At 37.6% G+C, this 144,179-nt stretch overlaps 1 long non-coding RNA gene across 4 annotated transcripts; it reads right to left on the minus strand.

The window, feature by feature from the left end:
* Nucleotides 1-18,057: 18,057 nt before the first annotated feature.
* LOC114667577 (uncharacterized) lies at nt 18,058-81,839 on the minus strand. Of its 4 annotated transcripts, none has more exons than XR_007933752.1 (7): nt 81,631-81,839; nt 79,364-79,663; nt 70,210-70,347; nt 38,671-38,756; nt 28,692-28,743; nt 19,532-21,015; nt 18,058-18,862 (listed from the first exon to the last, which is right to left on the minus strand). It is a non-coding gene; the product is annotated as an uncharacterized LOC114667577 (long non-coding RNA). The 4 variants fall into 4 exon arrangements; XR_007933753.1 differs by lacking the exon at nt 81,631-81,839 and adding an exon at nt 79,878-80,026; XR_003718754.2 differs by lacking the exons at nt 79,364-79,663; nt 81,631-81,839 and adding an exon at nt 70,618-71,075 and having other exon boundaries at nt 70,210-70,581.
* Between the last annotated feature and the right edge of the window lie 62,340 nt (nt 81,840-144,179).

Here is a 144,179-nt window from a genome sequence, read left to right on the forward strand (position 1 = left end):
TATGAAAGGCAGTATATAACAGATAGATAGATAGATAGATAGATAGATAGATAGATAGATAGATAGATAGATAGATAGATAGATAGATAGATAGATAGATATGAAAGGTACTATATAACAGATAGATAGATAGATAGATAGATAGATAGATAGATAGATAGATAGATAGATAGATAGATAGATAGATAGATAGATAGATATGAAAGGTACTATAGATAGATAGATAGATAGATAGATAGATAGATAGATAGATAGATAGATAGATATGAAAGGTACTATAGATAGATAGATAGATAGATAGATAGATAGATAGATAGATAGATAGATAGATAGATAGATAGATATGAAAGGTACTATATAACAGATAGATAGATAGATAGATAGATAGATAGATAGATAGATAGATAGATAGATAGATAGATAGATAGATAGATAGATATGAAAGGCACTATATAACAGATAGATAGATAGATAGATAGATAGATAGATAGATAGATAGATAGATAGATAGATAGATAGATAGATAGATAGATAGATATGAAAGGTACTATATAACAGATAGATAGATAGATAGATAGATAGATAGATAGATAGATAGATAGATAGATAGATAGATAGATATGAAAGGCACTATATAACAGATAGATAGATAGATAGATAGATAGATAGATAGATAGATAGATAGATAGATAGATAGATAGATAGATATGAAAGGCACTATATAACAGATAGATAGATAGATAGATAGATAGATAGATAGATAGATAGATAGATAGATAGATAGATAGATAGATAGATAGATATGAAAGGCACTATATAACAGATAGATAGATAGATAGATAGATAGATAGATAGATAGATAGATAGATAGATAGATAGATAGATAGATAGATAGACAGATATGAAAGGCACTATATAACAGATAGATAGATAGATAGATAGATAGATAGATAGATAGATAGATAGATAGATAGATAGATATGAAAGGCACTATATAACAGATAGATAGATAGATAGATAGATAGATAGATAGATAGATAGATAGATAGATAGATAGATAGATAGATAGATAGATAGATAGATATGAAAGGCACTATATAACAGATAGATAGATAGATAGATAGATAGATAGATAGATAGATAGATAGATAGATAGATAGATAGATAGATAGATAGATATGAAAGGTACTATATAACAGATAGATAGATAGATAGATAGATAGATAGATAGATAGATAGATATGAAAGGCACTATATAACAGATAGATAGATAGATAGATAGATAGATAGATAGATAGATAGATAGATAGATAGATAGATAGATATGAAAGGCACTATATAACAGATAGATAGATAGATAGATAGATAGATAGATAGATAGATAGATAGATAGATAGATAGATATGAAAGGCACTATATAACAGATAGATAGATAGATAGATAGATAGATAGATAGATAGATAGATAGATAGATAGATAGATAGATATGAAAGGCACTATATAACAGATAGATAGATAGATAGATATGAAAGGTACTATATAACAGATAGATAGATAGATAGATAGATAGATAGATAGATAGATAGATAGATAGATAGATAGATAGATAGATATGAAAGGCACTATATAACAGATAGATAGATAGATAGATAGATAGATAGATAGATAGATAGATAGATAGATAGATAGATAGATATGAAAGGCACTATATAACAGATAGATAGATAGATAGATAGATAGATAGATAGATAGATAGATAGATAGATAGATAGATAGATAGATAGATATGAAAGGCACTATATAACAGATAGATAGATAGATAGATAGATAGATAGATAGATAGATAGATAGATAGATAGATAGATAGATAGATAGATAGATATGAAAGGTACTATATAACAGATAGATAGATAGATAGATAGATAGATAGATAGATAGATAGATAGATAGATAGATAGATAGATAGATAGATATGAAAGGCACTATATAACAGATAGATAGATAGATAGATAGATAGATAGATAGATAGATAGATAGATAGATAGATAGATAGATATGAAAGGTACTATATAACAGATAGATAGATAGATAGATAGATAGATAGATAGATAGATAGATAGATAGATAGATAGATAGATAGATAGATAGATAGATATGAAAGGCACTATATAACAGATAGATAGATAGATAGATAGATAGATAGATAGATAGATAGATAGATAGATAGATAGATAGATAGATAGATAGATAGATAGATAGATATGAAAGGCACTATATAACAGATAGATAGATAGATAGATAGATAGATAGATAGATAGATAGATAGATAGATAGATAGATAGATAGATATGAAAGGTACTATATAACAGATAGATAGATAGATAGATAGATAGATAGATAGATAGATAGATAGATAGATAGATAGATAGATAGATAGATAGATATGAAAGGCACTATATAACAGATAGATAGATAGATAGATAGATAGATAGATAGATAGATAGATAGATAGATAGATAGATAGATATGAAAGGCACTATATAACAGATAGATAGATAGATAGATAGATAGATAGATAGATAGATAGATAGATAGACAGATATGAAAGGCAGTATATAACAGATAGATAGATAGATAGATAGATAGATAGATAGATAGATAGATAGATAGATAGATAGATAGATAGATAGATAGATAGATATGAAAGGCACTATATAACAGATAGATAGATAGATAGATAGATAGATAGATAGATAGATAGATAGATAGATAGATAGATAGATAGATAGATAGATAGATAGATATGAAAGGTACTATAGATAGATAGATAGATAGATAGATAGATAGATAGATAGATAGATAGATATGAAAGGTACTATAGATAGATAGATAGATAGATAGATAGATAGATAGATAGATAGATAGATAGATAGATATGAAAGGTACTATATAACAGATAGATAGATAGATAGATAGATAGATAGATAGATAGATAGATAGATAGATAGATAGATAGATAGATATGAAAGGCACTATATAACAGATAGATAGATAGATAGATAGATAGATAGATAGATAGATAGATAGATAGATAGATAGATATGAAAGGTACTATATAACAGATAGATAGATAGATAGATAGATAGATAGATAGATAGATAGATAGATAGATAGATAGATAGATAGATAGATAGATATGAAAGGCACTATATAACAGATAGATAGATAGATAGATAGATAGATAGATAGATAGATAGATAGATAGATAGATAGATAGATAGATAGATAGATATGAAAGGCACTATATAACAGATAGATAGATAGATAGATAGATAGATAGATAGATAGATAGATAGATAGATAGATAGATAGATAGATAGATAGATATGAAAGGCACTATATAACAGATAGATAGATAGATAGATAGATAGATAGATAGATAGATAGATAGATAGATAGATAGATAGACAGATATGAAAGGCACTATATAACAGATAGATAGATAGATAGATAGATAGATAGATAGATAGATAGATAGATAGATAGATAGATAGATAGATAGATATGAAAGGCACTATATAACAGATAGATAGATAGATAGATAGATAGATAGATAGATAGATAGATAGATAGATAGATAGATATGAAAGGCACTATATAACAGATAGATAGATAGATAGATAGATAGATAGATAGATAGATAGATAGATAGATAGATAGATAGATATGAAAGGCACTATATAACAGATAGATAGATAGATAGATAGATAGATAGATAGATAGATAGATAGATAGATAGATAGATAGATAGATATATGAAAGGTACTATATAACAGATAGATAGATAGATAGATAGATAGATAGATAGATAGATAGATAGATAGATAGATAGATAGATAGATAGATAGATAGATAGATAGATATGAAAGGCACTATATAACAGATAGATAGATAGATAGATAGATAGATAGATAGATAGATAGATAGATAGATAGATAGATAGATAGATATGAAAGGCACTATATAACAGATAGATAGATAGATAGATAGATAGATAGATAGATAGATAGATAGATAGATATGAAAGGTACTATATAACAGATAGATAGATAGATAGATAGATAGATAGATAGATAGATAGATAGATAGATAGATAGATAGATAGATATGAAAGGCACTATATAACAGATAGATAGATAGATAGATAGATAGATAGATAGATAGATAGATAGATAGATAGATAGATAGATAGATAGATAGATAGATAGATATGAAAGGTACTATAGATAGATAGATAGATAGATAGATAGATAGATAGATAGATAGATAGATAGATATGAAAGGTACTATAGATAGATAGATAGATAGATAGATAGATAGATAGATAGATAGATAGATAGATAGATAGATAGATAGATAGATAGATAGATGAAAGGTACTATATAACAGATAGATAGATAGATAGATAGATAGATAGATAGATAGATAGATAGATAGATAGATAGATAGATAGATAGATAGATAGATAGATAGATAGATAGATAAACACTTAAAATGAAGTGTTACTTAGGTCCTGATGAGTTTGAGTCCGGATATTCTCTTAAGTGTATGCCACATTGAAAAGATAGATTACAAATCAGATTGTGGGTCGTGATGTGATTTTTTGGAAAGATCGCTCACACCTAATTTGACTAATCAAGTTTTCAAATTTATGTAGGATTCATTAACCCTTTGGCGAGTTACTTGGAATGGGGTTGCGAGCTACCGGTAGTTTGCGAGCGACATGTTGGAGATCCCTGCTGTAGGTATTTAAAACCATTGACTCTTTCCCCAGCCTCACCTCCCATTGTAAATGAGAGTGTGATTTACCTGAAAGGTGATCATTTTGTCCACCTACATTGTGACAGGTGACATCTTTTCGCTTTATGAATGTACTTTAGTCAGCACAGGGCTGTATAGTGCTGGAGTTGGAGAATGAAATGGCTCTTTGTTAAGCAGTGGATCTATGAGAAACCACACAACTCAGTAAAGTGCCATTACAGAACTGTTATTTTTAAGAGGCTTTGTTGTATATAGTGCCTTTCATCATAAACCACATCAATCGCTTCTCTGTTTCTATAGTCGGTGGGCTTTTAGATGAAATGACTGGTTTGGAGCACACAAGGTGAGTTCAGGGCACCCTATTATGTGTGTATGCATGAATACAATTCATTAAAAATATGTGATCAACATACACTTTGGCAGTCAAAATATACATATTATTTGAAAGGAAAAACAAATTTTCGAGGTTATGTAGAAGATGAAAGGGCATCAACACATCGAGTCATTAAAATATTAGCCTAATTTATGCAAAATATAAGGCTTATTTGCCAGAATCACAGCAGATTTTTCTATAGCTGACTTCTTTATTAAATCCTCCAATCCATCCAGTCTCTCTCTCTCGAGACATACACAGTATATCTCTTTTTAAATCAGCACAGAAGTCCTCTTTTATTGAACACTCATGAAAATAAAAGCGGCCAAACGTGATTTAATCACTTAGGGCGCCCATAACACGTCGTGGTTCGTCTTGTCCATTGTAATAGACATCAGGTTTTCCAATGAACTCCTGCATTTGGCTGAGCATAAGTCAATTAAAATATGAGTTATTGATCAGGTTGGGCAGCATGGTGCCGCAGTGGTATCACTGCTGCCTCACAGTTAGGAGACCCGGGTTCACTTCCCGGGTCCTCCCTGCGTGGAGTTTGCATGTTCTCCCCGTGTCTGCGTGGGTTTCCTCCCACAGTCCAAAGACATGCAGGTTAGGTGCATTGGCGATCCTAAATTGTCCCTAGTGTGTGCTGGGTGTGTGTGCCCTGCGGTGGGCTGGTGCCCTGCCCAGGATTGGTTCCTGCCTTGCGCCCTGTGCTGGCTGGGATTGGCTCCAGCTGACCGCCGTGACCCTGTGTTAGGATATAGTGGGCTGGATAATGGATGGATGATCAGGTTTAATGACTTATATCAGAGTATACCTTTTAAAATATTACCAATTTGGGTTTCCATAAAACTCTACGGCTAACCTCGTGAGGAGTCAAGCTAACAATACATAAGAAGGAGACAACAGCAAAAACACAAGTTGACCACATCCTTTCCGTAAAACCTGAATTTGGATTTCTAGCAGACCACTTCATCCACATGCTGCTTGATCGCACGCTACTGGTCCCTGTGGCCTGAGACACCATACTGGCATGCCCCTGTTAAATGAATTCAGCTCATCCAGAGACAGAAATATCCTAAAGCTCCAGGTCCAGATGACATTTCTCCCTTCACATGAAGACATTTTGCTGTGCCTACCTGTTTCAAAGAATCCACAATCATTGCTGTGTCCAAGAGGCAAAATATTTCCAGTCTAAAAAAATTACAGACCAGTGGCACTGAGCTCTGCAATAATGAAGACATTTGAATGTCTGATTCTTCAGCATCTTAAGCCTTAGAGAGATTCTCTGCTTAAGCCCACTCCAGTTTGCCCGCTGTGCCAACAGGTGAGTAGATGATGCAGTAAACATGGCTCTCCACTACATCTTGCAGCATTTAGACATTTTATCTACCTATGCCAAGATGTTATTTGTGTATTTCAGCTCTGTGTTTAACACAATCATACCAGAGCTTCTCCTCAGCAAACTTCTCAGTATGAATCTGGACTGTACCTCATGTCTCTGGCTCTCCGGCTTTCTAAGAAGCAGACATCAGACTGTGAAGGTGGGTGAATAGCCGTCAAGGCTGCTGACCCTGAGCACAGCGCCCCCTCTGGTGGCGTTATGTCTCCTTTAGTTTTCTCTCTACACCAATGACTGCACCTCCAGAGATGAACCTATTAAATAGCTTCCCTGATAGTCTTGGTGAAGAAAAGCTGAATCAGGCCAAGTGGAATCCATCGATGCTGACCACCTATTGTTGGATACTGCAATGTGAGGCACCAGATGCAGAGTACAAAACAAAAATCAGCGGCCAAACTTTCTTAGCTCTGTTGAATTAACACAATGTGTCAGCATCATTATGTGATTAAACATGCTAATCCAATAAAAAGTAACTTTATGTTTCCCCGAATTCCAGCATGATACAGTCAATTTGAATATTTGTGTTCATCTTAATCACCAATATTTTTTCAGGAAGCAAAACTTTTGGTTATCAACTGTAATTAAATGTGTTGCAAAATATATTTTTGTTGCCTATTTCTCTGATTATTTCTTCATTTATTTATTTCAGTGACATCACACGCAACATGAAATAAACCCTGTCACATTTTATCTCCTCAAAGTTGAGAGGGCGGGCTCTAGCGAATACTGTGCTCTGATTGGTGATTCGTCAGTAGCGTGGATATAAACCTTCGGCCATCAAAGGCCACGTTCACAGCAGACACTTCAGATGCAAACTTCTAACGATTAACTCGGAGTTTCCTGAAATAAACTCGCCGCCCAACAATTTACACTCCGCTCCGACGCACACCGTCACAACTTTGAGCATGCGCAAGATTCACCACTCAAGCAACGCTCATACGTCCAATCTACCGACAGTTCACCAATCAGGAAACAGTACTCGCCAGAACCCTCCCTGTCAACTTTGACGAGTGGAAAGTGACAGTTTTCATTGCATTTCAGGGTTTATTTCATTCTGCACAATAAAAAAATAAAGAAATGATCTTCATAAAAAAATCACAATCGACATATTTCATGACACATTTAATTATTTATACTCGCATTTCATGTAACATTTGACGGTACTTTTATTTATTTCCTTAGTTTTTTATTTAATTTTGTCCGACATATTCCTCCAAATTCAGGGTCTCCTTAGCATATTTAGTGATTTAAAATTGTTTAATCAAATTGCAATCCATTTGAAAATGACATACATTCTGAATTGCTTTTACCTTGTGCCACGTAATGTTATATGTTGTATTTCATGCTGTACTAAATATTCTAACGATTAATTTACTACTTGAAAGTAAAGAGAGAGTTTGTACAATAACGGTTATTCCTTTATGTTTCACCATCAAAGCGCATTCAGATCTTCCAGTGAAATGCTGAATCCTAATCTTCAAGTGATATAAGTGGATTAATGGAACAGTATCTTTCACACCCAGCCGCTGTTCCGGAATTCTCTAAACAGCCTGCAAAATAATCTGCTTTGTCAAGTGAAAGTCCAGACGTGGACTGACAAGAAGGCAGCCTTTAGTGATCTGAGGGAACACCTCCTGAAGACTTACCAGGGTATTGTAATCCTGTAGGGCCCCTCGAGACAAGTCACGGAATTAATTTATTTTGTGTGAAGTGAAGTCTTGTCAGTAAAGACTCGGTTTATGTAGCGCCTTGTACGCCTACTACATTGAATTACATAAAGATCCGTGTTCATGACGTGAGCCCTGCAGTGCTTGAGAGTGCATGCGACCAAAGGGCATCGCAATGGCTTCCAGTCTGATGGCTTCGCTACGGGCCACCACGACCTGACGGGTGAAATATGATAGACTAGAGAGTGTCGTGCTCCAGAACGGATAAAGGATGGCGTCAGTGACAAGATGTCATATTTCAGAGCACGTATCACACTGCTAGTGAACACTTAACTCACTTGGAAACTTGTCGCTCCATCGGGTTGGCAGTTTTAGAGGACGACTGTTCTGATTTTCTTTGGCAAACAAAATCAAACGTAATTATTCTAAAAGTAGCGGGTTCGAAAGTTAACATAATCAAATTCTAGATATAGTTTGACTCGAGAACGGTTTCTTTCTTTAAAGAACCATCCTACACAATGGACATTGTGGTCCATCAGGGAATGATCCCCGAGTGGCACCTAAAAGAGCCGATTGACTGCCATTACACGTCGCGCCGCTCCCGCGATCACATTCTCGTCAAGTCTCCGGGGCCGACTGAAATTAAGAGCTGTGCTTACAGGTTTAAGTGATTTAATTTAGTCTCCACTTAGCCGTTTTCTTTTAAGGTCTTGTGGATTGAACTCCTTCACGCAAGCAATGGTTTACAGTTGACACCAGCAAAGCTGTTAAATGCAATGCAATGCAGTTTACAGCGAGCCGATTCGCTGTGCCGGCCATCACTGCCTGTCCACTCGTACTCAGCGGTGACTGCACACCGACCAGACGGAAAAAATCGACCTGGTGATCGGGCAGTCTACTGCGAACAGCAGAAAGAAAAACTAGGATGCAATCAAGAGGTAAATGAAAGGAGAGCCAAAATCAAACGAGAATACAAATGGCCGCATCTTTTCAGGTCACACCTTCCGCATAGTGGGCTGTAAACGAGCCCCCGCCTCGAAGAGTTCGGTTAACGTGGAGCCCTGCGTGGCTCACTGACTCGGCAGTCCTACGGTGAGATGGGGAGGGTCCGGTCAAAATCTCAGTAGAGCAGGGGGTCTGTTAGTGGACGTCCCCAACACATATGAACGACATTTGTCACAAGAATTCTATTTTGCCCAATATTCAACTGTATTAATTGTCCCAACTACGTTTCTTGTAACTTATTTTTTATTACACGTCATCACACGGTCGCAGCATAACACATCTTCCTGTCTCATACCTGACCGACATTAACACCTGATCTCATCACTACTGCACCACTTTAACACATTTTCTGTATACATCAATTATTTATTTTTCATTGTTTTATTAGACCTAACGTCAAAGGGGATGAAGGCAAATAAAACTCCGATTTACGCAATGTGTCGTTCTGGCACATGAAGTCTGAAAACTGGCTGGATTCTAAAACACAAAGGCCACGCAAAGGGATACAGCAGAGACAGAGAATGCGTTTGACTATTGTAGTGAAAGCCTGTTTAATTATTCTTCTGTTTACCTAGTACTGTATATAGCGCCTTTAATATCTAACTATCGGAAAATGTTTGAAAGACACATACAGAAGCATCTTCACCAGCCATGTGTAAAGCCCGATAGCCACAGCTACATATAAAACAATCTTTCTTATACTTATTAGATACTGACATAAACTTTATTCATTTATTAATGATCTTTTTCATATGTCAACTATATGTAACTAAAGACTGTTAGACACATGCATATATATTATGAAAATTTGCCTATCTATTGTTTGTAAAGTGAGAGCCAAATAATAACATCTGTATATCTATATAACATCTCTAAAACCCTACCCATTATTACCGCCCATACATTTTATATAGTGCCTTTCATATACTTCAATCTTTCTATATATCTGTCTGTTATATAGTGCCTTACAAATCTATCTATCTATCTATCTATCTATCTATCTATCTATCTATCTATCTATCTATCTATCTATCTATCTATCTATCTATCTATCTATCTACTGTTATATCTTACTTATAAACATAAATGACATCTTTCCCAATACTTCTCAATTGTTTCTTATTAAAGAAAACTAAAATATAAAATGTTTCACTTAATTCAAATAAAGAAACACAATCTCATTTTCCTTTAAATGAAAAAGTTGAGATTCTTTCCCCTGGCGACCGAGTTTCTCGCTGTCCTCATTGCGGTACTTTCACTGCAGAGTGCGCACGAGCGAGAAAGAGAGACAAAAGAAGAGGAGGATAGAGAAAAGAGAGCGAGACAAAGGAAGAGGAGAGGAGTAGGTGAGCAGACAAAAAATAAAAAAGGAACAGCGGAGGGAGAGAAAGTAAAAAAAAGCACGACAGTATTCACAATATAAAGATGGAGAGACAACCAAATTCAAGAGAGAAAAAGGTTTTAAAAATTAATCTCGTGCACAACGAAGTCAAAGTAATATTGGTAATGATTGGAAAAGAATGTAAAGGTGATGTATGAGAAGAAAGAAATAAAGAGAAAGAAAGAAAGAAAGATGTACACAAATGCATTTTTGTAGAAAACTGGTTTGAAAATAAAAAAGACAAGTTATAGAAATGAAAAAATGAAAATTAAAAGGAAAATAAAGACTAAAACGAAGAATCAGAAATAGTGTAGAAATACTGTTTAAGTTTAAAAGTTAAAAAGAAAAGATTATTAAAATGTACAACTGGAAAATTGGATAAGAAACAAAGAAAGAAAGAAAGCTTAACCATGTCCGACCAAACGGAATAAAAATATGCGCGCGAACAAAGCCTGAGTAACACTTAAAATAAGGGATACAAAATTAAAAACTGAAAGCAATGCGCAATGCAAAAAGTAGGCAAAAAAAAAAACGATGCAGCTCAAAATATATGACTGACATAAACAGGGATATATGAAATAATTAAACGAGAACAACGAAAATACATTGAACACGTGAGTGGAGGCTTCAAAGCGTCTAGTGGTGGACGCAAAGGGTTAAAGAAATATGACAGACAAAAAAGGGACAGCGACAGACAGAAAAAGGCAAAAAAAATCAAAAAATCAAAAAGAGAAAAAATGCGAAAACGGAAAGAATCGGGAAAGGGACGGAGAGAACGATGCAGCGGGGAAAAGAGATGGTGGAGGGGGAGGGAGAGAGAGGGAGAGGGAGAGAGACCGAGAGAGAGAGAGAGAGAGAGAGAGAGAGAGAGAGAGAGAGCGCTAATCACCCCCTCCCTCTTTCCCTCCCCCGCGCCTTTCTTGCTGTTGTCATGGAAACCAGACGGGTCGGCTGATGCAGTGAATTAATATATTTTTAGCGGTGGAGAATAGAGGGGTGTTAATGCATTAATCTGTCTACGAACAGACAGCTGAATCAATAATGCGCAAAAGACTGCTTCTGTCTGCAGGCAAGAGACCCGCTGAAGCTTTTAACCACATCGCTGCTGCCGAACACACTGCCTGCTCCTTTTAATTTAGTCGGTGACCTCTGGGGCATTCCAGCCAGACAGGGTCATGAACTGAAGAGCGGCTGGAGAGCAACGCCAAGGCTGCGCTAGGGACCTCCCAGCTGACTGCCGGTGTCTTGGCGACGATGCAGCGCTGCTGTCGGTGCTCAGGCGGGCTGCTCGTTGGCACGTTCTCCATTCGCTTCATTCCAAGTCGTCTTGTCTTTTGGGGGGCGGTGGTGGGGGGTTGCGTTTAAGGGGACATGACTTGTCTAACAGTGTCACAAGTGTCTTTCCTCAGTTCGCTAATCTATTGTTGAATACCCGATCGCGCGTTGTTTCTTTTCTTCTTCTTGAATATCGGCAAAGGTATAAAACGCCAGAGAACGAACGCATCAGCCGTATCGACTGTCTCCCGCAGCCGGAGCTCCTTGTCTTGCTAGAAACCTCCCAAGTTGCCTTTTTTTTCGTCATCAGCGCCACACTCGCTTGAGATCCGCACACGGCGAACAGGCAGGGCTGCCGGCGATGCTTCGTAGTCCATTTCTCACATTTTCCCGTCAATCTTTATTTTCCCAGGCCTGACGTTTTCTCGGGGATAGACGTGGGGCTTCACAGAAGTTACGGTATTGTGTTCACTTAGTATCCTTAAATGACCTCTTTGTTTCAACACATTTTGATAAAATAATCGGATTCTTTGTGACAGAAAAACGTTTAAGACTTCTTTTAATTATACTCTTACCGTTGCGCAGTTAATTCGACTCAAATGTTTTTTTAATATCCATGCATTTACTGATCCCACCCATCCACCCACGTATCTATGTAGTTTTTAGCCTGCTTGTCCATTTCAGGGTCTTGGGGAGCCTGTGCCCATCTTGGCAGTACTGGGTGGAGGGTTTACCCACCATGACTAGGGGTGCCTTTCTCTCACAGGGCAGTGGCAGACACACACCCATCCACATTTAGTCATCCCGAGTCATGATGATGTATGCACTTCTGTATACTCGGGAGACTCCACACTAAGTCCTCCAGGGCTTTGAAACTGTGAGGCAGCACCACACTAATCACTGCGCCACTGGGCTTCCATTCACAGACCCTGCTTAATTCAATTTCAGGGCCATGGGAAATATTAAAGGAGTAGTATTTGGAAATTAAAGGGAAGTGCATTTGAGAATGATGCCAGGAAGCACTTCTTTATACAGAGCTGTGGGAATCTGAAACAAGCCAGTGAGCCTTGTAGTGGAAGCAGAAACCTTTATCAAGTGTCAGGATGAGATAGCGGGACAGTTTAGCTATTAGCTGAACAAACGAGCCTGGTGGACTGAATGGTCTCCTCTCGTTTGTCATATTTCTTAGTTCTTGCGCATAATTTAGACCTTTAATAATTTGTTTAGTAGTTTGTGTGTTCTCCCCGTGTGCTGGTTTCTTCCCACAATCCAAAGACATGCTGGTTGGGCGCACTGGTGATGCTGCACTTGGCACTGTGTGTGTGTGCCTCTTGTGGTAGACTGGCACCCTGTTCAGAGGTTTTTTCCTACCTTGTGCCCACTGCTTGCTGGCATAGGCTCCAGCCGCCTGTAACCCTGTGGGTTTGACGATGGATGGATGGATAATTTGATTAACAGAACTATGGACAAGACAACTGTCTAACGCGGCCTCACACACTTGCCTACATTCACTCTTCCAGGGGCTAATTATTGTCAGCTCCTGTCACATTTGCATGGTTTCCACTGGTCAATGACTTACCTTGGAAGGTGCTGTCTGGAGAACGACTGTCAAGTTACTGTCTGCCATCCTGGGACAAATGACCTCCATTGTCACGTGGAGGCATAGGCCCACAGTATACCTCCAAACATCAGAAGCCAAATTGAAATAAGGTTGTTTCCTCGTGATTAGATGTTTTTAACCAATTTGAATCCCATTTTGCTTTGCAAGGGTTGTGTAAAGGCAGCACCAGCATCCAACATGGGATAGGAGACGCTGTTGGAGACCACCAATAATGAGTCACCATTGTGCACCTAATGTGCACAGGGAAAACATGCAAAGTACACATTGACATTGATCCTTGAACCCATGCAATACCACCATATCACCCATAAAGAAAAAAAAATAACACGTCTTAAAGAGAATGAGTGTGTTTTAATCAGCTCTCATACAATTCAGACACTGCGGGAACAAGCAGACTGCATAACGGAACTGATAACATTTGGAAATATGAAACTGTGCTGGAAATTTGTTATGAAGTCGTGTAATATGACATCTACAAAATCAGCAACTGCAGTTGTTAGGTTTGACATTCCCCTTTTACTGTTTTTTAAGTGGCACCCTAAAGTCGATGTCACCTTACAGGACTTTTAGTCAGAGAGGATGTCAAGCTCGACGACTGAAGTCATGTCACCTTACAGGACTTTTCCTCCATTGCATAGTCATTTGTCACCCGCTCAAAGCACTTTACATAGGCGGTAAGGGAGCCACTTCAACTACCAGCCAATGTGCAGCATCCATCCGGATGAGGCCATTTGTACAGACGCTGGTGCATTCACCGAACATTAGCTATTAGGGGTGGGAGAGGAGGTACGCCAGTACGGGTCATAATGGATGTGGCTGTGCATGGACAGTTTAGACAGAACATCTGGGTACAGGCAGGGTGGTGTGGTGGTTAAGGCTTCGGACATCAACTGCTGAGGTTGTGGGTTCAAGTCCTGCTATTTACACTGTGTGAGTTTAAGCAAGAAAAAAAATAAAAGAACCGTATCTCTCAAGTTTTGGATAAAGGCTTCAGCCAAATAATAAGCAATACACCCTGCTCAATTAATACGTTGGCAAAAATGCCCAGGGGTCATTAATGAGCACAGAGAGTCAGGACCTCGGTTTTATGTCTCATCAGAAGGACAACAGCACTGTGACCCCTTCGCTGCACTGGGCCATTGGGATGCTGACACACAGCACAGGGTAAGCGCCCCCTGCTGGCCTCACCAACATCTCTTAGGCGTAGGATGGCGTGTTGCTGAACAAATGCTTTCCATTCGCAGCCCGCTGGTGTTGGCGACCTGACCCGATATTTTGGGTGCCGCCAGTGTCTTTTAGGACATTCAAGTCTGACCATTGGCAAACTGGACAAACTGTTTAATATCCAGGAGTTTATCATGAGATTATTTCAGGACAGTACTGAGTAATTCTTACCTGATAGTAGTAAAGCGGAGAAGGTGAGATGGACAGAGCGGGGAGGTGCAAATGAGTACCGCAGCAAAAATCCAGTAAAAGCATAGACTGATGCCACTGGAGGATCGAGCCATTAAAAAGGTGTGAGGTATTATAAGATGTGCATGAAGCTAATTACCAGAATTCAGAGGTTCCAAAATGTAACCAAATACATATCACCATGGGTATTACAGGTGTGATCACCTCGGCGCTGCAAGCCCGGCTGGTATGAACATCAGATCATTTCTCCAACTGAAGCACTCCAGAAGCAACCCAAGCTTTTCCAAGATGCTCTCCCATCCAAGTACTTCCAGGCCAAAAAAAACATATTCCTGTCCTGAAGTGCAGGTGGAAAGGCTGTTGGACCTGTGAGGCAGCAACTGAACCACGCTGGTGATATTTTTAAAATCAAACTGGTCAAGTCTTCTAAGTGATTTGTCACATTTTGAGACATCTCACTGTCTATGCAACACTGTATAATTTGTGAAGGCTTAATCTCTTATGGTTCCAGAATTGCTACTGCTGAGTAAAGTTTAACATAAATTAACGCTTTGCAGCAAATAAAGGAAATTCCCAGCCACATCTGTTCCAACAACAGGCCCACCCAGCACAGCTCTTATACTAAACTCTAACGTTATATAAAGTTACTGTCTGTTATACCTGCATTGTTATCACTCTTTAATTTAATATTGTTTTTTATCAGTATGCTGCTGCTGGAGTATGTGAATGTCCCCTTGGGTTTAATAAAGTATCTATCTATCTATCTATCTATCTATCTATCTATCTATCTATCTATCTATCTATCTATCTATCTATCTATCTATCTATCTATCTATCTATCTATCTCTTATGAAAACAATTCAACGTATTAATTCAGTGGCAGTGACTTCCTCTGGGCTGATTTGGGGTAACACATTTGATTCTTGTGAATCTGCTGCCTAATTGGAAATATTACACATTATTAGTTTGATTGCTTGCTTTCACATGAGAGGACAGATTTGTGACTAATAACTTTTTTGAATTCTGGCCGAGTGCTAGCTGCACTTTAAGAGCTCCCAGGAGATTCAGAACCTTGTAGGGGAAGAAATTAAATAAATGATTTTTAGCACTTTGGCTATTAATAGAATCGGACACAATTTAGCTATGATCACCACCATTGCTCAGACTAAATGTGAACTCAAATATATCTTAATAAATACACAGTGAATTGGACTAAAGGCATTTACAGGAAAATAAATGTCTTAATATTTCCCATTGTAATGTAATCATTTGGTAATACTGCTCACTATAAAATAAGAGACGACTCAGATTGATGTATCACTGGACTTTCATTCAGACCCTGGATGTAAAGACACGATGAGACCTTCTACAAAGTGTGGTTAGAATCCACATACTAACATTTCAGTAATCCTTTTTGGTTTCTTTTTGTACAACACTCATCCACAGCCTGGGGATGAGATCTTTAAAGCACTAGTTTTACAACCTCGGCTCCTCAGGTGATGTTCACAACTGGCAGGTCTCAAACCTTTTTTTTTGCTGTCGTGTTACTCTTAATATGGGACACCCTTTGCATTCTGTGCCCCTCACTTACTTAACGTATGTCCAGTCAGTATCTCCTGCAAACCAAACATGGCCAGCACGCTGTGTATTAGTTCCTTGGTGTTTCCTGTAAAGACGGTTTCCTTCAAGATGAAAACTTAGTGGGGTCATGACCTTTGGAGTCTTCCAGATTTAACAAAGCACAAAGACAACCAATCCAGCCTGCCCCCAGATGTAGCACGGTGGACTTCTGAAAGCCTGGACACCGCATGCAGCTTGTTTCTTCTCATCAGTTTCTTCTCATTCAGATATCCCCAAGTACTGGTTATGAAAAGCCTAATCATGACACCGCCTGGTTCTGAATTTGAAAGAGAGCAGTGAAGAGTCTCATAAAGTAGTTCTAAGACAACAAAATGTTCTACTTGCATGATGGGTCAAGTCACAGTCACGCTAACGACATATTTTCCCTCGGAGGTCAACACATTGGAGAAGTACGTTTAATCTGTCAGTGTCTAGGGTTTGCAAGGGTAGGTGATCAAGGTAATCAGGTCAGCATGGGGTAAAAGTAAATGTGGTTATGAGGCCACTTCTTCCTAATTATGAAATTTAAGAAAAATCACTTCAAAAATAAAACAGAAGGAGTTCTTCTTAGCCACATGGCTGTTTCTGGATCTGCCTTTCCATTGTATAACCCTGCCACAGCCTGTACAAAGTCATCTGGCTAGAGTCCATGGAATATTTCTTCTTGCCGGTACCAATTCACATATTTCCAGAAGCTAACTTTGAAGAGCCCAGGAGACCACTGGAGTTTGCCACAGTTGGTGAGGATGTGAAGCGTGTCACCCAGTTCCCGAGGACCTCACCCATGACCGACAGTAATCTCACAGGTTAAGGGTCTCAGGGACAGGGAGGCATGCTGAGATAAGCAAGGTAACATCTCTTGTCACAAGTTGGGGAAAACACACAACAAAAAAAAAACCAGGAGGGCTCAGTCCATGCAGTGTGATCAAGCGGCTGAGGGCACGGGTTTAGTCCACAGCTCAGTATGAGATCTCAAAGCCATCTGTCCTAATAAATGGAGACAGTTATACTGTGCAGGGCACTCTGCATGGATTTACTGTAGAATAGTGACATATGCAATAAAGCTTGTTTAATTGATCTAATGGTGTGGAATTAAAAGAGAATAAATAACTCTATTAAAATTGTAGGATTTACAACAAAATTAACACAAAAATGTCACGCAGCAACATACTGGTTAGCATTACTGCATAACAAATCTCGACTCACTCACTAATGTTTACATGAACTTTGCATCTCCTCTCTACGGCTGCCTCAGCTTTTTGCTGGCTTCTCCTTCTCGCCCAATTCACAGGTGCAGGTTGCTTTTTCTGGTGAGTTTAATTCGGCTCATTGTGAATGAAGCCTTGTCAGTGCTTTAGCATGCCCTGTAATGGACCAGCGTCACATCCGAGGCTGGTTATGTTGCTGCCTTACATCTGACGTTTCCAGGAGAAGCACTAGCTTATCACCACTCTGTAATGGCATATGTAGGCTTAAGCCATAGATTTGTAGGCGTTTAGATTGATTACTCTCATGAGAGTATCTAATGTGAAATCATAAGTCAGCGTCACATTACACAACTTCTAGCCGGAGCAGGGGAATGTCAAACTTGACGACTGCCTTTGCTGGTCTTGTTGCCCGAGTATGTCAATTTTCACGACTAGAAATTGTAGGAGATGACTCTGTGACAACTTTCCAGCACAGTTTCACATTTCCAAAGTATCATAAGCTCACCGTTTTTTCTAATAGCCAATGACATGTTGCCTGACAGAGCTGGTGTTGTATGAATGATTTCCAGGTATGACAAATTTTAGTGAAATGTTTGTCCTTTATTCTTTTTTCCATTCTGTTGTGGTATGTAAAACATAAAACATCAGATAGACAAGCTTCTCTTCTATATGTCCAAAATACCCACGTTCCTTATTCCACGTTGGTGCATACACACAAGCTCATTCCTATGATTTAAGACAAAATCACTTTTGTCAGGAAAACTCACAGAGTCTCTGGGCATATCAGACTATATGACTGGTGGTCACGGGAAGAGCCTCAGACTTGCTAAGACAAAGTAATGGATGTTTGTGACTGAAAATCACTGGAAAACTCATGTAATGTGACATGACTGCTGTCATCAAGCTTGACATCCTCTTTGACTAAAAGTCATGTAATGTGACATGACTCCTGCCTTCAAGGTTGACATCCTTCCTGACTAAAAATCATGAAATATGACATCGGCTGTAGGGTGTCACTTACAAAAACAGTTGCTGATTTTGTAGATGTCATATTATACAACTTCATAATGCACTTCCTAAGTATCATGAGCGCGTCCCTTTTTCTGAGAGCCAATACCGTGCTGTCTCACTGAGCTAATGATTGCGCAAATGCTTTACAGGTACAGCAAATTCAGCTGCAAACTCTGCCCTTGTTTTTTTTCCTTTTTTCCATTCTGTTATGGTGGGTCTCCCTTCTGTATATCAGGTCAAAAAAAACAAAACAAAAAAACCTGTGTTCCTTATTTCTTGTGGCTGCATTATATGCTCTGCACTTCCAGGTGGGTGCTCATTGGTTGTCGTCTATCAGTAAAAATTGCTGGAAAATTCGTGTAATGTGAGAAGGCCTTAACCCTCCCTAGCCTAAACAGCCACACTTCTGTTGCTTCTCCCAAGCCGTCTCTGTTTTTTTCCGCCTTCCTTTCTACCTCTGCTCTTTTTTTGAGACTGACCAATTAGTGCCACATCTCGCCCTAAACTAATTTAGATTAGTAATAAACCACAGCATTAATCTGCCAATTCATCTCTGAATGTGCTTATTGCAGTTTGTGCAGAAATAGAATGAGTCTGACACAAGTGGCGTAGTGTAGTGGCCAGGACACTAGAATTTAAACCAAAATGTTTTAGTTCAGCTCCCTCACTGTGTGACCCAATGTATTTCATGCAAGGAAAAAAAAAAACAAAACACAAAAACTGTAAACCATTACAATGTAGCCCAGTCTTATAAGAATAATGGCACCAGTGAAATAAATTATAATAAAGCTAAGAACAAAGAGAAGAGAAAACGCAGAGGACATTAAATCTAAAAAGGGAGGCTAATTTGTTGAAAATATGCTAAAATATACACAAAACCAAATACAGCACAATTCACCAGACCAATAAATGGGAGCATGTAATTTATTAAGATAAAATTATCATCAGCTAAAAGTAAATATGCAATACAAAAACCAAGTGAAAAAATCTTTCCAGACTGTAAGACCAATTTGAAAGAAAGTTTCTGAGTTGGTGTTTCTTGCACAATTAAATGGTGAAACCACCATTCAGGGTTATTAAGTTATGTATAGTGACATTCTTTGGATTCAAATCAGACACATTCTTAGTGATTGTTCATTACTTTATCTTCTCAAAAGCCTGAACAGCTACCAAGGATAGAATGCACTACATATACAATAAAAAAATGGATTGAGACGCAATATTTTTGTCTGTATAACATTAATAAGGTGATCAATGTGAAGGCTATACAGACAAAACTGAGTGCCACTGACTTTTTATTTTTTCAGTGTGAAAATAATCCATATTCATTTTTATCTTGCGCAAATATATGCTTGCACAGCACTTCCCTGACTACATAAAATAGTACATTAAGTCATATTGAATTATCTGAAGTGATTGATTTTTTTATATTAAGCATCCAATTACAAAAAAATATTTTGAAAAAGTACTAAAATGAAATAAACAACAACAGGTGGACAGAACAGTGAAGATACGGTAAAGGTGGGGTATGTCGCCTTTATGTAATGAATGAAGGGGCTCTGAAAATAATAATAATAGTAAAAATAATAATAAATCTAAAGCAAAAGATTCATAATCAACCTTAAAAGTGTAAGTAAGGGACTGGACTGCCATAATTCCTGATCTGAAACAATACCACCCTAATCACAGGCTGGAAGTAAAATGAGCAGTACTGAGCATAACTGGAATATTACAAGTTAGAAGTTCAGGGTTATAATATTGAGCTCGGACATTGAGTTAATGCCTTACTCTGAGAAACATCAGCAAATTGTGTCCTTCAACTTCTGTTGTCTAACAGAATGTTCATTTTTGAAAGAGTGAGAACAGACTGTTGTGTATGTGAAATTTCAGCACTACGGACAATGGCCACAAGCAGCCCCGAACACAAACTTTTTTTGTTTGCCTTTTACTTCTGACTACAGCAAGGAAAACTAAATCAAATTGTTTTATAAAAAGTAGTTACAAACATTTTCTCTTGAGATGTAAGCACTTACCAGTTATATTTGTTTAACATATTACTTACAGGAATTACGAAATGGCGACAATAGGATGAAACTTACTGATTAAGCCTTTACTTGAAAAGAATGATCGGAACCTGGAAACAGTGGCAGGTGGACCAGTAAGTGAAGATACTGTAAAGATGGGGTATGTCGATCTTTATGTGATGAATTAAGGTGCCCTGAAAACAACAGTAAAAAAGAAACAATCTAAAGGAGAAGATTCTTAATTATACCTTTAAAATGTTGGTATGATATTCAGAGAAAAAAATAAACAAATATATTTCATACTTCTCAGAAAAATGATATCTGGAAATTCTTCCATCACCCATTACTGGGCAAATTTGACACTTGTATAACCACACTTACCATTCAAACAGTAAAACACTAGCAATGTTAAGCACATAAAAAAAGTCTTCTAGGTCTAATTAAAACAGTTAATGCAAAAATATATACATTATAATCCAAGTAAACCTTGCATTAATTAAACATTAAATTAAATATTTACAAGGCAGTTTGGTATTGCGGCAGCCTTACAGTTTCAAGGACCTGAACTTGACCAGGTAACATTTTGTCCAGATGCCAGCATGGGTTTTCCCTAGTACTCTGATTCCTCCCTCTTTAACATAACTGAAGACCCCAGATTAGTCTGGAATGAATAATTGTGACTGTGTCCTTCAGTAAACTGTAGCTCCTTCAATAATGGTTCCCACCTTGCACCTAGTGTTTGTTTGATAGGCCCCTTGTGACCCTGCAGGTTCAGTAAATGCGCATTCCAGCATTCCAGGAAAAAAAAACCACACACACACACAATGGTGGCAATGTGGTTAGTTATGCTCCTTCACAGCTGAAGATTTCAACCCCAGCTTAGTCACTGTCACTAAGGGGTCTGCGTGTTCTCCCTGTGCACACGTGGCCTCTCTCCACATAACATGTCTGTTATGTTGATTGGCAACTCTAAATTGGTGCTGTATGCACAACTGTGTCTTGTGATAGAGTAGCACCATGTACAGGGTCGGCTCCTGCCCAGCATGCAATGCTGTCAAGATAGGCTTTGCTCCCAGTGTACATACAATAAGCAGGTCCAGAAACTAAATGATTAGATAAAAAAAAAGAAAAAAGTGCATTTGATCTTTTCACTGTTTTCAAGACATTTTGCTTTAAATTTAGCTCTGCAGAAATTCCTTTTATAGGTTTCTGACCTTTTGAACTGAAAAAATGAACAAAACACATGCCTAATTTGTGTGATTGCTCATATTGATTGCCAGTATCTTACTTAAAAAAAGAAGTTAAGCCCCTCCTTCCCATTTTCATAACCTCATCTTTTAAGGTCGCAGGTGTTATTAATACACAAAACACCAAGGCTGATGCTTTAAACCCTAGCACTTGGGAATAGGCACCAGTCGGATATGAACTAGTTTACTCCTAATCCGTAATTAATTAGCACACTGCCTCCACTGAATGGAGGATGGGAGACTCATAAAGTCGTCAAGTTTCACTTTCTTACGTGTACAAACTGAACAGCATGTCTGATTTTTGATTTTGTGCCAGGAATCATGTTGGATTGCAATAAAGCTGTGGAAATTTTATTAACCCCAAACAAAATCCAATTATTTATTTACTAGACTTGTTTTTGTTTTGTTTTTTTGTCTGGCCATGGACTTGTACAAGCACAATCTGTCCTAGGAGTAATACGAATAAAGCAGGATCCAGCCCAGGGTGAGAAGTTTCATGTTCTGCGGAGTACCTAAACTCATTACGGTAAAGAGACACTTCTCAAATTACACTGCTAACAAATTCAAATTTTTTGTCTCCCTTCAAATAAATGTTGGACCATTAAGAACTGTATGGAGTTGGTCATTTAAATACTACAATAATGTCATAAACACAAAACTGATTTGGGGGGAATGTCTAGTACCAAAGTCTTTACTGCCGCACTATGTTCCTTGGTCACGTAGTATATAATTGAATATAGTATACAGGGTTGAATCAGCCCTCCATTACTAAACAAGGGCAAATTTAAAAGTAATCAGAATTGAATTGAAGGCAAACACAGTAATGCTTTACTTTAGCAGTTAATGTGCTACACTTGTTGATTACCTTATAATTTTGAAATATACTTAAAGTGTATGTCAAAACTCATGCAACATCGTGCACATTTGTGCTGTATCTCGATGTGTTTCAAATAAATCATGCTGGAAACTTCCAGTTGCCACCGATATTTGAAGAGCATACTAATACTACTGTAACATACTTATAATACTCAGTAACTGAGGTGTGCTTACAAGAACACATTTTAGAATTCTCTAATTTTAGAGTATTGGATAAAAAATGCATAAGCCACAGGTCCTCAGAGCATTGTAGAATTATGTAATAGTTAAGAAACCGCTCATCAAATGTGCCAAGCAATGGTGGTAGGGCGTTTTCATACTGAGGCATAAATAGATTTGAAATAAACCCTCTCAATGGCAATACAACAACTTGGCATTGTATAAAATGGGTGAACATGTTCTGTACTGGCTAATAATAAGGGCTTCTACTTTTGAATTCAGACCTTTGCTACGGTACACAAAAGTAGGCCAAAAGAAGAGAGTCACCTATTTTGAGTCCTTTAAAGATGATCCATCAAATACTGAGATCTCTGAGGAGCTCTCACATGTAAAAGCTACGCCATATGAGACCTTTTTATTTTCCATGGCCCTTTCAGTTGTCCCTCTTTTCTTGTCTCTTTTCTGTAGGCCTGTCTACTCATAACCCACAGATGACAATGTGATTGAGCAGAACTGAGTGGCACCCTGATCTGACTGTCCAGCAAAGCTTGGACAGTTTCTGTGACATGAATACAACTGACTGATCACCAAGGAGTCTCGGTGGAGATGGTGTGTAATGGGCTGAATTTATGTGACACACTGTCTTTGCCATGGGTTACAAGATGTTTGCGTAAGGATCAAATAGGGTCACTTTAACTTCTAGCCAAGGAAAAAAATCATTAAAAGGGATAAAAAAAGATACAGCTGCCATGGAGTAAGACAAAAATAGGAGAGTCACAATATAAATATTTGCTGACAAACTAACAAGTAATTTGGTAAAGCATTTGCTTATTTCAAATTCATGGTTGCTGGAGGCACAACCTATCCAATGTTAAAAACTGTACCAACCTTCAATAAGCAAAACTCTTACTAAAGAAATAATCATTTCATGAAATGAAAACGCCCATCCCCGAATGGTGACTTAAGGAAGAAAATTGACGTGTTAAAAATGGCAGTACTGTAAGAAAGACACTACTTAATAAGTACAGCAGTTATCTAAAAACATTTATTGTCTGTGGGCCTGAATACTGGTTGAACCCTGATAACATGTAAGACAGGGAGCCCTCTGTGGCACATACATACACAGATATGCACAATTATGTGTGGGATGGTAGCACTGCTGCCTCACAGTATGGAGACCAGGGCTCACATCTTGGGTCCTCTCTGAGTTTGTATGTTCTCCCCATGTCTACGTGGGTTTCCTCTCACAGTCTAAGGACATGCAGGTTAGGTGGATTGCTGATGCTAAATCAACCCTAGTGTCTTTGTTGTGTGTTCGTCCTGTGATGATCTGGCGCCCTGACCATGGCACCTTGCACTGTATACTTGTTGAGGCAGACTCTAGTCCCCAGCGATTAAATGGGCTTAGGAAATGGTATAGAGTGGTATACACACATGCACACACACACACGTGAAACAAATGGTTCAAGAGACAAATTTTAAGTGCTGAAGACTAAAATATACATGTACAGTATATAAATATCCATTCATTTCCTAATCCACTTATTTCAAGACAAATCCTTTCCTGGCAGCACATGATGCACAGTAGAACTACTTACACCCAGTATTTATATATATATATATATATATAAATACTGGGTGTAATTATGCATGTAAGTACACACACACACACACACTCATTGGCCACTTTATTAGGTACACCTGTTCAACTGCTTGTTAACAAAAATATAATCAGCCAATTACATGGTGGCAACTCAATACATTTAGGCATGTAGACATTGTCAGGACAACTTACTGAGGTTTAAACTGAGCATCAGAACAGAGAAAAAAGGTGATTTAAGTGACTTTGAATGTGGCATGGTTGTTGGTGCCAGATGGGCTGGTCTGAGTGTTTCAGAAACTGCTGATCTACTGGGATTTTCATGCACAACCATCTCCAGGGTTTACTGAGAATGGTCCAAAAAAGAGAAAATATCAATAAACGGCAGTTCTTTGGGCGAAAATGCCTTGTTGATGCCAGATGTCAGAGAATGGCTAGACTAGTTTGACCTGAAAAAAAGGCAACAGTATCTCAAATAACCACTCTTTACAAGCAAGATAAGCAGAAGAGCATCTCTGAACACACAACATGTCAAACCTTGAAGCAGATGGGCTACAGTAGCAGGTGACCACACTGGGTGCCACTCCTGTCAGCTAAGAACAGGCAGCTGAGGCTACTATTTGCACTTGCTCACCAAAATTGGACAACAGAAGACTGAAAAAATGTTGACTGGTTTCGTGAGTCTTGATTTCTGCTGTAACGTTCAGATGATGGGGTTAGAATTTGGCAGCAAAAACATGAAAGCATCCTGCCTTGTATCAATGGTTTAGGCTGGTGGTGGTTTCGTGATGGTGTGGGGGGTATTTTCTTGGCATACTTCAGGCCCCTTACTACCAATTGAGCATTGTTTAAATGCCACAGCCTACCTGACTATTGTTGCTGACCATGTACATCCCTTTAAGACCACAGTGCACCCTTCTTCTGATGACTACCTCCAGCAGGATAACGCGCCATGCCACAAAGCCCAAATAATCTCATACTGGTCTCTTGAACATGACAATGAGTTCAATGTACTCAAATGCCACAGTCACCACATCTTAATCCAACACAGCACCTTGTGCAGCTGACAAATGTGCAGCAACTGCATGATGTTATCATATCCATATGGATCAAAATCCCCAAGGAATGCTTCCAGCACCTTGTTGATTCTATGTCATGAAGAATTAAGGTGTACCTAATAAAGTGGCCGTATATATGAAGGGGTGAAAAAAAAAATCAGCTTTTTTTTCAGATGTCAAATGTATGAATTTTTAGATCACACATTCTTTCCGGCAACACCCATATACACAGAAAACAGAAAACAAACCCTTTATCAAATAAGACCACCTCAAATAAGACCACCTATTAAAAATGCCAGAGATTCCCAATTGTCTGTATCTGTTATTTCAAAAAATGTTAACATTTCATATTAGGATTTTGATTTTTTTTCATAAATCACTATCAACTGAGCACATTTGAACTACTCTTTTACTTTTTTATACCTTTGATTTGCACGTATGTGATTTATTTATCATTTTGTAACCCCAGAAACAAATACATATGCATTCCATGAATTGTGCGGTATTATATCGATTTGTCTTGAACCCGTTAATGCTTTTTTAGTAAACCAATTCATTCATCCATTTTTTTAATCATTTCTTCCCTATTAGAAGGGTCACAGGGTCAGTAAAGCGATGATTTCAAATTTATTTTAATTAAAGGCTAACTTCTTAGCTAAACTGATTATTAACTTTGCTTGCTTTGATGTAAAAATGCAGAGGATTACTTCTAGGTAACTAGTTAATCAATGATGGCTTCTCCTCATATTGAACATTCATCTAACACTGGATTACATGTCATATTATTGTAGTACTTTGGACAAATGGGGAGGGCTAGTGTCACACTGACAGCTACAGAGTGTTCATTATAATGCTATTAAATAACAAAAATTAATGGATTTTTTCTTAAAACTACTTCACGGCCTCAATGCGTAAAATTAGCATAGGGCACTGAGAGGTGAAAAGTGACAGGAGATGAAAAAGAGAAAAAGAAAAACGAGAGATCTGACTGCTTGAGAACCACAGCCTCTGCACAGGAGCTCCAACACCTTAGAATATATGTGGCTATCCCCTGTAACACCCCCCAGTCCTCTTTTTTTAATGTTATAACAGAAAGCATGAGAGGGAAAGTAGTACAGTGCGTTAAGAAATCACTTCTTTGTGGAACAACTTGATTTTCCATTTAAGTCAGAGCTAAACATAACACAAAGATGGACACCTCTTTGATCAGCCTGACTCTTTTCTGAGATGATGTGTGATACGGAAAACCAAATGCAAAAAGGTCTCCAGATCTGGAAGGATATTATGAGGTCTTGCTTGCCCTCCTTTGGAGAGCCACTGCTACAGAAACACAATGGGAACGGGCTGAAAAGATGGGCTTCTCATTGAGCAGCCTGTCGCTGTGAACAGATACTTGACACAGGAGAATGCAGTCGCACAAATGCAGGTGTTTTTCTGATCTGAATGGAATTCCTGCAGTCCTTACCTCACTTTTTATTTTGCTCATTGTAAGTACTGCACCCCCTCCCACTAAAATCCCTAATTCCTTTATTTAAATAAAATAGATGTTGTGATTCATGCTATTTTAACTGTAAGCTTATTTTCATATCCTTTGTTGCTGCTTTACAAATTAACTTTTGCACAATGCTAGTGGATGCGTAAAATAAAAATGTCGTAAGAAATAAATGTGCAGATGAAAAATAAAGCAACCAGTTAAATTAAAAGCCAAAAGAAAAAAAACCCCACAAATGGTGCCCTCTCTGGCTGGGGTATAAAAAGGTAATTGAAAAATCTGCCTTGGTTAGAAATTATCATTCTACTTTCAGCAATCGTTATTAACTGCTCTTAAAGAGGAGGATGCATCCCCACTGGAAAATGCTGAGGGATGAAGAAGTTCACCAATTCACGGTTAAAGACAGAAAGGAGGAGGGATCAGCTGTCAAATGGCTTTCCTGAAGGGCTGCTGACTGCGCAGCTTCAAAGTTGACAGCTAACACTAGACCAAAGTGCCTTGCAGGTTGCATTTGGTTGCCTATGATCCCTCCTGTCCCACATCTTCATGAGATACGATTGTTAGTCCCCCCAACACAAAAGAGTCCATCTTTCACTGCAGGTTGAAGCCCGGCAGCTCAGAATCTGCGCTGTGGCCAGGTCAATATGTTTGCCTGGTCCCCTGATTAATGAGCCCTGTCACCATATTCTCACTCGGAAATCTCAGGTGGCCGAATCGGCAAAGCGAATTGGGCGTCGACACTTTGTACAACTTGGTCAGGGCACATAAAATGCTTGAAAATATTAGTCGGTCAACCCATGGGGAGTTTTTCATTTGCAATAAATAAATAAAAAAATTACAATTTTGAATTTGCACATATGACATATCATTTGATGCAGGAAACAAAAAGGAGAATTTTTTTCTTTCTTTACAATTCAAGCCCCCTCATAGCTTTTTGTATTAAATGGCTTTTGGCTGGGATTCTGCCAGCCAACAGGGAACATTTTATCAACAATACAATTAAAATGGGCACCATTCTCATCCTGATATCACTTCAAGGAAGAATAACGTTAAAAACAGATTCTGCACAAAGAATTTGTAATTGCTAAGAGCCAAAGAATGTGCTGCTTTAGCAAACTGCAGTCAGATGAACAGCAGCAAGAAACAGCAAGGAGCGCAAGCAGTTAGGTTAGCTACAGTGAAATGGGGTCAGCACTTTACACCTGCCTTACCCTCCACTGAGCCCCCCTCTCCACCAACCGGCATGTCTTCCTTTCTATCATCTTACCTGCACCCTATTTTACAGCACCTGAAACCCAATGGTGCCCCCCGCAGGGCGTAGCCGCTATGCAGGTGAACTCTTTCAGACTGAGCTGCTCCATTCTCTCACTCTCTTCATTTATTTTATTTTAGAGAATACATCCCTCCCAATCAGAAATTCATTGACAAACATACTCACCCAGTCCAAACTTCCCCTTCCTGCTGAAGTGTGTGTTGCATGTCTCTGTCTCCTTTCCGGAATAAAGAAAGAAATGAAATCAGATTATATACAATGCAATTAAAAAATAAAAAGCTTTTGCCTCCTGCAGCTTCAATGCTCCCTGTCACACCTGAGTCACCAACTCTGTCGTTTTTTTTTTTTTTTTTGTTAAAGCAGGGAGACAATCCTGACTCTTCCTGTCTCTCATTCCCCCTCCTCTGTCTGTCTCTTTCGGCTCCTCGTGACTGGATTTAGTATCCAGCAGGTACAACTCCCTCTGCACTCACCGTCTGCATGTCTCTCTCTCTCTCTGCCTCCTCCTCCTTTCCTTTCTTCACTCCAGTCTACTGTCTGGGGTCTCATGATGCGTGGCTTTCACCTCTAGCCGCAGCTGGCTTCTGAATTAAATGACCAGCAAGCATTTCCATAATCCCATGCTCTACCCCCCCGCCTCACCTTAGCCCTCCCGCCCTCTCTGTCTCTCTGGCTCCCTTCCTCTCTCTGCCATTTGTGTCTGCCAGCGTCTCCCTTTCTGCATTTCACCGATGTGTGCATGAACGAGTAGATGGCGAGCAAGCCGGGAGAGAGAGAGAGAGAGAGAGACACAGAGAGAGAGAGAGAGAGAGAGAGAGAGAGAGAGAGAGAGAGAGAGAGAGAGAGAGAGAGAGAGAGCGAGCATGGATGCTGTAGGGGGGGGGGGGGGGATGGGGGGGGGGATGGCTAGGAGATGTAGAGCAGGAGAATGGCTTGTGTGACAGACAGGCATGCGTGTTGTGTGTGTGAGAGTGTCTTTCTCCTCCTATCTTCCGCTGTCACCTCCACCCTGGCTCTAAAACCTAGGAAAGCTTTTTCTTCTCTCTCTCTCTCTCCATCTCACACCCCTCTAAACCCCCCCCTAACCACCACCAGCCTCCCCCCTATCTCCGTCTGCAGCCAGACAGAAATCAATGACTCTGGCTGCCTTGAGCATGCTGTACATAGTGAGCCGCGCAGCTTTCCAGCCAGCAGAATCACAGAGCACCGTCTCAGGCTCTGCCCCAACGCAATGCGGATCTCGTCTGAATCGGATCTCCAGACAGGCGGGGGGGTGGGTTGGGGAGGGAGGAGGAATGGGGGGTGCAGACAGACAACTGGCTTTCTTTCTTTCTTTCTTTCTTTCTCTTTCTTTCTTTCTTTCTTTCTTTTTCTCCCTGTACCTTACTCTAATTTGTACCTCTGTCTGATGCTTTTGCACATGAATAGTTCAGTTTTTGTTTTTGATTGTCTTTTTTCCTGAATCTATTTGCTGCCAGAATTTCCATTTTTACAGTACTATTAGAAATTCAATCATCTGCTGCTTCACTGGCAAACCCAATTATTGATATCCTTACTTCTGCCAAAAAAAACCTAATTTTTTACAATTCTGGCCTATATTTTAATCTCAATTTAGCTAATTCCGGTTGCATTTTTCCAAAATGCACACAGCAATGTCAGCATTTCCTTACTTTTAGCCTTTAAATCCCTAAGTGGGCAGTTTTAGGTTTCTTTCTTATTGCATAGACAACCTGGTGGCACAGTGGTTAATGCTGGTGCTTCAGAGACCTGGATTTATTCCTAATGGCTTGCAGTGAGTGTGGGTGTGTGCATGAATGTGCTTTGTAATGAACTGTCACAGCATCCTGGACTAGCTCCTGCCTCACACCTGACAGTGCTGGGACAAACTCTGCCTGCTTGCAACCAATGAGATGGTAAGATAGGGACCAAAAATTTTAAATAGTTTTTTTTCTAGAATTATTTTTATATTTTGTATTCTTCTGAAATCTAGTTTTTTTCAACTTTGTTAGTTTTTCCTTTATTCAAGCTGCCTTTCATTTGTCCACTTATATTAAAACATTTTAATCTATTTGTTCACTCTCTTGATGGAATTCCAGGGTCACCATAAGCCAATGGCAATCCCGGCTGCATTATATACAGAGACTAACTAAGTAAAAGTCAAATCTTCCACTATCCACCCATTATCTTCACTTTCTAGTCCATGAGAGGATGCAGCCCATAGTCGAACCCACTTTTCATAATGAGTTAAAATATTTGTTCTTTTGCTAGGTGGTACAGTGGTCATATTGCTGCTTCATGGATCCAGACTATTGGCTTCAAATCCCACGTCCCATCTCTGTCTTTGTTGAGTTTGAGTTTGGCTGTACTTTGGATACTGTCAATTCTAAATCACCCTCGTGAGTGTGTGCCTGAGTGAGTCCTGCAAAGGACTGGCAAGCTGTCCAGGTTTGGCTCCTGCCTTGTGTTCAGAACTACTGGGAAAGGCCACTATCAACACTGAACTGGATCAAGCAAATCTGAAAATGTTATGTTCTTTTTCACTGTTTGAATCAAATTTTCAACAACCTCCCCTTCCCTATATATAAAAAAGTATTGAATACATACACAGTTTCCCATTTATTATTACTTGATTAACAGACGGCTTTATCCGAGGCAAATGACATACTTTATGTCATTTTCAGATGTAATTTTTCTTCAGAGAATTAATTCTCAGTTCATTTCTGTTTTACAAAGAGCTATCTGCAACAAATCTCATTTAATTGGCCAATATTTCATAAATCTTTGTTTCTTATCAGCAGACTGCTTCTAAATTGCATCTTCTGTAAATTCCCCTCTTTTCTTCAAAACTCCTTCTGCTGCCTATGCTATTTTTGGAAGCATTTTTTCTATTTTAGCTTAGTATAATGAAAGATGCTTTTTTTGCGCACTGATTTTTAAATTGCCTTTTTTTTTAGTCAACTATTTCTTTATGGACAGTAGGGTGGTGCACTTACAAGTGGGCCAGGCATGGGTCAGGTCTGTAGGTGGAGATTGCATGTTTTTCTAATACGTGTCAATTATCTCCAATGTCTTAAAGATATGTGTGTTAGTTTAGCTCTAGAGATAGATAGATAGATAGATAGATAGATAGATAGATAGATAGATAGATAGATAGATAGATAGATAGATAGATAGATAGATAGATAACAAGGAAATGGGAGGGTTACAGCAGTGGACAAAAAATGCACAAATATACATGTAACAAGAATTACAATAATCCTAAGTATGCAAACAAGGTACAAATACACATACTGTATAACAAGACATATTTGTATGTAAATTAACAAACTGTAGGTATCTACTAAGTGTAAAGTGATTAGAATTGCTCATATTTAAAAGTTTCAATTTCACAGTACAGGATGTGAGTCATTGGCACAGTATACTGTACATATTATCATTGTCTGTTAATATGTCTGCTAGACCAGTTCAGTGCCATTCAACACACAGTGAACAATACCACCTCAGCTGAATGGTGGCTCATGATAAAGCCTGATGGCTGAAGTTATAAACAGACTCACATGGCGCTTCTTGAAGCAACTGACTTGTCTTAGTCTGTTACTGAATATGCTCCTTGGTTTAGCCAAGGCCTCATACTGGGACTGAGAGTCTTTATCCAGGATAGTAACCAGCCTCCTCAGTGACCTCTGCTCTACTGCTTCTTCCAGATAGTCCAGTCTGACTCCCAAGATTGAAGTAGAATTTAAAAATCAGTTTCTTTTAGTCTGTTAGCACCACAACTGCCATTTCCCCAGCACATTACTGTATAGAAATTGCCTGGTGTAAGTGAATATGCAAGTACTTGTTAATGTGTTGATTCCTGCTTTGTCCTTGTCTTCTTGTAACCTTGTATTTGAATAAGCTGTTTCAGAAAATTGATGAATTTCTTTATCTCAATTTAAAACATTTTCTAAATGTACAATTTTACAAATACTGATCTCTGTTTTTCAAAACACCAATATCTCTTGTTTAGTTTTAGGCATTTGTTTATCTCATCTTCTTACCATTCACAACATTACTACACCTGATGGCAGCCCATGATTCGAAATCAGACCAGATGGGTTTGAGAATGGTATGTTACTAGTGCATTGAGGAAGGATGCATGAATCCAACACACAAGGCATGTCTGATCATATTGCATCTCTCCTTTCAGCTTTCTGAGAGGCCGGAATTGAAACAGTCATTGTCTGTGTGAAGTTTACATTCTGTCCTCATGCTCTAGTGGATTTTCACAGGGTACTCTGATTTCCTACCAAATCCCACAGACATTCATACTAGGTGAATCAGAGTGTTTTTAAATTAGCACGCTATGCAAGAAAGTATGTGGATACAAGATTGTGCCTTAGTGGGACTAATGTGTTCTCCTGTACAGAGAAGCTTGCCTCATACCTGAGGGCATGAAGGATTGGCTCACCACCCTTGAGCAGAAAATGCATGTATGGATGGACATTCTCATGTATCTCAGACAACATATGTCTTTTGTCACTCATGTAACATACTTTGTTAGTGAATTGATGAAAATTGTTTTGGCTCAGGCAAGTTACACTTCAGATTCAGGGTCAGTTGTTTAAGCAGTACTCAAAATACAACTTGACTCCTTGAGGACCATATTCTACAAAGACTGGTTAGAAAGATTTTAAAGTTACCTCAGCAGCAGACTGTTAAAAAACAAAGTCAAAAATTGATGAAAAACGAGTATGTCAAACACTGGAATGTGAACAAAGCAATAAATGAAGGACCAGGCTATAGGGATAACAAGTTGACTAAACAACTCCATGGCAGCCTTAAGATGGACAAGAAACACCAGAAAACATGGAAGCAGCAACATCAACTGCATCAGACTGGACCTTTAAAATTCCATTACATATTTCAGGTAGTATAAACTCAACAAAACACAAACAAAATCAAAACTGTATTACAAACATTTATTGTTATATTATCAATACTCCTGTGGAATACATAAGCATTCGTGACAAAAATATATCAAAAAGATAATTTCTTCTTTTTATAATCATTATATAAATGAACAAGCATAACCCAACAAGTATCTGTCAGTGTTTGCTACAAGGGATTTAGTTGGCTTTGATTTTAAAAGATAACTTCGACATAGTAGCACAAACAAGAAAAAAAAATGCTGTATGAGCATCTGTTCCCAAAATAAGGCAAAATGACAAATTGATGCTGCACAATGAAACTAACAAAATTTAAACAGTAAGCAGATTTACAACAGATGCTTCTATCACACAACTGTCATTCTTCAAAAAACCACCGGGTGGCATACTTAATCCGGACAAACTGGTAATAGATCTGGTCAATGCCTGTGGCGCTGCCAAATTAACAGAGGAATTATGTGAGATTAATTTTATTAATGCAGTAAGTAAATGTCCAGAAATGTGATCTGTAAAAGTAATTAATTTCCTTACTGTTCCACTAAGATTTTGTTATTTAAATGTTGAAGTGTGTTTTTGGCTTGTACAAGGATAACTTGAAATAATCGGATGTATCAATATACTCTGATGGTATGATTCCTGAACTGTGGAATTTACAGCTTAAATTCATGTACATCAAGAGCTATATGATTAACACGTAAAAGGTTAGATAGTTTTGTTTTCACGGTCTTATGTCCCACTCTTGCTGAGCACAACTTTATGACTGTGCTGAAACATCTGCTAGCACACTCACTTTCTTCACTTTTTCACCCCGTTTATTTCCAATGAATGGTTACAAGAAACATAAGCACAATTTTGGGAAAAAATTACAAGCCATCCCTAGACAGGAACCCATGCCACATATAGAGCTAATCTACAGTTAACAAATCAACCTAACATGCCTGGTTTCAGGATATAGGAGGAAAATACAGACATCTGAGAAAATCAATTAACAGGGCAAACATTTAAATGTCACCCAAAGAGAGCACAAGTTTGCGTATGAAGTTAGGACCCTAGAGATGTGAGGCAATGGCTTTAACCATAACACAAATATGCCACCCACTAACTGTCTTGATTATTTAAAATAATGAATAATTTAAAAAACAATAATTCAATTAATTATTTCCTGTCCTTCATTATTTACATCTTCACAGAATGTATTTGTCAGCCAAGTTTGTTGTATTGCGTATTTAATACAATGAAGTTCCTAATAGTATGTCTCCTAAAAACAGTGGACAATTAGACAATATAGCATGCAACATATACTATATATATATAATTAAATATAGTATGCTGTATATATCGCATACGTGTATATATATATATATATATGTATATATATATATATATATATATATATATATATATATATATATATATATATATATATATATATATATATATATATATATACATATACATATATATATACACACACTCACATTTATGTTACAATATTTGTTCTCATAATTCTTTGGCAGCATTACAACCTGTTGGTATAAACTGTCCCTGAATTTACTGGTGCGACTGCCAGTGGTCTGGTGCCACTTGCCAGAGTAACTGCTCATTTTAGCTTAGAAATGTATACTCAGCTGGTTTCCTTTTCTCACAGGGTAAGACATGAAATATTCAAGGTGTCAATCACTATATGAATCCTTTCAATAATTTCAGTCAGTAGACCCTATGTAGGCGGGCGCACTTAAGGCAGTCTGTATGTGTTAGTGTGACCCTTGACACATTATTTGGCTATCAACTATTCACATTTTGAAACATTCAATGGGTTTAGTGTGCCCTAGTGAACATACTAAGTGAGTAAAAGATAACACTTAACATATACTGATGCAATATCATTGTTTTCCATTGGTATACTAATATCATATATTCATTTCATGAACACTGTTAATCTAATGATATGTTTGTGAGGAGACACAGTTTATTAGGCACAAGGCAATCAGCAATTCCAGACAGAACGCCAGTTCATGTCAGGTTACGCACAGTTACACAGGGTCCATTATCAGTCACCAACTATCATGCTTATTTTTGTTACATGAGAGGACAACCAAAGTACACATAGGAAGATGTGTTAACTGTACTCAGACAGTGATCAGGCTGGTAGAATAAAAAAAAAAATCCTTGTCAGATAAGAACAACGGCCTTCTCAGTTCAAAAAGAGTATGTAGATAAAACAAGGCTTTTGATTCAAACACTGAAAAAATATGAAGTCCACTTCCTCCTGTCATGAAAACAAAAATTCAGGGAGTGACAAAGACCTTGCTTAATCATGTAAACTCAAAACTTTGGACTTCTCAATCAAAGGGCCTGTCTAGTCCACTAGCTGTATATAACCAGTCTTGGTGAGTTTCCCATCGTAAAGTCATTCAAAGAAAAAATACGGTAGCATCAGACCATGATTTTATAAGGAAGCTGCAGTCCTTGATTGGGCCAAGTCATCGTCTGACACCTACTTTCTATGAAAAGTAAAAATGTAACTTCTGTTCCCAATCATTGTCATTTCTGGGACAATACATTTCTAGTATTGTTCATTATAAAAAGCAGCCATGTCCTTCCAAGGTTCGGTTCCGGCTTTACCCCAGATGCTAAATCTTAAGGCTCTGGCACTTTGACAACTCCAGAATTGGATTACTCGACTTAGGAAATGGATGGATACCTAAAACAAAGTAATACACGATGTGTTACGGTGACTGCATCACCACTTATTTGCCCTAGTTTGGACCCGGAGTTGAGATGCCCTCTCTGTGCCTTTGTAGTTTTGTTTTCGTCCCAATGGTGGTTCATCAAAATTTGCAAAAAAAAATTACAAAAATCTTTAAAAAGTAGACCATGACAGTATTTTAAAATTCATGCACTACGTGGAAATATTGAGTAAAGTAATCTCTGCACAAAGAGATATGTTTTGGTCAAGTCAGTTTCTGTTTCCAGGAACCGTGACTGCTACCTCAAACAAATGCTGAAAAGTTCAATTGAAAGTAGTGATGAAAGACATTCCGATCTGGTCTTGTTTATCAAAATGTGAATTAATACTTTTTCCATTAAACTAGGCTATTAATTTCTATTAATATATTTAATGTATTGGGTTCAAACCCAAATTTATGTAGTGTGATAATCCAGCTTGATCTTAGAAAACAACTGAAGTAAACACTTTATTTATTTCATTTGTGGGACCTTTGGTCAGAATCCTAACATCAGTATTTAGTAACAAAACTGGTCTAAAGAAGAATTCAATGTACAAATTCTAAGTCAAATAATAATTATGACAATGTCTTTGGGAAGAAGACAGGAAAACAACTACTGATGTGGGGGTAGGCTTTTCCTAGGTATGAAGTTTCTGGATTTTTTCATTTTCAACTATTTCATCGAATGCTGAATAGTTGGGATGCAGTAGTCTTACAAATACTTCTCCAGGTCTGACCACAATGATGCTCGACTGTGAAGATTTGATTCACCAATGTTGTATATGATATGTACTGAAGTGTGCACTGCTTGGTTTACATTTAAAAAAGTGCTGTTGTTTGTTTGATGGAAGACCAAACAGAACTTCAGTGTGAGCTTACTACTTCCTTTAATGCAGTTGAGCTCTTTCAGATTTGCTAAAGTGACAGAAGAGGGATGAGATGACAAATCATGAATGTTCTGAACAATTCTTAGTCCCTAATGCATTGTGGCACCATTCAGTGTGGGCATCTCTTTACATGGCTAGCTTTTGCCAGCCATGACAGATGTTTATTTGAATGATTAGTCAGTTAAGAGGTGGCATGCTAAATCCCAGTAGAGGCTGTCACATTAAGGAGAACTAAGCCATGGCATCAAATGCCATTTTCCACTTGACAAAATTTTCCTTGACCAAGCTGCACACCAAATTTGATCTGGAAGCAGCACCTGGGTCCACAGACACAATGCTAATCAAAAATTCTAGAAGTGGAACATTTCCCCCACATAGATAAAAGCTTCTCACTCTTTCAAGTGATGTAATTATCCAGGCTAGTGGCATCTTAGTTCTTTAAATGGCACAGAGGAGGTAAACATTTTCTCACAAACCTAATATGCTGCCTATTAGGACAGGCCCAGCCAGTGTACTTAGAGATAACTGCATAATTGTCAGATAGGCTATTTGCCCTGAATATTACACATTTCAAATTGTTGCAATATTTTTGTTGGTTATGCCTGTGACAATATGATGAACAGAGCAATTTAAAAAAGTAAATTTAGTTATCAGGTTTAAGGGAAGAAGCTTTCTTCAATGAGGTTAAACACTGGTCCTTGACTGCTTATTGCTGCTTTAACTGCTCACTATTTCAGTATTTCACACATTTCTCTCAAATGTGCATCTCACTCCGCTGAAGGAGCTCTAGAGTATGAACTTTTTTTTGGACACAAATGGGGTCTTTGGGTGTCATAACCTACCTTACCACTGAATTTGTGGCATACTTCCTGTTAACATGGACAATGCTGTGTAAGCTGGGACATAATGACTCACTCTGTCCATCTTTACACCAATCTATTGTTCCATCTGTTGAATTCTCCTGATCCAAGTTCAAGGTCAAATGATGTCTTATTTGGGTGCAAATAAAGATTGAAACATGGACAAGATGGCAGTCCACTGCAGGGGATACTCATGCAAATGCCCATACTCATCAGACCAATTTATTGTCACTTCACATGCACATCTTTGAAACAAATAGAAAATCAGAGTGCTGTCTTTATGGCTAAAACAAAGCCAGGGTTTTTCATTCTGGAAGTAATTCATAGAAAATAAATGCCACTATCAAGGCTGACATAACATTACTAGTAGAAATGATCTTACAGCCAAAAATGATCACAATCAAAAGACTAATGAATGCATGATGGTGTCAATCTAACCATTTTCACACCTACTAACTGCAAAACAAACCTGCAGGGAATTACTGTTGGTACAAAGAAGATGGCCACCTTAGAAGTGTCAGCAGCACAAAGCAAAGCAAGCAAATATAACTTAATATACACACATAAAATGTATAGCCATATACTTTGGTATGAGGTTGTCTGCAGATAAAACTCATGGAAACATGGGGAGAACATACAGTTTAAACAATACAATCAAACAAAAATTCAATCAGAGTGGGTCAGCAATGCTACCCATCACAAAACTAAAAGCCAATGGCTATAAAATTTAATGTACTTACAAGTTTCAAAAATTCTTGCTCCATTAGTGATTCAAAAGTGAATATACAGGCACTTGGAAAGTGACACCGGCAGCCAGAGTCTTAATCTACAAGACAATAAGATAGAAAATGTGCTTTTATCAGGTTTAATGATACTATATATTTAAGATGAATGATCGTTTTGCGTCTGAACTTGATTTTGGAAGTTAGCAATGGTTATCTCAGTTATATGATATATCCAATATATCAACTACAAGTTTCTAGCATATCTGGTTTATATTGTGTACGTTTAAATTTTAAAACCAACTGGATGTTGAAACCCACAAAATCAAGTGTTATGCTAATCCTAGAAAACAACACACCCTCAAAGATTCATTCCTGTCTAGTCAACATATCCCAGAGTCAATCTCCTTGATATGTCACAATCATGAGATGGGCTGAAGAATTCCATTGTTAGCAGGATGTCCCTTGAAGGTCTGTCTGGGTCTGGTGGCTTTCAACATTGACAATATAACAAAATGTTGCCTCCATGGACAGAATTGTCCTAGAGAATCAAGGAGTGATGGTATGAGAGAGCAGATGCCATAGGGATTAGCTATGGGTCAGTTGACTCAATCCTTCATGGACAGTTAAATATGAGTTAGGCCTATGTATGTTTGATGCCCAGAATGCGGAATTCTGAAATGAAGCATCATCACACTCACTGTTCCAAGAAGATTATCTAGCTAAACTTTTGGAATGGGGAAGATTTAGGCATCTGCGGTGGGTTGGCACCCTGCCCGGGATTGGTTCCTGCCTTGTGCCCTGTGTTGGCTGGGATTGGCTCCAGCAGACCCCCCGTACCGTGTGTTCGGATTCAGTGGGTTGGAAAATGGATGGATGGAAGATTTAGGCATTTTATTAATTTGTGTTTAACCTTTGATATATTAATATGACCCAGAGTTCAAACAACGATTGAAACAATGGAAGGATGGTGATTCTCCAACACCAAAGGAATTCTTGGCCCAAGCTATGCTGGCAAGATCATGTGCACAGACTTTTTTATGATCCTGAGGAGTAATACAAAAGATAAACAGAAATAGTCAATCTGGGAAGAAAGCTGTTGATAATTTTTCTTTTGCTTCACTTCAATGCTCTCTCATACACAGCATGGGCTGCAATAAATGCTCTGTAACACTATGGTTACGAAGAGATGTCACAACATCCTTGTTCTCCAGACCTGGCACTGTTTGACTGCCACCTGTTCTCCAGTCTTAAGGGCTATCTCCTAGACGTATCTTGCACAACTGGAAGACTCCTAACTCTCCTATTTTAAATCAGTGGGTAACTGATGTTATATACTATTTGAAATTGGAAAAAATCAAATTCTCACTTAGAGGATCTGTACAAAACGTTTTCAAAACCTGGCAGGAACTAATCAATAACATTTTAGAATAAGCATTTTAATTGAGGAAGCAGATTCTCTTCCCTCTTTTTTTCCTTTTTTTTCTTTTATTAACTCTATTTTTTATTAATTTATCTATTTACTAAGTTTTACTAGCTTAAAGTTTTACTCTGCTGGCCTATCTCTTTTTCTCATGGGTGGGAGTTGATTTGTTTTGAGCCAAGTCTTGTAAAACTTGAATTATTTATTTATTATGGAATGTTATTTGTTATTAAAATCAATAAAATCCAAATAAATAAATAAATAAACAAAAAAGGGGCTATCTCCTTGGGATGTCTTATGCCACAGATGAATCTGTGAAGTCACCTTCAAAAGACTGGTTACACAAGCAGAACTGAGTATTTTGAGGAGTACTGTAAAGTTTGTGAATGATTTTTTGTAATTTTAATCCTTTATTTGCCATATAGAATTTCTTGTATTAGGAATTTGTCATTTTCTGTAAACCCCAACTTACTCTCCAGAGACACACGGTGTTATAGGGTCAGAACGCAGGGTCAACTATTTCTATAGTGCCCCTGGAGCAATTGCAGGTTAAGGGCCTTGTTCAAAGACCCAACGGAGTAGCATTCCTTCTGTCTTTGCCAGGATTCAAACCAGTAACCTTTGAGGTACCAGCCCAGATTGTTAAGCCACAAGTGTATTGCTATTTGTAGAGATTATGTTGAAAAATAAAACCAACTCACATTTACTTGCATTTCTCATAAAAGGTCATGCTCAGACCTTTATGTTTACCCCTTGTGCATATGCACAGCCATTTATAGGCCAACCTAATTCAAGTTCAAGGTCAAGCAAGGGGCTGAAGTGTTGGCTACAAGACCTGAATTAACTCCATATAGGGTGCAAATTCATTGGTGGGCACGCTCAGAAATACACCTGCACTAACTAGGATTTAACATTTAACCAGCCTGAATGTTTTTAGGTTGTTGAGAAAACCTAAAATAGATGGAGAAAAACCTTTGTAGATAGATAGATAGATAGATACTAGATACAGGAACACTCTGAAGACTCCACAAAGACAATACCCAATCACGCAGACAGCAAGACAACAGTTAGTCACTATGACACCTCTTATATATATTAAGTAAGATGAAGTACAGATAACACAAATATATTCTGCCAACCACAAACTGAAACTTCAGGGATGACATCTGTAAAATATCCTGCATTAATATATATATATCACTTCCAAAACATGGTGGAAAGCCGACATTTCCAATTACTTTTGAGACACAGAGTGCCACAGCCTACCTTGAAGGACTTTGACAAAAGACAGGATGAAATTTTGGATGGGACAACAGTGTTGTTCATCACACTGCACATTCAGGCTCACAATCACATCCACTCATATCACGCAAGTTTAGAGTTGCCAATTAATCCAAAGGTCCACGTCTTTAGATGTCTTGGGAGAGAACTGTAAAAACTATCCGGATACAGGGTAGATGTGTAAACTTTATGGAAATGGACACCAGGCTGGAAATAGAACATCCATCCATTTTCCAACCCGCTGAATCCAAACACAGGGTCACGGGGGTTTGCTGGAGCCAATCCCAGCCAACACAGGGCAAAAGGCAGGAACCAATCCCGGGCAGGGTGCCAACCCACCACAGGACACACACAAACACACCAAGCACACACTAGGGCCAATTTAGAATCGCCAATCCACCTAACCAGCATGTCTTTCGACTGTGGGAGGAAACCGGAGCGCCCGGAGGAAACCCACACAGACACAGGGAGAACATGCAAACTCCATGCAGGGAGGACCCGGGAAGCGAACCCAGGTCCCCAGGTCTCCAACTGCGAGGCAGCAGCACTACCCACTGCGCCACCGTGCCGCCCGGAAATAGAACATGTGTTGTTAAAGTTGTGCGGATACATTAGTATCCCTTTGATGCATCACCCTTGATCTTTACTAACACCAGTAATGAAAACAATAGGAAAAGACTTTTGTAAAGTTGAAGTTGTACTTTCCTTAGTCTAAAAAAAATGCATGCATGAACGATGGAGTTATTGAAATAAATGTCACATTATAGAAAACTCTGATTGGTCCATAAAATGTAGAGTCTAAACAATTATAGTTCAGCCAAAAATACAACTGCACACACAACAAGGCATAGTTTAGAAAAAATCAAACCAAAAACACAACCTTATTCCCCTACTCAATTTAAAGTTCACCATAGTAAAACAGTGTCGAGTCCACAGCTCATACAATACACCAAAAAAGCAAAAACGTTTGGCAGAGACCCACCACAGACACACTAGTATTGTATCAGTGAATGAGCTCTAGAATATGAATTGTTTCTTTGGAGGTAAATAGGGTATTTGGGTGTCATAAATTACCTTACCACTGAATATGTGGCATACTTCCTGTTAACTTGGACAATACTGTGTAAGCAGGGCCATAAGGACTCACTCTGTCCATCTTTACACCAATCTATTGATTCTTCTGTTGAATTCTCCTGATCCAATTTCAAGGTCAAAGGATGTTAGAGTTTAGCCTAACAGCGTTATTAGGTGTAAAGAAAGACTGACACACAGGCAAGATACAAGTCCACTACAGGATATACTGATACAAATGCTCATACTGGTCAGACCAATTTACTGCAACTTCACATGCACATCTTTGAAAAAAATTAGAACAGCAGAGTGCTGTCTTTATGGCTAAAACAAAACCAGGAGTTTCCATTCTGGAAATAATTTATTCAAAATAAATGCCACTATCAAGCCTGACATAACATTATTACTAGAGATGACCTTAAGCTGAAAAATATCACAGTCATAAGACTAATGAAAGCGTGGTGGTGTCAATCTAACCATTTTCACACCTGCTAACTGCAAATCAAACCTGCAGGGAATTACTGTTGGTGCAAAGCAGGCAACCACCATGGATGAGTCAGCAGTACAGAGCAAAGCAAACAAATAACTCAATATATACACATAAAATATACCGCCAGCAAATACATCCTTGGTCTAAGGTTGTCTGCAGATAAAACTCATGGAAACATGGGGAGAACATGCAGTTTAAATGATAAAATCAAACAAAAATTCAATCAGAGTGAGGAAACAGTGCTACCTGCAAAGACCCAGCATACCCACCACAGAATGGACCCAATGTATTTTTTCAAAATTCAAAAAACTCAAACCTCTCCTTGCACAAAGAACGTAGTCCTCCCCAGCCCAAGATAATACTAAACACCACTCTCCCACCAAGCTGTAGTAGGTGGGTAGGAATCCTTCACCTATGCAGGACAAGTCCTTGCACAAGCAATGCAGCATAGGATACCACCTTTAAGAGAGCCCAAATAATTTAAGCATTTGTTTTCTACCAGGAACTTATGGCTTGTAAAAGAAAATTATGTTTTGGGACTACATTAACCATATACTGCAATATGGGTAGATTAGTCAGGTACAAGGTCACATTCATATGAAAGTAACAATGCTATCATCTATAATTTATTTTAAGATAAATGTAGAGACAGCATGGTGTGTGTGATGGTTATCACTACCACCTCTTAGCTTGATTGGGTTCAGATCCTCACCTGGAGCCTCATTTATGAAGCTTTGATACTCACAAAAAGAGTCTCAAAATGTGTGAATGCTATTTTCTATACAAGGGATGGGATTTATAAAAGAAAACTTGATAAGAGAAACATGTGTATATTTACGGAAACTCCGACTAATGCGTACACAACATTTTGGAGAAACTGGGAAGTGACAACATCCTTCATCAAGCTGGGAAATGCAGCCAAACCAAGAAAATGATGATTTGCACACCTAATCATTCATATCACTATAATGTGCATTGACGAGACAAGCATATTACTCCTCAAAAGTGATGAACATGATGTACTAACTGTATTTTAGTTCCCTTTTAAATGGGGATAATGCTGCATATTTGAACTGAAGAAGTTTATTTTTGTCCAGTTTATATTGGCTATCTGTTGTCACTACTCAGGGAACTGGTCGACACGTCAGGAATATCTCAGCCAAGCTTCAGCTCCATCGTGCCTGCTGTGCTGGAAGCCATTAGTTGACTGACAAGGCACTACATCCAGTTTTTCTTTGGTGTGGGAACACATACAGAAAATATAACATGCTTTTGCCAACGTAAAAAGTCAATATGCAACAGTGTCTAGTTCTTCTGATGTAATTGGGGCACTTTATTGCACTCATATTGCAATACAGGTACCTAGCAAGAATGAAGATGCTTTTGTTAACCATAAATAGTTACATTAATGCTGTAATGAATTAAGTGAGTGATTAAGTGGCTGGATGAACAGAGAAAAAATATTTCAGTCTTAGCCTGAAAATGGCTGCTTTGAGAAGGTAATGATAATTGAAATGATCAAAGGAAAAAGAAAAAGGAGGAGCCAGAGAATCAGATGCTGAAATGTAGCTTTTACAGTTAGAAGACACTATAAATGAGAGTGAAGTCTGGCAAGCTCTTCTCCAGTGGGTCACCAAGTTTGGAAATGACAAAATGGATAACATAAGCTGAATTAAGCCATGTTATAGCATTCAGACAAGGGCTGTGAAAGTTAAAGTGCTAAAACATGCAATTAACTTCAAAAGCACGAATTATTATTTTTCCTTAATTCATTTTAGTGCAGCATTGTTCAACTTATCTTGGTGGGTTGTGAGGCTGAATTCCAATTTGAAAGACTGTCTACATATAGGTAACTGAAAATGTTCTACAATTTTTGCATAAAAAAAACAGTAGCAGTTCTCAATTAGCTTTCATGTGGTTCTTGAAGAAACAAAAGAGATAATAAAAGAAAAAAAGAAAGGTAAAAAGTGGGGCTTAAAAGGACCATTGGTAGCTCCCTTTCACTTCCACATCTCTTTGAGCTGATCCATGCCAGGATAAAGACTGCTCCGGAATCAAGCACCAAGACTGCTGGATTTTTGTGAAAGACAGCATCTCAGGTGAGCACCATCTTTCTTGTCCCCTCCACGCGCACGAGTGGGCTGTCTGTCTCTATTTTTCTCAGGTCCGGTCTGCTCACATTACGAGATTTTTAGTTTTGGTGAACTTGTTTTTTGTACCACCATCTTTAGAAAGTTTTAGAAATGAACAGAAGGCATCAGAACATGCAATAAAGTAAAAAGATAAATTTTAACAATCATTAATAATAAAATACATGTATCTAACATTGCATGTTACTGTTATTAATATTAATCGACTGTGAAAATCTGTTGTTTCAGACACAGTTGTACAGTTGTTTGGTAACTTTTATCCTACATTTAAACATAAACACAGGAATACGCAGACCTTAAAAACAGAACTGTGCTTAAAGTTTTCAAAACTGGAATCTGACATTGACAATAAAGACCCTATAAAGCATAAAAGCACTCAAACTTTACAAAGGACAATGAGTTATTTACTTCTATTTTTACCAGAAGTCATATGTAACTTGAGTTATTTTTGTACTTTTTTTATTAATAATATGGAAAATGAAAGTTTAGGCTTTCTAATTCGTATTCCTTATCAAACCATGCTACTGGTCTTACACAAAAAGTAAAGATATTTGATATAAGCTAAAAGACTTGCACAAGCACAGAAATAATCATCTGTTAAAATGTGCAATCAATATTAGGGCAGGGGTGGGAGTTAAGATAGCTAATTTTTAGTTGTGCCTAGTAAGAGTTCAGTACTTAGTAATTTAAGACTGAAAGAAAATAGCAAAACTTCAAAATACTTAAATTGCTAAAGGTGGTGTATCAAGAAAAAAGGCAAAAAACTCCTGGCCTGGAGATGTCACTTGAGATTTAATTACATATGTGTAAATAGTCTGCTGTACTTAAGCCTTTGCTTTGATTAGCATGTCTACTACCACACAAAACCATGCAGTGTAACTACTGTTACTACTACTGTAGTACTACTGTTACTGTTGATTAAAAACTCTCCCAAAAGACAAAGCTGTCAATACGTGTAAACTTACTGTGGGCAAATTAAAATTTTGCAGAAGTACAACGTCCTTGGTTTATCACTTAACATGCATGATGCTGCTGTTAAAGACTCTAATGTGAGGCAATAAAATCTGTGCAAGACTACAATCCATGAATGTAAAAATTGACATGGGCATGAATGAAGCAAAATCTTAAAACATGAACTTCCACTATTTATTGCTCAATGGATCACATCAGACTGCAGACCTCTGAGAGTTGAGGGCTGAGAGACGTCATACAGCAAGGTCTGTCAATTCTTACGCATTACCTTTGCGTGGGACAATTCTGTCACATATCAAGAATTTATATGAAAGACACAAGTCTTTGCAGTTATAGAGCAGTCACATCTACAGGGGACTACTGGACACGGCTGAACTACCTTGGTTAAATATGTGACTAATCGAGTGACATTCTGTGACTGATTGTAATTAAAACGTTTAATTGTTTGACAGCTCTGATTCAGACATTAGCATCTGTCATGTTGCACAAGTGCATATAAAAGTACTAGGCTTCTCTCCTTTTCAACTAATTTCCTAACAAGAAAGCACCTGTTTAAGTCCAGAAGAGGGCACTGTTTCGCAGGATGAGTTACATGGAAATCCTGTCACTGTATTGGAAGGACCACAACATTGGAATACATGAGTTTAGAAAAAGAATAAACCAGTTGATGCGTTAGAATGGAACCATAATCAGCATTACAATAAAAATAAACAGGTATTACAAAAAAATGATTATTGCTTCCTTTCATCATGCAAGATTTAAGAAAATAAAGTCCTTTACAGTACATCCAAAAGTTCTCAGTATTATATTTTTGGTAAAATACCGGGAGATCACATTAGAGGCAATGAGCAAGATTTTCAATTTATATGACTGTAAAGTTTAAGAGTAAAAACAAAGAGTGTAATGATTTTTTGAAAGGTAAATTTAATAGCTGCCAGTGGCCTCGTCCAAACAGTTACAGTATATGGTCTTACTGTGCCCTACACACACAATGCATATTCCATGCAAGTCTTTTGCTGGATCCCCAGTATTTAAAGATGACAAATGAACATGAAAAAGAGTAAAAAAATCTGTTCATTAGGTAAAACAAACCATACACTTGTGAACATTACAGAGACCAAACATAGAACAAGAGAAGTGTGATGTTCAGGAGGAACAGCTTTGTAAGCACATCGACTGCTTTCATGATCATTCATTGCACTAAGGTGCAGGAAGGCCCAGGAAGATCTCTTGTTCTGGAAGTTTAATTTGAAAAAATGCTCCACCTTTAATTTAAAGAGGACTGTAATTTTATCAATCAGTAACTCATTGACATTCTGAACCTTCACTTTCTATTACAGTGTTGCCAGGACATAAAGATGTGGCAACAGCAGTCAGGACAGAAGCTGACCCTATGCAGAGCATAATTATGCAGACATTCACTTTGACTTTTAATGGACTAGTATGAAGTTAGCTAACTCAGCCTAACATGCTTATATTTGGAATACGTGTGGAAACAAAAGGCCACCCAAAGGGCCACAGGGAGAATGCCCTAACTGTACACTGACAGTGACTAGGCTTTGATTTGAACCCAGTTCAATTTACTGAATCTGTTTATTTCAGTGGTAGTGAGTGGGAGTTTAAACCTAAAACTTTGGGCATAACGTAGGAAATTGTGCTGTGCATGGCTTTAGTGTATTACAGCAGACATTCATGCGAATAGTCACACCTACTCATACCAAGCCAATTTTAATTACTCAGAGGACAATCATGCTATGTGAAGAAAGTGCAGACCTCAATCAACATGATCCAAAAATTACTGACCTTATCAGACTGAAGCATACATTTATTACGTCTTAAAGAAGGATGAATACCAATGCTGCCACCATTTAGTGGACTTTATCCAATTGAGTCCTAGCTGTGCTAGACTGAATCAGGGCCTTGTCAGCCTTTAGTGCAGCACGATCCCCACTGCAAAGTCAACTGTTAAAGATTGATGCCTACCTTGGAAAGGTACTTGAAGATGTCACTTGAATGAAACATAATTCTGCCAGAAACTGAGTTGGCCTCAATCATAAACTGATTTCTACTTACCGCCTTGCAGGAAATATGTTGTCTTAGCCACATCGCAGGGAAAGCTAGAAGGTTGTACAGTTATCTCCGGGGGTTGTTATTCTCAACTATACAACCAACTACCTCAGCCTGCAACAGGCAACTGCAGGATGTTCCACTGAATCTTGTTTCTTGTACTTCAGTGATACTGCTGGCTTTCAATCCACTAAGACAAAACATTAATCTTTTTCAAAGGTGGGCATAATCAAAGATTCCCACAATATAATATTACATACATCACCTGAAAAAGTCACAATAATGCTTTTGTAAGAATGTCTATTCAAAAGGTGACCACAGTTAATTTAATCAAAACTATCTGAACCCAATTAATTGTCACTTTTTAACACTCCAAACATTACTTAATTTATAAATTTTTATTACGATATAATGTGCAAACTGATGCTACTGACCCTTTAGATGATGCACTAACCTGCCTAGAACATAACACACCAGTCACAAAGGCATCTTGTGAGATGGTGCAGACAAATCAATAAAGAGGACAAGCAAAATTGTGGCCTTCTTTGGCTTGAACAAAAAAAAATCTAATAGTCACATTCATAGATAGCATTATCAAACATGCTTAATTCGACACAGGGTTACAGGAGGCTGTACCTTTTGGTGCAAAAGAGTTTAGACCTGGACATTCATGCCAGCCTTTCACAGGCCCACTTATTTATTCCCCAGCACCAACTTTCACACAGAGGCAACTTGGAATCCCCACCTAACACCTCTAGAGGCACAGGAGGAAAACTGAAGTTATAGGAGAAACACCCACACAGACACAGGTAAAATGTGCAAACTCCGCATAGACCATGACCTGGTGTAGGATTTAAACCCAGGATACTGGTACTACATGAGGGTAGCAATTATTATGCCACCATACACTCACAGATGATCATGGAGAACTGCTAAAATAAAATATTTTAATTTATTTCACTTCATATGCAAATATTACTTTCTTACACATGTAATGCAATTTTATGTCATAGTCAGCCAGATCCTATCCTGACAATGTCAGGTGTTAGAACAGAAACCATTCAGAGATTGGCTGCCAGGCAAATATCTGCCCAAAACTGTCCAAAGTGTAACCCACAGTACATTTATTGAAAAATCTCAAGATATCCAAATAACCATTTTTATCGTCAGTGAATTTTCCAGAATATATTTGGTGATCAGCCGATGTCACAATACTGTCCCAGTCAAAATCAAAACTAAGTTACAATAAAAATTAAATTAAATCAACATTTGCTGTGAATGTGAACAGAATAAGGTGACCATGCTGATCTCTCCTGACTGATGATACAATTTAATAAGAGGAGATCAGGAGAGGTACAAGAACAGCCAAACTTTAGGTGATGGGCCACTGCAGCATGTGAAGTGTAAGGTACCAGGTTCTACAAAAAAATGTTCACTATGATAAATAAAAATGGAATTTTGCTTGTTTCTCTTCAAAAACAGCAAAACATTACCTTGTGTTTTTTTTCTTCAATGCTTTTTGTTCAGTAAAAACAGTGCACTTGCATTTTAAAAGTATGTGATGGTGTGTGATGCAGCTCTATGGTAAAAACATAAACTTCATTTTTTTCAGGTGGTTGTCAGCTACTAGTAAGTGATACAGATAGCAGACTGCCATTGAGAAGCCTAACTAAAAACAATGTTGATTTTGGAAATTTTTACAGTCCATTAAACTGACAGGAGACTTTGGGAATATTTGCTGAATTATTGGAATTGAATGTTAAGTAGAAATTTGTTTTTTGCTTGTGATTAGTACAGTGAAGGCACCTTGTTTTACAGATTACAAACAGTATCATACTGTAAGTATTGCAATAGAGAAGTAACCTGCTGAAATGCCGTCATTACCCCCCACACGTCCAGCTCAAAATTAATAGATCAGTGCTACTCAGCCGGGACCAGGGAGGGCCGCATTGCAGGTTTTGTTGGAAACGATTCATTTTTAGTCTAATTTTTTTGTTTTCCTGATTATATACTTAATTTTTAATTTTTAAATTTAGCAGAGCTAAACTGTGTGAAACGTGGTCCACAAAGGCACATTTATTCTTTAGCAAGTTCATTAGCATTTTAGTTTTATTCTTTTACTACACTGTGGTCAATTTGTATTGAACAGGCTCAGGCATGAGTGAGAATGATTATGCATCTTCTCTGCAGGTCTTGCTTTGTGCCACCATATTGTTTTCCTGGAATTGCAAGCTTTAAATTTCACATTTTATGGGTGAAGTGTGTAACAAGAACATCTGAAGAGATGAATATAGATCCTTGAATAAAATTAATGTCTTTAAATGTTCTAGGAAAAACAAACCTAAATTGTCATCTTATAGTCCTCACTGTGAAAACTGAGAGGGGCCAATCAGAAGTATAAATAGACAATAGCAATTTAAATAAAGTAGAGCTCAGTTTTTAAATAAGAGATACTGGCTACTATTTAATTTATCACTCTTGTTGACTTGAGCTGTGCAGCCTAATTATGGATTATAAATACATTGAGCAAATTATTAGGTACACCTGAGCACCAGCTTATTGACACAATTATCCAATCAGCCAATAATGTGGCAGCAGTGCAGCGCAGAAAATCATGCAGATACAGGTCAGGAGCTTCAGTTAATACTTAAATGAAACTCTTGAATGGGGGAAAAATTGTGATCTTAGTTATTTTGACTGCAGCATGATTGTTGGAACCAGAGGAGCTGGTTTGAGTATTTCTGTATCTGCTGATCTCCTGCGATTTTTAAACACAAGTTTCTACAGTTTACTCAGAAATGTGTGAAAAATAAAAAAACATCCAGTGAGTGGCAGTTCTGTTGACAGAAACGCCTTATTGATGAGAGAGGTCAGAGGAGAATGGTCAGAATGGTCCAAGCTAAAAAAAAGGTTACGGTAACTCAGATAAGCAATCTGTACAACTGTGGTGAGCAGAAAAGCATCACAGAATAGAAAACATATCAAATCTTGAAGGGGTGGGCGGCTGCAACATCAGAAGACCACATCGGGTCCCACTCCTGTCAGCTAAGAACAGACAGCTGAGGCTGCAGTGGGCACAGGCTTACCAAAACTGGACTGCTGAAGACTGGAAAAACATAGCCTGGTCTGATGAAACTGAACTTCTGCTGAGGCACACAGCATAATAATGCTCCATGGTACAAAGCAAAAGTCATCTCACACTGGTTTTATGAACATGACAATAAGTTCAGTGTTCTTAAGTGGTCTTCCCAGTCACCAGATCTGAATTCAAAAGAACACCTTTCAGTATGAATATGCAGCTGACAAAGCTGCATAAATTTTGTGTTGCAATCATGTCAGTGTTAACCAGAATCTCAAAGGAATATTTCCAGTATCTTGTGGAATCCATTCCGTGAAGCACTGAGGCTGTTTCAAGAGCAAAAAGAGGCCCTACCCAGTAATGGTAGGGTGTTCCTAATAATTTTCTCGGTGAGTGTATATTAAAATAATGAAATAAGCATCAGCATGCACTGTCGCAATGGATAATTAGATACTACCATGTTAAGAGACCACAATTAACATGATCTAAATCTATCATGTCAGCCATATTCAATGAGCTATCCAGAGTAAAGTAGCATCAAGGTCTATACAGTCAAAAGTTCCACAAATTATATCATGATACAATCACATGATGAAAATGAAGAAATAAATCAAATTTTGAACACAATGAACGATTATCATCTGATTTGACAAGCAATAAACAAAACTTCACTTAAGTTAGTCTGGCTGGAAAAACACACAAGTCACAGTATATACATTACATTTCAACAGCTAAAGCCAAAAGGGCTGCAACCTTTATGCTTCATCTGTCTGATAATTAAATAAAGCTTGATTTTAACACCCCTTCCATTGCATTTCTGTTTATGTGAAAAAACTGCTTCATTTTTAATTGTCCTAGACATGTCCAAACCGCAAAAGTGAGTTTGCCACCACACATACAGATTGTTTCCCATGTTTTAACATATTTAATAAATTATCTGACCTTGACAAAAACTATGTTTACTCTAAATTTGACAAAGCGTGCTCAGATGATTGAAAATACTTCAAGACATTTAAACTAAAAAATCCTCAATGTCATTCATGCTGCATGTTCTTCTTCTTCTTCTTTCGGCTGCTCCTGTTAGGGCTCGCCACAGTGGATCATCTTCTTCCATATCTTTCTGTCCTCTGTATCTTGTTCTGTTATATCCATCACCTGCATGTCCTCTCTCACCACATCCACAAACTTTCTCTTAGGCTTTCCTCTTTTTCTCTTGCCTGGCAGCTCTATCCTTAGTATCCTTCTCCCAATATACCCAGCATCTCTCCTCGGCACATGTCCAAACCAACGCAATCTCGCCTCTCTGACTTTGTCTCCCAACAGTCCAATTTGAGCTGACCCTCAATGTCAGCTCAAAGAAATGTACTCATTTCTAATCCTGTCCATCCTTGTCACACCCAATGCAAATCTTAGCATCTTTAACTCTGCTACCTCCAGCTCTGACTCCTGCTTTATGGTCAGTGCCACCGTCTCCAACCCATATAACATAGATGGTCTCACTACCATCCTGTAGACCTTCCCTTTCACTCTTGCTGATCCCCTCCATTACTCCTGACACTCTTCTCCACCCTGCCTGCACTCTCTTTTTCACCTCTCTTTCACAATCCCCATTACTCTGTGCTGTTGATCCCAAGTATTTAAACTCATCCACCTTTGCCAACTCTACTCCTTGCATTCTCATCATTCTACTGACCTCCCTCTCATTCACATACATGCATTCTGACTTGTTCCTACTGACCTTCATTCCTCTCCTCTCTAGAGCATATCTCCACCTCTCCAGGGTCTCCTCAACCTGCTCCCTACTATCGCTACAGATCACAATGTCATCAGCAAACATCATAGTCCAGGGGGACTCCTGTCTAATCTCATCTGTCAACCTGTCCATCACCATTGCAAACAAGAAAGGGCTCAGAGCCGATCCCTGATGTAATCCCACCTCCACCTTGAATGCACCCGTCACTCTTACCGCAGACCTCACCACGGTCACACTTCCCTCATATATATAATGTACAACTCTTACATACTTCTCTGCCACTCCCGACTTCCTCATACAATACCACAACTTCTCTAGAGCCAACCTGTCATATGCAGCTGCATAACAACTGAAAAACCTTACAAGAGTTTGGTTTTAAATTGTTAATATTAAAATTCAAAATAGATTAGCTTATACACACTGCTTACAATAGAAGCATTTCAGTACTTAAAAACAGTTAATTAACTGTTTGATTGTGATGGCAGCATCAATTAACAGCTTATTATAGATTCTTCTTGCTTGCACCTTGCTGGTTTAACATCAACCTAATGATAAAGGTAATTTAGAACAATCTAGACAAGAACAGGCCATTCAGTCGAACAAAAGCTCACCAGTCTTATCCACTTAATTCCTTAAAAATAACATCAAGTCTGTTTTTCAAGGTCCCTAAACCAACCACACCAGTTGGTAGGTTCTCTGTGTGAAGAAAAATCTCCTAATGTTTGCGTGAAATTAACCGTTAACAAGTTTCCAGCTGTGTCCCTGTGTTGATGAACTCATTGTAAAGTCACAGTCTCCATCCACTACACTAATTCCCTTCATAATTTTAAACATCTCAATCATGTCTCCTCTTACTTTCCTTTTGCTTAAACTGAAAAGGCTCAGCTCTTTTAATTTTTCCTCATAATTCATCTCCTGTAGCCCTGGAATGAGCCTAGTTGCTCTTCTCTGGACATTTTCTAGCACTGCTATGTCATTTTTGGAGCCTGGAGACCAAAACTGCACACAGTACTCCAAATGAGGACTCACCAGTGTGTCATAAAACTTGAGCATGACCTCCTTGGACTTGTACACTACACATCAGGGCATATACAGTGCATCCGTAAAGTACCGTATTCACAGCGCATCACTTTCTCCACATTTTGTTATGTTACAGCCTTATTCCAAAATGGATTAAATTCATTTTTTTCCTCAGAATTCTACACACAACACCCCATAATGACAACGTGAAAAATGTTTACTTGAGATTTTTGCAAATGTATTAAAAATAAAAAAATTGAGAAAGCACATGTACGTAAGTATTCACAGCCTTTGCCATGAAGCTCGAAATTGAGCTCAGGTGCATCCTGTTTCCCCTGATCATCCTTGAGATGTTTCTGCAGCTTAATTGGAGTCCACCTGTGGTAAATTCAGTTGGTTGGACATGATTTGGAAAGGCACACACCTGTCTATATAAAGTCCCACAGTTGACAGTTCATGTCAGAGCACAAACCAAGCATGAAGTCAAAGGAATTGTCTGCAGACCTCCGAGACAGGATTGTCTCAAGGCACAAATCTGGGGAAGGTTACAGAAAAATTTCTGCTGCTTTGAAGGTCCCAATGAGCACAGTGGCCTCCATTATCCGTAAGTGGAAGAAGTTCAAAACCACCAGGACTCTTTCTAGAGCTGGCCGGCCATCTAAACTGAGCGATCGGAGGAGAAGGGCCTTAGTCAGGGAGGTGACCAAGAACCCGATGGTCACTCTGTCAGAGCTCCAGAGGTCCTCTGTGGACAGAGGAGAACCTTCCAGAAGGACAACCATCTCTGCAGCAATCCACCAATCAGGCCTGTATGATAGAGTGGCCAGACGGAAGCAACTCCTTAGTAAAAGGCACTTGGCAACCCGCCTGGAGTTTGCCAAAAGGCACCTGAAGAACTCTCAGACCATGAGAAAGAAAATTCTCTGGTCTGATGAGACAAAGATTGAACTCTTTGGTGTGAATGCCAGGCGTCACGTTTGGAGGAAACCTGGCACCATCCCTACAGTGAAGTATGGTGGTTGCAGCATCATGCTGTGAGGATGTTTTTCAGCAGCAGGAACTGGGAGACTAGTCAGGATAAAGGGAAAGATGACTGCAGCAATGTACAGAGACATCCTGGATCAAAACCTGCTCCAGAGCGCTCTTGACCTCAGACTGGGGCGACGGTTCATCTTTCAGCAGGACAACGACCCTAAGCACACAGCCAAGATATCAAAGGAGTGGCTTCAGGACAACTCTGTGAATGTCCTTGAGTGGCCCAGCCAGAGCCCAGACTTGAATCCGATTGAACATCTCTGAAGAGATCTTAAAATGGCTGTGCACCGACGCTTCCCATCCAACCTGATGGAGCTTGAGAGGTGCTGCAAAGAGGAATGAGTGAAACTGGCCAAGGATAGGTGTGCCAAGCTTGTGGCATCATATTCAAAAAGACTTAAGGCTGTAATTGCTGCCAAAGGTACATTGACAAAGTATTGAGCAAAGGCTGTGAATACTATATATATGTATATAACCTGACATTCTGTTAGCCTTCTTAATGGCATCCAAACACTGTCTGGTAGTTGAAATTTCATCTGCCACAAATCTGACAAATCCTATATGCTGTCCTTGTCCCTCTATAATGATTCAACAGATTCAAGGTTATCTGACAATGCGCCTAGTATGGTAACATCTGCAAACTTAACCAGCTTGTTACTTGTATTTCTATCCAAGTCATTTAATTATATTAAAAATAGCAGTGGCTCTAACACTGACCCTTGTGGGATAAAACTCTAAACTTCACCCAATTCTGATAGAGTTCCGCACACCATAACTCTGTTTCCTGTATCTAAGCCAATTTTGTACTCATCTATAAACAACCCGCTAAATTCACACTTAATTTAGTTGGATGCCCAAGCTTTCATGTGGCACCTTATCAAACACTTTTAGATTTCTGAATTTAATTTTACATGAGGTAAATATTGATAGGGTGGTCCATTATGTGAATTTCCCCTTGGGATTAATAAAGTATCTATCTATCTATCTATCTATCTATCTATCTATCTATCTATCTATCTATCTATCTATCTATCTATCTATCTATCTATCTATCTATCTATCCCGCTATATCCCAACCACAGGGTCACGGGGGTCTGCTGGAGCCAATCCCAGCCAACACAGGGCGCAAGGCAGGAAACAAACCCCAGGCAGGGCACCAGCCCACCGCAGGGCACACACACACCCACACACCAAGCACACACTAGGGATAATTTAGAATCGCCAATGTACCTAACCTGCATGTCTTTGGACTGTGGGAGGAAACCCACGCAGACACGGGGAGAACATGCAAACTCCACGCAGGGAGGACCCAGGAGGCGAACCCAGGTCCCCAGGTCTCCCAACTGCGAGGCAGCAGCACTACCCACTGCGCCACCGTGCCGCCCTATCTATCTATCTATCTATCTATCTATCTATCTATCTATCTATCTATCTATCTATCTATCTATCTATCTATCTATCTATCTGAGACCTGTATGTTGGTGCTATTTTAGAGCAGTATGTGTGTCCTGTGACTGGCAGGCATTCCATCTGATGCTAGTTCCTGCCTTCCATTCAAGGGCACCAGGACAGACTATGTCCACTGCAATCCTAAATCTGACAAAGTATGTTTCACTGGAAGAATGGATATATTTTCATAAGTTGCATTTTACAAAACTGTAAAGAAGAAGAAGACCTGACCATTTATTATATTAGAAAGAATCATTCTTGCATGAAATGCAATTACCGTTACAACTGAATAGTCAAGAAAAATGATTAATTAGCTTGCTTTTTCCATTAATGCCTCCATTTTTTTAACGTAGCAATAAAATATGTGTAAATTAATAATATACACACACTATATTTAGGAAAATCTCATATTATGTACATTGATTTTTGTTACATCTTACTTTGAGGCACTGCTCTATCTGATCAATTGTCTTACATGATTCTAGATGCTTGTTTTGTTTTTTAACTGACTTTTAATAATTATGTCTTTCATTGAATATTTATTCCAAAATATGAGTAAAATGATTTCATTGTCCACAGCACACAATGTGCAATTAAGCTTTCACCAAAACTTATAATTTACTAAAGAATCTGTAAAAGCATCGAAGCCTGGCCACATAAAGGCCAACTGAGCTAATACCAATATGGTCTTTCTCTGTCTGTGCATGCTAACTTCGCTATTCCATCATTCTTCTGCAACTCAGAAATAGATTAACTAGGTTAAATAATGGATGGACAATCCATCTTAAAATCATGAACAGAGCAGCAATATGCTTTGCTTCCCAGAAACTCCCACAGTGTCTAATATTTTGATTAACATTTGAGTACTGCCAAGCTATCAACATAATTTTATAAAGAAAAAAAAAAAAAAGTACACTATGTTCCAATAATGGAGTCAAGCGTTAGATGCAAGTGCCAAGCCTTTGAAATGTGATAGGATCGGGCTGCAAGTGATAAAGCTACAGGCCTGTGGGATCAGACACCATCAGACCCCAAGGTGGCAAACAAGCAGATTGTCAGGAACTGTCCAAAACAATGCACTGCATATTGTGGTATCCAAAACTGATAACGGCAACAAATAAACTATCAATAAAATAAAATTGAAAATCACATTTAAAACTGTGTAAGTGATAAAGCTATGATGGATACAGTCCGAAAATAAAGACATACTGTCTGAGAATTTTAAGCTTCAGAACAGAATGAAAATTACATTTCTGTGACCAGCTATCCATTTCAGGAATTCAGCCCCCTGCCACCTGAATTGGACTAAATGGGTTTTGGTAGGTTATGTTATATTATGCCATGATACTGTATTTTAAGACTGTCACCCTGGAGTATCTGTAGATCTCTAGATCTTTAAGGGACTAATCCCTGCACTAATAATAATAATAATTCATTACATTTATATAGCGCTTGCTGAAGTGAGGATGATAATGAACTGTTTTAGAATTATAATTTAAATTAAACCTACTCTACAAACATTGATTTAACTCTTTGATAAAAGAGTCAGTTCTGTTCTACAATGGTTTAAATTATAGATCTGAACATTTGACCAAAAATCTAAAAATCTGCTCATAATGATATGAACTAATCATCTGCACACACATTAAAATGACCAAGTTGGTGACTTGCACCTTTAGTAGCTCAAGAATGGCCAGTGGAATAGCATTTTTATTTAATAGAGTACCATTTGGATAAATCTTGACAATTCTGCAAACAACTGATAAATAAACAAATAAAAACGAGGGTGAATTAGATTCAAACTGTACTTTCCCCAAGTACCTCTCATTTTTTTTGCTTTTTTACTTTGTATTTCTTACTGGACTTAAGTTTCTTCCTCTCCCCTAGGAGCCTTGAGTTTCTAGTATCATATATACATGTCAGTAACAGTTGGTAAATAATGCACATATCGTGCTTTATATCAATCCAACCTCTTTTCTGTAACAGGGTCCCAAGTAGTCACAGCTTATCTATCTAACATTTGGTACAAAGCAGGAAGCAGACCATCATGGGATACCACTCTATTACACATACACAAATTCATGATAATATATGTTAGTAACTGGACAATGATTTGAATCCAGGTCCATGGAGCCATGAGGCAATGTCAACACTTTACCACACTATAGAATGTAAGAATTATTTTGCAGTTATTTTCTTTGATTACAAATTGACAAATTTACACAGGCTAACCTTTTGAATTAAAAAGGTCTCTTTGTGAATTATAAAATAATAAGGTACCAATTTCTTATCATTTTATGAGAAGTCTTTATCTTCTATAACACATTTCATCGAGGATCTCGATAATGGTGACCACATAAGTAACTAGGTCAGGCCCTTTCTGTAGATAGTTAAAGAAAATATGCCAAAGAAAAGCATTTCTCACACCTCGTCCTTGTTTTATCAGGGCTACTGGTGCATATGCTTTTCTGAAGTCATACTGCCCTCTGGTGTATTATGAAGGATTTATTTTTTTCAACGAAGTCTTTTACATTTACAATAGTAATGGAAAAGATCTAAAAAAATGCAGATACACAGTGTTGCTATTCAAGACATAAGGCATTAGGGAGAAATTTCAACACATATAGCCAGAGGACCTTTCAACAAACATGAAAACCATTGCAGGAATTCAGAGTGAATAAGCCATATAGTCAGGCAACGTACTGTAAGAGTGGTGCAGATGTCACAGCTGGAAAATTGCAAAGAGGCCTGCAGCTCACCCCACCATTACAAACCATAGCCAGGTGCAATCAGAAACCCACTTAAGAAGCAGAGAAATATGAGTGAAGTGTCCGTGGAGGGATTAGAAACAGATTACTCCCCCAACACCTCCACTAGACAGCTCCTGGATCATAAATGACCACAGTGTACTTGACAGGACAATTCATGAGTGAAATCAAACAGCCACTTGGAACAAATGGCTTAGACCTCCTGGGAGTGTGAGGGGAATTAAAAAAAAATACAGCTCACCATAAAGCCTCCAGGTTGCATGCAAAAAAGGGAAACGTCTGTGAAAAAATTACCAGCTTCTCAAATTCAAAAACTCCAGACTGCCTTGAATGAGCCACATATTTTAGAAAATGAGAATGCATTCACTGCCAAGCTGTGGTTCCAAAAGAAGAGTAACATAACTGAAAAACTAGAGGAGCTCAGCTTCTAAAGATTCAGCAGGTTCACTACTACTTAGAAGTACATCACTACAAAATTTGAGCTGCCAGACTGAGTGGGCCAGAACCTTAAATGAACAATATAAGAAGTCAGTGAACTCATAAGGTTCATATTTACTGAGAAAGAAACACCGTTTGAAAAATAAACCACCAATTCAGTGAGAAAAACACCATTTGGAACCACAATAACTTTCCCATGATCTCTAGATTAAACAAATATAATACAAAGTGATTCACCAATGAAAGAACATCTCATTATAAAATTAGATTTATTTATTCAAACTACAAACCTTAAAATAAGTACCTGTTTACAGCAAAAGAACCAAATCTATTTCAATCAAGAGTAACTAACATAAGATAAGGATGTCTTATGCACAATGGCTGGGTAACAATGTCTACGTCTGAAATGCTGGTAAGAGAGGTGCACTTTGCCCAGTCAGATTGTCTACATTTTCTAAATAGGTTGTAAGTAGGTGCTATAAAGGGGTGTTATATGGATTAAGGTATTCCTCCCTCTTGAACAGCCATTACTCAAAAGGAACAGCTCCCTCCCCCAACATCTGCTAGAGAAAAGGGAACTGAATGCTTGTGTGGGACTGCAGCTTAACACTGTAGCGAGGAGTGTTGCGGGGTTGGCAACGCCCACAGCTCCCTAGATGACAACCAGGCAGAAATGAAGAAGAGATATTACCTGATATTGGTTGCAACATATTATACACAAAAAAAAAAAAAAAAAAAAAAAAAAAAATATATATATTATATATATATATATATATATATAGTGTGTATATATATATATATATATATATATATATATATATATATAAATATACAGTATATATACACAAACACACACACACACACACATATATATATATTATATACAAATATATATACACACACACACACCACATATACATATTTTATATAGACCTTGACTAAGAGAAGATTCACATCCAAGGAAATTAGTTAATGCGAGTACTGATGACTAAAGATATACATTTTTCTTATTATAAACTAGGGGGCTGTGCCCCCTGCTCGCTTCGCTTGCCAACACCCCTGGCCTGCGCTACACACCAGCCACTTTGCATCTCTGCCACTCGCATATGTGGATTTCACTTTCACCAAACAACAAATCTTTTAATTCTCGCAGATACGCCTCTTCATGGAAGAAACACTACTTTTCCCTGATGGGAACACAAATTAGACAATCTACAAGTCTCCGACTTAAAGTTTAAATTCAAGCAATATATTCAATCTCTTTTCGCTGTTCTGTTATTTCGCCGAGTAATAATTTCCATTTGTTTGTGCTAATGCGTAATGAGACTTTCGAATTTTAGTACTTTCATTATCTCTAACCTGCTGTGCATGTGTATCGCACCAATGTTTTTGAATTCTTTACGACGTTCTACTTTGTCATCTACTCTTTGTCTTTTATTTCCGGCCCCGGGTATGGTTAAATCTCTTGGCACAAAGTCTCGTCTTGCGGGACTTGAAAGTGTCTCTCTGAAAAAGTCACGTCTCGTCCCAGGCTAAAAAGTCTTGTCTCGTCCCAGGATTTTTTTATTATAATAGAGAGAAATCAATAATATTGTGTTTGGGTTTTTTCTGCCCTACTGCTAAATAAGTATTCTGATGATTCTGGTGAAAATATGTTATAGATTCTGAAAAAAAAATCACATTTTTCAGTCTAGTATCTGCGTGTCTAAACATCCAGCTGGATATCATCAGGATGCATGCAAAAAAAAAAGATTTCATGTTCATTTATCTTTATTACAGAGCTTTGAACTCACATTAAACCAGAAGATATATTTTTCATATCTCTTTGAATTCAGAGATTAATTTCATTTAGTATGCTTGTACTCCTTAATCTTCTTAAGACAATACATGACTGTCCCTGATCAAACTGTCTTGATCTTTCACCCAATATCTTTTTCTATGTATGCACAATGTATTTTCATTTTGTGCTGCACAAAGTGAGAGCAAAAAATGAAAGGTGGCATATACAGTTAGGTCCATAAATATTTGGACAGAGAGAACTTTTTTCTAATTTTGGTTCTGTACATTGCCACAATGAATTTTAAATGAAACAACTCAGATGCAGTTGAAGTGCAGACTTTCAGCTTTAATTCAGTGGGGTGAACAAAACAATTGCATAAAAATGTGAGGCAACTAAAGCATTTTTTAACACAATCCCTTCATTTCAGGGGCTCAAATGTAATTGGAGAATTGACAAAGGCTAATTCATGGGCAGGTGTGGGCAAGTCCATCGTTATGTCATTATCAATTAAGCAGATAAAAGGCCTGGAGTTGATTTGAGGTGTGGTGCTTGCATGTGGAAGATTTTGCTGTGAACAGACAAGATGCGGTCAAAGGAGCTCTCCACGCAGGTGAGAAAGAAAGCAAGCACTGGTGAACTCAGCAACGCAAAAAGACCTGGACATCCACTTAAGAATCATTTCCATGGTGAAGAGAAACCCCTTCACAACAGCCAACCAAGTGAACAACACTCTCCAGGGGGTAGGTGTAGCGATATCCAAGTCTCCCATAAAGACAAGACTGCATGAAAGTAAATACAGAGGGTGCACTGCAAGGTGCAAGCCACTCATAAGCCTCAAGAATAGAAAGGCTAGATTGGACTTTGCTAAAGAACATCAAAAAAGCCAGCACAGTTCTGGAAAAACATTCCTTGGACAGATGAAACCAAGATCAACCTCTACCAGAATGATGGCAAGAAAAAAGTATGGAGAAGGCGTGGAACAGCTCATTATCCAAAGCATACCACATCATCTGTAAAACACGGTGGAGGCAGTGTGATGGCTTGGGCATGCATGGCTGCCAGTGGCACTGGGACAGAAGCAGCCAAATGAATTCTGAGGTGTTCAGAGACATACTGTCTGCTCAAATCCAGCTAAATGCAGTCAAATTGATTGGGCGGCATTTCATGACACAGATGGACAATGACCCAAAACATACAGCCAAAGCAACCCAGGAGTTTATTAAAGCAAAGTGGAAAATTCTTGAATGGCCAAGTCATTCACCTGATCTTAACTCAATTGAGCATGCATTTCAGTTGTTGAAGACTAAACTTCAGACAGAAAGGCCCACAAACAAACAGCAACTGAAAGCCGCTGCAGTAAAGGCCTGGCAGAGCATTAAAAAGGAGGAAACCCAGCATCTGGTGAAGTCCATGAGTTCAAGACTTCAGGCTGTCATTGCCAGCAAAGAGTTTTCAACCAAGTATTAGAAATGAACATTTTATTTCCAGTTATTCAATTTGTCCAATTACTTTTAAGCCCCTGGAATGAAGGGATTGTGTTAAAAAAATGCTTTAGTTGCCTCACATTTTTATGCAATCGTTTTGTTCAGCCCACTGAATTAAAGCTGAAAGTCTGCACTTCAACTGCAGCTGAGTTGTTTCATTTAAAATTCATTGTGGTAATGTACAGAACCAAAATTAGAAAAAAGTTGTCTGTGTCCAAATATTTATGGACCTAACTGTAATATAAAAAACTGATTGATAATTCCATAATATGCTCATTGCCAAACTGCATGGATTAAGAATTTATTGACAAACATTTCAGAAACAGCACTTCTAGTCCATAATACTCAAATCTGAAGCAAGTTCTAAAACTGTCTAATAAGTAGTAGCTATGCCAAAATACACTGAACATTTTTACTGTTTTTTGGTCTATTTAAAACTTTAACAAGTATAGGTATATAACTCAGTGAAATGTCGGACTAAAATTAAACCCTTCAGTTCAGGACAAGAGCACACTCCCATTATAGTAATGTACTCACAACACTCCTTTAGATGTTCTCTTCCATACAGTGTAAAAGTAAAGTGTAAAGTACTTCTGTGAGTACAGCATAAATGTAGAAATTAGATAATACTAAACTGTAAGTGAAGAGCAGTTGACAAAGGAAGAGTGAGATGAACTGTAGGTTTAATTGTGTTGGCAGAAATGGGATCTTCTGACTAATTAAATCAACATGCATTTCTGGTTTTTGGATGGTGCAGTTGTTAACAATGCTGCTTCATAATTCTAATATCCTGGGTTCAAATCTTGTACCTAGCAGCTTTCTATGTCATGTTTGCTCATTCCTCCCTTGTCCCCATGGGGTTTTCTCTGGGTGCTCTGGTTTTCTAAAGATGTGTATATTATGTTAACTGGTGATTTTAAATAAACACTGATGAAGTGGCATTATACTCCTATGACAATGTTGCAGCGATAGGTTCTGGCTGCTGCAATTCTGACTTGGGCTTAGCAGGTTTCAGAATATACAGTTATGCTGCTTTGCTGTAGTACACATATTTTCCTTTGTGACTTAATGCTCTTTTCATGTTGGGATCCAGATACTTTTATAACATGTATCAAATAGGGTCACCAGCACCACAGCAAACAAAATATTATCTCTACTATACTGTAAATGTTTTTACAAGACAACTAATGTTTAGGACTGATATACATACAGCTGACATGGATTCAGCAGAGTTGTTTAAAGGAGAATTTGCAAATAGAAGATGGATAAGAGATCATATGGAGATGCTGAGACACACTTGCACAAACACATTTCAGCAACAGGCAAGCACTCATGAAACCAATGGAGTATTAAAGACTTGAATGAGTAAAGGATTATAAACATCAGAGAAAAAATATTTAAGTCCTGAAATTGTGCGTGAATATGTTAAAATGATGAAGCCAACACCTTTAACTAAGCTTCAGGCGTAGGTTGAATATGTTACTATGCACTTAAAGACTGCAGGCTGGTTATCAGACAGAGTCACAGAAGCTGCATGAACTCTCCTGCTATGGTTTGACTTCCATTTATAAACTACCATCAACAGCCCAAAGGTGTGCCACAAACAGGCAGGAGGGTAAGACATTCCAGAAAATCCACCATGAGAGACCAACTTCAGTTTAAATTGGTCAGATAAAGGTCACAGTAAGAAACTTAAGTTCACAATAAAGACATCTGAGTAATTAGGATTTATGCTTCAAGTAAATCCTCAAATGTACATTCTTCTAAAGTTGAAAGAAGTGCAAAGTTAAACTCAGCTGGCTGCTGAACAGGTTTAGTTGAGAAGTACTGACTTCAAGACCAACTAAAGCTTTCCAATATTCTCTTCAAAAACAAAATAAAATCTGCAATTTTTTTAAATGCAAAAAGATACTACAAATTCCACTGGTGTAAAAAGTGATTTGCATGAAAAAAAAGAGTACAGCTATCAATGGAACTGAATAGAATCATGTGCTTTATCTCAAACGTTGATCACTTTCAGATCTTGAGTAGCAGTAGCCAGCTACTTAACTAGCATAGTGGATCTGTTGAGGACTATTTGATATGCTCTTCAGTCACCAAAAAATAATTATAATTCAAACACACTGTAATTCATGCAGTTGTCATTTCATAGTAAGATGACATCATCAACATCATTGTCATCATTCAGTACCATTCTGCGTCTTTTATCTTTATTTATCCCCCGTATGAAAGAATGGGGATCTCAACCATGAAAGTTGAGATGGTATGGGTAAAAAGTTAGGATGTACATTGTGAACATCACACAGGTGGTGAACAAGCCATAATGCCAATGAGCAAATCCAGGACAAGCTGATCGGATGGTATCACCGAACTGGCATAACGTCATACAGGAATTTCATAGGAAGAGATGGGAAATGTTACTCAGGGTAGGGTGGTCTGTCAAACACAGGATCTTACCATTGTGACCCTCATCAAGAAAAATTGTAATGAAGTTCTTCCAGCTTCAAAAAGATCGGCAAATGTGTTTAAAGGTGTCACTTGAAAGCTAACATTATTTGGCTTTTTGATGCTTAATTAAGGTAGCAATAGTACCCTTTCTGTTTTTTAAGGACAATTTAGTCTTAACTTTCACTCTAACAAATTAATTTATTGGAGTTGTCCTGTTTTACAGTAGTTTCTAAAGAAGTGTTTTTGTAGTGCATTATAGTGTCGAGTACTGACATGCCACACACATGAACAAATCCAATACACTGCCTCCTGCTGTACGTTATGTAAAAATGCACTAGCCTTAATTATTTAGCTATCACCTGTGACTTGTTTGTGCTCATGATCCTCATTACTTAAACGGACTTCTGACACTTATTTGGGATTCTCTTATCTTTAAATTCTGTTATTTCCTCTTGCTTCACTCACTCCTAATATTCTCTCATGTTTATGATCCTTTACTTTCATCTTCAGCTATGGTTTCTATTCAGGAATTTCTGCTTTTTTTAATTAATTATGTGCTACATCCTTTTTTTGCCTTCTGATATAATATTTGCTTGCTCATCTGCTTTTGTTGGGGTCCTCCCGTTTTCGACATTCTGCTGCTGACTATCTCACCATGTCCCCATTCTTTGGCACGCATCATCGTACCCTCCATTAACCAGTGTATTTGTGGCTTTAATTTTTTCCTCCCTGTGTAAAGTCTACCAATTGCGCTCAACTCCAAGGGCATGGCTTGTTGTAAAGACTAAAGAACATAACCACAGAGTTGAAGAACGATTGCTGCAATATGACATAATCCCAATAAAATTCTACACTTAAAGCCTCCACAACCCTAAAAGCACCCATACATGCTATGAGGGGTAAACATTATACCACATATGGATCCTCCAGGATCATTCTAACTAGCATGCCCATTTTACAGTATCTTCTTGTGATATGATGCATTTCTGACCTCTTGGTGTGCATTTATACATCTTACAACATGAAAAGGAACATTATATAAATGGGCAATACAGCCGAGACTGGTACTTCATAACTCCTCTTTTAACATGTCCTACACTTTACATTGTAGTAAACGGAATATGCTTACAGTTTGTAAACCGTTTGCTGTGAGTCCAGTTGTCAGGAATATATTGTGTGAGTTAAACTGTATTCATTGTGTGAGTTAGACTGTATACTTAGTGAAGACTGAGAGTACTATAATCGTAGGTAATCATGGCCAGAATGCCATACATAGGTTGTGTATCACTGGCCTAATAGAAAAGGAGTTGGACTTAAAATTACAAGACCACAGCTTATATTTAGCTGCAGTCTGTGTTTCAATTTAATGGAAAATGAGAAATTAAATTATTGTGCACAGAAAAATAGTGCTCAAAATTTAAGATGCAATATAAAATGAAGACAAGGTGATTAGCAATTGAACCACTTCTACTGTGATACTACCAAATGGGTGAAGGACAATATAGTGACACACAAAGTATCAGTAAAAAGATGGCTGAAAATCAGGAAATGTAGGTCATTCGTTGCAGCAGCATGATATTAAATTCTGCAATGCCTGAAGAATGCTGGCCTTTATCATTAAGTATAAAATTAATAGGGAAGGGAAAGTAATTTTAGAATACTACTAATATTATCTATATATCCCAACACTGTTGTTCCTGTACTTTAACCCAGCATTTTGAATCATCCAAGTGTCTATTTTGCTTTAATGTATTCTAAAGCACTGAGTTTATAACTTATATACTTATTATATAGGACTGTTATGCAACACCATTCGGATTTCTCTGCAAACTTGATGCAGTTAATATTTCAAAGTCTACATAGAGATTGGATAGCCTCAATATTTAAACTCTCGTTTATTGGTCTGTTTCCAACTTTGCTAGCAAGCAACCAAAAATTAAAGGATTTACTAGCATGTACTGCATCTGCTTCTGCTACTAAACACATTATCTTCAGGAATCCCATTCTGTACTTTGTATGCATACAAATGAATCATGTCTGTAAAACAATGACTCCATTTTACTGAGCAGCAATGAGAGGATGTCAAGAATCATCTTGGCCTGGGAAGACAGTGCTAAATGATGCCTTGCTAAACACAGAAGGACATCATAAAACACAGGTGAGTATCTTTACTATTTAAAGTCAATTAAATGTAATCCATCCATTTTCCAACCTGCTGAATCTGAATACAGGGTCATGGGGGTCTGCTGGAACCAATCCCAGCCAACACAGGGCACAAGGCAGGAACCAATCCCAGGCAGGGTGCCAACCCACCGCAGGACACACACAAACACACCCACACACCAAGCACACACTAGGGCCAATTTAGAATCACCAATCCACCTAGCCTGCATGTCACGGGGAGAACATGCAAACTCCACGCAGGGAGGACCCGGGAAGCGAACCCAGGTCTCCTAACTGCAAGGCAGCAGTGCTACCACTGCGCCACCATGCCGCCCCAATTAAATGTAATCAAAACTGAAAATCAAATTCTGCTTTCTGCATAGAATACTCTTTAGCCATATTCATTTTGTAAGTTTAGAAGAAGTTATCTCCATGAATCCTGAAGCCCTTATGTACCTAAAGTACTTCCTTCTTCCCATGGTGCAAGAACTGACTAAAACCATTACCACTATAACTAACAGCTTGTTTATGAATGATAATGACTGTGTAGCCATCTCCACAAAAGAAGAAAGACCAAATCTTTAAACAACATGATGTATATGTAAGAGCCATTTCCTAGTTACATTAGATTCATAAATTTTTTACTAAATGACAATGCATAATCTATGGGAGGTGATGTATGTGTAAGAGCCATTTTCTAGTTACATAAGATTCAAGTAGAATTGAATTGGTATATTCTAGCCATTTCTAACAGCTCTGATTAAACATTATTCTCAGTTAGTGACCAGCCTTGCCATGTGTAAGGTGTAGAGGGCACATGGTTTTAAACCGTGCCAACGGGCCATTTGAGTGTGTAAAGTAACATGTAAGACCAAGCGCTTAATTTAAGTGCTGCACCGTACATTTAAAGCGTACAGAAGAAGTTAAGAATCTTCAAGTATAGAAGAAGAAGTAAAGAACTTTTAAGTACAGAAATAACTAAAGTTTCTCAAGAAAAGCTAAGTTTAGAGAAGATACATTTTTCCATTTTTTTGTCTTATATTCTATGTGTGCAACAACTTTTCTCTTTATTCTTGTTTGGATTATTTGCTTTTAATTTTCACTAAATATTTTTAAAATGAACTTTTGGACTGAGAGATTTCTTTCGGCACGTGTTTTACCCGTGCTTGAACTCGCCTTATACTTCGGCGGCTACAGTATGTTTTAAACTACAAAAAGGTATGTTGCACAGACACTTAAAAATGCAAAGCATGTGTATATGCACGGTACCATAATTAGTTTATGACATTAGATTCAGTTGAATTCTGTGTAACATTGACAGTTTTCTCGTTCTTGTTCTTTTCACACTATATGTTTTATTCAACTACCTGCATGAATATAATTGATTAGTTTAGAAAATTAAGGCTAATGCTACACATTATTCACCATTTCCTTAACATGCTCTTGTCGTATGACAAACATTCAGGGATATTGCAGAAGATTCGGCCATTAGAGTTGAGTAGCACTGTCTCTAATACTAACAGTAGGTGTTCAATAGGTAAATTGTGAAGATCTCTGTTGAAGGTACCATACGGGTTTATATACATAGAATACATCACAATTTTAGATTAACAGTTTCATAAACAGCTGAAAAGCTCATTATTTTCATGGTCATTTACAATATATGATTTTAAAGCTCAGCTTAGAATATAACCACAGTGGCAATATAAGCAGCACCAAGGAAACTAAACATTGGGGTGCTAAAATCAGCATATAGAAAGAAACAACAAAGAAAATGTTAGCTGGCAAACATTTGGCTTAACACAATGCCCACAAAGGGAGAAGGATCACAAGTCTTCAGTTCTGAACTCTTGTTACAAACATTTAGGTAAAATACAAGGCAGATTCAGACTGGCACAAATAGCAGGAGAGTTAAATGCTAATTCTGTGCAAAATATTGTAAAAGCATATGAAGATGTGTTTTTTCCTACTAACTAACCCATTTATATACAACACAATGAAGGAATATAACAAAATAATTAAATCACTTTGAGATGAACATTATTTATCTACAGATAAAGGTAGTGCCACTTACTGTAAATCAACCTGTCTATAACAGTATCTAAGCCCAAAGACTAAGGAGGCATCACTTTAGTTTGCTGACTGCCAAACAGAAATACTACTCTGACTAAGACCTCCTGGCACTCTTCTAGCAGACATATAGTATGTCACATTTGTTGAGTTACAACTGGCATAGCTGAGTAAGGGGCCTGAAAAGATCAGAAGCATCAATCTCAGCAATCTTAAAACAATAGAAGGAACTCTTTTTTGTTAAGCCACTGATGGATGACTTTAACTGAATGGTGTGTCTTTTGATAAGCCATAATTATTGACTTTCTAGCTGTAAGAATCAGAACTAACTCTTAATCAGGTGCCAGTCATCAACTTATTCATTTCATTCCCCCCTCATACTGTCTCAGGCTCATTCATCTCTCTTTTTTTAGCATTTTGGCATCTGAACTGACATTATTATGTATTACTCACATTGCCTGCTTTGGTATTGCATATGCCAGGTGTACAAAGACATGATGATCTAAATGGATACTATATCTAGGCTTGACTCATGGACAGATGAAAATTTATACAGTATACTTCATTACTTCATAAGAAAAACTATATATATACAACATAAATAAATGAGACTTACCAGTATGTTGGGTAATTTTCTTGTGGCTCTTCATATAAAGCATGGCCAAGATAGTCGAATTCATCTGTCATCATTTTTCTGTGAAAAAGCATGCCCCTGGGAAACTGAGCATCCACTTTAAAGAAAGTTCCAGTTGTCCTGGGAAGGAGAACATCAGATCATGTTTTTTTTATTATTTCCCAGTGAACACATAAATAAATGATGGATGGTTTGCCACCAGTATAAAAATAAAACTAGCACACACAAACAAACACTGATTTGTGGATATTTCATAAATCAGGATGCAACAACATGCTGTATCAGCAATGAAATAATGTTAAGCTTGCAGGTCATGGTCTCTTCAGAAAACAGGACAATGCGGTGCTTCCTGGTCTCTTCAGAAAACAGGACAATGCGGTGCTTCCGAACTGCTTAAACTCTTTACTGAAAAGCTTAACTAGGACACAAATTCAATTTTTGGCAAAATGGAGGCTTTCTAGCTTGGTAGGAATTACATTCTGCTAATCCAGGTCTATTTTTAAAATTATTTAATAATTAAAAATATCCTATGCAGAACCTGATACTACTAACCGTATAGTTACTGACTGTACCTTCTGGTTGAAATGGTTTTCACATTTGCTAGTGCAGGGAGACACTTAGGCTATGCAAATTACTGATGATTCTTCCTGACGGGGCGGATCTTTCGTCCACCCGCTCCCCACCCCTTTCACACTACTCCTCCTCAGCGGTGATGCTGCCATGTCGACACAGACCCACAGACACAAGCTTGCGAGTGAAGTTTACACACAAGATCGGATCTACGGGTGTGGGTTGACCAGCAAACAGCAGTGTGCAACATACAGAGACAAACACACAAAGACACACAGAGAAAAAAATGTATTAATATGTATGTATATATATATATACATATATATATACACACACACATTATATATATATATATATTATATATATATATATATATATATATATATATATATACACACATGACACACACTTACTTTCACTAATAGGCTCAAATATGTGCTCTTGAATGGACTTAACTAACAGATATGATAGCCAGCACAGCATTCCTCGGCAGCTCACTCAGTTAACTGTGTTGCACAGATCAACACAGGGTGGTGATTCCCATCTGCAATTGTTGCAGAGTTGGGAAGAGATAAGCTGATAGCTATCCCATTTGCTGTGAAACCTGGGATACATAAAATAGTACAGATAGTAACATACACACTAGTAGACAATGGCGACAGCAGACACTTTGTATAACTGCACACTCCATCTTCTTCTGACTTGACCAGAACTGAACGACATTACAGGAGAAAAAGACAAACATTAATAAATTAAATACATACAGGAACAAAGTCAGTCAATGATAATAATTACACTATGCAACAAAAAATAAAAAGTGAAGCAGGAATACTGAGACTGCGCTTTTGAAGGCATTCCTGAAATGCACACATTTGCATATAGTCCATCAAAAACAATGTAATCTAAGAAAAGATGGGGTAGAATGTCTAGCATATATGAATCTATCATTCATAATTAAAAAAAAAAAATCTAATGAACCTTTGGATATCTCATAGCTTCACCAACATGCTCTCTTCATTACATTAATTCAGACTTGAAAAGTCTGTGGAGTTCTTGCAATAGGCATTGGTAGTGCATTATTACATTGTACAGCATATTATAAGTATGGTTGAGGATTGTAAGATGGTAAAATTACAAATGCAAATATATGATATACAGTATGTGATTATAGTCCTTGGTCATTGCTTACAAATGATTCTGTACACCAGATGTATTTTTTAACTCAACTGGATAACTTTGTGTCTTTAGCACAGTGATGGAAAAAAGGAATGGCAACAAATTGGTAAGTATTCACATTATAGGAAAAAGGACCCCATTACTATCTATCATAGCTACTCTATGAAAAGTATACACCTAATCTATACTACCATATATTGATTTTACCCAAATTAGGGCCACAGGAAGTCAGAACCTATATCAGCTGTATTATGTGCAGGGTAGAAACAGACACAATGCGAGCATGCATATTCCAGATAAACATTGGCTGGACACAGAATTCTGACCTAAGCAAGCCTGGATCCGTAGGGCAGCAGCACTAACCACTGTGCCAACACTGCTGCAAATACACTGTAAAGACCTGGACAACGTGGCAGATTAATGTCAGCCAATACCATACCTGTATTTTGTACATCTCATCTGTCTATCTGACTATTAATTGTATGGGTTACCACCTAAACTGGGTCATGAGGTGCTGTTGTATGTAATGGTTATGGGTTTCAGATGGTTTGTGGAGTGGGTGGCGGTGGGTCACTGCAGGTTGACTAAGAAATCAATATTTCTTCAAAGATCGCCCTTGTTTACCCCAATGATCCTTCATGATTTTCCAAGGGAGGACACTTTACTACTGAAGATCATCTGGGCATTCAACAAGGAAAGAGTCCCAAAAACACTAAAAAGGATAAGACTGGACCGTGTCAAAAAAAAAAGTTTAATTAACCCCTACTTAGAGTACATAGTGATTTCCATAACTAACCAACTATTCAAACACATATACACTCACCAGCCACTTTATTAGGTATACCTGTTCTAGTTCAACTTCTAGTTAACGTAAATATCTAATCAGCCAATCATATGGCATCAACTCAATGCTTTGAGGCATGCAGACATTGTTAAGACAACCTGCTGAAGTTCAAACCAAGCATCAGAAGGGTGAAGAAAGGTGATTTAAGTGAATCTGAATGTGCCATGTTTGTTGGTGCCACACAGGCTGGTCTGAGTATTTCAGAAACTGCTGATCTACTGGGAGTTTCACGTACAACTGTCTCTAGGGTTTACAGTGAATGGTCCAGAAAAGGGAAAATATCCAGTGAGTGGCAGTTGTCTGGTTGAAAATGCCTTGTTGATGTTCGAAATGTTGCCTGGTTTCAAGAGTCTTGATTTCTGTTGACATTCAGATGATGGAGTCAGAATTTGGCATCAACAACATGAAAGCAACCTGACTTGTATCAACGGTTCAGGCTGGTGGCGGTGGCATGATGGTGTGGGGGATATTTTCCTGGCATACTTCGGGACCCTTACTGCCAAATAAGCGTTGCTTAAATGACACAGCCTATCTCAGTATTGTTGCTGACTGTGTCCATCCCTTTATGACCACAGTGCATCCATCTTCTGATGGCTACTTCCAGCAGTATAAAGCACCTTGTCACAAAGCTCAAATCATCTCAAATTGGTTTCTTGAACACGACACTGAGTTGACTGTACTCAAATGGCCTCCATAGTCACCAGATCTCAATCCCACAGGGCACCTTTAGGATGTGGTGGAATGGGAGATTTGCATCATGGATGTGCAGCTGACAAATCTGCAGCAACTGCGTGAAGCTATCATGTCAATATGGACCAAAGTCCCTGAGGAACGTTTCTAACACCTTGTTGAACCTATGCCATGAAGATGTGCAGCAGTACTGAAAGCAAAAGAGGGTCCACCCTAGTACTAGCAAGGTGTAGCTAATAAAGTAGCCGGGGAGTGTGTATATGCTTTCTTTTTTAAAAGATTATGTAGAAACTTTCTGACTTAAAACCAAAAATATATTGTATATTGGACCTTTAATGATGTCAATGCCGACTATGATGTCATTCCTAAAGTGATATATTATGGCGAACGTATCTTACAACGCAGATGCTTCTTTCCTGTAATTAAATTTGCAATGAAAACTCACTTCTCAGCAAGACAAAGCTCTGAGTCTAAGCTACAAAGGAGTGGCTGAAGACTAAACAGATGAGTGGTCTGATCAAAGTCCTCACATCAATTCTACTGAGAGACTGTGGCCAAACTTGAAATTTGTGGTACAGAAGTGAAATTCAAACAACCTTAGTAAGCTGCCAACAACGAAGGGTGTAAATCACCTAAAACGATATGCAAAGTCTGCAAACATTTACTTAAAAAGCTTTTATTGTAGTGAATTGTGCTCCCACCAAATACCAAGCTGACAGTTCTGAATTCTTATGTAAGCAACATATTTCAATTTTTGTTCTTAAACATATCCACTGAAAAAAATCAGTTTGAACACGTTTCGATAAAAGTGTTACCCAGAGATGTGTGCATATATATCCATCTTTTTTCAACCCCACTTAATCCAAACCATGGTCACAGAAGTAAGCAGCTGATCTCTGTAGCATGAACCAGTTCTGGACAAGGCCCACTCTCAGTCAAGCTGGAGAAATTGGTATTGATAAACTGTATACCACTTTGTCCCTTAAAACGGGAACTTGTTGGTTCCAATTACCAAAATGTGAAAATGTCCTGTCTTATCGAAAAGCTGGGGAGAGTCTAAGTGTTCAAAAACAGTACATAACCCTTTTTCCATTTTCCATATTCAAAGCAATTTTATTACCTGCAGGAGCTCTTCTGATTCTGATTGTAACTGAAGCAAACGTTACATCATACAAAGTTGTTTAAACAACAAAGTTAGAGGATGATGACACTGAAATAAATACAATCTGAAATTTGCCTAAACACCAGGCCCACTTTGATATTTCCAATTGAAAATTCTGTACTGTGAATTATTGATGCTATTTATCCACCATACCAACAGACTGGCTGTTCTGAGGGTAATCATTGTTGCAAGATCCATTTGTTAAGTCAGTAAGGTTATTTTAAATTGACAGAGGTTTTTTCTTAATTGTGTTAAAATGTTTGCCTAAATATATTAGAGCATAGACAATGGGAGGTTCTATTATAACCCCCACAAGCTAACTATAAATATTCTAATTATTTCTTGTCCCTCTTACTACAGATTAGTCCCAGTTTATGATCTGCCTTGCAGTTGGTAAGGCATGTAGGGCAAAACAGTTTCAAACCGTATCATACTGTACCATACAGTACATACTTATAGAAGGTCTTGAATGCATTACATGAAACCTATGTAAGTTTGCCATAGAGAAATAACACAAATTTTGAGTTTCAAAAGAACTGAAGTTTAACAAGAAAAAAGCTCAGATTTTAGAAGAAACCTTATTTTCTCTTTTTGCCTTTTATTCTGAGTGTATAATAACTTTTTTTCTGAATTTTTGTGATTTGTTCCTTTTTAAATTTTCAGTAAACTTTTAAAACGAACTTTATTGGACTGAGCAATTTCTTATGTTATGCATTTGACTCATGCTGGATCTTACCTTGCCAACTTAGCTGCTTGATTTTGGGAACCTGGAAAAGATGCAACTACAATTGTCTTACTTGGGGAACAATGGGAATCACCCCTCAAGTGACAGTTTTATTGATATATTATTCTTTTCCTCTCTTTCCTATAACATGATTATAACAGTTGTGGGTTTAATATAAATGATCATCTGTTATCCTTCGCCTTTTGCATACTCCCTCTGAATGAAGAGTTTTTTCAGCTGTTCTTTCAAGTAAAGAGGTTTTCATAATGTTTTATGTGGAAAGACACAATAACTTATATTTTTATATGTTATAAAATAGTTTTGTAATAGTAAGGCAGCACCTATTGTAAGTGCAATGGATTATTCTGCAATCTCTTGGCTCCAAAAAACTGGAGTTTGTATATGGTCTTTGTGTCCATGTGTCAGAATTAAATGAGCGTGTTCTGCATTTAATTGTTGACACTGTCCAGGGCTGGTTTTTGAACTGCACCAGATTCTGATGAATACTTTTTGAATCTAAAAGATATCATAGTTTTAGAACATGGATGGATCTAATCTAATGATATGTGATATTTACTCTTTACCTCTATAAAACCTTATGGTGCCATGCATTTGTGTTGGTTTGCTAATTTTATATTTAATTTTAATTACAACAGCAAACTATTACTGTACAGCTTCCCACAAAAAATAATGCACTCCAATTCCCCAATTTTCTGCTTCATCTCTAAACTATGACTAGCGATATAACTACGGTAAACGTCTGCTGACTCACCTCACTGTTCAGTTACTACTATGAAGGAAGCTTTTAGACAAGAAGAGAATGTAAATTGCTTGCTAAACTTATTTCACCATGTTTGTTTCATCTCAAATAAATACTTAGGACTGAAACTTAAATGCCTCTTAATGACTTCAAACAGAAAATGTAGAGTAGAAAGTCTGCAAAATGATGGCCATATATTGCTAATGCAAAAACTTGATATTGATTGTGGCCTGGAGAAAATTCCATAATTTGGAAAATGGCAGGTATAACAAAAGAAAGATGAGAGATAAAAATATACTGTCAAGAATAAAACAAATAAAAGGATGTTTGAAAAGTACAAACCATTATCTAACCTAGGTACAGCCCATACAGTTTAATTTGATTGTTAGTATATAAGTGCATTATGAATTTAGTTGACTTTGATGGGCTGGTACTCTGTTCAGTAATGTGTCTTACTTTGGGCCAAGTGCTGATTGGACAGGCTATGGACGCCCATGACACTGAACTGGATTAAACAGTTTGAGAATTTATCTTATGTAACAGTCTACTTGCTATAATAAGTCTTTAGGTATCTGTATATACATCATTCACATAAAAAATTGCATGTTTTTGTGTTTTGCCTCATTTTATTTTATGCGTTTTGTGTAGTACTAAAAGAACTGTATAACAATAAAAACATTCGAAAAACTTGCCTTAGCTTCATCTCCCCATTGTTATAACCATTGTCATAAATGAAAGATGCAAACTCCAGGGTACCATTACTGCAATCGTCAGTTTCTGTGTGGAGTTTGCACATTCTCTTGGTGTCTGTTTTATTTTTCTCTCGATACTTAATTTTTTTCTTGCATCCCCAAAAACATCCAGTTTAGGCTGAAGCAGCATGAATGAGAGTGTGTGTTTTTATACTGGCTCGAGTCTTCTGCACGGATAGTTCTTTTCAGCTGCTGACGTGACTTCTAACTGGAAAAGGAGTTTACAAAAAAAGTGGGTCAATGAACATTTTGATTAAGTACTTTTTCAAATTTTCAATAAAAGAACAAAACACAATCAATATTCTAACAATCCACTCATAACTGTGTAAGTTTTGCAATATTCAATGGGTATTTTGTAAGTAAAACTTTTAAAAATGTGATCTATTAGGTAAAATCTTGGACTATAAGCAATCAGGTTGCCAGTCCAGTTGAACATGTTGCATCCAAAAGGATATATATATTATATACATATACACACACAGTGTATATAATATATGTGTGTGTGTGTGTATATGTATGCATAAAGGTTAAAAGCATCATAGCAACAGGCTATGCACAGCACTAATAAATAATTTTAAACATGTAAATGTAAAGGAGTTACAGAAGAGTGATGTGTCAGGTTGTATCTACTAAAGGAAAAATAAGCAAGATCTTAATCCATACTAAAATAAATTAATGTTAGAAACACACAGAAGCAAGTTGCATGATTAACAGTTGATGAAGACTCAACAACCAACTCTTTATATTTCCAAACTTATTATGGGAAGGTAAAGCTGTACAAACTAAATGGTTTCCAGTTTCCAGGTGGAGTCTGAAAACTATAGTTTCCTTCTGTTCAACTTTTCCACGGAGTTGTAAGGCCCCTATCTTGCCCCAAGAGACTACACCCCCGACAAATTGCCTCTTGAAGTGATGATATCATGAACTGAGGTAATACGACCCACTGGGAAATTATTTTTTTTAATGCATTCTTGGGAATATGTGCAGCAGGTGTTAAAAGCTACAACATTTTCCTAAAAATGTATTAATTTATTCCAATTTAAAATCAAAAGTTAAACAAAAAAGACATGAATAAGTATGGAGCTGGTAACGTATATTAGGATGAAAAAACATACAATAACATTACCCATATGAGGGGTGTTAAAAAGAAAAAAAGTTTATTAGCACTGTTCTGGCATTTTTTCCTGTTCCTTCTAATCATCCATTTTAAATCCTCAGTTTTCTAAACAATGGCTGCATGAAGCAGATATTCGCCATATCTCCCAAAATTAAATAAAATGAAAAAAAAATCATAAAAAAAATGATGAAACAAAGGTGAATTAATTAAAGCTTAAGAGTAATCAGCTTAAAAACAGATTCATTCTGATATTGACTTGGCCACATTTTCTCATTCTTTATGGTATATTTTTAAGTTATTAGAAACTAATTATAAACATCAAATTGACCATTTTCAATAAGAATATGGAGTGTCCACATACAGATGGAATTTCCATACCATGATAAATTGTGGAATTTATTTCTAATAGACTACACTTTTGATGCCTCTACAGTTTGAATCCAAAGATTCACACATAGTTTTGTTTTTGTGTTAAAATTAGAGCTACTAAACATCCACTTTTAAATAAAGTGCAAGGGCCAACCAGTCATAGTGATAAAGTTATAAAGCAAAATTAACATTGGTAAAACTGTGGTGTTAATGATCATCAAGACAAAAATCATGTGATGGGAACTGCTTTCTTTTTCATTCTTTCTCACCAAATCATTACAAAGATTCTTTTAAATTAAACCATAATGTTTTATAGAGACTGTGCCACTGAAATGATAAAAAGAGAGTGCTTACCATCCTAAACCAATGACCACTGAATAGAGAAGTATAAAAGGGTGTGATCTAGGTGTCAAATGTCTGTACGTGGTGAGCAATCAGAAACATGGAGAAAGCATCAAAGAAATCTAGGCAATCCAAGCCACCACCTTTACCAATCTGTAGGGCTTTAGGCTTTTGCCAGTTGATCCTACCAAAATACTTATGACTTACGAAAACACTTAAGAAATAAACATTACGAACTAATTCTGATTGGGGTCAAGAACCCTCAAACTTAAGCACAAGAATTCTTCCTCAAACCCATAAGCTGAAAAAATAAACCTGGATCAAATATTTGTCAGTTCAGTCAAAAATCTGCTTTGTTTTTGCTAAAAAGACATTTGACTGAAAGATCAGTTACATTAAAACACACGGGACCCCTAAAACATAGATAGATAGATAGATAGATAGATAGATAGATAGATAGATAGATAGATAGATAGATAGATAGATAGATAGATAGATAGAGAAAACATTTTTCAATAATCTGTTTTCAAATAATTGTTTATAAATTATAATTCTGCGATACACTTAAAACTAGCATATGTCCTCTAAAAAGTTTTATAACCAAAATAACGAAAAAAAGAGAGAACTTACGCGGACAGATGCTTTGTAGGGATCTGGGCGCCTGTCTGCTCTTTTTGTCAGACTATTGGCATCATTCCTGGCATAAGGAGACGGGGGAGGAGAACCAGCTCTTCTCCCAGTCTATCGCTGGCACAGGTCCCTTGTTTTTTTTTTTTTCTGCCAGTCCCCCCTTTTTCTCTTCTAATTTTTCTGGATCACGCTTCAGCCAACGTGTCCATTGTGTGTCCAACTGAATCGGTAGCACTTTGGTCCACTGCTCCGTCTGTCGCTGTATGTCTATCTGATGGTCCTCAGTGATCTCAGTTAAGGCTAGAAAGAAAGAAAGAAAGAAAGAAAGAAAGAAAGAAAGAAAGAAAGAAAGAAAGAAAGAAAGAAAGAAAGAAAGAAAGAAAGGTTTATTAATTGCTAGTAATGAAATTCCACGTCCATGGGAAATTCATGCCACTGGCTTTGAATTTTGCATTTTACTTTAAATATTTGACAAAAGGGTTTAAAGCTGCCTACTTAAACAGTAACTATAAACCTAAGAAGATTTGCTCTCCTTATGATTTTATGGAAGCGGAAAAAAAACTGTTTTTGTTTCTCGTTCTTTTTTCTTCAGCGCTTTTTCCCGAAGGGCGAGCTGAAATCAGGCTGGGTGCCATCTTGAGATTCTCTCCTCCTCCTCCTCCTCTTCCCCCCCCCCCCCCCACCCCCATCCCCATCCTAACGCTCTCCTCCTCCTACTCTGAGCACCCCCTCCTACAAACCCCCCACCCACCACCAAAAGCTCTCTAGGTTGGTATATTGGCATTGCTTGGCAGACATTTTTTAACCTTCTTTTTAAACAAAGAGGTGTCTGGAACAGCCTTTTTAACTAAAACATTATTTTTTTTAACACAGTAAGAACAGATCTACAAAGCTCACTTTGCAGACCATCAAGAAAAGATGGAGGAGAGGAAAAACAAAACGTGCCAGGCAGGGGCAGGCGGAGCCAGTCATGTAAAGGGCACAGAATTGTAGCATGTATACGGAAGCGATCAGCTTCCTTGCTGTGCTTTTGTCTGGCATTTAAAAAAAAATTCCCCACTTCTTCCCTTTTCCGTTACAGGAGAGCTGCAGACTCCATATTTTGAAAGAAAACGCTGACAGGGATAAAAAAGCAACTCCAAAATTCAAAACCCAACAGATTACATTGTCTAAAGGCTCCTGTTTGCTTTGGCACTGGCATCGCTTGTGTTCTCTGTTTCTAAACTGTGCCCGACAAAACCTCTCTGATGGAACTGGATGGTGAGATTGTTTAGGACATTCTCCCCTCACACCTCTCCTCTGTCTTTCTCCTGCCAAATTCTCAATTTTTTGAAATTCTATTGTTTCTTTTCGTTCGTGGATTGGTTTTTGAGATATGTTGGCACCACACTACGTCTACAGAAATCAGATGGAATGTTGTGCCACAATTCATGTCGTCTCTTCTCTGTTGCAGTTTAGGACTTATGAACTAGCTAGCTACCTACCATTTGATATGTTTTCATGGACCTAGCTGCTGACTGATTACAGACTAAAGTGAACCAGCCAAACGGACCGGGGTGCCAACTTGTTTTGCATGCACACACTCGCTTCCCAAAGCACTTGGGAAGGTAAAAAAAAGAAGCCCAGAATGAAATAAATGAAGAAAGCAGTCTAAGCTGTCAAGTCAAGAGGGGTAAAAAGCTGGCATCAGCTGGCAGATTGCTATGGCAACTTCCACTTTATTGTTCACACGTTGCCATGCTGTTTTGGGCTTGTGCCCAATCCCCAACTCTGCATCACCCCCCCCCCCCCCCCCCCACCCATTACAAACAGCGTGTCTCTCTCCCTTCTCTCACGCTCTTGCTTTTTTCTCATTCACATCACGCATTACTGCGGCAGCCCTGTGCCAATGCAAGGCAGCTGTCTGCCTCCCTCGCCCACACCCGATCCGCGTAACTGCATGGCTTACGCAGAGCCCTATGCTACTGGGCACCGTTTTTTTTTTTTTAAAAAACAAATATGGAAAGACTCAGTGATGTGAGATGGGACACAACATGGGCGTTGAGCCTCCTTTGCTACGGGCGAAAGCATGCAAAAACCATGCAAAAAGGGAAAGAGAAAGCAATGAAGCCCGCAAATGCCCACCCACGAATGAATGGTAAACACTAAAAACGGAAAAAAAAAAGTATGCCAAGTATGTTTTGGCAGTTTAAAAAGCTGCATCAGGGTCACTTCATGTTAAACTGAACATAAGCACAATTAAAGAATTTGAAGTAATTTTTTCCTACCGAATATGCCAACGTCAATTCTTTAAAATACATGAGTAGGAATGACTTTGTAGCATCAAGTTGGCTGCTCAGTACACACACACATATCCACTGGAAGCACATGGCCAAAATGATGGCCTTCTTCTGCCTGGGGACCCACAACGGAAACAATCTGTTTTAAGGGCGGTATTATCAGTGTATTTCCAAAGCTCCACATCTCTCGACAAGCTACAGTTTAAAAAAAAAAAAAACACTTTATGTTGCTCTCTTTGTTATTTGTCAATAAGACAAAAAGAGAAAACAATTAAGTGTTTGCTACAGGACAGACCTGAAGGGTATAAACCTGTGGGGACAATCGTTTCTTCCAGCCTAGTTGCCCTTTTATTGTAATACTTGCATCTTACTCAAAGTACCTTTCTGTTGGGCCACTCCTGTCTCAACTGGAAATGGTGATAAACATTTGTGCCATGCAGGTCCTTCTCCGACCATATGAGCAAATCAGTTCAGGGATTAACAGGCAGATTTTCAATATAGCAGTTTAGGGCATCAGCCTCTACAGAATGAGTTGTTGCATGTAGAAATTCAATCTGCAAAATAACCAAACATGACACAAGCAGTTTAAGCAAAATATGCCAAATTACAGGAGAATGGCATCACATCCTATATACAATGATTATTGCATGTAATGGAGAATTACTTAAAAAATTATAATTAATAAATGACACTCCATTAGTCAACCAGCTATAATGATAATAAGTCTTCTGGTCTATATAATAATAAAAATAAAATATGATGGTGGTTGATACTCTGAATTCAAAGTTTCTTCCTAGCTCTGAGCCTTCATCATGAAGTCTGCAGCTCACTAAGACCAAAAAAAAGGCAAATATAGAAGAGAATTTCCTCACTGTCCTGAATGGATGCCTAACTGGAGCACATCTTCTATTCAAGAGGCGCAGTGATGATGAATGCTCAGCCAGCCACAGAGTCCTAGTTACCTGTGAAGGGTCAGCTGATTAGACAGAAGGGTACAAGATGCCTTAAACTGTGCATCTGCAGCCAAAACGCTCCTTTGCTTACCTCTGCTGTATGTGTAAACCATGAGGGATCTCATTCAGTAACTTTGCCCCACTGCCTGTGAATTGCTAACCTATGGCATTTCATTTGACTTCCACCCCCTTAAGTTTATTTGTTATTGTGGTCACCTATGCACAAGTCAAAGTCACTTTCATTTTCAGCCTCCTCTGTCTCACCATTACTTTTGAGGCTGGCACTCTGATTTCTGACATTCTCAGTAGGATAGTAGATGGCAGTCAGGCCCCAGTTTCTATGGGAACTGGCTCCCCGGCAACCCTGGCTTGGCACACTGCCCATTGGTTGCTAGGGCACAGCCATCAATCATCACTGGGCGCAATGCCAACCAGTCAGTTTTCCCAGCATGCACTTTAGCCATTTCACTTTCTCTCTCTCTCTTTAGCTATGCAAAAGAATTGACTTGAAGGTCCACAACTGGTATCCTGGACTAAGCAAATAGAAGGTGAGGGGGAGGGGGTGATGAGGGCATGGTTACAGACTCAAACCCCTGAAGAGATCTGGAAACATTTGTCTATCCAAAAGATAAGACTCCAGCAGAATGTGTGGGATACAAATTTGCAGGCTTTGAAAGGCAAGTGGAAGAAGGTGGTTTACTCTTTGAGGTCAGCTTCCAAATGCACAGCCCAAGCAAAAATGACAACGGCCATTAACTAGAAAAACAGTATATTTTAAGGATATTAAGAATAATTTTAGTAAGGCTACAGCATGGGTTTAAGGGAAATGTGGAAACAATGTGTAGTAAAGGACATGAGCATATTCTTTGGGATACAAATTTTGCTCAAGATACATGTCACAAGAAGGTTTAAACTCTTCAAAGAGACTTAAAAGGAAACACACACTTCACTTTGCTTAACTTCACTCCATTCTCCATCTGTTTGTACTGGCAACTGTTGCAGGGTTATTACGCTGAGTTTGAGGGACCAGGCAACTCTATCATTAGCAATAAAATTTTGTGAGTTCCCAGGTGTTCAAAAGCCCATTAACAGATACCAAGCACAGTATCAAGGGTCTGGTCTGTTTCTTCTTCCAATGGTCCATGCAAGACACCCAAGTCCTATATGCAAGCCACCTCAAATAAACTGTCCTGATCTGGAGTAGGATCATTTTGATTCCTGTATTGTTTAGATTCTTCACTTATCGTTTTATACATCTGTACCACACAGGTCCTCCTACAGCCATCCTAGTAAGGGTAAGTTCTTTTCACTACATATAACTTATGACCATAAGTGTGGATAGGATGCAGATTGATCATTAAATCAAACCTTTTGTTCTAACTTCACCCATTACCACTATGTTGCATTAAAAGGCTTGCAAAACTGGCACTGCTGCACAGATTCATTAGTCAATCTCATGATTTGTGAACAAGATCAAAGGGGTACCAGATGTACTGTAGACTACTTGGGCAGGTGCACCTTAAAGGAATACACCATGCAAAAAGGATATTTTTTTAAATAGGTGGCTTAAAGTGATGGCAGAGACATCAGCAAACAATACCAAAATGGTCATGAACAAATTTCACGTTACTCGTATCACATAATCTACATCAAGTCTTCTAGCCTAACACTCAAAATGGGTGCATTTTTTGCTAAAACTGTATTTCAATAAAGCAAAAGTAGGCCATAACCTAGGAACCTTTTCATATGATGTTGACATTAATTGAAGACCCATCTCTCCCTGATACACTGGCCAAGAGTCCTGTCTACAAACCACATGGGGTAAAGATATTTCCGGTTGGAAATGGTTGGAGTATTCCTTTAAAGATACCCTATATTCGAAATATTGATTACAACTCTAGTTTTATCCCACATTCAAATATCATCATTATTCACTGCAGATGTCATTGCACAGGCTTGTCAGTACATCCCACACTACAATGACATCCCATTTTGGTTTGGTCGCTACTTGTGTATTTTTCTTTTTGGGTAGGTTCCAGCATGCTACTATAAGCAAAACAAAAAAAAAAGACCAGACTACAAATATAGTATATCTATATATATCTACTAGTGTCTATGTGTGGTTCTAAAATTCTGCACTTGGTTAAAATGAAAAGAAGAAGAGATGAGATGAAAGAGAAATATCTAAAAGTATTCCATTAAAAATAGCTAGCTTACATACTAAAGACAAACATCTTAACTGTTCTAAGGAGCCTAAACGCAGAGGGTACCAAATGGTTTCGGCTCCAGAGTCTGTTTTTTTCATTTATACAGTAGCATTCTTATTTCTGTATTCCGGGTTTTGTGTCTCTTGCAGCTCAAGTTAGTGTCCTTCAAGGATCATCTCTTTGTGTCCTTGAGGAGAGGACAAAAGTAGCTCATCTCTTTTAGTGGGTAGTAATTCTGCAAATAGCAAGGCATACTGACAACTCGTAATTCAACTAGCTTCAAGTTCAGTTTGGCTGATCCATACAAAACTGAGACATTATGTTTGACACACTCTGTCACATTTCCATGCTTTCTAAGAATTGCTGTTTTCCTAAAATCTGCAACATTAAGGCAGTTTTTTAATGAACTGGTTGAACAATTGACTGTTTTATTGTCACACGGTTCAAAACATTCATTTCACGATGAATTTATAATACAGCAGCAAGAAGCCTTGTGCCAAAAAATAACAGTTATTCAACACAGTCTATACAAGTCAGAGTGACAGTGATTTGCTAAAAATCTCCAAACATGGCAGCAACAGTGATTTGCCTAATCACAAAGGCAAAAATAAAACATGAAACCATTAAGACTATCCATAAGTCAATACCTTCAATTATTTTTTTCCTTCCACGATTATTATCAATTCAGTTTAGTTCAGATAGACTTCTTATGGTTGAAATGGCAGGCCATGTGGCCAAATAAGTAAACCATTATTCAAACACAAGCTGAGAGAGAAAGAAACAATTGTCAAAATCTATATCAGAACTGAGAATATTTATTACTTCAAAGCAAAGGTTTATGGAAGAATTACCCACAATTCTTTACATACATGTGGCACCAGTTTATAACTCGACACATTGATGATACTGTACCACGTGACTTCTGGGAACTGTCCCTTGTCAATGCGTGGTTGAATCATAGCAATGATGCTACAAAATGGTGGTAGCCAGTAAAACAAAATGGCATCATAGAGATTTTCAAAACATAACACTGATAAAACTAAAAAACTCCTAAATTAAAATTCACAATGCAAATGATCATTCAATTATTATCTGGTGTTTACAAATCTCAGAAAAAAATTATCTTAAGTTCAGACAAAATGTGTTAAAGCCAGACGAAATTAACATAAAACGGCATAATGTAACTAGAAAAAAAGTAAAAGTTTGCGTATTACAGCCATTTATCCCAAGTCCTCCATCACTTCTCTGACTTACAGCTTAAGGATACGTTTGGTATTTCTGAAGTTTATTTTTATTTTTTTAATCATGGTACATGTTTATTTGCCCTGGAAACTAGCACTATTAAGTTACATTTTTATTTATGAATAAAAAAAAATGTTTCTCTCAGTGCTCTACAATTGGCACCAGAAGAAAGAGGATGAAACAAAACCAAAGAATAATTAATAGAGAGGACATGCTTGTCAAGGAATGGTTTAAAACTATGGTTCATTTTGGAGACCTTTATTTCAAAAGCACTGAACGGTTTTAAATTAATGAACCTGCCCAAAATGGGATGGAATATGCTTAAGGAAGAGCTTATCCTGAATTGGATTTAGTGAGTTCAGTTCATGAAATGGATATGTAACAACAGGGAGTAATGGGCAGGGATGTGGTAATGAGGATTCTGTTGCATAACTAAATCCTGCTGAGACACTGAGTGGAACGACAATGACGAATAGAGTATAAACTATTTTTTCATGTTATAATTGAGCTTCATTTATTTAAATCAATCAATTAATTAGCTAGCCAAAAAAATAAATTACAGATTGAAGAATTGTACACATTGCTGCACACTACTTAAATCAGTAATTCAATGATAAAGATTTTTCCATTTTGGTCAATAACATCTGAAATGGAAGTAGTGGCTTCAGAAAATGAAGGAGTGAAAGAATGGCTACTAATGCCTCAGTAGCCTTGCTAATCAACTTTGGTTTGTCTTAGTTTTTGTATCGCCATGCTTATTCATGTGGATGCTACAATCATTCAACATAATATTTCCATAACTCTAAAGCCCCATTTGCTATCTAGGTCTCTGTTTCACTTATGGTATATTCATTTCATACTGCTAATGGGAATGCCTCTCATTATAGATTACTTCTTCCTGGTTATGATTCTTTACAGCCAAATATTCTCCCAAAGGGATATGGAAAAGGAGATGTTTGCATGGTGCCAAGGGAGACAACCACCAAGAAAAACAATTTTGCTTTCATTACCAATACACAGTTTTATAAACCAAGTAAATATCAGTAGGGATTACTGGACCTGGAGGACTGTACCAGTGATGCTTTGTATTGCAATTAAGTGGTTTATCTCTAATGAATACATTTACTTAAATTGGTTTAATTATCAGAATGAAAGTGTGATCTAATCAGATGTTAAGTTAAAAATTCGAGATACTAAAGTCTATGCATCTCAGTGTGTCTACCAAGAAAGAATATCACTACACATAATAACCAATCTTAGTAATGCAATTCTGGACAGACTCTGCCCTTGTTTTCATCATTTTATGATTCACATCAGTTTTTGTGGCCATGTTCATCTAACGTAGGACAAAACTACAATTAATGAATTATTCATACTGCAGTGGGCTGGCGCCCTGCCCGGGGTTTGTTTCCTGCCTTGCGCCCTGTGTTGGCTGGGATTGGCTTCAGCAGACCCCCGTGACCCTGTAGTTAGGATATAGCGGGTTGGATAATGGATGGATGGATGGAATTACTGTTAGCAATACGACAAAAGTGGAATTCACCTGAAATCATGGTCTTTGGCCAGTATCACCCATTAGATGCTGTTGACTGATTCTCAAACAGTGGGGGACATCTGGACATTAGTGACACATGAATCGCGACAAAAGGGTTTTATGCTGGTTTTCAATAACCAGACTCACTAAACTGGAAGACAGATCTAATAATGTAGGGGCTAAATAAAACTGTACAGGAGTGAGGGATAAAATCTGAGACATGAGATAAACGTGCTAATGATAGATTAGTTTGAAATCATTAGTCAAATGAATCAATAACTGGAGAAATCACACAGTGCATGATCATTAGGCAGACTTCAACACAAAGTAATACTTGAATGTTGAGTTCACCTTTAAACGGAGCCGTAACTAGTAATAGAAATCAAGGATACAAGCTGCTAATATAGTGTCAAAAGTTGAGAAGGCCAACTTGGTGATGGTAAGGAGGAGATCATGAAGCAGACCCTAGAGTTGTTGGAGGGAAATGGATAGTCTTGGGTAGACCAGTGCAGACAATTAGACACTAAGAATTAAGATGGATGTATGGATGTACTGATATTCATTTACCTGGCAACAGTCCCTGAAATGTATGGCGGGGGTTAAGGCATTGGACCTTAAACCGCAAAGGCTGCTGGTTCTATTTCCAACTATACAGTACCTCCAAATGTAAAAAGTGCATGTAAAGAACTAGAATGAAAACTGATCTTTACCATGCTTTTTAATAAAGGCAAAAGACAAACAAATGTATAATAATACTGTTGTACACTAAAAGGGTAGACCTGCTTGAGCAATGGACTTCATATAAAATGTCTGTCTACCACTTGTGATTCCCATTGTGCTACCACTGAATACGACAGTTCATTCGCTCTTAGTCTTTAAATGTCTGTTGTGCCATTTTCACAGATTCTTAATGAGCAGCATATTCAATTTAAAAACAAGGAAAAGAAACAGAACAATAAGTTAAATGTGTTTGGATTCTAAGGAGAACTTCCCAACACAGTAGCAGTGTATATGGCAGGCTTAACATACCATGGAAGTCATTATCATAAAACCAACCTTGCAAATGTACTTCTTACTTAATGTTTCTGCTACGTTTTGTTTTGAACTTAACTTACCTTACAAACCTTTATTTTACTAATCACTATCAGAGGCCTAGGGCGGGCACAGTGGTAGCGCTGCTGCCTCGCAGTAAGGAGACCTGGGTTCGCTTCCCGGGTCCTCCCTGCGTGGAGTTTGCATGTTCTCCTTGTGTCTGCGTGGGTGTCCTCCGGGTGCTCCGGTTTCCTCACACAGTCCAAAGACATGCAGGTTAGGTGCATTGGCGATCCTCAATTGTCCCTAGTGTGTGCTTGGTGTGTGGGTGTGTGTGTGTGCCCTGTGGTGGGCTGGCACCCTGCCCGGGATTTGTTCCTGCCTTGCACCCTGTGTTGGCTGGGATTGGCTCCAGCAGACCCCCGTGACCCTGTGTTAGGAAATAGCGGGTTGGATAATGACTGACTGACTATTAGAGGCCTTGAGAACCTGAAAGACTGCACAAACTTACAAAAAGTCTAAGCAGGGTGGTGTGATGGCCACTTCATTTTTTGCCTGTGACTCATTGTGCGACCTTGAGCAACTCACTTAACCTGCCTATGCTATAACTGTAAAAATATCCATAAACAACTGAAATGTACCCAAAACTTGTTAGACATCCTGGACAAAGTGGTCAGTCAAATACAAAACACAAGCAATGTATTACTGCTCATATACATCAACATATATTATTGAAAGTGTCTTCTCTTGCAATCATTGATGTGAACTTCAACCACTGAAAAAGAGGCTTGGAAAACAAAGCATTTTCTGGCTTCTTTCCAGATGTTGCCCCAGACACATCCCACAGTGCCAGAGAACCAGCCTGGTGCAAGGAGACTTGACTGGTGGCATCAGGTCTGCTTGTTCCAATCACATGTTGCCATAGAAGCATTAAAATGACTAAAGGTGAGGAATGGCAGTTTGCCATCTCTACACTAGAAAAGGAAGAACACTGCCTGAGAGGCTGCACCAAACACCCACAATGGAACTACACTTCCAACCAAAACATTATGAAAGCACCAATAGTTGGGCAATGGAAGGTAGAAGTGCAAATGTCTTGAGCTTTCAAATGTCTTGAGTCTTTTAATTTCAGGAACAACCTAGTGGTCACAATATGCATATATTTATATGAAGATACTGCAACCCTTTTCGTTTTTTGTTGAAATTGAACAATGTCGGACACTGACTCCAGCACTCCGTCCAGCTGAAAAGACTCTATGTACAAATGAACTGAAAAATGTTCCTGCAAACATCCTCATATTTTATTTCAAGAAGACATTTAAAATAAACACACATCTTCACTGTTTATCGGAGACCCTTTTGCTCGTTGGATCCTGCGGCAAGGACAAGGGGGTGCAGTGCTATCTCACAACTCCAGTTAAACAGGTTCAATTCCCATCCCCTGCCACATCTACACAAGTTTTGCTGTGTGAGAAGGGCTAAAAACATTATCAAGGATATCACTCATCCTGGACATAACTTATTTAAGCTCCTCCCATCAGGCAGGCCCTTCAAATCATGTTCACGTACAAATAAGACAAAAAAAAGCTTACTCCCAAATGCTATAAACTTGTTGAACTCTGAGATCTCCTCAGTCTGAGATAATTTTTCATTGAACATGTATAATAGATTATGTAGGTACTGTGTAATATACCGTTTACTAACATGTGCAATAATAATCTATGCTGCTGTACATTTATGCAATAATAATCCATCCTGGTTACTTCAACACTTAACATTGTATATGGCATCTTACTAATATTTTGAACATAATTTGTATGATTACTCTGTTCTTAGCTTTTATTTGTATTTATTTATTGTATTGTTATCTATCTGAATTATTTGCTTTTCGGATTTTTAAATGCAAACTACGAAAGTAATTTCATTGTATTATGACAACTACAATAAGTGTTTGAACAGGAACTGGCATTCCATCTAGGTGTGGTTCCTGTCGGCATAAGCGGTGCAAATGTGTTTTAGACTGCACAATTTCAAAAATGAATGAATGAATATTCCAACAATTTTCCACCTAGTTATTCAAAAGAGGAACAGAGAGTTTGCTATCAACATGTAAATTTAAATAAATCAGCAGGTGTATCTAATTTATCTATGTGTACATTTTATCATAAGAACAGAGACAAACACCCTTAAGCTCATTCATTTTACTAGGTGTGCAAAACCATAGCATAATGAACGACAATGTGAAATGATTATTTTATGGATTTAAAATTTCTATTTTAATCCCATGTCTTTTATCATGACAATCCAAGAAGAACACATGGGCTCCAAATTAGGATAGAGTTATTCTAATTAAATGGGCAATTCAGACAAATCTACAAAGGACCACTGGATCACAGTGTGCCTCAGTGCCAGCTTATAATGAAATAATCCACCAGATGACCATCCTCTGGACATAACTAAAGAAATGACATGCTTATAATGTTAAGCCCCAATGAATGACTTTCTTTATTTAGTTCCATTAGAAGAGTCATACTATTCCTTCATGTTCTTCTTCATTTACTTCTTAATTACAACACAACTGATTCAAGCTGCAATGAGATAATGGAGTAGCTATTATTTTTTATTTAATTTACAGCTCAATATGTTGCTTTTGTTCTTTTACATTTTACAAAGCACCAGCAGCAAGAGATGAGAAATAGAGTACTTGTTCTTTAAAAAAAGGATACCTGCCATGCTGTGCATGTACTGTATCAGAAAGAGCCAAATCATAATCAACAAAGGGGCATCAGTGTAGGAGCTCTGAAAATACAAGGAATTGTCAGTCTAAATTCAATTCATTGTGCCATTCAGACTGATACTTACACTGCAGTGGAGTAATATGCATGAATGAAAGAAACTAAGCTGTAAATGACACACTATTTCAATGTATGGCCAAGCTGCTTATAGAAATAAGGCAGGTTTTGTATTCTTTCTCTACTAAACCAAGCAGACATGTACCACAGCATAGGAGGACAGGCGAGTGGGCTTAATGAAGCTTAACTTAATAAAGCGGGAGAAAAAGAGATAACTAGATTCATTATAATATGGCCAGACAGCATAAATGAAACCTTCCTATAGACGTAAATAAGGAGAGATGAAAATGCCAACAGGTACATGTGTAGGCATTATGGTCCAGTAACTATAAGCTATGTAGATGTGGTCAAATCTCCACCACTCACCCACTGAGGGACCCAGAGAAAGTAATTTCTTTTCAGTCTTAGAAGGTCCAGCATACTGTATTATATGCGGATCCTTTTTCAAAATCCTACACTGATTTAGTGGGTCGCTCAGATTAATTCACTCAAGCTGTGTGTACTCCAGTTATAGACACCCAATGAATTGTACACTATTGTACATTAGGAAGGAGCACATTCAACATCGTCCATAGCGATCCAGAGAAAGTCACGTAACCTGACAGTGCTCCACTGCTTTAGTATGAGGATGTTGGTTCAATGCCCTTCTCTGATACCCCGGTGGTCGCTGGAAATTTCAGATAATGTTCACTCTTGTTGTGGACAGCCTATAGTGCAGTCTATGGAAATAGGTTCAATATCCATCACTGAATAACAGGGGAATTGAGAAAAAACTACATAACCTCTTTGTATTCTTCTTGTACATGTTCCAAAAGACTGTAAGCTAGGAAGATGCAGATTCAATGTAAACTGATGATTAACTGGGAGACCCAGAACCAATCCGTTAAAGCTGCCAATCCTCCATTTGTAGGTGGTGCTACACACTGTACATTATGAGGAGGTGGATTTAATTCCTACTATTGACTTATTAGGGTCCCCAAAGTACTTCAGTACTTCACATGAAGACAGCCTGGTGGACTCTAAGCTACTGCATATGAATCCAAGTCCAATGCCCACTTAATGAGTCAGTGATTCACTCAGAGGGAGTCCCTTAACCTGCCAGTAGTTATCTTGTAAAAAAATGTAATTAGTACTTTGCTCTTGTAATTTGTAAGTTGCTCTTCAATGAAAGTTTTAAATACAGAAATATATGTAATGGAGATACAGATAAGAGGAAAAAAGTGAAACTTGAAAATGGATAAATAAGACAAAAAAAGGATACACATATAGTTCACACAGAAATATGGTAAGAAAGATGGATGCAGAACTTGAGAAACCCAGTCAGAAAGGTGGACCAAAAAGTATTGCGCCAAACAGCAATATAGTGTCCAGGAGCCATGCTTTAAGTACATAGAGATATAATACACAACAATTGAGCAAACAAATTGGTAGACATATCAGGTAAGCACAGGTGAAATTAACATTTCACTTGATCCACAACTGTTATTTAAAATAGGCACCATCCACGCAGAAAGTAGGAGGTAACTGATGGGTACAAAAAACTCTGAGCTTGTTAGAAATATTTTGCCAAAGGGCACGAAGGGGTTAAAATCATCTATACAGGAACTCTCAGATACACAGAGCAGATAGCTAAAGAAAATTAAGCCGGTAGAAAGAACTCTTGTGCCTGCACTCAAATCACTCTTTCAGGTCTGGCTATTGATTCTAAAAACAGCTCTAACTTGCAACAAGGCAGGCGCTCTGCACTGCTATAACAATGGCCCTTGCTAAGATTACCCTTCAGAACAAATGCACTACAACTTATGGACTTTCCTTACCCATCACGTACCCCACTTGGCTTTGCTGCATTGATCCTTGCCTGGCTTCTACCACTCCATGGCAGTTTGATATGTGACTCTTTCTGTGATGGGAGTGGTGTGCAAAGCTCAGGGCCCTTTTTCAGCTCAGGATTCGATTCCGCCTAAAGAAAAGAAAAAAAAAGAATAAAAGATGGAGAGATCATCGAGACCAAGGCCAGCTGGCACAAGCTATTAGCACACGGTGCTGCTGGTGATCAGGATTGCTGGTTCTCATGGAGGTGGTGGGGTTGTAATATTAAGGGAAGGAAAAGGGAATGAGCAGAAAATTCAATGGGAATAAGCTCCACATAGTGTAACACTTGCCTGGTTTCCCTGCTTGCCAATGAAACATGTTGCTGCCAAATAAAAGACGGGGAAGTGTTGCATTTCGGGGTGGGTGAGGAGTTCTGAAATAAAAAAAAAAAACAACTTTTTTGTGTTATCAATTAGGTTAAACAGCACAAAGAGCAATTATGCTTGAAAAAGCAAGCCTAAAAGGCTACATTAAATCTGTCAATTTGTAGGGCACTTTGTACTGAATTATCTATTTAACATCACTGACATATTTATCAATAACACTAACCTGGTTTATGCAGGCAGTTTTATTTGAATTATCTGAAAGCATTTCATTCTGCCACGTCTGGACTGTCTCTTTACATGGACAAAAGCTGCAGATCAAATAATAGACTGTGAGCCAAAAAAAAAAAAAATGTTCGTATTGTATGTAAGAGCTGGGAGGCAAGTTTGAAAAGCACATGCAGATATCTCTGAATCCACTTAAACAAACATTAGATCATGAAACACAAAACAAAACAGACCGACAAAGGACTGCTTCGGAAATATTGCTGTGAGCCCCTATCTGTGTGGTCATCCCCACTCAAGTGTTTAATTGTCCTAAGTGCCAATTGATCCACTTGTTATAGCTCTCTCACAGAAGGGGGTCACTATTCAACAGAATTCAACGGAATCCTCCTCTTTCTCTTGATCGATTCTTGAACTGGTTATCTTCATAATGCCCACTGCCCCCACATGCTGCTAAGCCACTTTACAAGAGAAACAATCAATCAGTCAAACCCACAGCCTGTACTGCAGTTGTTCTACGGCAAGAAATTGTCAAAATATAATTAAACATACAGAAAAATCCAGTTTTAGACCCTGAATGAAAACCCGTGTTTCACCTATTGACAAGATAACTTGAAAACATACACAAAAATGGAAAGCATTACTCCTTCTAATGAATTTGCATAAAATCACCCCTGCATGGCCAAATATGTCCCTGGCATGCCTAACAATATACCAAACACTCTCTAAATATGTAATGTGGCACATTTATATGAAGAGATGCATGTGGCCAGACGTAGAAAAATTTCCATGCGTCATTAAACTGTTAACTCATATGTAGTTGTCTGCTTGTCATCTTGTGACCAAGGCTCCATTATATAAGCACCTGCAGTGCCAACCAGTTTACACTACTGATTCAATGTTCCTGACAAGATATTTCCTATTCTGATATATGTTGCATGCTTAAATCTGTATTTTTACTTTGATAATTTAATACATTTATGATATTGATTACATTTGCTCTATTGGAACACACAAACACACCATAATAGATCTGTAAAGCTTGATGTACACTGTGGCATTAAGCCACCCTGTACCAATCTGTCAGTCTATGCAGCTTATTTTCGTTACTTGACTCAAATTTCTTAGATTCAAATTAAATATTATATATTAATATATTATTATTTTAATTACATTTTCTGTTCATTTTCACTTGTGTAGCTAATAAAAATATTTAAGTTAATGCACTTTATTCTATATAATTGTACAGTACAATTGGCTTATTATAATGTAAAATCTTCTTTTTAGCAATTTCCAGCAGTATACTGTAACTAAAGGGAAATTTAAATCAATAGTACTCGATCGATCATTCCAGACCCATTTTTTATGTTTCTGCTCCAAAATACTTTTCACTGTATGGTATTGTTTGCCCATATATTGAACTGATTTTTATTAGTAATAGTAATAGTAGTAGTAATATTCTCAAATGTACAGAGGTTTGTTGAAATTCTAATTTATATTTTCAACCAACATACAACACATCACTGGAATTGTACAGAGCATATTTATAAAATCACCAGTGTGAAAGATCTAAATGTAGGGAAGGAAAACAGAATTCACTTGGTCTAATTTTGCTTTGTGGGGACCTAGAGATTTTCCCAGCAGCACCAGCCACAAGACAAGAACCAACAGTAGACAGCGTGCCAGTCCATCACACGGGAAACTCATTCACACATCCACACTCATTCATCCAAGGCCAATCTAGAGTCACCAGATTAGCTAATTCACACATCTTTGGCATTTGGAAGAAAGAACAAATTACCAATGAAAAATCCTACACAGATTGTGACTGGGCTTTGATACTCACGCAGATGCCCTTAAATGAAACATAATTATCCCACATACACATAGAAACATATATATCTCACCCTTGAATGTTAATCCTTTGCACAAATGATCTTCTGTTTTGTACTGTGGTGCTACAGAAGATGGGCAAAAGTTTTGGTAAAAGCATTGAAACTCAGATTATGAGATGATAGTATACCAATACTACATAAACTATATTTTATTTCTATTTATTTTTCTATTTGGTCAGTGTTTCAGTACATTTTTGTAATCAAGCTCTATGTGTTGTGAAAGTACTGCAACAAACTATAGTCTGTTTCAGTATTCTTGTGTTTTGTATTGAAGTGCTTTTCGTACTGCTAAGTACACAATATTGGAGAGATGAGTGGTCACAGTTTCAAAGTCAGGAGTAGTAAGAAAAGGTACGTTGAAGTAATGAAAGGTGAGGACATTAAGTTGAATCTGTCAGAACCGTTGACTAGAACACTAAGGTTCTTCTTGGATTAAAAAGGCAATTATACTAAAGTTCAGGCAGGACCAATAGCGTAAAGCAGTCACCCAAAGATGTGGGACATCGTTCCACAGCACACATATTTTAGTAAAGAATCTTAACCTTTGCCCAGAGGCTGTCAAGCACTAAGAAATGCAGGTTATTTTTTAATATGTGACAGCGATATGTTCCAAGCAGTACTTCTTCATTGACTTTACCTCTATGGCTGTGCCGTTTTCAACAAGTTATTCTCAGAATCAAAGGATGTTATTGCTGTGTTGTTAATGTGCTTAATGGTTATTTTTGATGTTTTAACTGTATTTGTATTGTGTCACTGTGGTTGATGCCATCAAACTGATGGGACTGCACCAAGTTGACTTGACCCTGTTGTAATGTGAATGGTGTAGGATGAGCCTTAGAATTTAAAAAATGACACATAGCAGGGATGCCTTTTATAATCCTTTGATTAATAATAATGGTCTGGTATTCATGACAATAACTTGGTTAATGAGGGTAAGGAAGACACTGCAAATAAAGGAATGTAATTCTCATAACTATTACTACTTGACTAGTTTATGTTATCTTACTACTATATGTTTGGCACACAACATAAAAATTTGACATCACAAAATCTCTGGGATATGTTACAGCCCAGGCTAAACTGTAAAGTGACTTTTGAGTCAACTGTACTTTAAACCTGAAGAAATAAGTATTGGCCACAATATTCACAAGTTCTCATCAAAATATCACCCTGGAAGCCAAATAGGTGTAAATTATGAGGTATGACATAAATAGGAATATTATAATTCAGAATGCTTCCTCTCACTCTTTTATGAAAGTCACAAGAAATCAACTGATGACTGACATATGCAATGTCACTATCAACCTTAGCTTAGAGTCTCTAAACACGCTTTATTTTCTGTACACCAACCTTTCAAACTGAATGCATTGCTTCCTCATTGAGTCTCCATGACCTTTATTCTGTCATTCTCTTCTTTAACACACACTGCAGATGTTTAAAAAGAGATGAGTCTTTGTTAATTTTCATTTTAGATTTTGACAAACTTTGCAAAATGAAAATCCATAATTTTTGGCACATTGCAGTCTGCTTATGAACATTAACGTAGAGCACCAAGTCCTCCACTTATTCAAACCACATAACATAATATAGAACAACACAAAATTGCTGTAATTAACATCTTTCTTGTGAGCCTCCAATGGGTCTGCTGTCCACACATCAGGCAGGCCTGGAGGTTATGTACTGTGAACTGACTTGCTCTGTACAATATCACTGTAAACTGAACAACTGTAGGAGCAATGTTCCTCACATGCCAGTTACACTTTTTAAAGATTCTTTGACAATGTGCTTTGTGATGGAATAACTGACACATCACCTTCACTGCATTGCCACAGGTAAGAGCTGAATCACTTTTTTATGGATTTTTTGGTTCCTTAATCAGAGGGATGATCAGAGGAGGTTGCTTCTTGTGCCTCAGAATTGAGACAACTTTCTATTATTTTGCAAACTGAAATCAGGTAGTAGTGTTGCACACCTCCATGTGTGAGTCACCTTACAACTTCTAGTGGTTTTATACTCTTTTAAGTGCCTCACTTAACTACAGAAAACCTCTGTATACTGCAATCAGGTATAAAACACAAAGTGCATAAATGACTCCTTCAGTTCAGCTGGTAATGGATGTGTTTTTTTTCCATTTGTAACTTTAGCTTTTTTGCTCTTCATAACAGCCAGCCCTTTGCAAGGATGGAGAAGATTAAATAAAGACCAATGAAAAATTGAGCCCTTTGAATCATCAGCTAGATTTGTTTTTTTCATTCATTAAGTAGCCAATGACTCAGTCTTTTGTCTGTCAATCATACATTGCAGATTTGTCAATTGTTGGGATGTTAAAGTTTATTCTCATTTTAGATTTTCACAAAGAAGATTTTCTCGCATTGCTTTTATTATGCTGTGGACAATGGGTAAATGTTATCAGTACAAAGAAAAGGTGTTGAAAGATTTATTAGCTTTTCAGTTCTTTTTATTTCCCATTCATCAACAAAAAATGAATAACACTGATTTCAGTTTCAAACAGATGTGAAAAATATCAAGTGAAATGTTTTCTTTTTATATTCAAGATAAGTAAATGTGTTATCTATTCTATTTAAATCAGCATTTCCCACCTGAGTTTAAGTAATTTAGAAATATCCTTTTAAAACAAGGTTGCTTTATTTATGGCACAATGATTACCACTGCTCTATCAAAGGCCCCAAAAGACTTGGGTTTGAATCAGTTCAGGTCAGTCTGTGTGGAGTCTGCACATTCTCCTCATGTCTCCCACATCCTAAAGTAGTGCATGTTAGGTTAACTGGTGACTTAAATTGGGCACCATATGAACGAGCGTGGATGTGTACATGAGTGCCACATCTGGGAGCTTGATGTGTTGGAACAGATTTGTGCCCCCTTGATCCTCAATTCAGCCAGGTGTGTACAGAAAATAGACGGTTTGTTTCACAAAGCTTACTGTTTTATCACTTAGTTATTTGCTTTATTAGATTGATCCATAGTAGGTCTACAGAGAAGTATTTTCCTAGTGACTTAAACATTTCATTTTTAGACTGAGTGATTTCTGCTGTATTTTTAGACTTTTTTTTATTCATAGCCATATTGCTGAGAAATTTTGTATAAGTCTTTATGAATACTGAGTTCAAATACAGTGAATTGTCTTCTAAGCCTGTAATATTCTAATATACATAAAATATCTTTCTCATATATACAAATATTTGCCATAGATTTATATTTGGACTTTAGACATTAGTCTAGTAAAACAAAATATCACATAAAATTTGTTTTACATTAATAGCAATATGTTAATGCATAATAAATCAAGAACAAAAACATAATACATTTTTTCTAATTCAGAATTACAATGCATTTATTAAGAAAAAGCACAAAATGTTTGGAAATCGGTATATTGCTATATTTTCATTTGTTAGAAAAAAATCACCCCTAAGTTAACAGCAACTTCAAATGTTTTATACACCTTACTGCCTGTTAATGACTTACAGCATTTGTATGCATATAATGGTATTAAGGATTTGTCCACCCATTTTCTGAAATCATTAAATTCAACTCCAGAGTTGCTGGGAGTATTGAGGATGCCAAATTAAATTTTGTCTAAGTTGATCTATTATTACTTTTTATTTTTTTTTAAGATGAACTCAACAATTATAGTGAATTATCAGAATCAATCTACTCCAATCTAACAAACAGTAGTATTGGAATGTTTTCTTAGTGTTCACAGATTTATGTAGGTTATTTTTAAATATACCCAGAAAAAAAGGGAAAAAGTGAGAGAGAGGTAAAAGATATCTGTGGATAAAGCAGAGGAAAAGAATGGAAATCTTTCTTTCTTTTTCTTTCTTTCTTTCTTTCTTTCTTTCTTTCTTTCTTTCTTTCTTTCTTTCTTTCTTTCTTTCTTTCTTTCTTTCTTTCTTTCTTTCTTTCTACAATTAAGCAACACTAGAAAATCCTTATATTTTTCTTTATTCTGCAAAACTATGATACATGTACACTCAGTCACCTGTATACTATTAAATGAATTATTTAGTATACAACAAGCCTTAAGTACTCAGAGTAGGTATATGAAACCAATTCATAAACTTCACATTTTGAGAACAGCTCACATATACACACATAAGTAATATAGATACAGGGTACACAAAGATAATGATCTATTTTTCAGTTCAGTCTACCATTTTCACAATGCACACCCCACCCCTGCCTGTAACCATTTCTTTTATCGTCGTGTTTTACATACGCTTTCCTTTGCACTTGCAGTGATCCAGGAAGGACTTTCAAAATGGTTTAGCAGAGGTTGCCTTTATCCTCTCTGTTTCAGCAGAAATCCCCACTCATAACAGTACCAATCAGCCCTTCTCCTTAACTTAAGACCCAAGCAGGTGTAACCTTCATTCTGCTGTTGATCTAATTTCTTGACTTCCTCAATAGTTTTATTTTAAATCACAATTGTTCTTCACCAACATACCTGTAACTCTAAATTTTGTATTCAAGCCACTTGTTATTGAATTGCTAAATCTAAAAAAAATAATGTTAAAAAATTCCCACCTTCAGAAATGTGATGTGCCATTCATTTCAAAAGCTGCTTTTATATTCATCCTTTTTGTGATTTTACAGACAGTGCCTTTCACCATCTCTACTGAAATTTGTCCAGCAACTTCCAAGATTTCAGTGAAATAAAAAGCTGTCGCCTTCTAAGCTCAGCAGCTGTCCTTGTTGGGAATGGTAATTCAGTTTAGGAGCAGCACAGTTCATTTGAGGCAAAGGGAAGCTGGATGTGGGCCTGGTTCCAATCCACAGGAAGACAGCCATTAACCCTTCTGTGTGGTAGGCAGGTTTCATTACTCACAAAGGGGGCCCCCCAGCTGAGCCCAACCCAAGATTCTAAGATGGAGTAACATTATTCAGACACAGAAGCTTCTTTGCTATGCTTCTCTGGGCCTCTACTGTGGCTTTACCACATGGTCACCTGGCTCTATTCTACATTTCACCCTATGCTTCATTTCACTCCAGTGCCAACAGACAGGGGTGGAAGGAGTTACAGGGATTGACTCCCAGTGGCCTCCACCATCACAGCGGCCTTGGTTGTCATGGCACCAGACTGTTTAGGCTGCCCTTTGACCTCAATAGGGGCTCCCTTTGGTCATTTAGTCAGGCGCTTGCTTTAATTCAGCTGGGGCCTCGAGTCTTCAATCCCTGTCCTGACAGCTGTGCTGTACAGACCACAACGGCATTGGCAGCACGCGCACAGACTCACATTGACACACAAAAGCACATATTCATATAGACACAAATGCAGACACACACACACTCATTTATATTCACATGCAGTACTTAGGCCAATCCTTATAGACACTACTGCAGACACAAACACAAAGGTATACATTATACTAGATACAATCACTTATACAGGCAAAAACAAACATGCGGCATTCACACAGATATCACTGACACTGGCATACACACTCCCAGTTGTGATCAGCATACATAAACAATACCATACATACAGAGATGCATTGTTATTTACATACCCTTGGTATTAATACTCACGGTTGCAGAAAACTTGTGTATACTTGTAGTGCAAGGTGACTAGAAGGCAGAGTGTATGGCTGTACTTTTTTGTGGGGGTTTTCCACCTATATTCCACAATTGTCCATGTTAGAATAACTGGTGACTTTAACTGGGCCTGTGAACATGAGTGTGGGTGTGTGCAGAAGTGTGCCCTGTGCATAACTGCCTGCAATGAAGGGCTGGCTCTCGCCTTGAGCCCTACTGATATGCAAACTGCCCCCCTACTACCTAAAACTGAATAAGCAGGCTAGAAAATGGATGTATATATTGGAAACTGATGTTGCTGGACAACTGGATGTTTGTCATAGGACAAGAAAAGGGCCCACAGGGCATGTGAAACAGAGATGAAAAGGCAGTTTGTGTTAGTGATACACACTGACGTGCTAGTGCAGGAAGAAGGTCTTCACTATAGGGTGCCCCTCAAGGTCAATAAGCAGAAGCTCCTGAGAAAGACAGAGAGCAATTGACATTCTGGCTGTAAACATGTAATGTTCCCCTAGGAGAATGGAGGGCAAGCAACCTAACAAATACCAGAAATGTTTAACCCTATCCTTATGTACAGTATATACAGTATATAGTTAGACATGTCAGTCACAACAGTGCTTTAGAGGCTCAGCTCAAGTAAGAACTTGTTGGGGGGGACACTAAAGGTATTGCATAGTTGTTAACATCCTGTTCCTCTTTAACCTTAAAATGGAGAAGGACACCCTGGAACATTAAAGATGTCATTTCCTCCTGGACTCTGAATGTCCGGTCCCTACTGGTCTTAGTCCTACTTAAGAAGTGCATAGACTGAAAATAACGCTTCAAGGGGGCAGTTCCTGCCTATGGGAAGCAGCCTTTTCACTGACTAAGGACGCAATCTTGTAGACCAGATGGTCACTTTACTTGAGTTTTGTTTGTTTTAGACTTTCACTTTTCTTCTTATTACACAGGGCATCCTGACTGGACTCATAAGTCTCAATATTTAAAAAATGTACAGCAAGAAAGAAAGAAAGAAAGAAAGAAAGAAAGAAAGAAAGAAAGAAAGAAAGAAAGAAAGGATTTGCATGGCTTTTTCCACAGATATATTTTACCTCTCTCTCACTCTTGCCCTTTTTCTTCTGGGTATATTTAAAAATAACCTACATAAATCTGTGAAAACTAAGAAAATGTTCAAATATTACTGTTTGTTAGATTGGATTAGATTGATTCTGTTAATTGACTGTAATTATTAAGATCACCTTAAAAAAATGAAAAAATAAAAGATCAACCTAGACATAATTTAATCTGGCATCCTCAATACTCCATGACAACCCTGGAGTTGAATTTAATGATTTCAGAAAATGGATGGACAAATCCTTAATACAATTAAATGCACACAAATGTGAAGCCACAGAATCATCAATCTGATCAAGAGTTGCATGCAGTCCCAGAGTGGAAGGAGTGGGACTGTGTTGACCTTTAAAGGTAGGCGAAACAACGGCTGACTCTTTAGGGCCTATAGGGACCACAGGTGTGCACTGGTCTCAGGAACCAGCAGAGGGCACTGTAGCTTGATAGCTCATAGACTGGAAGTGATTTTAGGCTTAACCAGAAGTACAAGGCTGGCTCGCTGCAAAGGCCCTTGAGTTCTGAGTTGGAGCTCCCTGGTAAATGAAAGGGAGGGCAGGATATGTTGTGTGTGTGTGTGAGAGAGAGAGAGTGATAGGGGGATTGCACAGGAGAGAAAGGAGAATGTGACGACTGTGTGGGGGATAAATGTACACCAACATGCATGGTGACAAATGCGCACAGTGACAAATACACACAGCTAGGTTATTCACTTGGAATGTATTATTTTTAATTAAAATAATATAAATTAATTGAAAATGTGAAACACTACATGTAAATGAAGAGAAAACCCAAAGCCATGTGAATGAAAGTGTAACTGTGCTGTGCAATTTATTGCACCACATTTTGCGCAATCCCTTGTATCAAGTCTGAAAGCGGCACTAGTGCATATGTCAATATTAACTGTTTCAGATGGCAATTAAGATGGACATATACTGACTTGCATGAATCAGTGGCTAGTCTGCCCAAAAATTCATGTCATAAATTTATAAGTAATAATTTTTAGAATTTGTAAGAATTTGCAAAATTTTGACAGTTTCACTAAATACAGGTATAATATATTTGTATATAATTCTCAGAATGAGAACAAATAACACATGTATTAATGATTACCTCAGCACACAGGTGAGCCTTTCATCTGACGAAATGTTTGTTAATGTTCTGCTTCTCAAATGGATTCAATGGCAGGTATTCATTGCCAAGCAGCATAAACATAGACATGGCTTTTTCCATGTTCCCTCTTTTTGCTTCAAATCAATGTAGAGTTGTAGAGGCCAAAACCTACTTTTGACTGCCCAATCTAGCTGCACATCACTCTGGGTAATATTCAAAATAGAGTTGACTAACTTATTATACAGAGTTTATGTGCCTATCTAGATGCCTTTAGTATCCACAAGCTCTTCAAAAGCAGCAGACACATCATCAGAAGACACAAAACTTAAAGTTAATAACATTTAAACGTGCTGTGGAAATTTTTTGATCATTTCTTTTAAGTTTCCACAAAATTCCTGCATTTTTTTCTCTAAAGTGTTTGTCTGAGATCGTAATAGCTACTTGTATTTATCTCTGCAAATATGTTTAATCCATGCAGTTGTCACTCCATACTTTTGCTGACATGCATTTGTCGGTGCACCAAAAGGAGTACTTTTACTGTCCTTGAAAGGTGAGCAAGTAGGCAGCAGTATCCCACCTGCACTGGATGTAGCCTTTCTGCTATCATTCATTGTCCTATAGGTAATCCTGCTCTTCATCTGCCAATCCTTGTGATCTCTCACTCATGGTGGTGCTTTTGGAGATTTACATTCTGAGGCAAGACTGGAGAAGGTGCCTTCCGCCAGCATGGTTATTTCTTTCAATGTATGGATCCTTCTTAACCATTCTAGAATCTGAAGGGACCAAAGTTACCAGTGTGGGTTTCTCTATTTAATTACACCACTTGCTGGAGCAGCCCTTCTTTAAAAAATGCTTATTGTATATACAATAGTGTTTAATTTAAAAAAATGGTAATACTCCAGGCATAAACCTCTACTTAATTTGCATTTCCTCTAACATCTCCTAAAAGAGTATCCTCTCTTGTAATTTGCCTGGCATAAAGGGTCTTCCTTTAAAAATATGCGACTTCTCTGTTTACCCCATTAATTCTTTTTAATATTTTACATAAGATAATGTACTAGTCTGATCCCCTTCTCCCACGATCCAATCTCATTGTAGTACCAGCCAAAAGAGTTAAGGTTTTCAAATCTTGTTCCTAAACTGGCAAAAGGCCTGTAGTTTCAAACTCCAATGGCTAAAATGCCTGCCCTCTATACTAGTGGATACCTTCATAAACAAAGCACTTCCCCTCTCTCTCTCGCTCTATTTCCTGGACCTTTTGTTTTCGTTTTGGGGTTAAGTGGAGCCTAAGCCTGCTCCTGTTACATTGTGTGCATGTAACAATTCCAGTACAGAGCACACATTCACAAACCCCCCAGGCCACTCATACCAGTCTAATTTACAGGTGTCAATTAACCAGGCACATGCTTTTTTGGTATGTGGGAGGAAACTGTGGTACATCGAGAAAACCCACCCACAGAATGGGCAAACTCCACAGAGACAGTGACCAGGCAAGGATTCCAACCTATGACTCTAGAGCTATGTGACTCTGCAAAGCAGTACCACCCTTTGTATACAATACAGAGACATGCACATGTGCTAAAAAAACAAAAGGCAGCAATTCAAACACATAAATACAAACACAGTGAGGAAAAGTTGTGCAGTGAGTAGTGCTTCTGCCTCAAGGATCCAGCATCCTGGATTTTGATTTCATAGCAGGCTGCTGTGTGTATAGAGTCTGCAAGTTCTCCTTGTGCTTCCATTGATTTTCCTCTGGATAATTCTGTCACATTTCAAAGACAGGCTATAAGGTGTTTGGCGATTCTAAGTTGGCTCTATGGGTTTGTGTATGAGCAATGGACTGGCTGACAGAATATCTTCTAACACCATGCAGGTTAAACTGCCTGACAATGCCATGGTATGTAAATGCACATCCACCTTCACTACCTTGTGGTATTTCCCCATTTACACACAGATACACACAGTACATGTAACAACAGCTATAACGGCAGAAATATTTGTTTCTAACCTTCGGACCTACTTTCTATTTGTCAGTACATTATGAACTTTCACCCATTTTTACCTTAGTATATACACACTGACTCTGCCCTTTACAAACTCCTTCAGATATTTACACGCATATTTCGAAATGTTACCCTTGTGTAGACAGTTTCTATTAATTTGTTTTTATTTTCTTATTTATGAGTTTTAACTTCAAGAAAAGAAAAATATCATAAGACTTGATTATTGGCATTTTTGACTTTCTTATCTAGGACAGGTTTAATCTTTTAAAAAGAGACAGTAATTTTCAATATTTTCTTTGCTGTAAACAATATAATAAGCTTTTTTCAGCCCCTAAAATGTGAATAGTGGAAATGTATTCAAGAGATCAAGCAAAGAAAATAAAATATGAAAATGGAACGGTTTTGTTCTACACGTCCTATTATTTGTATAGAAGCACTACTCAGAATTTGCACAGACCGCCTGCTCATATTAGTGGACTGCAGCCAGCTCAATGAGTTCCTCATGATTGTCTGGCATGCCATTGTTGGTCTTTGATTTTACAAAACTATTTTTTTCTATTTCTTACACTCCTTCCATGGTAGCCCTCCAACCTCAGATGTAATCTTTTTCAGCCCAATGTGATGTTCAGTGTGACAGTAAATTTAATAAGGTGATAAGCGATATACATAAGGCACATAAGAGGACAAAAAGTGTACAAAACACATCACTAAAAAAACAACTTGGAATTCTAAAACAAACACTAACAGAATGCTGAAACGCCATGTTATATCAGAAAGTGTTCTTTAGAAACACAGCCATTTGATAAACAATTCATAAATGTCCATTCCATGATGAAGCTGGATATTTTGGATTTCTCGATCATGTCATTTTCTCCATATATAACCACCGCCTGAGTCAACACACTTTGAATTGACTTCAATCTGGGTTAACCCTCTTCCAACGAAGGTAACTGCTTTCACACTTCACAGAGTAACGTACCACCTCCAATTTCACTCTGGCTTTGCAGTTTACTTTTTACTGATACTATACTTCCTCACACTTTCAAGTGTTTGACTACATTATAGATATCACATTGGCTTATGCTAATATGCTAATATGTTTTTTTGTTTAGAGGAACAAAGGAACTGAGAATATGCATTCACTGCACCTTCCCTTGATTATCCTTATGTTCAGTGATCTAACTCCAATGTAAAGTTCTTACTTGAAAAATTGCAGACTTCCAACAATGCCTATCAAAAAACATCTACCACTCTTTCTATATGTTCCTGCCTTTCCTACTGGGCTTTCTTAACTCTGGAAACCCAAAGAATAAAATCTGCTACTAAATGCAGGGTGACTATTATAGGTAAGGGACTCAAAACACGACATGATCACTGTGCCACATAACTGTGCCAATATGGTTGCTGCCATACAGAGGCAGTTCAAAATAATGATGGTACCCATAAAGAAGAACCATCCAATATGATGTTGCAGTAAATTCTATGTCATAGCTATAAAAATAAAATACCATGCTAAAAGTGCTTAGAAAATTCCAGAAATATCACAGATAGAATCCCAAGGAATTAAAATGTTAATTTATAACAAATATATCCACTGGCACATGGGAATACATGAAATAGTGCAATGTATGCATAAATTAGTTCACTGAAAAACTATGTCTACAATGAGGGGAAGATAAAGGTTTATTACGGACAAGTTATGACACCAAAATTAGGGTTGACATACTTTACCTGAATGTCCAAAGAATTTGTTCACCTTGAAACTGCTGACTTGTGCTCACCTTGTTCCCACATAGCCCTAAACGCCAGAGTAATTCTAGCACTTGGCTACTTTCTGGTTTTGTGCTGAATGTGTATTAGTCTATAGCAGCAGTTTTCAGCCTTTTTGATTTATGGATCAGTAGAAGACTGACCAAACGTTCATGGACTGGGGAGGTGGAAAACATAAATAATTTATCCAACCTGTGCCTGAAGTGGAAATGCAAAAGTACTTCTACTCTCTTTTTAAGTCCGATTTCATTGACTAATTTTAAACCGAATAGCGGGGGAGGGGGGTTGGTTCCTCTTAAAGTTTTGAGCATTAAGATTTACTAATATTAGATTGAAAATGGGGGTAGGGGGTGTTTAGTCTCACTTGGAGTTTTGAGTGTCCAGATAACATTTGATCAGATAGCTGGAAGGGGTGTTCTCCTTGGAGTTTTGAATGTCCACACAGAACATGACACAATATTTTGTTTGAAATGTTAGCTGAGAAGTGTTCACATTGGCTGAAAACATGATGTGGGAATTCACTGATTTTCATGGACCATCAAATATATTCAATGGATTGGTACAAGTCCACAAACTACCTATTGCGAAACACTGGTGTATAGCACACTTAGCTTCTAAGTGGATGTGCATTGAAGAGAACAAATTGCTTTGATAATCTAAATACAGTGTATTTAAAAACTATCAACTTAGCCCGAGGGTAACACACCACACAATGCCCAAAAGACTTGACAAGTGCTGTGGATACAAACTTGGGGCAAACTAGCTTCTTCTGTTTTAAATTTTAATCAGTCTCCTGCTTTATCACAGTGCAATATATGTAATGAGCCACTTAAAACTGAAAGAAACTGCATTAGATAGATACAGTGACCAGTGCAAGTATTCTGAAATATACAATTTCTATAAGAGATTAACCTGTGACCGTTGGCACAAATATTCATGCATGCATACAGTACATGCTTGCACAGATCCTCCCAGCTAAGCAGTGTTCGCTTTCATATAGTATTTTCATCCTACCATTAAAACCCAATGTACTTCCCTTTTTGGACTACAACCTGCTCTTTTCAAACCTGCTTCCTGTGGCATATGGATTTTCTTGAAATCATCCAAAGAAGATACATGTGGCAAGGAAGACCTGTTTGCAATATATAAACAAGCAAGATTCTATGGACTTGTATGATAGATCATTTAAAAATCATTCATGATATCACTGTGAGGCTCTAATGAGATGCTAATATGAAAATGAGCTTTAGTTCTCTTTCATTTATATGCATAAAAATATCTTTGTTTTTTATGGTATCTTTTACATACAGTATACACTTTTAACAAATGGAGTATAGACTGGTCACTTGGTGAGTGGGAAGCAAGAACAGAACAGGCAACATTGCAGTGCCCTTAATCATTTTATTCCACATTCCTAGTACTATTTTTTATCAAGTTAGGGATATGTTTTCTCTTCACTTGTGTGATAGCAGTGTCTTTTCTGGAAGGAGTTCTCACATAATAATGGAAGCAAATCAACACGATACTAAGCACATGACACAAACAGTTTACTGTGATTTTGTCTTTCAAGAGGAAACTATGCTCTGGAAGTGAAAGGTTGTTGCGGGAAAAGATAAATGCTGAGCTAGCACTCACAGCTGGTCATTGTTTAAAATGGCTGAATCTCATAGGATTGGTGCTTTTTGTTAGAAAATTATATGTATAAGCCATTTTACAATATGTGTGTAATCTCAAGATGAGGATTAATGCTTGACAGTTTTCTTGGCCTTAGAAATGGACATATTCGGTAAGTGTTTAGGATATAATTTTCCAGATGACCCATGCCAAATTAGGTTTTATTATAAAACACCAGGGGCCTCATGTATAACATGTGTGTAGAACTCAAACTATAACATGGCGTAAGCACAAAAGCAGGAATGTGCGTATGCACAGAAAAATCCAGATGCAGGAATCTGTGCGTACGCAAACCTCCACGTTCTTCCGCTACAAAAATCCCGATCAGCGTGAAAAGTAACGCACATGCACGTGCCTTCTGTCCCGCCCCAACTTCTCCCAGAATTACACCTCTTTGAATATGCAAATCAATATAAATAGCCCTTAAGCTCAGCCTTCTGTGAAAAGACAATGGGAAAAGCACGGGGGAAAATATAAGAATTTCAGCGAATACCAAGTAGAGGCAAAGGAAAAACGTACTATTTGTTGGTTTAAACAGTGGTATAATCAACAAAATGAAGTTGATCGAGTGACATAGTGTCAGAGAAACTCGAAAGCTCAAGTTCACAAAGTCGCACAGTGCCCGAAATAAAAAAGAAGTTGTCACATATCAAAGTCGCCGTGAAAAGGCGAGTCGTAGCCCACCGTCTGAGTGTCATATGAAAGCTTATTAGGGTACACAGAAAAAAAATAGGCACACAGTGGGAAAAAAGCATGAAATGTCAACTTTAATCTCAAAATTTCCACTTTAATCACGTAGTTTATTTTGTCATTAAAGTAGAACATCATAAACTTCATCTTAAAATCGTTTATTTTACTAGTTTCTCAAATCCCATCATAACTAAAGTAGCATGTTAAATGCTTTGTTCTGTGTTTGATCTTCTATGTGTGTGAATCACTACGTGCTTCCGTTCTTTCTCTTTCTCCGGCAGGACACAGAATCCATTACATTCGTGATATTACAGCTCTCTGAATAATTAAAATACTGAGATGTATAGGTGATATATTTTTCATGATGATAGGAATGAAAGCATGTTATTAAACAGGTGAACATGGTGGCACAGTGATTGTTCATATCTCACGCAAGAGGCTTGCTGCGCCATGCATGACCTTCGATGAAATAATTTATTACAGAAGTACTGTCTCTTTCAAACATACTAACCTCCAATTCCTGTCTTTACTTTTCTTTCTCCAAATACCCAATCGCCACACAATCAGCACTGTAATAGATGTTAAGCCATCTGTAAGCTTAGAACGCCGATTCTTCAAAACTTTTAAGGAACATTGAAATATCTTCGTAGTACATGTTTAATAATTCTATCTGTCTATCCTTCCAGTGTCGCGTCAGCACCAGCAAGAATACAGCTCAAGGCAGGAGCAATCTGTGAACTAGCTAGCGCTGCGGCACTGTGTCCTCACATGTTTAATTATTAACAACAAAGATTATTTAAATGAAGTTAAAGTTTTATCTGTATACTATAATCAACATATTTTGCTGCATTTCATCTTAAAAATGATATCGTCATCATACGCGCTTTATAAAGTGGCGCAGGTTGTGCAATATTATAACTGTAGTGCAAGTTTACAGTGGGGTAATTGTACTTATAAGTACAAACAGTTCTACAAGGAGCACTTGATTGAGTGCGTTTATAGTTCTTGGGATGAAACTGTTTCTGAACTGTAAGGTCCGTACTGGAAAGTTTCTGAAGCATTTTGCCGTGGCTGACGCAGCGTGTGCATGATGATGTATCCCGATAATTCTCTTTCCGATCAGCTGCTGCTGTGATTCCCCACTCAGATGCAGTGATATAAATACTCCGAGTGGTGCATTGAGAGTAATATGGAAAAAGATGATCTGCTGTGGCAACCCGTAACGGGAGCAGCTGAAAGAAGAAGAAGATGCAGTGAGAGTAACAACGCTAAAGCAGTTATTGTATTTGGAATACTATGGCTATTCCCTGGACCATTATATTGCTACAGGTTAATTACAATCAGATGCATTACACTAATAAACAATATGCAGTTAATTTCAGTGTATTTATAAAGCCGCGTCAGGAATGTGGGTCTAAGAAATAAAGGGTAACTACACAGGAACAGTAGCACTGCTTTGACGCTGGGTGCCACCAGTCTGCAAAACCGAGCGGAGAAATTGCGTACGCCAGGGTATGAGGCACCGTGGAAATGTGCGTGGCTTTACGCCAAGTTTAGGTTTTATACATCGTGATTTGAGCGTGGAAACGTTCGTACGCAACATTTCTGTGCGTACACACCGTTTATACATGAGGCGCCAGGAGTGGTTATGCATTTTTTTAATTTATAAAACAAACTTAACTTTAGAACACAATTTTGTGTGTCAAATGATTATATACCATGTTTGTGAAGAAATAACTTTGACTTGAAAAATACAAAATTTATTCTTTAATATGTCCCACAATCCTGATTTAGAAAGAATAAGACAGAAAATGAAAATAGCCTAAACATGTCACCATTCAATGCAATGTGCCTGGCACTTAGTCTGCCCTGCAGTCCTGAACTGGGATAAGACATGAAATGGCTGGATGAAGCCTGAACATGGCACCATTTTACTCAATATACTTGGCACCTTGGTCTACCTTGAGATCATAAAGTGGAATAAGTAAGACAGAGAAAAGACAGATGGACACAGCTTGAACATGGCCACACTATACATATGTTTGGCACTTTCTCTAGGACAGGATGTTGTTATTTAAGAAGAACACATGGTTTGATCCAAATAAATACCCGATGTGTTACATTAAATTGTGATTACTCAGCACAATAACATAATCTAACTGGGACATACTGTACCGTTCATTTACTTCAGAAGTATGTTTTCTTCAATTTTATAATTTCTGCTAACAATAAATGCAGTCCACAGGGCACATTTTTCAATAAACTAATGAAACATATCAATCAAGCACAAATTCTTTTTTTTCACTTTAGTGTTCTACAATTCTTATTTTGCCTATATGATAAAAAGTAAAAATATGTCGTAATAAATGAGATTATTGAAGACTTTAGGACATTTACTACATAGGACATATTTTGAATGTAATGAGTTTATGACATTTGCAACATATCCATCATGTTTTTGCTATGCCAGCAAGAACAGCAGGCTTCTTCATGTTTGCTTATCAAATTAAGAAGCACAGTTTCATGCTTTATACGAAATCAAAAAAAAAAAAAAATTGAGAAAACAATTATAGAAAGGCTGATGGTTAGTTTCTGTAGTTCATTTTAATGTTGTGGACCGAAAAATTAATTTTTTCCACTTCTTCTTTGATCAGCTCCTTGATGACTTTGACATAAAACACCTCTCTGATGTGCAATACCCTTCATGTGTGTCTGCACAGGGCGTCCAACAGTCATTCCATTAGTCACTGCCATGGCCTTCTTTTGTTTATAACTATGTTTCAAGTTTTTTAGTCCCACTTGTGAAAAATGAAAGCTTACTACAATTAAAAGGCTTGTCACTACAGAAGCTGGACAAGTTACCAATGATCAAGACGAGTGCTTTTCTCTCCACTAATCACTTGAACAAATAAAGTGAATTTGAGTCTTGTAGACCTACCATAACATTCTCAAGTTCACTTAACATAATTTAGGGTCACATAAGCCTGGAACCTATCTTTGTGGCAGAAGGTAGGAACCATCGGTGGATGGGGAACCAGTACATTACAAAGCTCATTCACATAAAGACCCACTCAGGGACAAATTAGAACAACCAATTAACCTGAAGCAAACATGGGATATGGAAGGAAAACAAGTTCACAGGGAAAAACCCAGGCTACAGCAATCATGCCCAGAATTTGGATCCTAGACACTGGATCCGTAAAATCACAGCACTAACTACTGAGCAACCATGAGTCACAATAAGGATGACACAAACTAAACAAAGCACTCCTGCAAGCTTTTCTGGCCTTCCACCCAATTTCATCCCTATTTGTTCGAGATAAAAACACTGGATTTGATCTGCACAAATGTCACAGCCATTGTGTTTAAATAATATGATAAATGGAAGCACAGGAAATAATAAAGCTGCTGAACACTTTATAAGGCAGTCCCTCCATTAAAGTGCACTCACTTAATGTGAATCAAGGAGGTAGTGAATGGCAACATCACTGAAACATGTTTTGAACAAAATAAGAGAAGGTTTCCACAAACACACAAGCCAAACATGCACTTACACTGATGCACTTTGGCACCCACAATCATATTGGCAATATGTATGTGGCCTAACAGAAAGAAATACAATTGTGTTGGATACCTATTTAGACACAAGGTGAACTGGATGCAAGGACTATTCCTGCAGATAGCCTGGAAGCAGGCTATTTGAAATGTTAGTAATAGAATCTTAGTCAGTACACTTATTTATTAATTCATTTACCAGTCCCATTTTTTAAATGCACAGCCATGAAGACCTACAGCCTATGCCAGCAGCTCTGGGTAAAAGGTAAGAGCTAACCCCGAATGGGACATGAGTCAATAACCTGGCCACAAACCATATACATTCAACATCATACCTATACATTCTCAATTTATATTAAGTATTTAGGAGAAAACCAACTTAAATTTGGAAATTAATTAGTTAATTAAGTAACAATTTAGAGTTTTACCTTATAATGGGACAGAAACCACATGGACGCAGGCCTGCAGCTTCATATGGGTTCCTGGAGATAACAGAAAAGCAGTATTGAAGCCCTGTTAATTACAAAATTCATTCTTTAATTTAATATTATTTATTGTATCAGTATGCTGCTGCTGGAGAATGTGAATTTCCCATTGGGATTAATAAAGTATCTATCTATCTATCTATCTATCTATCTATCTATCTATCTATCTATCTATCTATCTATCTATCTATCTATCTATCTAAAATGCTCATTTCAAGGAAATACTTGAAAAAAAGAGGATATCTTAAATATTTCTTGAGCATGTTGGAGGAAAACCATGCAGCCAGGGACTATCCATGTGGAGGAAAAAAACACTTAAACTCCACACAAAAAACTCATGGAACACAGGAGCTGGGAGGTAGGCAGCACTAACTGCTGTGCAATGTCATTCAGTCAGGTCCAAAAAAACAGCCTGAATACTCAGTCCTCCCACATTCTATGTGGAGTTTGCATGTTCTCGCTGTCTCTGCATGCTTCTTCTGCTGATACTCTAATTTCCTTCAACATCCCTTTAAGATATGCACATTAGGTTAAGAATACAAAAGTGAGGGTGTGAGTGTGCCTTGTGATGGACGGACATCCCACAAATCACTAGTTCCTGCCTTGGCACTGAACCATCCATGATAAACTTTAGCTTCCTGTGGAACTACAGTATAACTGAAAAAAATAACTTCAGTCTGATGGAAAGAAGGCCAAAGCAAATCCTTTATGATAGTTTCTGTGAGAGTCTATGAACATTTGTTTAACCTTCAGAATTGTTCTCTATTATAATACAGCAGTAAAACAAGCACCGTTAACTTGCCTTGACATGACTTTGACTATACATACACCTGACTGAGTAACAATAAATGTATGTTACCTTAGAATGACTTAAAGAAGTTTTTCTACACAAAATAAAAGACTTTGCTCAGCTGCACTTCTTCCTTCTTGTTTTCTTTGCAATAGTCATCTAGATTGTCAAGGCAGATTATTCAAATTAAACCCTGAAAACACCTCTGAAGGTAATTACATCTGTCACCATCTCTCACATCAAATGCATGCACAAAGGAGTGACATTCACTTCACATGTGAGCAGGTTTATCTGACTAGTTCAGCATTCTGTTTATTGACTTGGGGTCATTCATGTCTTGCTTGTTGAAAATGACTGCAATAGCAGATTTGTCAACAACCAGATACATGTGTTCTGGTAATAATTACAAGAAAAGCAAAGATGTTCTCTGGCAATTGACTATGCATCCATTTTCCGGACACACTTTTTAGTACAAAATTGTGAGGAGCAAAAACCTAACTCATTAGAAATGGGTGCAAGAAACTCTGAATGGAATGTCAGTGTATTGCATTGTTATAGTTGCTCATACCCAGGGCCGGATTTTCCTATAGGCCAACTAGGCTTTAGCCTAGGGCCTCAAGATCAAGAGAGGCCTACATTCAAATTGTTAGCAAAATTTTATTATCTCTCATGTAATTTACAAACTTAAAAATGGAAGGTGAAAGGGCCTCATAAGTGGAATATCCTAGGGCCTCTTTTCATATAAATCCGGCCCTGCTCATACCAGGCCAAATTAGTGTCCAAAATTAGCCTAACTGGGGCGGAGTGGTGGCTCTGAGGCTAAGGATCTGTGCTGGTATCCCAAAGGTTGCCAGTTCGAATCCCCGTCACTGCCAAAAGAGATCCTACTCTGCTGGGCCCTTGAGCAAGGCCCTTAACCTTCAATTGCTCCAGGGGCGCTGTACAATGGCTGACCCTGCGCTCTGACCCCAAGGGGTATGCGAAAACTAACAAATTCCTAATACAAGAAATTGTATAAGGCGAAATAAAAAACAAACAAAAAAAAGTACATGTTTGTGACAGAAGAAAGCCCCATGAAAAAAAACATAAGCAACAAATGAGCTGCCATTTAAATCCCAATCCCAAGAACCTTTGAGAGAACAATTATCTATTGAAATCACCAATTTCAGGTCATGATCACAAAAAGATCTCAGACCTAACCTGGAAACATCAAGTACAACTGTGTACCAATCCACTGCAGGGAACTTTCATTCACTCATCCACATTCACATGTATTAGAACAGTCTGAGATGCTCTTGGAGAAAATCAATGCAGACTTGTTCAAGCTCCACACAAACAGTGTTGGCTAGGTGCTGTATAGCAAGGGGACTAACCACTATGGTTAATTATCAACCAAAACATATATTTGACAAAACATATATTAGACAAATTAAACCATCTTCCAAGTATCGCTTACTGTTGGATGAAACACATAATTGTTTATTTTTAATACATGAATGGAATGGCATAACCCAGCCTCCATTTTGGAGTTGGTCCCAAGCAATGATAAAAGGAGAGGGTTGGTATCAGGTAAGGAATCCAACCTTAAAATTGATGCCAAAACCCCTATTACAGAAGTCTAGTAAAAAAAATATCTATCGAAGAAGAAGAAGAAGATGAAGAAGAAGAATGGAATGGCATGGTGGTGGATTGGTTAGTGCTGCTTTCTCACAAATGACTTTCATCCACAATCATTGCTTGTGTAAAGTTTGCAAATTCTCCCAAGTGGGCTTTCCTCAAGGTATTCCAACTTTTCTTGTATAACCTCAAAAACATGGAGATTTGGTTAACTGGTAAGTCTAATGGCCTGTCTAGGGTTGACTCTTGGTCAAACCAAGCTAAATCTAATTTCTGTGTTATTTTCATGGTCTCTTTTTCAAAGGTTGATAGAATAGCCATTGAATTTGAACATATCTCTGCATTCAAGGAAACTATGGTTATGGTGCTCTCACTAATTGAGTCCAATCTATGTTGCAGGAAAAGAACAAAGTTGAATCACCAATGATTTGGGTACCTTTTTAAAAAATGCACTGTAATTGTATGGATTTGTTGTTTTTTTGTGCAACATGGACTAACAAGTGTAGATGGAGTGCAACCAAGTAGAGACAGCATTGAATATGACTTGGACCTTTCATCCATAAAGTGAAAGCACAGATGAACATCAAAGAAATGATTGTCTATAGTAAAAAGTCAAAGGAAAATAAAGACTAAAATAAGAGTATAAAAACTGCATTGCAAAGGCAGATTAGCACCACAGTAATTTCTTCCATTGGGTCAATTACACAAATGTTCACCGATTATGTTGGATGCAATCAATATACAAGTCAGAATGTTTGCTTGTATTGGAAAAACATCTGGAGTCATGGCTTTGGCCTTATTTTTTCTCCTGGTGTTAGTGAAAAACCAGTGCAGTACTTTAATGTGACTAAATAGCTGGGGTGTGGGGGTAGCTTGATGTCCCAAATTTGTTTTTTTTTGTTTTTTTTTATTTGAGGTACATAAGTTACTCCCCATGTCTAATGCTGAACTTTATCATTTACACTTTGTAATAACACAAACCTGCACCACCCACCTGAGGTGATGCCCTACAATACAAGGGCAAATTTACTAGAAAAAATCACATTGTTAAATTTAAATTAGAACACAAGAGTATACACAATTTGGATAAAAATCAAATATTCTTTCAATTATTAACTATTTGGCTCATCAGTGACTTTTGGATTCATTTGGATTCATCTTTTTATCTCCAAGATTGTTATTTCTCCATTTACATATGCTTTATTTCTGTTCAAGACTAACGTACATTGATAACAAATTATTGGAAAAATGACTTTGTAAATGTGAAAAGCTTTTTCACTAATTAAACAGGATGTTTTAAATACTATTTCCACCTTAAAGTTTCTACCCCATAAAGGTAAAAGCATTGCTCCCGACATCCTATGACTCATTTTTGCATCTTTATGAGACAATGAAATTGTGATTCCCCAAATAAAACTCAAGAGGCTAAACCTATTTCTATCCATTTCCAAGACCTGCCACTGTTACTTCTAAAGGTGTGGCAACCAGCCCTTTTTAGGTGTGACTCACTCAGAAACAGTGAAAATAATGTAATTCTTTGATCTATTAGTTAATGTCTTCTTTATTGTATGCATGATGTAAAGTGACTTTTGATTGCAGTTCTCCATGAAATCTTTCGTTAACAGTTCATTTAAATTCAGATGCACACCAACAAAAAGATCTGTTATTGTGTCTCATGCATTTCAAAATCAACATTGCAGCAAAATCAGGAGAGGCTAAATCCTACCTATCACTTGCTTGCTTTCTCAAGGGCTGCCCTGCTCCTCCTACCTGCCGCAGAGGAATGTCTGCCATTTAACAGATCAATAGAAGCAAATATAATCAAATCAATACTATTCAAGGAGGGAGGGTGAAAGAGAATGAAAGAGAGGGAGCTTTTTAATATTCCTGCGGCTTCACCAGTATTTTGAATGTCTGTGCAGCAGCTCAAGAGTGCTGAGGATATCAGTGGCTACCTGTGTGACAGTGTGTGCTTATGTGTGAACCATTGCTTATCTAATCACAACTTAAAACAAGGATACAGCTCTGTCTTGGGTCAACGAGCAGCAACAGCTTTTCTTTTATTGCTTAGCAGCTGCTGTGCATAAATCTGGAAATGGTGAGGGGTGAGGTTCCAAAGACAGAGAGAAACTGATTTGCTTCCATATTGCAAAGACCAGAAAACACCGCCCCTTAAACTGTCGCATGCCAATTATGTGTGCAACTAAGACAGTGTCCTCTGCAGAGCTCTTCTGTATCTAGCACACATCCCATCGCCTCAAACCTCAGCACTGTCATTTTAGGGATAGGTGCTCCAAAGTTTACTAGAAGGAATGTAAAATAATTCAAATATACCCATGGAAAATAACATGGGTATAATATCAGAAAGTGATCCATAAATAGGGCTCAAATCATCAGGACTTGTCTATTCAACCACTCATTCTGAATAAATTTCACATTTTCTTGTTTTTGGGTCACCAGAGTCTATCCTGCTCAACAGAGGTGCATGTCAAGGTCTTTCCCTGGTTAGAACAATATAATTAAAGACCTCAGCCATTCTAACCCATCATCCTTCTCTTTTCTCCATTCTAGCAAAAGGTAGAAGGTCAGTAGCGTTCTAACTAGTTGGTTCAGAAACAGTTTTTATCCTCATCTTTGTGCTCAATACACTAGACATTAAGCATGAAATGAGCTGTACTTATTTCTGATTTTATTGGAAAAAGACAAAGAGGTACTGTACATTTTATAGGATGTAACAGGAGAAGACGTCTGTGTAAAGAAACATTGCAAAAGTAGATGCAAGGAGGGCACAGTCAACAACACGTAAGGGATACCTTCTGGAACCTAGCTAACAGATGGTGAAGGTAGGCCAAACACTCTAGGAGTTTCAGTTTTATCTACCATATGTCACAAATACATTAGAATTCTTACAAATGGCTACCTTCTCAAAAACAAACAATGATTACTCCAAATATGCATTGCATACAGTTTAAAACTGACACAAAGAGCTCAACATACATCTGAAAATCATTTTGTAGTAGCTGTAGTCACACCTTCAAAATATACATAGAGCATAACACCTCTACAAATAAAAAACAAATGAAAGGATTTAAAGGTTTTAAAAGTGTATTTCTGTAATGAAATGTCTAATTGATGTAATTTCCAGACAGACAAATAAAACAATTCTTAATGTTCTGCAACTGCAAATCACACTAAAGTTAAAGCGCAAACCTGCAGATCGAATATTTGACAATAGTAATATACAGCCAAAAATACTGTTACTGAAACATAGTGACTCAATACCACAAAGATGAAACAAATGTGCCTGATAATGTGTAATGGGCAATCAAGAGGTCATTGAAGTGTTAGAAAGTCTGAAAATATCACCTGTGTATAAACAGTGGTCCAAACCATGATAAAATCCAGGCAAAAATGGTCAAATGGTGAAATGGAACAAACTCAGCTTTGTGAGAAAATAGCAGATGCCTACAAACAGCCAACTGATGACTGAGCACAAAAGTGTTGTGAACAGTGGTATGCCACAATGCACAACTCATACCTGGATATTAATGGCATATGGCTGCCAACAACTGAACCTAATTTCCATCAAAGAAAAACAAGAAAGCACAGCTGATGAGTGATACCATAAATACCAAATACATGAGTATTACAAAATATTGCCTAGTACAGTGTTTCTCAACCTCGGTCCTGGGGGCACACTGTGGCTGCAGGTTTTTGTTCCAACCAGATTCCTAATCAGTGACAACACCTGATATAATACTGATCTCATTTAATTAGCTGGTATTATTTTTCTTTTATTCTACATTCAGAAAAGCACAGCAGCATGATTTTTATATTTGTAAGACATTTAGAAATATTTCTGCTTTTGCTATAGATTTAAATGCTTAATTCTCTTTTGTTGATTTCATTATATATTTCCTTTCTCTGTGCAGTTTTTCCCCTTCGTTGTATCTTATTAATGACAATTAAAAATGCAAACAACACTGAATAATCAAAGGCTGCAACTACTTTAGCGTCAGACCCACTAGTTAGTAAATAATGGATTAATTAAACAATCAGAACACCTAGAAAAGTAGAATGAAAATCAAGATGAAACTATTGTTAAAAAGAAAAAAAATACATTATTCCCATATAACTGCTTGGTACATTTTAATATATATATATATATATATATATATATATATATATATATATATATATATATATTGTATATATATATAGATATATATATAGATATATATATATATATATATATATATATATATATATATATATATATATATATATATATATACATATACAGTGCATCCGGAAAGTATTCACAGTGCATCACTTTTTAAACATTTTGTTATGTTACAGCCTTATTCCAAAATGGATTAAATTCATTTTTTTCCTCAGAATTCTACACACAACACTCCATAATGACAACGTGAAAAAAGTTTACTTGAGGTTTGTGCAAATTTATTAAAAATAAAAAAATTGAGAAAGCACATGTACATAAGTATTCACAGCCTTTGCCGTGAAGCTCGAAATTGAGCTCAGGTGCATCCTGTTTCTCCTGATCATCCTTGAGATGTTTCTGCAGCTTCATTGGAGTCCACCTGTGGTAAATTCAGTTGACTGGACATGATTTGGAAAGGCACACACCTGTCTATATAAGGTCCCATAGTTGACTGTTCATGTCAGAGCACAAACCAAGCATGAAGTCAAAGGAACTGTCTGTAGACCTCCGAGACAGGATTGTCTCGAGGCACAAATCTGGGGAAGGTTACAGAAAAATTTCTGCTGCTTTGAAGGTCCCAATGAGCACAGTGGCCTCCATCATCCATAAGTGGAAGAAGTTCAAAACCACCAGGACTCTTCCTAGAGCTGGCCGGCCATCTAAACTGAGCAATCGGGGGAGAAAGGCCTTAGTCAGGGAGGTGACCAAGAACCCGATGGTCACTCTGTCAGAGCTCCAAAAGTCATCTGTGGAGAGAGGAGAACCTTCCAGAAGGACAACCACCTCTGCAGCAATCCACCAATCAGGCCTGTATGGTAGAGTGGCCAGATGGAAGCCACTCCTTAGTAAATGGCACATGGCAGCCCGCCTGGAGTTTGCCAAAAGGCACCTGAAAGACTCTCAGACAATGAGAAAGAAAATTCTCTCATCTGATGAGACAAAGATTGAACTCTTTGGTGTGAATGCCAGGCGTCACGTTTGGAGGAAACCTGGCACTATCCCTACAGTGAAGCATGGTGGTGGCAGCATCATGCTGTGGGGATGTTTTTCAGCGGCAAGAACTGGGAGACTAGTCAGGATAAAGGGAAAGATGACTGCAGCAATGTACAGAGACATCCTTTTGTTCTTTATTTGTTCTTTATTTCGCCTTATACAATTTCTTGTATTAGGAATTTGGTAGTTTTCGCATACCTCTTGGGGTCAGAGCGCAGGGTCAGCCATTGTACAGCGCCCCTGGAGCAATTACAGGTTAAGGGCCTTGCTCAAGGGCCCAGCAGAGCAGGATCTCTTTTGGCAGTGACGGGGATTCGATCCGGCAACCTTCGGGATACCAGCGCAGATCCTTAGCCTCAGAGCCACCACTCCATCCTGGATGAAAACCTGCTCCAGAGCGCTCTTGACCTCAGACTGGGGTGACGGTTCATCTTTCAGCAGGACAACGACCATAAGCACACAGCCAAGATATCAAAGGAGTGGCTTCAGGACAACTCTGTGAATGTCCTTGAGTGGCCCAGCCACAGCCCAGACTTGAATCCGATTGAACATCTCTGGAGAGATCTTGAAATGGCTGTGTACCGACGCTTCCCATCCAACCTGTTGGAGTTTGAGAGGTGCTGCAAAGAGGAATTGGCGAAACTGGCCAAGGATAGGTGTGCCAAATTTGTGGCATCATATTCAAAAAGACTTGAGGCTGTAATTGCTGCCAAAGGTGCATCGACAAAGTATTAAGCAAAGGCCGTGAATACTTATGTACTTGTGATTTCTCAGTTTTTTTATTTATAATAAATTTGCAAAAACCTCAAGTAAACTTTTTTCACGTTGTCATTATGGGGTGTTGTGTGTAGAATTCTGAGGAAAAAATGAATTTAATCCATTTTGGAATAAGGCTGTAACATAACAAAATGTGGAAAAAGTGATGCGCTGTGAATACTTTCCGGATGCACTGTATATATATATATATATATATATATATTTTTTTTTTTACCAAACTTAGTTTTCTAATTTATATATTGTTCCCAAAACACAGAACTTGGGAAATAACACATCACTTAATTAGCCCAGGAGTCCAATTAAATACAGAAGCTGGTTGGAACAAAAACCTGCAGCCACAGTGTGCCCCCAGGACTGAGGTTGGGAAACACTGGCCTAGTTCATGCTGATACAGTCGAAGGACCAGAGTATGCTGGAAATTCCAAGAGTTCATGGATTCATCCTGCTAAGTTCTGAATATGCAGACTGTTTGGGAAAGGAGGAGCAGTGTGGGTGTAGTTTATAAGCATACAATATATCTCCCTTGATATAAGCAGAATAACCCTTGCATGGCATAGGTTATCAGAACATTATTGTTTATTCGGTACTCCCCTATATGACAGCAGTGCACTTATCTGTGAAATAGCTTTGTCAATAGGATTACTGTCCATATCACAAGGTTAAGAAAGCCTTGGAATGGTCTCAAGAACAGCACTCTAAATTGAAAATAATGCAATAGCCTTCTCACTCACCAGATCTCAACTGAACTAAGCAGCTAAGGGCTGAGAAGGAACAAGCTATTCGGAAAAAAGATTTACCATAACCTAATCTATTTGTCTTAACAAGTTATGGACTTGACAAGGGAAACACATTTGACAGCTTTTTGAGTCCATGGCCCTTTGCAACAAAGTCATTCTGAGTGAAAATGAGGGACCAGTTTATTATCAGATACATGAGCACCCCGATGCACAAAAACATGAAAGCACAACTTCTAACTGGTCAGAAGGCATTTGCACACAAGACTTTGGATGCAGAAAAAGACATTAGAAATATAAGACTACATTTATGCTCTTTGCATTGTTTAATTCAGCGAGAATTGTTTTGTGGTGTCTAAGATGGTCATGATGTTTTAACAACATTCTTTGGGCATAGATATTTTTATTGGTGTGTATAGTATAAACACATCTGCTATTTTCTCCATTAAAAGGGGCTCATATTACTTATATTTTCAGGTTTTTATTTGTGCTTACATTTTGATATATTTTTATTTTGGGCACACTTTGTTTTTGTTCTCTGTTATATTTTGCTTGTATGTTGCTTGCTTGTCATGGCCTTCTAGATATTTAACATGCTCTTTGTTCTGCCAATGATGAAAACCAGTAGGGCAAAAAGAGATCAGCTAATGGACCAGGAGATGAGAAAACATAATCAAAACAAGCAGGGGCCAAAAACAAAACAAAAAAATAAATAAATAAACCAAAGACACCAAAGCCCAAAAGACATAAAAAAGTAGTCGAAACGCATACAAAATCCTAGCTCTGTAAAAATGACTTTCCATTAACTAGAAACAGAGCAAAGCTTAGTTCATAAATTAAAACACTTGGTCACATATCAAACAGCTGACATTCACGTTGTAGCAATGAGAGTCCATCATTATAAACAATATGGCCACGACCATGCAAAAACATTTAAAACTGAGGCATCTAGAATCAGAACATCATATAAAATGGTGGTGTGGTGATGTCACAATTACAATGATAAAAAATATTAAAGTGAGTTTAAGGAGCACAATAACCACAAAGATACACTTTAAAATGAATAAACTTCAGAACCATAATACTCTTTAGGAGCCAGTTTTGGTTTGGCAGGCTTGATCATATGGCCTTCATAATTATCTGTTCTTTTTGTGAAGCTAGTTTAAGCCTGTTTGGGTGGTGGGCACCAAGTTGCAATTTCTTCCCGTTTCCCTAATGCTGTATATACATTACCTTAGTGACTCAGACATGCTTTGTATTTCTTTTTAATTTATGTTCCAGTTATGTTCAGATATTGTGTTTTTGTGTGTGGGAAAGGCTTACAACAGTTTGAAGCCGACCTTGCTTCAAGCAGCACTAGTTTAAGCTTTAGTTGAGAAGTAATTATTCTTGGTCTTGACCTTGACATGTTCTTGGCTTTAATCTTGGTTGTGCCTCTCTTAAAACACCTTCATTTTATACAAATTTGAGCTTTGACTATATTTTCCATTTCTGGCAAACTACTTAAACTCTGACACTCAAAAATGATTTGAAATCTAGCAAGCCTTTAAAAAATGTCTTTTTTATTCTGTTTATTATGATGACTAATATTAGAAATGCGCTCCCAGGCAATCAAGTTAAAAGTATCACCTTGGGTTCATTCAGGACTACATTCATTATCATCTGCAAAATTCCACATTAATTTCAACTGAGGAGCTACTGCATATTGTGATAAATAGTTTTATCATCATAAATGACTGTTTATGCACTTCTATTTACTACAATAAAAGATATGCTAGTATATGAGGATGTACAAGGCCATACTTCTACATAACAGAATTCCTTGTATGTAGTGCACCTCTTAATTTTCACCTTGAACAAAGACAATAACAAAATTCAGTTAAGGTAGAGACATCCTCCCAGATATGTGTGCTGCTGTTGTGGTGAAGGCATTAATGAAGCCATGAACATGAACAGGGAGGTGTGTGCCAGCAGACTGGTACATGCCAGGAAATGGTTATCAAAAGCACTACTGATATGAAGTTCAATTGAAAAAAGTTATAGTGCAGAAAAATAAAATATTAAGAGGAATGATGGAGAGGTTCTAGTAAAAACTATTTCAGCCAAATAAGAGTATTACATATATTACAATGGAGAACTCTCAATGAATAGTTCATTATTTCAATTATCTGCGGGCAAGTACTGACAGTTAAATTTACATTTGTGACAGTTTCACTTTATCTCTCCTTTTCTTACCTCAGTTGCACCTCATTTTACCCAGGATGCTCCCTGGTGTCCCACAATTTGTTTTTCTTTTTTTTCTCACATCACTGTGTTCAGAATCATTTCAGGAACCTAAAGGGAGAGATAAGAATTTAAAGAGGTTACTTTTAGCCTTTATGCTACTGTACTATTATTCATTACGCTTATTCAACTTCAGGAAGTTTTAGGCAAGTTTTCACTTCAGTGGGCAGAAAAAGATAAAAATTTATTTCATAACTCTTTCATCCCTCTTGATGCACTACTTGCAGACAAATTCATATTTACTTGAGCATCTTCTTTTTCAGTAAGTGGAGTTCTTATTTTACTGGTCAAAGCAAACAACTTTGTTTATATAACTTTAAAATGTGAAGAATGAAACAAATTCTTCTTCCCAGAAGGTTATTGTGATCCTACATGATCAACAGCAACACTGGCGCAGTGGACAGATCTGCTGCTTCATGTATCCAGCGTTCTATGTTTGAATCGCATGTCTGGTATTTGTCTACGTGGACGATGTATGTGCTCCTAATGTCTGCATAGCTTATACTCTGATTTTCCCTTCCACGTCCTAACACAAGCTTGTTAGGTTACATAGGTAATTCCATATTGGTTCTATGCGAGTGCTGCCCCATCGAGTTGGTTTCTATCTTGCCCCAATGCTCCTAGAAAAAGATTCACATACTGAATGTTTCATTTTTTGTAGTTTAGTTCTACTTTATTTTAACTTTTCACAATTTAGCCTTTTCTTTCCATCTTCTCTGAGGTCAACAATTGCCGACGTAAATCCAATTGTAAAAACTCGCCAAACTCTGAGTTGCCTAATCACATCACTACTATCAAAACAACCAACTTCACTTAAAAAGGGAAAGCTTATAATGCTAAAAGCAGTGCTTCAAAACCAAAGAAAAGCAGCGGTCCAAATTTAAAGCCATGAGAATTTTTGTGCCTTCGGCTCCAGATATAAACATGACAATATGATGAAGACCTGTGATGTTAAAAGTGCTCAGATTTTAACAGAATGTAAAATATGCTGCACATTTAAAACAAGAAAGTTGCAAGCAGATTTAAATAGGAGCTGAATACTGTATGAAACATAAAACCATCCTTTTACAAAGTAAATTTGTACACAAAATGTAATTCATCTAAAGGTTTTAATACATATTTTGCTATGGCATAAATACAAGGAAAATTATTTCAAGAAAGTGTCGCTATAAAACATTTAATCCCAGCAGTCCAAAATAAATTTTCAAAAACTCAACTATTTTGGTATTCCCTTATAATAATAATAATAATAATAATAATAATAATAATAATAATAATAATAATTATAATCTTATAACATGCAAACTACTTTTTGCACAATCTAATTGCTGACCTATTCTTGACCATGACATGTCCCTCTTTGTTTTTGAGACTGATACATTTGTATCCATTCTGTCAGTAAAGAAGCCACTGTTTTGGATGTCCTTTTTGGACAAGACCTTGTGATTACAAATTGTCCCATACATAGCCTTGATATTTGCTGCAAACACTGAAAAGTGGATGAAGAAATAGGTTGATAAATATTGTGGGACTGCAAAAATACCTACTTTTCATTAGATGAAACCATAAAGAACTCTAACATATATTCTGCTGGCACAACTTTGTGCAATAAGACATCATGACCCTTCCTCTTATTGTTATCACTGTTTTATGATGAAGTGGGTGGGAAGCAACTCTGCATACCATAAATGTAACAAGGTGTACAGTTTCCATCCAGTTTATAGATTACAATCCAGAATTCCATAATTTATTATTATTGTATTTAAAATTGCTTTAATGTTATTTGTTTCTTTATTTCCAGGATTAGTTCTGATTTCAACACCTTCAGTGCACATATAAATTACCTCTTTCAAACACGTGTTAATGTACCTCATATCTTATTTGTCAATGAATGTAAGTGAGAAGGTAGCACAAAAAAACGAACGGTTTAATATGAGGTATATGCAAGTACAACTGAGGAGGCTTTAAAGAATACTCCACCCAGAAATGTTTTTTTTTTTAAATAAGTTACTTACCCCATGTCGTTTGTAGTGATAGCTTGTAAAAAAATTAATCTGATGTTTTCATGCAAAATGGAGAGGAAAAAACTTTTAAGATAATAGGACCAAATGTTGACCAATGCAGTACAATAGCAAATGATGTGAAAAATGTACATGGAAAAAAGAAAAAACATTTCTTGTTACTCATGTGGCATATTCCACATGTCCATTATGCAGCTGTAAGCTCAAAAAGTATAAAAAGCTTGCAGTTTTTGTTAAAATATCATTAATAGTTACTTTCAAGAAAAATTAGCATACAACATAAACACTAAAGGAATTCCCATAATACTATGCTTTTGAATTGAAGATGGGACTCTTGACCAATGAGGGGGAGAAGCAGATCTTCAATTCAAAAGTGCAATAGTATGGGAATGCCTTTCCTGTTCATACTATACAGATTTTTCAAGAAATAACTATTAATAACATTTTAGCACAAAAATGCACAATTTGAGCATATGACTGGATAACGGACATGTGGATTATGCAACAAGAGTAATGTGAGTAGTTTTTGTCTTTTTTCCATAGACATTTTCACATCTTTTGCCATTGTACACCATTGGACATCTTTAGGTTTTATTATAACATAAACCTTTTTCACTCATTCGGCATGGAAACATATGAGATAAAAATTGTTTCTCAGACATCACTACAACATACATGGGGAAAGTAACATATAAAATAAATATCAATATGTTTGGTGGTGTGATCCTGAAAAACAGTCCAGTGATCTCAAACAAGTGTGTCAAAATATGTGCAAAACTTAGTTAGAAGGCCAAGAATCACACAATCTACCCCTTTAAAAGATAAGCTGAGAACTGGATTCATGTACTGGTACAAATTATTTGGCCCTCACAAAAGAAAACCAGTAACCACCACTGTCCTCCAAGATCTTCCCTACCCCCACCTCAAAGCTGAGTTAACAAGTACACCCTGAAGTCATTCTAGAGGACTCATTTCAATGGCTGCAACATATTTAACAGAAAGGCTTTTCTGGAATGAAATGTCATTCCAAGGTCTTGTCTGTGAAACTGTGTGCTTGTGTCAGAGATATCACATCACTTTTTAAATATCAGGGAGGCCTCTTCAGGGCTGCTGTGCCTCTGTATAAGCAGTTCTAAGTATGAAAATAGGTAACCATGTACATCAAAGTGAACACCAGGCTGGGGACGGTTCATGGACACAACAAGCTATCGTCTCCAAACCCCCCCAACCCAAAGAGGGAGGATGTTTTTACTGATGGAGGTCTCCCTGGGGAGGAAGGAAGGAAGCCACATTGTCTGTTAGCCTTGACTTTTAACCTGCCACACTCACCTCTGACCCTGTCTGACAATGCAGACAGACTACAGCTGGGTGCCTTTCACCTTTGACCTCAATGTGCTGTGACACCCCTTCCCCCAGCTCATCTTGGTTAAGATACCGTTTTTTCAGTGCTAAGACAGATGTTTTATCACCATAATTTACACGAAGTATTAACCATAATTTTTACATATTATTGCATTTATTCACAGTGATGCATTTTGGTTATAGTGTTACACAAATGACCAAATATACTAAAATACAGCTGAAGAGAGCAGGTTATTTACTCAGCCAAATCAGGATGGATTACTATAACAATTTAGATCTTGACTGCACACCTGCCATACTGTGCAGCTGCAGTTCATGTGACAATTCTGGAGAAGTGGTTTGAATTCGCAAGATGAGTGGTAGGGGGGATCCCAGCAGGCTTTGTAGATAATGTGTTAGCTTTATCTCAGTGTCAGTGGATTTATAGAAAATATGTTTGGAAGAACTTCACACATTCAAAACTAGTTTTACTAGGAACAATATTTGTGTCCAGAACCCTTGAAAAGAACAGAGTGATGAGCAGCCCGAGTCTTGCCATCACTTACCCTTGGTGAAACAAAGATTTTTGGGCATAGACAATATAGGACAATTAAGAGGAAAACTGATATTTCGCTAAATAAATGATAGAAAACAATGAAAATTAGTAAACTAGTAAAATTAATGTACTGGAATTTGTATTCATTGATATAACACTGCGTCTGCAAAGGTAAACACTGAGCACTTATTTTGCTGCCTACCATACCCTGAATATACCATATTCTGTGTAAAAAAGGCAAAGGGATGAGTACACTGATCACCCAACCCCCATTGCCCCTGGCGCAAGATCTATGTATGTTTGCGCGCCAGCGAGACAAGACAGAGAAGGTGAGAGAGAGTGCTAAAATAAGAAGCACTCTGTCTCACTGCGTTCTCCCCCTCCACTCTATTTCTTTCACATATCCTTCCATGCTCTCTCTCTCTCTCTCTCTGTTTTCATTGCTTTGTTGCCTCCATACTCATCTTTCACTGTCTCTGTGGTTCTTTCTAGGATTCACTTCTATCCTTAACGGTATATCCCTTTGTCTTTCATCTCTTTCCTTTGTCCTTCGGCCTCTGCTCTGCTCCATCTACTTTTCAATGCTTCTCTCTCTTTCTCTCTCTCTGTCACGCCATTTTCATAGGCACCTTTTCATGCTGCTTATTTATCTGCTTCTCTCCCAGTTCTAGTTTTCTGTATCTCTCTGGGACTTTTGATTCAGATTTATCCACTTATTTCCTAACCAGATTTTCCATGTGACTGCCTATTATTCAATCTCTCTCATTCATTGTCTCCTTCTGTTCTATCTATATTTCCATTGATTCGTCTCTCAGTTTCGCCTATCCCTCGACCCAATTTTGTTTTCTATTACTAGCCTCCTCCATATACAATGATTATTCAAAAGTTAAAAAAAAAGAAAACCAGCCATAGATAAGCTAAAATAAGAAACACAGGGAAATATTTATAATATGTGAATAGAACTCTTATTTTTCTACAGAATCACTCATTTGATCAATCCTAGATAATATATGTCTTCTTTGTACACCTTTCCTTCCAAATTATGTTAATTGTTCACTGCACCTATTACCTCATTGTCATTTGCTAAATGTTATCCCTCAAGTGCCTGTTTTAGGTAAAAATTACTGAGCATAAAAGGTACAACAAGTATAGGTGTGAAGGGTGCTGCTGTAGACCCTGCTTTCATAAATTAAGCTGCCTGCAGTCCAAAGCAATACTGATATGAAATTTAGCATCAGCCCTCAAAATGTAGGAAACTTGGCAAAAATTCAAATATAAAGATCTCAAGCACCATCCTGAGGCCTTTTTTCTTAGTGTCCAGTAATGAAACAAATACATGGAACACAACACTTTGCAAGCAATTATAAAGTGTAAGACACAGTGAATGACTGAATTTGTGAATTAGTGAATCTTATGAATAAAAATAAGATAATTTAACTATGGCAACATTATGTTTTGGAGATGTAGAATATGTGTAAAACGCCATGGAGAATATTGAAACAACAAAGGGAGACAATCATGAATCAGCCCTAGACAGAATGCCAGACCATCACAATAAGGACTACACAGAGGCTCTCTGACTGATATAATAACATGTATTAGAACCTTCCCCTGAGAAAACCCAAATGGGAAGGGAGTAAAATCCACTCTAAACACACCACAACTAAGGAATCAAACCTTGCTGAACACTCTGTATGTCAATAATGCCAGTCATGTGAAGAAAATATACAAATAGGTGAGGCTACCTTTAACAACTCACAAGCATTTAATAAAAACAAACTGCTAGTATGTATGAGATATTACACCACTTGTAACATTAAAAATGTAAAAGAATCAAATAATGTATCACAGTCAAAAAGAGGAAATATTACCCTATTTATCTGTAATTGGTATGAATTTCTTGTTAATGCTTCACAGCCTGAGCAATGTACATAAACCTATTTGATTCTGGCTTTGCTATTGCTCACTTTTCCCCATTTCTTCACAACTCTGTCTCACTATCTCTTTATTCAAGTCTCTCATTATAGTCTTCCACACACTTCTCTCCCCCTTTCTTCTTCTCTGCCATTTCTAATTATCCATAATACCAGCCTTCACCTCTCCCTGCCAATCACATTTGCTCTACATTTCCGTATGGATTCCACTCACAATTCTAATTCATCCATTCATCCAACTACCTCTATATTGATCCCACAAAGTCTAGTTTACTATTTGGGGAACCACAGCCTATCCTGGAAGCACTGGGGCCTGGAGCCAACCTTGGAAAAAGAGTAACACATCTGCAACTTGTCAGCTAAAAATATCATGAAGAACTAAACAATGTTGTTAACTATTAAATGAACCATTGATATCATGAAGTAAAGAAAATACCTAAAAATAAAAAAGTATTGACAATCAAACACCAGCAGATGCTCACATGCTGCATCTCTTTCTAATTATTATTCCGTTTTGCCTTTTCCACTTTTTCCTTTCTATGTTATTTTGCACTGAACCCTGTTTTTGGCCTCATTCTATTGGCTCCTCTCATTAATGTGAACTAACTAATTAAACCAACCAATCATCTTTCTTTATTCCTTTCTTCCCATATCATCTTCTTTATTCTGTCTGCCTTTTGTCACTCTGTGCTTCATGGTGGTTCTTTTTTCGCTTTTTTTTTGTGCACTGCCTCCAAAAATTACCTTGTCTATTTCTACTTGTCCTTGCCTATTCCTCCTCCTTTCTCTCTCTATCTCCTTCTCTCTTTCTGACTCCCCTTTGTTGCCCCTCTACATCGCCCTGTGTGATTGTGACCTGGTTGTGCCTGGCTGAGGAATGTGAACCGCCCACCAGTTCAGAATTTTTGGAACAGGGGAAAGTTTAACCCTCTCACTGCTTTTTGGTCAAAAGCCTTCCTTCAGGTATGCTGGCTTATCCAGAGCTTCCATGTGGGCGCATGTACAACATGCAGTCCATTGCAAATCCATCTTAATAAATACTTCAGACAATTTGCCAATTTATGAATCCTACTAGGAGCCTCTGTAATGTAACGTCTAAGCAGACATTAATAGTTAACAGCTAACCCCAAATGTCAATTTCTTTCCATCCATAGAGTTAATGGATATTTGTTTAAATTTAGTCTAGGGAAAACATTCTTAATGAAAAAAAAAAAAGTAAAAAGTGGCACAGTAGGTTGCGCTGCAACCTCACAAATCCAGCATTCTGAGTACAAATTCCATGCTCAACTACTGTCTGTAAACAATTTGCATGTTCTCCTTTTATCTGCATGCTTTCTTCCAGGACTTTTAATATTCACAAGGATTAGTGGACTTATGGTAAATGTTGATTCCAAATTGGCTAAGTGGGACTCAGTAATGGACTGGCACCCTGTCCAGGTCTGTTTCATGCCTCGTACCCAGTGCTGCTAGACCTCGTGACTATTACCTGGATTCAGTGGGTGGAGAATGTCATGTCATATTAAAAATGATTTAAACAATTCATAAAAGATTCAACTTGGCAATATTTTTACAAGCATAATTCAAACTTTTCTGTAAATTCAGTCAAACACGAATGTCCATGTCAAGGCAACTGGCCTCCAAGTTTTCTAAAAAAAGCAGACAAACTTGTGCAAAGAGGCAGAGTTGTTAATACTACTGTCTTACAGTTATTTGGTTTGGAATCCATGCCTAACCTCTGTTTGGGTAGAGTTTCCATGTTCTCCCAAAGTCAGTAACACTTTAAAATAGTGGCTATCTATGCACATGTATTAATCATTTACTGTTATGTAACAAGACCATAACAGTTTGTTTGGTCTTAATAATTACAAAAAACCACTGACAACACTGTAGAATAGAGGTTACCTACAGAACATCATTAGTCACTTAACAGTATCTTATACGACCTAACAAAGGCATTGTTTATATTATGTAGCAGTAAGTGACTAGGGGATTCCATTCAGCAAGTCCTTAAAGCCCCCATTGTAAAGTGTTACTCCAGGTCTATTTGATTTTTTCCCCATTGTATCTGAGTATTCCACCCAGTGATTTGTGACTCTTAATTTGCCTGGTCTGAATGAATGTGTCAAGTAATGGACCTACATTCCCACCTAGGACTGCTTCCCACCTGCAGCTCAGTATCCTACCCCATGTAACCATGAAATCAGTTACAAAAGTCAGTTACAAAATGGATGCATAGATGAGTTACAATTAATACATGGAAAATGTATGATTAGGTCAACTACATGTTGCTCCAAAATGAACTCAAGATCAACTTCAAAGACGCATAAAACGTCTTGTCAAAACCTAAGGGAAAGCTTTGGTTCATTAAGCTCGGAAAAGTTTGGACCCTACATGGAAAGCCTCTACATTTTACAGACTTGCATGTTGTCAGCGCATGCTTCCAACCTCTAAACATTTAACAGACACTGTAATAGGATGTTTGTTGCACATGAATTAATCCTAATGTATATTTTCAATATAGTAGAGAACTCTACTCCTATCAGTAAAGCAGTAACTTTTCCGATCCAATTCAATCTCGCTCCCAAATGATGAAAACCCAGATTATAAAATCTGACAGGAATGAGGCCTCCCACCTGATAAAGCAGGAGGTGTCCAGCTGTAAACAGGATCAGTCGCCCAGGTGATAAAACTACAGGCTTTGGAGATCTGACAAAATGAAAAGTCCCAAGCTGATAAAAACTGAGGGCCTCTTCAGAATGACAAGATTGGCTTCAGAAATGATGAACTGCAGGTAGCTGATCCCAGACAAGATCCAGATCCTTGGTAATAATCTGTCAAGTCTGCAAGCTCAAAAAACATCAGATCATTCATATCATACTAGATATGACTGGTAGTTCTGTGGCATCAGAAAATATATAACTGTATTGCTCGTGCAGGCAAAAGATGAATATTTACTTTGGGAAGCAGGCCCAACATTTTTTTTTCTTTTCTTAATGTATCTCATTGTGCAGAAATAAGGTTTCTTTGATTTTAGATGGATCCAAAAAATTGCTGTGGGATCATCACTAACTGACACATATTTGTTACATTACTGGAAAAACTACTACAAATGAAAATTACTAAAAAACATTCATTTTTAAAGTATATTTCAATAGTGGCAGCACTGTGGTGCAGTAGTTAGCACTGTGTACATATAGATTCAATGTTTCATATTTGAATCTGACATCCAGTCATTGTTTGTGTGGAGTTTTGTACATTCTCCCCATGTTTGTGTGTGTTTTTTTCTCTGTGGACTCTCTCCAATGTCTGTCCTCAAAGATGTGCCTGTTTGGGTACCTGGCAATGCCATTTTCTCCATGTGTAAGTGTGGATGTGTACATGTGTGGGAAATGCAATGGACTAATGCATTTTCCAGGGCTTTTTCCATTCTCAAACCAAACACTGCTGGGATAGTCTTCTGTACACAATGGCCCAAAATTAGTTTAAGCAGGTTTAAGAATGTTATGTTAAGGTACTGATTTTAATATACAGTCATGGAGTAGTATTGGGTACAGGGAAAGTGGCAAACCAGGACAGGGTTCTAGTCTACAGCACAGCATTCTTACTTCTGACACAAAAATCAGGAGTCAACAAAAACCTTAAATTTATACACTAAGATTAAACAGGAAGAAAAGGAGGTGAGTTGCACCACCAGCTACAGGTTCATGTCTTGTGCCAATTGCTGACAGGACAGCTTTCGACCTTCATATGTGGATTCAGAAAGAATGAATGGATGGATGGATGGAGGAATTAATAAATATTTTAGATAGTGTTATATAGTGCTTGCTAGTAGACCAGTGTCCAATGTACACAAAATAATTAAAATTAATTCAGAGTAAAGGAAGGTCAGCACATTTTTAAGAAAATGAATCAATACAATAAATACAAAAAAATATCGATTCAGTTATAAATTTTGTAACCAACTTTTTCATTACAGAGTCTCAGGAAGCAGGACCTGATCCTAGCAATTTCAGGACTCAGTCTTAATTCATAGAACTCATATACACAACTACAGCAGAGTTAGAACATTAGAACAACTGTGATGAGAACAGGCCATAACGCTCAACAAGTTTGCCAATCCTAGTCACCTAATTTGTTTAACATAACATCAAATTGGGATTAATGTCCTAATCTTCACCATATCATTTGTTTATTTATTCCATGTGTATTTGTTTGATCTGAAAAGGTCCAACTAGGACTTGTGTTCCACACATCATCCTACATAACCTAACATTCTATTAGCCCTCCCAATTGCTTCTATCACTTTTAACATCATCTAATTATGAAGTAGTTTTGCTCACCTAACATTTCGTTTCCTGTGCTTGAGCCAATTTTGTAACTACTTACAAACACCACACCTTGAATTCCCACTTCTTTTAGTTTGATCACTAACCTTTCATGTGGCAACTTATCAAACGTCTTCAGAAAATCCAGATAAATAATATCATATGCATCTCTCTTATCTTATGCTTTTGTTGCTTCCTCATACAATTCCAGCATATTAGTGAAACACAACCTTCCCTGTCTGATCTTATGCTATTTGTTAATACACCTGTTCATTTTTTTATCAAATATTTATTGGCGTTTAAATAACAATAATAAGCAATCAAAAAAACAATTGACTGATATCTCATAAAACGTCAAAAAAAAAGACTATTAAATACACCTGTTCTTGATATGTGTTGCTCAGTCTTTTCCTTAATAATTGCTTCCATTAATTTACTTGTGATGCATGTTAACCTTACTTGCCTATAGTTAGTTGGATCAGCCTGATAATGTAACAGCATAATATTTGCTAGCCTTCTGTCTTTAGGAATTTGCTCAGTGTGCAGAGATTTTTGAAAAATGTGTCAAGGGTTTAAAATGCACTCAATAACCACTTTAAGCACTCTGTGATAAATGTTAACTGATCCTGGAGATTTGTTAGATTTCAACCTTTTAAATCTAAGCAACACTTCTCTCTCTACAATTTCCAAATCACTCAACACCTCCTTAGTAGTGTATTTTACTGTTAGGAGGACTTTTTCACATGATTAAACTTCATAAACATGCAAGTTAAAAAAAAATGCTATTTCCCTGTGTATATATGGTACAGTTGTTCACCGTTACCAATCTTAATGCTCTTCACTTCTTCCTTGACCATTCTTTCACTGTTGTAATATTGAAAGTACCTTGTTAGGTCATCTTTCACCTTTTCTCCAATATTTCTTTCCTATCTGTCTTTTAGCTTTCCTAATATTCTTTTAACTGTTGCTCTCATGTTCTCATATGCCCTGTGTTTAGTGATTAAGTTATTAGTCTTAGACCCCTTATGCAGTTGCTCTTCCTTTTGTAACTTCTTTTTAACTTCTTATTTATCCAACATGGAATTTTTTAAAAATTTTTTACTCCTTCCAAATTTTGAGATACATTTTTCCTGCATTATATATAAAATACTTTTAAACCTAACCCACATCTCAACAAATGTCTTAACACTTAAAAGCTTATCTTATTTAGGCTCTGCTCCAAATTTGGTCTACTAAAATTAAAATTAACTGTTTTAGTTTTTGAACATGAAGGCCAAGACTTTGTAAAATCTACATTGTATGCAATCACACCTATCCCCTTCCGTTCCAATGTAACCCATCACAGTGAAACAGGTTCTACCTCTTCCAGATGGACTCAGAATATCCCATAAACCTACACTTTACTATTCTACACCAAGAGTTGAGCTACACGTGAACCTCTCAATTTACTGGCACATGGAACAAGCAGTTCTGTACATCAGCTTGGTGCCTAAAACTAAATTTGGATTACAGAACTGACAGCCTGCCCTTATGTATGTCATTTGTTCCAACATGGACAATGACAACTGGATCTGCTTTTACTCCGACCAAGAGCCTATCCACCATTCCAATGAGGTCTCCGACTTATGCCCCCAGAAGGCAACACACTGTACATGACTCTGTTTATGGAGCAAATCTGCATCTCCATTCCCTTAATGACAGAGTCTCCCATTACCACTACTTCTCTCATCTGGGAACTGGTTTTGAGGGGTCCCATCTCTATTTATCAGCTTAGACTAATAGGAGTCATCACCCAGCTCGGCAAGAACCTGAAAATGGTTGGAAACTTCAAGCTCTGCGGTTGATGCCCCCTCCTGGTCAGCGTGCATCTCTTTCCTTGCACATAGGTCTGACCAAGACCAGCCTATTTCTATCTTTTGGTTTCTACTAATCTCTGAGTAGTGGTACCAATTAACTTAAGATGCCCATCTTAAAATGTAAGAATAAACTAGAAAACTCACATAAACATGAATAGTAATTGCACACTCCATGAAGACAGTAATGCAGCTAGAACTGAATCTAACCCAGTATGTCACTATGCCACCACCACCAAAAATGTTATTTATAAATAAATGCTACTGCACATAACTTTTATGGACAAAATTTCTAGGCGCAGCCAGGCCGTTGAGGGGGTCCGGTTTGGTGGACTCAGGATTGGGTCACTGCTTTTTGCAGATGATGTTGTCCTGTTAGCTTCATCAGGCCATGATCTTCAGCTCTCTCGGGATTGGTTCGCAGCTGAGTGTGACGCGGCTGGGATGGGAATCAGCACCTCCAAATCCGAGACCATGGTCCTCAGCCGGAAAAGGGTGGAGTGCCCTCTCAGGTTTGGGGGCGAGATCCTGCCCCAAGTGGAGGAGCTCAAGTATCTTGGGGTCTTGTTCACGAGTGAGGGAAGAATGTAGTGTGAGATCGACAGGTGGATCGGTGCAGCATCCACAGTGATGTGGGCTCTGCATTGGTCTGTCGTGGTGAAAAAGGAGCTGAGCCGTAATGCAAAGCTCTCAATTTACCAGTCGATCTATGTTCCTACCCTCACCTATAGTCATGAGCTATGGGTAGTGACCGAAAGAACGAGATCGCAAATACAAAAGGCTGAAATAAGTTTCCTCCACAGGGTGTCTGGGCTTTCCCTTAAAGATAGGGTGAGAAGCTCAGTCATCTGGGAGGGGCTCAGAGTAGAGCCGCTGCTCCTCCGCATCAAGAGGAGTCTGATGAGGTGGCTTGGGCATCTGATCAGGATGCCTCCTGGACGCCTCCCTGGTGAGGTGTTCCAGGCACGTCTAACAGGGAGGAGGCCCCAGGGAAGACCCAGGAAACGCTGGAGGGACTATGTCTCCCAGCTGGCCTGGGAACGCCTCGGGATTCCCCCGGAAGAGCTAGAAGAAGTGGCCGGGGAGAGGGAAGTCTGGGCATCTCTGCTCAAGCTGCTGCCCCCACGACATGATCTCGGGTAAGCGGAAGAGGATGGGTGGATGCTACTGCATACCTGAACCATGCAAGATGAGGTTGTCAATTTTTGACTTGCAAATGGACTGAATAAACAAAAATGAGGCAACCAAGCTTCAAAGAGTATAATAAAACAGCCATCTGTTTAAAACCTCAAACTCATGCCAATAAATAATTTAATAAGTGAAGTTGGTCTAAATCGATGTCAATATTATGTCTAACCTACAAAAAATTTAGCAGCCTCTGCATAGGTGACACAGTGGTGCAGCATGCTTGTAGACAATGTTAAGTCACTAGCTAAAGATAGGCTGGAATCTCCATTCACAACAGGTCTGTCTTTTTTTCTGCTGTTCTCAGGATAGGCTTCATTTTCTAGAGGTTTTTTTATACTGAGAAAGCACCCTCAAAAATGGATAGATGGCAGGCTGTACACACCCCACAGATATTATTAAGTAGAAGAATGTGACTTTCCTTGTCACCACAGAGGGGTAGGGCTACTGGTATACTACAGTCTTCTTGTGAGGCTCAGACTAAGTAACTCATTAAAGTGTGCTTCTCTAATGGCATTTTGATTCATGTAAATTACTGGACTTTCAAATACTCATTCACAAACAATAACACACATTATTCCTTATACAACAAAAATGAATTTGTATGAAAATTTTATATTATTTATTTATTGAAAAATAACTCTTAGAAAATCTAATTTCTAAAAAAATAAATATAAAATGTAAAGGTTATATTTTATCAGCTCAACGTAGTATATTAAGCCAAATTAGTGAGTATTACACTAGTCGTTTCATTTGCACTTGGCTATACTCTCATGTTCTAGAGATCATTTTGAAGAAATTTGAATCTTTGTGTGCATGTGCAGTCCACAACCTTCTATCAATGAGTTTGAATCAATGTATTTTACGGAGGAGCTCGAAAGTCAAACAATGAACAATGAACACTGAATGCCAGAAAGTGAGTTGTTGTTACATACAGGGTTAATTCCAAAATATTCATAAATGTAAACTGTTGCATCAATACAAATGGCATCATGAAGCTGAAGAAGTCCCTCCAACATTACAGTAATGTGTATGTTTAAAACGATTCCAGATTGCATAGTGCGCTGTAAAAAGTACAAGTCAAACAGGATTATGCTTAAGCCATCTTGCTCACTGAGGGTTACACCTGGAAAACTGCACACTTTGCTCTTCAAATTACATGAAACACATAAGAGAAGGTCCAGCAAAGAGCTACTAGTTTTTTTTTCAAAAAATAAGCCTTGAGTAAATATTAAAGCAACTGAATTTTCATTTTCACCTCAGCAAATAAAGACTATGAGGAGGCATTTTTCAATTGCTGAGTACAGATATCAGTTAAAGTTTAGTTATTCAACAGGAATGTAGAGGAAAATATGAAATCTGTCAACTTTCACAGACTGCTAGGCCCACTTTGAGCTGTTTCCATGTTTTTCTCTAATTTATATTGCTATGCCTTTCAATTTGTTTTGTTTAGCTGGTGATCCAAGATTATGCTCTGTCAAGACAAGGGTGTGAACATGTGACAAACTATCAGCCATTTTTCTTACTATAATAACAGGCCTTCACATTGGACTCTTTAGCTTTGCTAAGCTCTGACTTTTTGACCCTTAAATTATAAAGTGCCTTAAAGCATTCTGCACATTATTGTTACTTCGGTTTTTGAAAATATTTGGTCTTTTCTCCAATCATGTTATTTCAATCAGTTTTCAGCTCTGTGGTGTCTTACTTTATTTACGAGAAAGCTATAAGGGATTTCATGTGTTCAAGTATTTACATTATTTTTTTAGGCTAGTCATACAACCAGTTATGCCTTTTGCTCTACATTCTTTCTACTTATTAGTCTTTTTTTTCACTGCTCACTACTCAGCAAACATGTCATATGGACATTTATAGTTTTTTTTATTTTTGCAAACCCACTGATTATGACAAAAGCGGAGTATAACGCATATACTTTGCATAAACATGTTAATATATTAAATTTGACAGACAACAACAAATACTCTGAATAGTTTACCAAGTAGTTTAGTCAAAAGAAACACCTCAAGGACCTTTAGATGTCAACATAGTTGGTTTGGTGAATAGTTGTGTAAATTCTTTGATTGTTTGAAATCTTAGACATAACTTAAAACATTTTATTCAACTCCAATCTGTGCTACCTGAAAACCACATACACATAAAAATATACTGTTGTTTAATTTTCTATTAAAAATGTACTTATTAAACCTCGGTAATTGCAGGGTGACTATTATTCCAAAAGCTATGGTATCTTCTTTATTATCTATTACTACAACCAAATGTCTCCTATTATTACAAAGTAGCCCTTTGAAATTGCCTTATGGATAAGACCAAATTGACCCGGTTTCTTCCCTTTATATAGTCTAGAACTTTGTAGGCATTTTACTTGTGACTGGTTCTTTGATTGGCTGATGCTGAACCTCATTATGTTAGGACAGGGATATAAGTATCTTAATTATTTATTTTTCTATTGCATGAATAATTCTTGTAAGATATGAAAAAAGTATCATTTTTTCAAAGGGAACCTTCAGTGGTTCACAAAGGCTTATGCCCTGCTGTTAGGCTTGCAGGTCAGTTTTGGTCAAATATACTTCTTCTAACATGTATACAGTAGCTACTAAAAATGCAAGATGGTGACACAGGCGCTATAAAAAAAGCCATTGCAGAGCAACTCCACTACGAACACACACATATTGTACATCTGGTATATCTGTTGGGCAAAGACTCAAATGTTGAATGATAAATGTCATATTTTAGCTAGAAGCTGTTTAGAAAACCAGCAATCAGGTTTACCCCGTAAGTAACAAGCATGTTACCTTCATGAGCAAAGATGACTACAGGGAAAAAATATTATGATGTTCATTGACAGAGGGAGTTCTTTAGAATCCTTTTGGTAAAGTCTTCGTGAAGAAAATAAGGCAAAGAGCTTTGAAGACAAAATGATGAAAGCACCTTCTTCTTACAGGAAGTGAAATTCTGGAGCAAACTACAGTAACATCTATATGTGGAATCAAATAAACTAACAAGTTCTATTAACTAAACACTAAAACTAATGTTGGCTTGCTTGTCTGAGGCCTTCCTTCCTGACTTTTTTTTCTGAGGTGCCAGCATTGCCACTTTTTAGACAGCCACTATGGCTATGCTACCATTTGAGCAGAGTTCCCCTCTTATCATTCTTGTCTGTTCATCGTTGATTCTTTCTTTTTTTTTTTTAGTTTGCCATTTCTTCTGTTCTTGAATTATATGTTTATCGATTATCTGGCTTATTTTTCAACTTGTCCTGATCGTGCTTGCACAACTCCCCCAAGTCTACTGCCATCCTACAATAGGACCTTCACTTACACTTTATAGTTTGCACCTATTCACGTTCAGGAATGCCTTTTTTTTGCAAAGGTGTTTTGGCCAAAAACACGACTACTAGATCTTTCCTGAGATAAAACACAGTTTTCCAAGCCCAGCACTGCCCATTGCCAACAACCTGTCTGTTAAATGTGCTCATCTCATTAATGTATACTGTACTTAGTCTACAGGCCCAAATAAACACTTGGGATAGTAGAGTGTCCTGATATCCCTTTCCTTCCTATCAAGCATAAACCATATTACAATGATTTTTGCGACCTTAAGCAACTGAAACAGACACACTGCCATCATTTAAGAAATAAAATAAACGAGGATAGTGACAATTCTAGCTATTACCTATCCAAAAATACACAAGTCATCAACAATAAACAACACAGTTAAAACACAAGGGGATTGTGATTTCTAACTAAGAAGCTAGTGTACTTGAGCTTAAACCTGGTGTCTATGCCCTGGTTGCTTGCCAGATTTGTCCTGATCTAAGGAAAATCTCCCAGACCAAGGGCACCACCAAAGCTCTGTTTCCATTAATAATTTCATAAATTTGGCCCACATCTAAATTAAGTCAAAAATTTAGCCATGTCCATACCAAACCTCCCCCAACTCTCCATAACATAGTTAAAGAGAAGCTGGCCCCATGTTTCAAAGAATGTCTGCACCCCTCAGCTAAATCAAAATGCTAGATGAACTGATTGACCTCCTCTTCTATGCCACACTGTCACACATGCACACCAAAGGATGACCTTCTAGGCTCATCTGAGTTAAGTGATTCCACCCCAGAGCATGAGTGGCACTGTCACTAACAGTATCATGTCTTCTTTCATTTGCAGTAGTGAGAAGATGCCAAATGACAGCAACTGACTTTGCCCCTTCCATTTGGATCACTAAAAATGCCAAGTGCCCCAGACATAGTCATCTTATTCTGGATCAGACTGCAAAGAGGAATGAGCTCCTGAACAAGACCCCCTCTACCAAGCTGTCAGAGCTCAAAAGTGAGAAGGCTGCCATTTATTTCTATCGCATGTTATTTTGCACCATTTCTTTAATAAGACTGTATTTTAATTTGGGGAACTCGGCTCCTACTACCCGTCCACAACATTCTCAGCTTCTGTGCGATCACTTATGCAGATTAAGTATTTACTATGAAATTCATACCTGATAAGTCTTTGATTTTTTTAGATCAGTGGCATATTCCTATTTCAAGAAGAAAGAAAACATTTAACTTCATCATTTCATGGGGGGAAAAAAGGGAAATTATTCCAAGGTGTAGACCTCAGGATAGTCATGTGATCAGTTTGCGTTCTGCTTCAAGAAGAAAGATGACTGATGTGGACGTGAAACTATTTTATTTTTTTTTTACTCATGTCACTTCAAGGTCCTCCACAAGTTAGGACGAGTGAGAACAATTCTTTCGAAAAAATCTGTGGCATAGCTTCAGGTGTAGGTGATCTCCACCATGCTAAAATATGTGTCACTTCATTGCCTTTCAAACTTTTAACATTGTCAAATGAGTTTTATTATACAAATTTTGCATTCTTTTTAAATTGAGGGCAAACTGACTGGCTCTGCCCACACTATTTTATTCTAAGGCTGGTCTTCTGGTGCAGGTAGTCCAAGTCAAACTGGTCTGCTGCTAAATAAACAAAGAGAAAGTCTGGACTTTGAACACTAACCACACTATGATGGGGCCTCTCTTCTTTTCTTTGGAAGCAAAAAGTTCTGCTATACTCACAGAAAAAATAGCATTCCGCAGGGTCTAGTAAATCTACTGTTTTTTTTTACACAATGCACTTACTGTGCATAGAATGTATGTGTTTAAATGAAAGAAGGCCCCTGGATATTCATAGAGGCATAATGCACATGCTACCATTACTTTTTGTTTACATTTCTGAGCCTAGGGATAGCAGTCCATGCATGCTCAAATCTGAGGCAGAAGAAGGCCGAGCTGGAACTGGAACCTACAAAACTAGGTTCTCTTCTTCAAAAATACTAATAACTCAAGTTCTGTAACATACTTCATTATGTAACACATATGTGACATGGATTCTACACGTTTTATGCTTGTCATCTTTATGCCTTTTTATTAGAACCCTCACTCCCAAAACTGCCTGATTCAATGGTTCCTCAATAATGAACCATTTTTCTTTTGTGTACATGTTGCCCCACACATTAGTACACTAGTCTTGAATGATGTGCATGTGTATGTGCGTGTGTGTGTGCTGTGAAAGGTTGGGTAATTGGATTTCAAACAAAAGCAGCAGAGCTCCCACCGTTTGCAGTGTTTTCACTCAAACTTAATAATCATCAAGCTAAGTTCGAAACAGATGCATCTTCTCTCTTTGAAGAATAATCATACATTGGGCACATATTTTGTTGTGCACTAGCTAGAAAAATTGATACTATAATTCTTCCACAAAAAAGGGGCAAGTACGCCAGGCAAAAAGTGAACGTGATCACTTTAAATTAGGAG

Source organism: Erpetoichthys calabaricus, chromosome 17, assembly GCF_900747795.2.
Source record: "Erpetoichthys calabaricus chromosome 17, fErpCal1.3, whole genome shotgun sequence".
NCBI lineage: Eukaryota > Metazoa > Chordata > Cladistia > Polypteriformes > Polypteridae > Erpetoichthys > Erpetoichthys calabaricus.